Source organism: Rhinopithecus roxellana, chromosome 1, assembly GCF_007565055.1.
Source record: "Rhinopithecus roxellana isolate Shanxi Qingling chromosome 1, ASM756505v1, whole genome shotgun sequence".
NCBI classification, from domain to species: domain Eukaryota; kingdom Metazoa; phylum Chordata; class Mammalia; order Primates; family Cercopithecidae; genus Rhinopithecus; species Rhinopithecus roxellana.
The window spans coordinates 200,860,365-200,979,285 of record NC_044549.1 but is presented as its reverse complement, the minus strand read 5'-3'; the positions used below and the strand labels follow the sequence as shown (position 1 = coordinate 200,979,285).

At 46.5% G+C, this 118,921-nt stretch overlaps 2 protein-coding genes across 4 annotated transcripts; one reads left to right on the top strand and one right to left on the bottom strand.

Annotated features, from left to right (window-relative positions):
• Positions 1-731: 731 nt before the first annotated feature.
• KLHL18 (kelch like family member 18) lies at positions 732-64,876 on the bottom strand. 2 transcript variants are annotated; one of them, XM_010374757.2, is made up of 10 exons: positions 64,507-64,876; positions 30,296-30,426; positions 27,157-27,297; positions 18,724-18,922; positions 15,237-15,397; positions 13,736-13,872; positions 11,159-11,396; positions 6,822-6,926; positions 4,679-4,790; positions 732-3,978 (listed from the first exon to the last, which is right to left on the bottom strand). In XM_010374757.2, the coding sequence occupies exons 1-10, from the start codon at positions 64,858-64,860 to the stop codon at positions 3,592-3,594; spliced, it is 1,965 nt and encodes a 654-aa protein (XP_010373059.2). In that variant the 5' UTR covers positions 64,861-64,876; the 3' UTR covers positions 732-3,591. The 2 variants fall into 2 exon arrangements, with proteins under 2 accessions (XP_010373059.2, XP_010373060.2); XM_010374758.2 differs by having other exon boundaries at positions 11,159-11,381.
• KIF9 (kinesin family member 9) lies at positions 64,738-118,216 on the top strand. Of its 2 annotated transcripts, none has more exons than XM_010374754.2 (21): positions 64,738-65,107; positions 69,924-70,021; positions 71,814-71,979; positions 73,653-73,759; positions 75,884-76,108; positions 80,227-80,310; positions 80,422-80,514; positions 81,598-81,745; positions 83,446-83,510; positions 89,258-89,335; positions 97,568-97,636; positions 98,152-98,256; positions 99,372-99,427; positions 100,112-100,202; positions 100,697-100,830; positions 102,695-102,889; positions 104,730-104,944; positions 109,259-109,435; positions 109,729-109,844; positions 110,253-110,357; positions 117,913-118,216. In XM_010374754.2, exons 2-21 carry the CDS (start codon positions 69,929-69,931, stop codon positions 117,961-117,963), a joined length of 2,373 nt encoding a protein of 790 aa, XP_010373056.1. In that variant the 5' UTR covers positions 64,738-65,107; positions 69,924-69,928; the 3' UTR covers positions 117,964-118,216. The 2 variants fall into 2 exon arrangements, with proteins under 2 accessions (XP_010373056.1, XP_010373055.1); XM_010374753.2 differs by having other exon boundaries at positions 64,979-65,107; positions 69,928-70,021.
• Positions 118,217-118,921: the final 705 nt, after the last annotated feature.

Genomic DNA, 118,921 nt, shown 5'->3' with positions numbered 1-118,921 from the left:
TGTGCAGGAGTGATAGGCCTTCCAAAAACTTAAAAAAATAAAGTTGCCATCCAAGAGTCCAATGGACAAGACTGACCACAAGCTGACTTTTGGAAAAGTGTGACTGAAGAGTTTCCCAACAGGCAAAACCACAGTAACCAGAGTGTAATCTTGGAAGGGCAGATCTGGAATGTGGCTGTATTCAAGGGAGTGAAACTGAAGATGCTAGTTCTCACACTGAAGAGCAAAAAAATCACCAAGGAAACTTGCTTATACCAGAAAGATGAGCTGCACCCCAGCCCTAGGGAACCTGTCTCTAGAAAGGGACTTAGGAATGAATCTGTGGTTTAAACATTTTCCAGTGACTTTTATGTGCACCAAAGTTAAAGCACCTCTGGCCTAGAGCATAAAAAAGGAGCTGGAGGTGCTGATTCCAGGCAGTCAACAGGCAGCCACATTCCATTGGGGAACTCTGGAGTTTTAGGACAGTGAATGGAGAAAAGGGGAAATCCGAGAGTAGGGGTGATCTGGACAGGTCCCATTATGCAAATAAAGTCTTTGCATATTTTTCACCAGAAGTGACTCTCATAAAATAAATCTCTCCAAATACTACTTTTGCTGTACATCTGGCTTTTCCCTTATTTTCACAGAAATATTCCCACTTTGTCCAATATATTTTTTTTCAGTGAATCACAATTAAAAAAAAGATGTACTCCTAATATCTAAGAAATAAACCAAGGAAGGACAAGAGCTATTAGGAGTGTTCTCTTTCTTTATTTCTTTGGTTTCTTAACACAAAAGACATGCATTCTATAAATAAAAGGAAATAAGATTTTCTGGGAAACAATAAATTGGGAGGAATTCCCATAGTCACACCTCTGTGGTCAAGAGGCTAGTCTTCAGCTCCCATCTGGCTGTAATCTCTGATGAAATCCAGAAGAGAAGGCCCATGTGTTATCCAAGAAGGTGAAACACTCAAGGACAGTGAATGCCACAGTCCTCTGCTCAGAGCTGGGCTAGGCCCCAAGGCCCACTGAGCACAATGTCTACCCTATCTCCTTGTTACATCCTTTTCACAATATCCTTGGGTGAAGGTTCTTTTCATGGGGCTATTGGAAAGGCTCCAATACCAAAGAGCCAGACCAGCCATTTACGAACAGCCATTCACCATCAGACTGAGGAACCTACTGGGAGAGTGTGAATATGTTGGCGTTTGCTCACTACTGCTCAGAGCCCAGATCAAAACACTGGCTTGATCTTACTTTGAAACACTGACCTCAGGTGCAGCAGTGTAAATTCTACACCAGGAGGTGGGATTGGACTCAGGAAGGCCACTACAAGAGCAGCAGGCCATGGGAAAATGATCTACCATATCCAGTGGCAAAATCTGGGCCAGTATCCTAAGGACCCACTCAGTAGCCCACAGACTGATTCTTAATACCTTCACAATCCAGGCTTGTTGGTGCTACTTCAAATTCACAAAAGGGGCTTGTAATAAGACAAGCACTGATACATTCCTAACAGGAAATGCACACCCCACCCACCTTCCGAGTCTACCCCTACAGGCAAACCAGGAAGGAGGGAGAAATGCTGGAGCTCTATCACTAGCCCAGGTTAAACGACATCTGATATCAGATTGTTGAGACATTAAAAATAAAAATATAATTTTCAAGTGCTTGTAGCAGAGGCCCAGCTCCTAAGTTGTAGGTAACAAAGGTACTTCCCTCTGAATACATGGCGATTGCACACACTGGTAAACCTGACGGTCCTGGGGTGGGGGAGACACCCCAGGCTCCACATTGTGCCTTTCTGAACAGGCTTCCAGGCCACCCCAGGCAGGCAGCAAAGGACAGGAAACCAACCAGGTGGAGATTGGAGCCCTAAGGCCCAGTCTTGGGCTACAGGAATTGCATCTTCTTTTAGTCTCTACTGGAAGAACTTTAGAAAACCAATTTTGGCAGCAGCAGTTGAAGGACAGCCCCACTGCCCAGTGCACTGGTAAGAGAAATGTCCTCCTCTTTGAGTCCCGCTGTGCTACGTTAGGTCCCATCCAGGGAGAAGGAGGAAGCAGTATGAAATCTTTCCAAAAGGTAAAGGTCATTTGCCAAGATTATAGGAAGAAATATAAAATCTGTTCTTTGCAGCAGCAAGAGATTCTTTCGGCCTTTAGTTATGTCATAAAAGCCAGCTGTGCTTGAATGTAAAGGTCCACCTTGCTGGTCAGTCTGCCCAGGGCTGGAGGGAGGCCAGACCCTTGGGATTGGCAAGTGGATGGAGGAGCAGTGGAATGGCAGGGCAGACAAGGTTACCAGACCAAGCCAGCCCACAGCTGGTAGAAGGAAGCCCCTGGTTAGATTCTAGAGGTGCATATGGTCAACGTGCCCCAGAAGCATCACAATGAGGGAAATCATCCAAGAACAAGATCGATGGGCAAGTGAGAATCTGGCCAGACCTGCTGTTTCCTGCTGGTCAAAAAAGGAAGGAATGTCAGTGAGAGTGGGGAATCTGAATGAGCGCCATGGTGGCAGTAGGAGGTAATCACAGGGGCGTCTGGAGCCCCCAGCTAGGAGCCCCCACCAAGAAGAGTGGCAGTAATTCAGCAGATAGCTAACTCTCTACACCTATGATTTGAAAAGTCCTCTGACAGTAGGTGTGAAGACAGACCCCATGAGCACCTTACTACAGGCCCAGTCAAGAGTGTACTGATTCCACACACACTGGGGCTCAGAGGGAACCCCCAGCTTGATGCGAGGCCTCAGGACGCTGGGATCCGAATGTGGGGTGGATACCGCCCTTCTCCATTTAGACGGTTTTCCATTTAAACACAGATTTGCCCTTAGTGTCTTTTATGCTTTTTTCTTCCTGCAAAATTTGTTCACATAAAAAAAATTATTTTTCTTTCCAGTTTCTTTCAAGTGTTTGTTTAAATTTCCTTCAGTTTCTTTCAAGTATCTTTTTTTCCCTTCTGTTCTCCTGGACAGATGGAAAAGGCCTCACTGAAATCCCAAAATTAGACATGGGGAAAACTTCTCTTCTCCCTGCTTACCCAGCAATGAGGACAGAATCCTTGGTGCCCCACTGTGGAAGAAGGAACGTGCCTGTGTGCAGCCCTCCACTGCTGTGGCCACACCATCTCAGGCACGGAGAACACTTGGGTCTGTCCTTTCACCCCCAACTACATCCCAGTTTCCAGCAGGCTTGGACACTGCAGTCTCCCCATGGCAAAGCGGCCAGAACTCTGCTGGAGAACAAGCAGGCGAAAGGGAGCATCAGATGGAAGGCCTTCTGTGAACAGCGGGCCCACAGAGAGGCGGTGGGTAGGAGCTGGGCCTGGATGGAGCCTGTGTTCGCGTGGACAAGAAAACAGTTCCACGTCACCAGCTGCGGGATCCAGAGGAGCTTGTTTTCCGTGCTGTGCATCTTGATGACCCAGGCCTGAAGGTCACAAGGGTGGCACAGTAGGGGAGGGCTTAAGCACCTGGAAAAACTGTACCTCCGGCGAGCTCGCATTTTGCCACTTCTGGTCCACTGCCTCTCCTGAGGGACTGTTCCTGGAAGGATGCGCCTATGTCTGTACCAGATCCCTGCCCCACCACATCCCCATCCTCTGCCTTAGATGGTGAGGAGAGGGATGCAGCCCACACCGACCCCTCCCTCATGGCAGGCCATGGGGGCCATGAATGTCCAGCGGTCCATCTCTGGGTCATACATCTCCACTGAGCTTAGGTTTGACTGTCCGTCGTAGCCCCCTACAGCGTAGAGGCGCCCACAGCTGGCCACCAGGGAGACCCGGCTCCGGCGCGTGTGCATGGGGACAATCAGGCACCACTGGTCTGCCACAGAGCTGTACATCTCAGCAATGCTGAGGAAGCCAGAGCCATCGTAGCCCCCGCAGACAAACATCTTGCTCCCCAGGGAGGCGGCTCCGTGCCGGCAGCGCTTGTTGAGCATGCCAGCTGCAGGGTGCCAGGTGGCGGTGTGGTGGTTGTAGTGCTCCACCTACAGTGGGGAGAGAGGCACAGGTACAGGACAGTCAGAGACAAAGCTCAGTCCATGGAGTGACCGTGCAGGGCACAGCAGCCCCTATGATGTCAAACTGCTGTGGGAGGCATGGGGATGAGGAGCTCTGCCAGTACTCCCTCTGCTGCAGGCCTGCTCTTTGGTGTATGGGGCAGGGAGAGGTCACCTCACCTGACCCTTTCTGTCTGCATCTAAGGAAACAAAAAAAAGGATGTGCCCAAGGATGCAATGCTAGGTAGTGACAGACCGGTATGAGAGCTGGGTCTCCTGTAATCTCCAGGGCTTTCCACTGCAGCACTGACTGACTACGCAATGACTAGTAAATGGCTGTTGAGCCTTTTTTACAGAATAAATACAATTTCAAACAAATTATCCAAAAGAATACAACTGTTTGCAAATTTACACTTGTAGATTTGTGGTGTCTATGCAGTGTCCGACAGACAGTAGAACAGGGTGGTGGCTGCAGATGTGACTACCCTTCACCCTTCTTTTGTGTACACTGGGTCATTCTCTGGAAGTTCAGAATTTCAGAAGATGCAGTGGGTAGCTTGAAACCTCACTAAATGATACTTTATCCAGCTACGGCAAGGCTGAAGTTTTTTCAATTAATGATCTTCCAAAATAAATCTCAAAGACAGAAGAAGTAGGTGCCCTTATCCCAGGGGGAGCCCAGACTCACACTGCTGAAGATCTGCAAACCATCGTGGCCTCCTGACACATATATCCTGCCCTCAAAGACCGTAACCCCAGCAGCACTGCGATTCGAGCTCATCGGGGTCACCACTGTCCACCTTCAGGAAAGAGTCAAAATAGGAGGGAAAGCATGAGATTCAGGGTTCTTGTCCCCCAAAGATAGCCTAGCAGGGTTCAGGTGAATTGTGCTGGCCATCTCTCCACCTCTTATCACCTCTCCCACCACCTCTCTGACAGCTCTCCTTGGCTGCCGCCTCTCACCCAAGCTGCAAACCGACAGCCTATCTTCTCTGCTCATCTCCATGGCTGCTCAAAATCATTGTGTCTCATACAAGGCCTCTTTCTCTTACAGTTCTGCTCCTCCCTGCACTCCCTGCCTCGTTAAGCAGACGACCAGCTCTCTAGCTGCTGTACTTATAAATCTCAGTGCTATTCTGGCTGCTTCTCCCTCACCGTCAACATTCCTGTGGTCCCCCAAGTCCTGGCTGGTTTGCTTCCGAGTCAGTGCTTGTTCCCATCCCCACTGCCAGTGCCCTACCCTGACCTCTCATCTGGACCACTGCAACAGCCTCTTTACAGGCAGCCTGGATTTCACACCAGTCCCATCCAACCCCCACCCAGCCAGAGGGATTGCTCCTCCTGTACCTGGACCATGTCTGTCCAGTGGTTCCTCACTGTCTCCTCTAAGACAGTCCAGGTTCCTTCATGTGGTTTTTAATTTTTTTAATTTTTGAGACAGGGTCTCACTCTGTCACCAAGGCTGGAGTGCAGTGGTGCAATCATAGCTCACTGAAGTTTTGACCTCCCAGAATCAAGCAATCTTCCTGCCTCCGCCTTCTCAGTAGCTGGGACTACAGGCTCACGCCACCATGCCTGGCTAATTTCTCTCTCTCTTTTTTTTTTTCGTAGAGACAGGGTCTTCCTATGTTGCCTAGGCTAGTCTCGAACTCCTGGGCTCAAGTTACCTTCCTGCCTCGGCCTCCCAAAGTGTTGAGGTTACAAGCGTGAGCCACTGTGCCCGGCTCTTCATGTGGTTCTTTACCTCTTGGTCCTCATCTACCCTTCAGCTTCACCCCACACCATATGCTACCCACCCCGCTCCGTCTCCCATCCACACACTGGGCTCCAGCCCACGAGAGGATCATTGCTGTTCTCGATTACAGTGAACATTTTCTTATTGCAGCCTCGCTCCTTATTGTCTCCCTGCCTATCATAAGCAAACACCTCCCACTGGCTATCCATGACAGGTCTCACCTTGGAAGACATCCCTGCTACCCTGTCCCTTCCTGCAACCCTGGGGAAGATGAAGGTTCTCTCTGCTCTGTGTCCAAGAGCTTCTGACACAGGCCTCCAGGGTAGGATGATCATGATGCAACCTATGGCCCAACCACACTGGGTGCTTTCAAGGATCTCAGACACCCAGCTTGCTGTCTGATCCATAGTAGACTGGTTAAGTGAACAGAATACTAGCTTAAAGGCATCCTAATAAGTCCATTCAACTAATTTGTTTATATTTTATTATATAAGATGAGAGGATTCAAACACTAAAATGAAAAACTCGGGCTAATCTTGTCAATGTTTTTCAAAGAGTGTTCCACAAATGAGTCCCACAAGATGGTGACTGGTGTGTATTGAAAACCCGAGGTTAAACAGAGTTATTCACTGCAAGGTTTCTTAGAGCCTTTAAAATGTTAATACATCTTACGGAAAGACAAGGACTCTGGCAGTTCAGACATCAACATTTCCCACGCCTATCTGACCACAGAACTTAAAACCTTTTTATTTTTTTTCCAAATCATATCCTACCCACTTTAGAACATGCTGTTCATCTACTTCTTATCCCCTCTTGTCTGTATTTCCATTAAAATGGGCTGATTTAGCTAAAAGGTACAGACCATTAAATAACTATTTCCAAGCATCTATGTAGACTATTTGTTTTAAAATTTTATTTACTCATTCTTTCACTTAACCAAGGGTTATTAAATATCTGGTATATACAAAGTACTATAGGGGCAAAAAGGTAAGACATTCTCTACCCTCAAGAAGCTTAAATTTAAAAAACTGCAGTTCTGATTTTTATACTCTCTGTTTATCAGCTCCAGTTGCCCCACGGGAGCCGGATTCCTTACTTGTCCGTCTCAGGTGAGTAGGTCTCCACGGAGCTGAGGGAAGAGTTGCCATCGTAGCCCCCACAGACGTAGATCTGCCCGTCCAGCACGACTGTCCCCATGGCACTGAAACAGACAGAGCTGTCATCCCAGATGAGCCGCAGCCTTCCTGGAGCAGCCTCTCTTGCCCACTGAGAAACAAACCTACCTACTGCCTCTTTCTGCAACCTAAATCTCAGGTATGTGACTAAGTAAAGGCAAAAACCTGAGGTGACAGAAGCTGCCTCATCATTCCACTTGTGCCCCATCCTTCTACCGCAGGCTGCCTCCCCTCCCCGCTCTTCTCTGTCCTTAATCTTTCTAAAATGCTCACCTTCCACCTCACCATGTGAAGGTCGAATTTACCTTGAAGGCCCAACACAACTTCCTCTCTCCTCTTCCTTCCCTTTGTAAGAATTACTCTTTCCTGCCCCTACGCTCCCTGAGTGGCTTATTACAGCAGTTGTTACAATCATTCATTCATCCATCAGATCTTTATCAGCTGGGGTTTAGAGTGGTAAGCAAGCCAAAGTTCCAGCCCACAAGGCACTTATGTTCTGACATTATAGGCTACCAGGAATCTATCTGCCACTTCTGTTTGTGTATAATTTTTAATTAGAGCCTTGATCTGTCACTCAGGCTAGAGTGCAGTGGTACCATCAGAGCTCACTGTGCCTTGAACTCCTGCACCCAATCGATCTTCCTGCACCTCAACCTCCCACGTAGCTGGGATTACAGGTGTGCACCACTACACCCAGCTAATTTTTTTTTTTTTTTGAGACAGGGTCTTGCTATGTTGTGCCCAGGCTGGTTTCAAACTTCTGTCCTCAAGTTATCCTCTTGTCTCAGCCTCCCAAAGTGCTGGGATTACAAGAGTGAGCCACCACACCCAGCCAATCTATCTGCCACCTCTTAATAAGTGAGGACCTCCTGGAAGACAGGAAGGTCCTCACTTCATCTGTGTGACCTTCACAGTGATAAGTATGATGTCCTGTATGTAACAGGCACTGAATGTATGTTTGTTGTGTTACCTCTGCTTTTTCCCAGTCAATTCACATATGTTGTTTTCATCATGTGCCTGGCCTCTAATTTATCTTAGTGATTGATGCCACAGCTTGTTTGCTGTGCATTTACTACATGTGTCAGGTACTCTACATTTGCTATTTTCTTTATTTTTGTTTTGAGACGGAGTCTCGCTCTGTCACCCAGGCTGGAGTGCAGTGGCCGGATCTCAGCTCACTGCAAGCTCCGCCTCCCGGGTTTATGCCATTCTCCTGCCTCAGCCTCCCGAGTAGCTGGGACTACAGGCGCCCGCCACCACACCCAGCTAGTTTTTTTGTATTTTTTTTTTAGTAGAGAGGGGGTTTCACCGTGTTAGCCAGGATGGTCTCGATCTCCTGACCTCGTGATCGGCCCATCTTGGCCTCCCAAAGTGCTGGGATTACAGGCTTGAGCCACTGCACCCGGCCACATTTGCTATTTTCTTTTTTCTTTTTTTTTGAGACGACGTCTTGCTCTATCATCAGGCCGGAGTGCAGTGGCACAATGATGGTTCACAGTAGTCCTGATCTCCTGGGTTCAAGGGATTCTCCCACTTCAGACTCCCCAGTAGCTGGGACTACAGGCACATGGCACCATGCCCAGCTAATCTTCTTTTTGTATAGACAGGGGTCTCAATATCCTGCCCAGGCTGGTCTTGAACTCCTGGGCTCCAGCAATCATCCTCCTGCCTTAGCCTCCCAAAGTGCTGGGATTATAGGTGTGAGCCACTGTGCATGGCCTACTTGCTATTTTCAGCCCTTAGCACACCCTGCAAGGAAGGAAAGAGCACCATAATCACTGTACAGACAGGCAGCTATAGCTTGGGAAGGCTGAGGTCTCTCCTCAAGACTGCCCAGAGAGAGGCCTGCCTCAGATTTAAATGAGACAAGCCCAACTACCCAACTCCTCACATGCCAAGTTTTCCTAATATCAAAGACCCAGGGGTCTGGTGTAATCATGTAATCTTCCACTCTACACAAAGCCTTATAAGGAATGCAGCATGAATGCCAAGCTGTATTTTCAAATGTGATGCTGGTGACGATTAAAAATGAATCTAGGTTTCTAGCCAGGCGTGGTGGCTCACGCCTGTAATCCCAGCACTTTGGGAGGCTGAGGCGGGTGGATTGCCTGAGGTCAGGAGTTCAAGACCAGTCTGGCCAACATGGTGAAACCCCGTCTCTACTAAAAATACAAAAAAAAAAAAAAAAAAAAAATTAGCTGGGCGTGGTGGCAGGTGCCTGTAATCCCAGCTACTGGGGAGGCTGAGGCGGGGGAATTGCTTGAACCAGGGAGGTGGAGGTTGCAGTGAGCTGAGAATGACGCCACTGCACTCCAGCCTGGGCAACAGAGCGAGACTCTATTTAAAAAAAATAAATAAATAAAATAAAATAAATAAATAAATAAATAAATAAATAAATAAATCTAGGTTTCTAACAAACAGGAAAATAAAACATACCAGGCTTAATGCTACCTTTTTTTTTTTTTTTGAGACACAGTCTCATTCTGTCAACCAGGCTAGAATGCAGTGGCACGATCTTAGCTCACTGTAACCCTTGCCTTTCAGGGACATGATAACAGACCCCCTGAACCAGCCCAAAAGAGGAGAGGGACTTGCCTTAGGTAAGTACTGTGGGAAGATCACACATTTACTAGACATGATTACTATCCTTCTGGATACAGACACAAACATAAAAATTACATAACAAAACAGGTGTTGAACAATATGAAAATGAATTAAGAGGTGCCACAAAACTGCATGAGATTAACTATCAACTAGGTAGTAAAGGTGAGTGTGAAGAGGAGAAAATGCTGATTAGCATGGACTGGAATAGTCCAGTGTAAGAAAGCTCTATGGGATGGCGTAGAACACTGGGGGAGATGGGAAGGAAAGATGGCATGATGTCACTAACTGGCAGGACAGACAGTTGTGTGGGATGTCAGGAGAGAAGTGACTAGGAACACTTTAAGGGAGCCTATAATTTAAAAGGGATGTAATGGAACCGGGCCCACACTAATAACAGGGTATTAACCACAGTGAAGGAAAGGAATACCCAGAGGACTTTCCTCCAAGACAGCACTCTAAACCAAGTAACATCAAAGCAAGGAAGTGGTCCAGAGCATACACACAAGGAAGGACAGTTGACTGCAGTCAAAGCAAAAAAGCTACTCATGGTTGGGGACATGGAGCAATGAGTCACTCAAACACAGGAAGCTGCAAAGTATCCAAGCAGCAAAAGTGGGGATGGTGGGAGGAAAGGACTCTCAACGCGTTCTTGGGAGGGGCAGATCTTACGTATTTTTTTCTTCCCAAAGGAACCTACTCCAATGTTTTGTGAACTGGTCTCACCAGTACAAAGGCAGATCCCTCCCAGCTCACATCCACATGTGAACGCTGCTGGATGTGGAACAACATTAGGCATATGTCAAGGAAGCTCAATGTGTAAAAGCGATCAATGCAGAGCTGTCCTGGGTAATGGGCAAGGGGGCCCTGGGCAGCTTTCCTCTCCCCTCCTTGGGCTGCACCAGGTTTCAGCTGCCCACACGTGTGACGACTCCATCACGTGTCTGACATAATGAAACATGCCACCTGTTATCACCTCAGCATTAAGAAGGCCAAACACAGGCACCAGGATGTCTTCTAATCCCACTTCTTATTGGGGCAATATAAGCAGAGAAGTGGAGGGAGCAGGTAGCTAGAATGTACCGAGTGACATACCAACTTGGCCCACCTTGCAAATACCTATGTGCTCCTGTCTAGGAGAACGTGTGTGACCTAAATAAAAGAACACTGCTTTGGTTCATATTCTCCCCAGGTGGAAGCTCATGTGTGAGGGGAGTCCTGGAGAAGGAAGGTATACAGAAAAACACCTTGGATTTCCTTTTATCACTAATAAAGGTAAATCCTCCTTATTCTTCAAGTTTCAACTTTAATCCCACCTCTTCCCTGAAATCTTCCAGAAGTTCCAGTCCAGTTTCTCTCCCTCCTCGAATCTTCCATAATACACATTTCCAGTCCTTATCTGGCACTTAAAATAACAACACAACTTCCATATGTCCATGTCTGGTCTCCCCAAGTTCCTCAAAGGACAAGGCGGGTATTTTACTTTTAAGCAGATGGGGGCTTGCTCCCAGGAGGTACCGGCAGTGGCTGGCCTGGCTGCAGGAAACTCCTAGGCCAAAGCTTGTATTTTACTTTACTGTGTGCCCCTGCTTGTCTAGCATGGCACTCCCCAGGTGCTCAGTGTGTATGTTCGGGCTGCACGTGGCTTCCAGAATACCTTCTCTTGCTATTCATGCTCCCCACTCTGGTCCATGTGTCTGTCTCCGGGTTGTACGCCTCCACAGTGCTCAGCCGTAGCTGGCCATCATATCCTCCAATGGCATAGAGAAGCCCGTTCACCACAGCCACGCCAACACGGCTGCGGGCTGTTGTCATGGGACGGCACCTCTCCCAGTGATTGGCGATGGGGTCGAACACTTCCACCACATTCAGGGAATCACCTGCATAAAAATTTGCTACTCAAATTAAAACAAATGAGACCACTTGTTTAGATCACAGCTATTGGGCATTGATTATACGGAACATTTGACTCAATTCTATTAGCTCTTCCCACAGAATTACTCAAGGCACAAGGGCCACTAAGAAATTTCAACCATGATCACTTCAAACCTAATTCTTTTATTTATTTATTTATTATTATTTTTTTTTGAGGCAGAGTCTCGCTCTGTCGCCCGGGCTGGAGTGCAGTGGCCGGATCTCAGCTCACTGCACGCTCCGCCTCCCGGATTTACGCCATTCTCCTGCCTCAGCCTCCCGAGTAGCTGGGACTACAGGCGCCCGCCACCTCGCCCGGCTAGTTTTTGTATTTTTTTAGTAGAGACGAGGTTTCACCGTGTCAGCCAGGATGGTCTCGATCTCCTGACCTCGTGATCCGCCCGTCTCGGCCTCCCAAAGTGCTGGGATTACAGGCTTGAGCCACCGCGCCCGGCCTCAAACCTAATTCTTTAAGGAAAATCAGAATCAGACAGGAGGTATTTATTTTTTAGAGAGGGCAGTTTTCAGTTACAATCAGGTACTGCACCTGCTTAAAGTCAAAAGTATAGGCGAATTGATACAATATTTCCTCCAGGCAGGAGGTATGCCAGAGGGACGGGCATGTACTCCAGTGCTTTCATTTGCTAGTGGGTGACCCAAGGCAAGGGGCTTTGTGTCCCCACCGTCTGCTTCATACATGAAATGGAGATAATCTTTACGGATTAAATGATGTAACAGGTAAAGCACCTAGCATGGTTCAATATACTTAGTGCTCAATAAATAGTCACAGTAGCAAGGAATGATCATTCCAGCCCTACCTTTTGCATCAGGTTTTTGTGATGATCAAATAAAATAACCTCTCTTCCTGTGGTATGCTGCTATGGGGCACTTGGCATTTCATTTGCACGCTGCTTCAGCGTGCACTGAGTTGAGGACTTACCTGTTCCAGGCCCTATGATTAACAAGCAGCAGCTAGTACCCAACTCTCATTAACATTCAATTAAAAACAAAACTGGGCCAGGTGCGGTGGCTCACACCTGTAATCCAGCACTTTGGGAGGCCAAGGTTGGCAGATCACTTGAGGTCAGGAACTAAAAACCAGCCTGGCTAACATGGTAAAACTCCATCTCTACTAAAAATACAAAAATCAGCTGGGTGTAGTAGCATGTGCCTGTAGTCCCAGATACTCAGGAGGCTAAGGCGGGAGAATTGCTTGAACCCGGGAGGCAGAGGTTGCACTCCAGCCTGGGTGACAAGAGTGACACTCCATCTCAAAAAATTTAAAAACAAAAACAAAACAACAACAACAAAAAACTGCCTGGGAGTGCCCACCAACTCCTCCCAAGTTGGGAGGCCATGCAGCTTTCTGAAAATCTTACTTTTAGGCCGGGTGCGGTGGCTCAAGCCTGTAATCCCAGCACTTTGGGAGGCCGAGACGGGCGGATCACGAGGTCAGGAGATCGAGACCATCCTGGCTAACACGGTGAAACCCCGTCTCTACTAAAAAAACAAAAAAAAACTAGCCGGGCAAGGTGGCGGGCTCCTGTTGTCCCAGCTACTCAGGAGGCTGAGGCAGGAGAATGGCGTAAACCTGGGAGGCAGAGCTTGCAGTGAGCTGAGATCCGGCCACTGCACTCCAGCCTGGGTGACAGAGCGAGACTCCGTCTCAACAACAACAACAACAACAACAACAACAAAAAAAAAAAAAAAAAAAAAAAAAAAAGAAAATCTTAATTTTAGATTCAAAAACTGCCAATAACCCACGGACTGTAAAGCATGTGTGTGTTTCACAGGGGGTGGGGCTGACAGTGGTAGAGCCTGTGTATTTGGATAATCTTTCTCTTGGGGACATTCTCAGTCTAACCCCAGAGATTCATATGACCAAATGTGAATAGTCTGGTATGGAACTGGGTCTCTGACTGTATCCTATCCAGGGCTGACAGGATGCTATACCATAGCCAATGTGATATTAGGGCAAAAGTGCTGGCTCAGGAACCAGTACACCCAAGTTGTAGTCCTTGTTCTGCCAAAAACAATTGTATGAACATAGTGAAAGTTCGGTGGGGCTCAATTTCCTCACTTGTCAGGTAAGCAGGCTAGGCCTCAAAGATTTCTAGAAGGTCTCTTTAGCACTGATATTCTGATTCAATGGCCTGAATATGTGACATGCTCTAACTGTGGAGCAATTGTACAAAATTAAGAGGGGCAAGGGAGATGACAGCACAAAACAGAGAAACCAGAAGGGCCAGGCTAATTTGTTTGGTGCTTCCTCATCCATGGAGTCCAAGATGGGGGTCTATAAAGGGGAGCCGCAAGGTACCTGCTGAGTTGAGGCCCCCCACAGCGTAGATAAGCCCAGCGATGGACGTGCAGCAGCGTGGCCGGGTTCTGAAAGCTGGCAGGTGGGGCCGGCGCTCTGGCATGAGGTGGTAGTCCTTTGCTTCATCTACCAGGTCCCTGGAATAAGGTGGAAGATGCTAGAACAGGAGGTATCCCCCCTGACTTAGTCCTTGTTTGCATCCCTGAGCCTGGCTCCCCACTGCCAACTGCAGGGGAAACCTGGGAGGAGAAGCCTTCTGGAAGGTCTGGTCTCAAAGAAACCAGGTGAGTTCTGAGAAAATCATATATGGCTACTGAGATATATTCAAAATTAAAGGGGCAAGACAAGTAGAGACCACCTCAGCTAGTGTAATCAGGTACAGATTAGGCATGAGAAGAACAGGGTGGTGGCCAAAATGGCTGGACCTGGGAGTTTCAACAAGCAGCACACACCCTGTTGCCACTCAGACCTAGCCCTTCCTTTCCATCCCCACAACTGCAACCTGCAATTAATCACCACTCACTTGCATGGCGGCAGCTCCTGACACATTTCCCTGCCTCCAGCCTGTCCCTCCATTCCACTTCCACACTAGAGTTCAAGCTAAGACCCTTCAATGGCCACTCACTGCAGATAGAATAAAGTCCAAACTCCTCAACAGCACCCTTGAGACTGCTGGTCACTGGGCCATAGCTACCTCCAGACACAACTCCACCCTGTCCTGACACACACCTTCACACCACCTGCCATGGACAAGCACTTACTTCCTCCTGAACCAGCTGATCCCAACCAGGACTTGGAAAATGAAGGAAAGCTGAATATGTGTAAAGTTTTTATCGGCAAAGGAGAAAAAAATATTTCAGGGTTGTGCATTTGACAAGCAATCTGGAGGAGAATGAACATTTTTCTCTGCTCTTCTACTTTTACAGCAGTCATCCTATAGGGCTGCCATCTTCTGAACTGTTTGAGTAGCTCTGCTGTGCCATGTTGTCATTGACTTACTCTGGGTAAAAGTTTCATGTGTTGGTCAACACATCCACCCCTTGCCTATCATCGTAGATGTAAAGCTTACACCTGCCAGAGGCCCCCCATGCCCACGGCACTGACTAATATTTACTGAAGAGGGCAAAGAGCCCCAGGAATTCCCATTTGCAGCAATGAGTGAGGTGCTGGTGTGGATAGGGTCAGGGCAGGTAGTAAAGATACTTGCACATTCATAAATAGCTCAGTGGGGAAAGATGCTGGAAAATCCTCAGATAACTCAGCAGGGGAAAGCCCTTTCTGCTTTGATGCTCCCACATGGCACATCTCTCTGCCCAAGGAGTAAGATTCGGCCTCTTCACACTTGCTCTTCCAGCTTCTAGATAGAGGGCTGACCAATCTGTGTGCCATGAATTAGACTGACCACTCTAAATGTTTTCTTTCCAGAACTGGAAGAGGTGGCCAACTCCTCTTCCCTGCTTAGATCTTTAGCAGTGTCCTGTGCAGGTCCACCCTCACTCACCTGCATTTGTGGCAGCAACGCACCAGGTCATCCTGCTGTACTCTGTCTGAAAGGAACTGGGGCCGGCAGAGGGGCAGGCGGATATTGGACAGCAGCTCAGGCAGGTAGGGACCCCTCTGCTCCCGGTCGTATCTGACCCAGGCCAATGCAGCTTCAAAGACCTGTCATGAGAGTGGATGCTCTGGCAGCAAATCCTCCCACCCAGGGGCCACATCCCAGGCCTGCAATCTGAATGCCTCCACTTCCTATACTGAAGCAGTCCCTTGGGCCCATCAATCTTTTCTCCTACTTGTCTCTAAAATCCCTGATTTCTCTCTACTTCCTAGGCTACTAGAACAGCTTCCTGAATTTCATTATGATTATGATTTCTTTCTTTCTTTTTTTTTTTTTTTGAGACGGAGTTTCGCTCTGTCACCCAGGCTGGAGTGCAGTGGCCGGATCTCAGCTCACTGCAAGCTCTGCCTCCCAGGTTTACGCCCTTCTCCTGCCTCAGCCTGCCGAGTAGCTGGGACTACAGGCGTCCGCCACCTTGCCCGGCTAGTTTTTTGTATTTTTTAGTAGAGACGGGGTTTCACCGTGTTAGCCAGGATGGTCTCGATCTCCTGACCTCGTGATCCGCCCGTCTCGGCCTCCCAAAGTGCTGGGATTACAGGCTTGAGCCACCGCACCCGGCGATGATTATGATTTCTTAGTGAAAAATCATCAATGGCATCTTATTCCTTTCTGTCAAAACAAAACTCCTGTTTCCCTTCCTGCTGCCCCTGCACCCCTACTCCCTCTAAACTCCCTTCATTACCCTCTCTGTACTCTAGCAAGGCTGGGCTGGTTCTCCTGTTTGCACTGTCCCCCCTCACCTAAAATGCCCTCTCATCTCCTCTTCATCTAAACCCATTCGCCTATTTTAAGGCCTGGCTCTAGATCGATGTTCTCCAAGGAGCCTTTCTTAATGGCTCCAACCACAAGGATATCGCCCTCTAAAGCCCTATAGCCCTTACAAAATTTATCACTCAAATAAATGTGAGCTGCCCCGCCCCCCAGCCCCATCATATTAATTAGTGTAAGAGCTAGGGACAGGACACCTAGTTCTTGGAATGAGGCTTTTTCCTCAAAATCAGTGTCTATGCTGCTAAGCCCAGGGTCCACTTTTCTCTCAGGCTCCTATCAAGCCCGTTTCACCTCCCTAGCATCCCCCTTTCCTAGAGGAAAGAGGAAAACAAATCATACCTTTTAATCCTTCCTCAAATTTCTTTCTTTTTTTTATTTTGGAGACAGGGTCTCGCCCCACCACCCAGGCTGGAGTACAGTGGCACAATCTCAGCTCACCACAACCTCTGCGTCCCAGCTCAAGCAATCCTCCCACCTCAGCCCAAGTAGCTGGGATTACAAGCCAGGAGTTTAAGCTGGACCATGCCTGGCTAAATTCTGTGCTTTTAGTAGAGATGGGGTTTCACCATGTTTCCCAGGCTGGTTTCAAACTCCTGAGCTCAACAAATCTGCCCACCCTGGCCTCCCAAAGTGCTGAGATTACAGGCGTGAGCCACTGCTCCTGGCCCTCCTTAAATTTCTAACATTTGTCCCTCATCCTCACTCTCAGGTGAGAAAACAGAAAACCAGAAGAGAATGTCAGTCAGTAAGAATCTACCTGTCCCCTGTCCCTGGGTGTGTGCCCCAGCTCTCCCTCCTGCTATTGTGGATATGGATGGCTTGTGCTCCTATCAAAGATGCACACCCTTACGCCCTAGACTGTCTGTTCTCACTTATTCCAGAACATCATTCCAACAAGTGCTCTCCCATTTCTCCAACATTATCAATTCTTCCCTCTCTTCTGGAAAATTCCCACCAGCAGTCAAATACGCTGTAATTTTGCCGAGCCTGGCGCAGTGGCTCACACCTGTAATCCCAGCACTTTGGGAGGCCGAGGCGGGCGGATCATCTGAGGTCGGGAGTTCGAGAACAGCCCAGCCAACATAGTGAAACCCTGTTTCTACTAAAAATACAAAAATTAGCCAGGTACGATGGCGTGTACCTGTAATCCCAGCTACTCAGGAAGCTGAGGCAGGAGAAATGCTTGAACCTGGGAGGTGGAGGCTGCAGTGAGCTAAGATTGTGCCATCGTGCCATTGCATTCCAGCCTGGGTGACAGAGTAAGACGCTGTCTCAAAAAAAAAAAAAAAAAAAAAAAAGGCCTGGCATGATAGCTCATGCTTATAATCCCAGCACTTTGGGAGGCCAAGGTGACAGGATCATGTGAGGCCAGAGTTCAAGACCAGCCTGGCCAACATGGCGAAACCCCATCTCAACTAAAAATATAAAAATTAGCCAGGCGTGGTAGTGGGCATCTGTAATCCCAGCTACCTGGGAGGCTGAAGCAGGAGAATCGCTTGAACCTGGGAGGCAGAGAGGTTGCAGTGAGCTGAGATTGTTGCCACTGCACTACAGCCTGCCTGGGCGTCGGAGCAAGACTCTTTCTCAAAAACAAACAAACAAACAAAGAAACAAACAAACAATCCCTCTTGATTTCACAAACCCCTCCCACAGCCGCCCCAATGTTCTGCTCTTCCTTAGAACAAGATTCTTTCAAAAAGTTATCTATACTTGGTCAGGCACAGTGGCTCACGTCTGTAAACCCAGCATTTTGGGAGGCCGGGGTGGGTGGGTCACTTGAGGTCAGGAATTCGAGACCAGCCTGGCCAACATGCTGAAACCCCATCTTTACTAAAAGTATAAAAATTAGCCTGGCATGGTGGTGCGTGCCTGTAATCCCACCTACTCAGGAGGTTGATGCAGAAGAATTGCTTGAACCCGGGAGATGGAGGTTGCAGCGAGCCAAGATAGCGCCACTGCACTCCAGCTTGGGTGACAGAATGAGACTCTCTCAAAAAAACAACAAAAAAATTATCTATACTTGCTGTTTCTGGTTCACAGCAGGATTATTTCTAATAGTAAACATTGGAAATAACCCAAACATACAAGAATAAGGCGAGTAGGTTGATAAAAATCAACAATGCTATTTAGACACTAAAATGTATAGAGGCCACGTGCGGTGGCTCACGCCTATAATCCCAGCACTTTGGGAGACTGAGGCGGGAGGATCACTTAAGGACAGTAGTTCAAGACCAGCCTGGGCAACATGGTGAAACCCAGTCTCTACAAAAAATACAAAAATTAGCTGGGTGTGGTGGTATGTGCCTGTAGTTCCAGCTACTCAGGAGGCTGAAGTGGGAGGATGAGACTGCAGTGAGCCATGATCTTGCTACTGCACTCCAGCCTAGGTGACAGAGCAAGGTACTGTCTCAAAAAAATAAATAAAACACATAGAGAGTTTTCATGAAAAATGCATGATACAGTAAAACAAGCTCCATAATATACAACAGCCACATACATGTCATGATCTTAATTTTGTAAAAAAAAAATAAATAAATAAAACAATGATTATAAAGAGCAGCACCTCATGTCACCTGCACAGACTGCTACTGTGCTCACATACCTGCTCCTCAGATTTGACATTCAGCTCATCCCGAGACACCAGCTCAAGCACGTCTTCCAAGGGCAGGGCCAGGAACTCTTCTGACATGGACACCTCCACAAAGTGCTGGTGGATGAAGCTGTTGGCAGCGTCGTACAGCACAGCACACATCATTGTCTCAGCAAACTGGCGCACACCCAGGCAGTTTTTTGGGTGAAGCCTTTTGGCATAAGAAAAGAAAAAAAAAAATTAGAGGAAGAAAGGATGTTACCTTTGACCATTCTCAGGCTGGTTCTGGTAGAGCCACAGAATGAAAACAAATTCTTAACCTCAGCTTTGTTGGAAACTCTCTGTGTGACACAAGCTGTACTTCTCTGGGACTCAACTTCTAAAGGTATAAAATTAAGAAGAAAGATTATCCTCAAAGGTCCCCGCCTTTTGGGCCTAGTGCTCTGTGCGTCAGGTGGAATGAGCTCTCTGGGTAGTTCTGTAAAGTAACTGTCAGAAGGCGAGAAGTAACCGTCACAGGAGCTCATGCACTGAAAATCTGCTTGAGACGTTCCACCACTGAAATTCCTGATTGAGTGTCCAGGGCAGTATCTCAACTTTGATCACAAGGAAGGCACCGAAGTCACAGAATTAGAGTTTAAAAAACAACGATAGGGCTGGGCGCAGTGGCTCACGCCTGTAATCCCAGCACTTTTGGAGGCTGAAGTGGGCGGATCATGAGATCAGGAGACCATCCTGGCTAATACAGTGAAACCCCGTCTCTACTAAAAATACAAAAAATTAGCCGGGCGTGGTGGCGGGCGCCTGTAGTCCCAGCTACTTGGGAGGCTGAGGAAGGAGAATGGTGTGAACCCAGGAGGCAGAGCTTGCAGTGAGCCGAGATCGCGCCACTGCAGTCCAGCCTGGGTTACAGAGCGAGACTCTGTCTCAAAAAAACAAAAAACAAACAAACAAAAAACAAACAAACAAAAAAAAACAAAAAACATGGAGAGATGGCTTTTTTTTTTTTTTTTGAGATGGAGTCTCGCTCTGTCACCCAGGCTGGAGTGTAGTGGCCGGATCCTGGCTCACTGCAAGCTCCGCCTCCTGGGTTTACGCCATTCTCCTGCCTCAGCCTCCCGAGTAGCTGGGACTACAGGCGCCCGCCACCTTGCCCGGCTAGTTTTTTGTATTTTTTAGTAGAGACGGGGTTTCACCGTGTTAGCCAGGATGGTCTCGATCTCCTGACCTCGTGATCCGCCCGTCTCGGCCTCCCAAAGTGCTGGGATGACAGGCTTGAGCCACCGCGCCTGGCCGAGATGGCTTCTTTAATATGGGAACCCTTATACTTTTTCTTTTTTTTTTTCTTTTTTGAGACAGGGTCTCACTTTGTCCCCCAGGCTGGAGTGCAGTAGCACGAACACGGCTAACATCAGCCTTGACCTCCCGGGCTCAAGCGATCCTTCTGCCTCAGCCCCACAAGTAGCTGGGACTACAGGCACCACCATGCCTGGCTAATTTTTGTACTTTTTGTGGTAAAGACAGGGATTCACCATGTTGCCCAGGCAGGACTTGAACTCCCGAACTCCAGCAATCCACCTGCCTCAGCCTCCCAAAGTGCTGGGATTTTTTCTTGTTTTATATAGAAAGACACTCCACGGGCTTAATTGTTCAGACAATCAGAAACAACAGTAGCACTATCATTTATTTACCATCAGTGAGTCAAATATTTTGCTAGGCCTTTTATACACATTCTCCAGAATCTTCTTTTTTTTTTTTTTGAGACGGAGTCTCGCTCTGTGACCCAGTCTGGAGTGCAGTGGCCGGATCTCAGCTCACTGCAAGCTCCATCTCCTGGGTTTACGCCATTCTCCTGCCTCAGCCTCCCGGGTAGCTGGGACTACAGGTGCCCGCCACCTCGCCCGGCTATTTTTTTTTTTTTTTGTACTTTTTAGTAGAGACGGGGTTTCACCGTGTTAGCCAGGATGGTCTGGATCTCCTGATCTCGTGATCCAACCGTCTTGGCCTCCCAAAGTGCTGGGATTACAGGCTTGAGCCACCGCGCCCGGCCTCCAGAATCTTCTTTTTTTTTTTTTTTTTTTTGAGACGAAGTCTTGCTGTGTCGCCCAGGCTGGAGTGCAGTGGCGCGATCTCGGCTCACTGCAAGCTCCGCCTCCCGGGTTCACGCCATTCTCCCGCCTCAGCCTCCAAGTAGCTGGGACTACAGGCGCCCGCCACCGCGCCCGGCTAGTTTTTTGTATTTTTAGTAGAGACGGGGTTTCACCGTGTTCGCCAGGAGGGTCTCGATCTCCTGACCTCGTGATCCACCTGCCTCGGCCTCCCAAAGTGCTGGGATTACAGGCTTGAGCCACCGCTCCCGGCCTCCAGAATCTTCTTAACCTGCAAAGTAGTAATGCACTCATAGATGGAAAACAGGCTCAGGGAAACCAAAAATGGTGCTCACAGTCCCTTGAGACAAGCAAGTGGAGGTGCTGAGATTGAAATCAGGCCTCTTGTGCACATTCCCACGGTAACCTGGCAGACTTATACTCATCAGGGCTAGAGAAACCCAGGATAAATCCTGGCCCTGATGCTCACAGGGCAATTTGGGTGGGTTATGTTCTTCCAAGTGTCAGTAATTTTCTTACCTGAAAGAAGATGATGACAACAGCTACCTACCTCTTAGGGTTGAGCCATGATGCGTGGTACCTGGTACGAAGTTAGTGGCTGTCTTAATTTTTTATTATGGTTGCTTTTGTTTTTTGAGACAAGGTCTTATTCTGTCACCTAGGCTGGAGTGTAGTGGTGCAATCACGGCTCATGGATAGCCTTGACCTCTAGAGCTCAAGTGATCCTTCTACCTCAACCTGCCAAGTAGCTGAGACCACACCTGGTTAATTAAAAAAAAATGTTTTTTGGTAGAGACAGCGTCTCCCTATGTTGCCCAAACTCGTCTCAAACTCCTAGGCTTGAGCAATCCTCCTGCCTTGGCCTCCCAAAGTGCTGGGATTACAGGCGTGAGCCACTGTGCCCAGCTTGTTTTTCTTACTACTGTTGCATCTAAGAAAATTCCAAATGAGTCCAGTGCGATTCTAAAATCTTGGTGACAGCAGCAGACCCTGGGGGATTCTTACTTTGGCTTCATGACTAATTCTCTGTAGAGATGGCACTGATCAGATTAAAAATTGGACAGGCTTGCTTTTCTTCATTAGAAAGGTTTATGTATTTTCCCCGATGTTGATTTAAGGTTTTAGGCACAGAGTTATATTGATTTAGCAATATTCACTATTGTCCCCTAGCAGTTGACCCATCAAGGACTGAATAGGCAAGGTACCTTGGAGCCTGGCTTTATGACTAGTCAAAATTCTACACAGTTATTTCATTTCAGCCTGAGCTTGCTCTGTCTATTGCTTTGGAAACTGATGTGAATTTAGAAGAGCAAAGAAACATAAGCAGAGAACAACACGTAGGCAAAGTTCATGGCCACTGAGGAATACAGTGCTGAAGGTCAGAATGTCAGCTCTGTCATCTGTCAAATGCCTTTCTCCTAAAGCACTTACAGTGATTGAATAAGATTTGTTAAAGCACTTTACAAATATAAGGCAGACAAAACTTCCCTGGGCCTCTACAGCATGTGCTTCACTATTTCCTACCACTTTGACATCAACCTGAGAGGAGGATTCAAAATGCCATGGAGCAGAAGCTGGATTAAGTACAAGGATACGGGAGCCAATGATCAACGTAGCCACTGACATTCATTTCCAAACTCTCCTTCTCAGGTTAGGATTCTCATACCTTATTTTTGGGTGTCTCTGATTGGCTTGGCATAATACTGAGCACAAAACACACCTTTTTTTTTTTCCTTTTCTTTTTTTTGAGACGGAGTCTCCCTGTGTTGCCCAGGCTAGAGTGCAGTGGCATGATCTCAGCTCACTGCAACCTCTGCCTCCTGGGTTCAAGTGATTCTCCTGCCTCAGCCTCCCAAGTAGCTGGGATTACAGGCATTGTGTCACCACGGCTGGCTCATTTTGTATTTTTAGTAGAGATGGCGTTTCACCATGTTGGCCAGGCTGGTCTCCAACTATTGACCTCAGGTGATTCGCCCACCTCGGCCTCTCAGAGTGCCAGGATAACAAGCGTAAGCCACCACGCCTGGCCAAAACACATCTTTTTTTTTTTCTTTTTTTTGAGATGGAGTTTCACTCTTATTGCCCAGGCTGGAGTGCAATGGCACGATCTCGGATCACTGCCACCTCCGCCTCCCAGGTTCAAGTGATTCTCTTGCCTCAGAGCTGTCACACAGGAAAGGGGCCCATTCAAGAGGAAGAGAGAGATATGAGGGAAAATAAACCTTCAGGGTTGATGGAGACCCACATCTTTCATTAGCCACATCACAATCTTCTTCCTTGCTGACACAGCTTGACTTTGGAAGCAAGAAGACAGCATAAGACATAATGCTTTATCAGAGGCAGGAAGCAGTGACTTGAATTAAATAGGTTACTGACGTGGTTCATTGACATATTTGATGTCCCAATCTACCTCTGAGAGAATTTCAGAAAATACACAGCTCCAAGGCCGGGCGCAGTGACTCACGCCTGTAATCCCAGCACTTTGGGAGGCCGAGGTGGGCAGCTCACTTGAGTTCAGGAGTTCGAGACCAGCCTGGCCAACATGGTGAAACCCCATCTCTACTAAAAATACAAAAATTAGCTGGGCGTGGTAGTGTGTGCCTGTAGTCCCAACTGCTCAGGAGGCTGAGGCAGGAGGATCGCTTGAACCTGGAAGGTGGTGGTTGCAGTGAGCTGAGATCATGCCATTGCATTCCCACCTGGGCAACAGAGCAAGACTCTGTCTCAAAAATAAATAAATAGAAATAAAAATACAAAAGTTAGCTGGGTGCGGTGGCAGACACCTGTAATCCTGCTACTCTGAAGGCTGAGGCAGGTGAATGCTTGAGCCTGGGAGGCAGAGGTTGCAGTGAGCCAAAATAGCGCAACTGCACTCCAGCCTGGGAGACAGAGTGAGACTCCATCTCAAAAAACAAAAAGAAAGAAAGAAAGAAAGAAAATACAAAGCTCCAGTACTGCTTGCCTAAAAGCAAGGAGGCCCATACATTTGAAGGCCAGAAAGAGGGCCACCAGAAAAAGTCAACCCCAGCTTCACGGGAAAAAAAAAGCAGCAGGTTGAAGATGTAATGGACTGAGCAGCCTCAGGAACTGTGGCTTTAAGAACTCTGATGGCATTGCAGCTTCTCTGTGCTGTCACTTATCTTTTCCACTGGTGCTCAGAATGGTTTTCCTCAAGTCGCTGGCAATCAAATCTTAAAATGATGTACCCTCAAGGGCACAAAGGAAGTGGGGAGCTGGGAGACACCACCACATTCTGTAGCCAGGCTCAGGGAGAATCATTCCAAGGAACAGAGACAATAATAGGAACTACTGGAGAGAAAAACAGAAAGCAGGCCATGGCTCTGGAGTCTGTGGCAGGAAATAGGAATGAGGTACAGATTTAGGTCTCAGAAGGGGTCCTGAAAGGCTGAATGAAAAAATGTCAAGGATAGACTTAAAACATCAGGTTTATGTGTAAGTACTTACTCCTAAAATGTTACTGGTGCATGCAAACCTGCACTGGCCTAAAAATGACTTTTCTTTTTTCCTTTTAGTTTTTAGAGACAGAGTCTTGCTCAGTCGCCCAAGCTGGAGTAAGATGATTATAACTCACTACAGCCTTGAGCTCCTGGCTGAAGCGACTCTCCCACCTTAGCCTCTCCAGCAGCTGTGAACCACTGCGCTTGACTAATAATTTTTTTTTTTTTTTTTTTTTTTTTTTGAGACAGTATCTTGCTTTGGCATAAAGGCTGGTCTGGAAATCCTAACCTCAAGCAATCCTCCTGCCTTGGCCCCCAAAATGCTGGGATTACAGCATGAACCACCTCATCTGGCCTAAAAATCACTTTTCTAAGCAACTTTTTGTTTGTTTGTTTGTTTGTTTGAGACGGAGTCTCGCTCTGTCGCCCAGGCTGGAGTGCAGTGGCCGGATCTCAGCTCACTGCAAGCTCCGCCTCCCGGGTTTACGCCATTCTCCTGCCTCAGCCTCCCAAGTAGCTGGGACTACAGGCGCCCGCCAACTCGCCCGGCTAGTTTTTTGAATTTTTTAGTAGAGACGGGGTTTCGCCGTGTTAGCTAGGTTGGTCTCGATCTCCTGACCTCGCGATCCACCCGTCTCAGCCTCCCAAAGTGCTGGGATTACAGGCTTGAGCCACCGCGACCGGCCTTCTAAGCAACTTTTAGATAACAGTAACTTTACAACACAGCCTGGATCCAGTGTTGACAGTGACAATCTCAAAAGCCCCCTAGGTGGAGCTGTTGTCCCTTGGTGAAGATTTGAGGATTGCCAACAATCCTTTCCAGGAATTAATCCTACTTAGCCACAGAAAGCCATTTCAGCAGTGGTGAAGCCCAAGGCCTCCAAGCCTGGGGCTCTATCTTACAGAAAGGAAAAAAAAAAAAAAGAAAGAAAGAAAAAGAAAAAAGAAAGTCATTTTCCAAGTTCTATGGGAAAAAGAGGTGAACTAAGTCCAGTCTGTGTCTTAAGAAGCTCACAAATGAGCAGGAAGATAGTGTAGTGTGTGCTCCTCACATCTCCATATGCACCCTCTGGCCTGCCCCAGAAGGCATCCCAGAGCAGGGACAAGCTTGGTTCTGCAGCTTTACTCTTACTACAAGGTCTTTATAAAACTGCGAACAGGCCGGGCGCGGTGGCTCAAGCCTGTAATCCCAGCACTTTGGGAGGCCGAGGCGGGCGGATCACAAGGTCAGGAGATTGAGACCATCCTGGCTAACACGGTGAAACCCCGTCTCTACTAAAAATACAAAAAACTAGCCGGGCGAGGTGGCGGCGCCTGTAGTCCCAGCTACTCGGGAGGCTGAGGCAGGAGAATGGCGTGAACCCGGGAGGCGGAGCTTGCAGTGAGCTGATATCCGGCCACTGCACTCCAGCCTGGGTGACAGAGTGAGACTCTGTCTCAAAAAAAAAAAACAAAAAAAAAAAACTGCGAACAGCACCACTTACCTCAAGATGAAATCCTTTACCCAGTGTTCAGCAGATGAGCCCCCCACTAAATCTTAGGCATCATTACCATGATTATTTGACTAGCTGCACACACAGCAGTACTCAGTGTGATGACCATGAGCACCCTGTGGGCAGGATATGAACAGACAGCGGGTGTGGTCCACAAGCTGCTAAGTGAACTGGATAGGTGGAGTGAGAATGGGGGAGGCGAGGTCAGCTCCATGAGGGGATGAGGTTCGGGAGGGCAGATCTGAGTCAGGAGGAATGCTGACAGGCCAGCTACCTAGTGATCGGAGTAGGCTCAGGTGAAGGCTGGGTGTGCGAAGCACCACAGACACAGGGGTGCTGTTTGGGTTCCTCCTGCCTGTGTGTGGCCCAGCACTAACCTGCATCCCCAAACCTCTGCTGGTTAAAAGGCCTTTATCGTATAACTAAGAGCTCTGGCTCTTGAGGGGGAGGGAGAGGCTTCTTAACTGCTTAGGCAGAAGGTCATAGGAGATCCACAGGGCCCACTGCCAAGCACTGGAAATAGGTGGGGGTATAATCCATGGTCCCAACCATAAAAGTGCATACAATGATAGTTCCCAGTGGACTAAGGAGGATAGAGAATTCCAGGAAGTGAAATTTGGGTAGGTTCTTAAATAACCGAAGTATGAAAAAGAAGGTCAAGAAATTAAAAGAGGGCCGGGAGCAGTGGCTCACGCCTGTAATCCCAGCACTTTGGGAGGCCAAGGTGGGCAGACTGCTTGAGCCCAGGAGTTTGAGACCAGCCTGGGCAACATGGCAGAACCCCATCTCTACCAAAAAAATTACAAAATTTAGCCAGGTATGGTGGCACGTGCCTGTAGTTCCAGCTACTTGCCAGGCTGAGGTGGGAGGATTGCTGAACATGGGAGGCAGAGGTTGCAGTGAGGCGAGATCACACTACTGCACTCCAGCCTGGGTGACAGAGCAAGATCTTGTCTCAAAAAAAAAAAAAAAAAAAAAAAAGAAGAAGAAAAAGAAAAGAAAGGAAATTCAGAGGGTAAAGTGTAAAGTACCTAAACAAAGATGGAGATGGCTATGGAATAGTTGGGGAGCATTGCACAAATCAGTTTGGTGAGAAATCAGCTAAATTAGTGGCTGGTGAGATTGCAGAGGGAGGAACAGAAGATGCACACGTCAAGAGAAGGGAAAGGGCAGGTTGGACTATGTAAATCATGTTCTGAAAAAGTTCATCTCAAAGAAGTGGGCACTGCTACACACTGATTTCAAGAAATGTAAGCGCTGCAGAATAACTTTTCCAGATCACTCCCTTCATAAATCTATATATGGTCCCAAGAACTCAGCAAACTGGTGCAAGATTCCAGAAATGAAATAGTCATGTTCTCCACCAGGCCCACCACATCACCTCACCGTTCTCGGAGGAATGTGCAGCAGGCGTCTTTGATGCTCTGCAGCTGCAGGAAGCTCGCCCCCATCAGCAATGACTGGACATTTTGCTGGTCAATGGCAAGGTTGCCATTGTAAGCAAAGTTGATCAGAGCCTCCAGAGCACTAGAGGAAAGAGGGAAAGCTGTGAGATGCTCTTCAGAGACAAGTCTTGGCCCACAGGAGACTCAGGCCCTAAATGAACTGACAATACTTAGCCCAGGCCCTTCGAGAATCTAATGGAGTAACTACTTCACCATAGCCTAAAACTCATTCTACCAAGTTGTCTTCATTGCCCTACAGAAAATTCTGAAAAAGAGAACACAATCACCTACAATTTCACTACTGAAAAAGTCAACACTGGTTATTTTTCTACATTCATTTTTAGTCCCTGATTGCCTACATGCAAGAATTATATGGATATAATCAAAAATACTTATCAAGCCCTTTCCCATGTTGCTACACTACCTTCATGTTTATTGTTTTTAGTGGCTGCTATATAATATTTCAACATGCAAATATGCTATCATTTATTTCCTTTATTGGTAAGCATAATAGCTATTACCATCTTATTGCTGTTAGAACGTTTTTGAATTATTTCTTTGGGGTAAATTTCTAGAATGAGATTTCTAACATTTTTTCTGCTTTCAACTCACACTGAAAATGAAATCCAAATTTCATCTACAGGGCTGTAGGCGCTCTGGTCCCTCTCCATCTGTCTGTCCTCCTCACCTCCACTTTCTCCCTTTCTCACTTGATTCCAACATTCTGAACATATTCTTACCTCAGGGCCTTTGCAATGACTCCTCCCTGTTTGGAGGACTCTTCCCCCAGATGGCTCACTCCCTCACTTCAATTAAGATGTCTCAGCTCAAATGCCACCTCATGACAGGGGCCTTCCCTGATCACTCCAAAATAGCACAGCCTCCACCATCCTTCACTAGCCTTTACTCTGCTTTACTTTTCTCATATCACTTTCACTCTTAGCCATACCATGCATGTATTTGGTGACTGCCAAAGCACTACTAGAAAGCTGGTAGGGGCAGGGCGCTGTGGCTCACGCCTGTAATTCCAGCACTTTGGGAGGCCGAGGCGGGTGGATCACCTGAGGTCAGGAGTTCGAGACCAGTCTAGCCAATATGGCAAAACCCTGTGTCTACTAAAAATACAAAAATTAGCCGGGCGAGGTGGCATGCACCTATAGTCCCAGCTACTTGAGAGACTGAGGGAGGAGAATTGCTTGAACCCAGGAGGTGGAGGTTGTTGCAGTGAACGGAGATCATGTCATTGCATTCTAGCCTGGGCGACAGAGACTCCATCTCAAAAAAGAAAAAAGCAGGTGCCTGTAATCCCAGCTACTCATGGGAGGCTGAGGCAGTAGAATCGCTTGAACCTGGGAGATGGAGGTTGCAGTGAGCCCAGACTGCACCACTGCACTTCAGCCTGGGTGCCAAGAGTGAGACTCCATCCCCCGCTGCAAAAAATAAAAATAAAAAAATGAAAGTTGGCAGAATGAGAAGAGGTGCTGTTTTCTCACTGTTATACCCCAGATATACGACAGAGCTATGCTCATTATGGATGTTCAGGCAATCTCTGTTAAATGAAGCTCCTGGACTATTCATGGGACGAGCATGCCTCCTTCAGACACACACTTCAGAGAAGAGGAGGGCACAACTGCCCTTGGACACCTTACTTCTATGTCTTTCCTCATAAGTAACTGGCCTAAGATTTCTTTCTTTCTTTTTTAAGAGTCAAGGTCTTACTCTGTTGACCAGGCTGGAGTGTAGTGGTGTAATCACAGCTCACTGCAGCCTTGACTTCCTCGGCTCACCTCCCACCTCAGCTTTCTTTTTTTTTTTTTTTTTTTGACGGAGTCTCGCTCTGTCGCCCAGGCTAGAGTGCAGTGGCCGGATCTCAGCTCACAGCAAGCTCCGCCTCCCGGGTTCACGCCATTCTCCTGCCTCAGCCTCCCGACTAGCTGGGACTACAGGCGCCCACCACCTCGCCCGGCTAGTTTTTTGTATTTTTTTAGTAGAGACGGGGTTTCACCGTGTTAGTCAGGATGGTCTCGATCTCCTGACCTCGTGATCCACCCGTCTTGGCCTCCCAAAGTGCTGGGATTACAGGCTTGAGCCACCGTGCCCGGCCCTACCTCAGCTTTCTAAGTAGCTGAGACTACAGGTGTGCACCACCAGCGTCCAGCCAATTAAAAAAAATTTTTTTTATACAGATGTTGTCTAAGCCGGTCTTGAACTCCTGGCCTCAAGTAATCCTCCCACCTTGACCTCCCAAATTGTTGGGATTTCAGGCATGAGTCACCTTGCCTGGCCTGATCTGAGATTTCTACTTTGCCATAGGTATATAAATCCTCTTCCGGTATCGGGGCAGATCACCTTCGATCATCCAGAGGGTAACACACAGTCTCCTAGCTCTTTTCTCCCTAGTTGTCACCACTGTCAGATTAAGAGGTTGGGCAATAACTGACTTCCAGCTAAGGGGATAACCTTGGGCTTGATCTCCTTGAGCTTCAATTTTCTGAACCATGAAATAACCATAAAATCTGCCACCTTCTAGATCTGTGTTGTCCAATATAGTAGCCATCAGCCACATGTGACTATTTAACTTTAAAATTAAATTGATTAAAATTAAGCAAAATTTAAAATTCAATTCTTCAGTCCCACTAGTCATATTTCAAGTGTGGCTACCATTTTGGGCAGTACAAATAGAAAGAACATTCGCATCACTGCAGAAACCTCCAGTGGACAACACTGTTCTAGACTGATAAGAAGGGATGTGAATGAAGACACTTATTTAAAGAACTACTTTGTCAGCTAAAATGACTAGCCCAGAAAAGTGCAGAGAATAATATACTACCACTCTTAAACCCAGCCCCATTAAATGTATTTCTCTTATAGTAGGGTAAAACCAGCATCAAAACTCCCGTCATTGTAACCCTATCTCAGACCACTGGCTGAGGTTCTAATCTGCTTATTAATCACTTACTATTTGTCTGGAGCTAGGCTACTAGACACTGTGTCCTGCCGCAGGTCCTCAACGGAACCGTGCACAGGCTGAAACTGCACCTGGAAAGCAGCCTGCGAAACCTAATGGTGGGATTCAGTACCTTGGGTCCATTCCTTGCATTACAATCTCATCCTGCTTGCACTCCATCATGTCATTTGTAAACATAGCATGGAAATATGGGATTGAGGCTGCTAAGACGATCCGGTGAGCACTGAATTTGTGGTCCCCAATCTGTGGGCAAAGTAAAATACAAAGACAGATATTGAGGAATGAAAAAAAACAAAACAAAACAAAAAAAAACAAACCCACCTCCCTCGGCAGCATACCCCACTGCCCATTGCAACGGTGTTGAAGGCATTCCAGGGCATGGAGGCCAAGGCTTAGCATGATGACCCTGAAGTATTTTAAATGCAATATACTCAGTTACAGTAGAAGAATGTAAACAACACATTTTAATGAAGTGTTAAAACAGCTAAAAAATTTATGCCTGAATGTTTCATGTAATCATTTTTGTTTATATGGTAGTCTCCAATGCACCCCTTTCAGCTACTCCACCAACTCAAATACCTGATTCCTGTAACACTTTATCCCAACCTCAGGCAGATGGACTAGACAAACAGTCCAAGAATGCTGGTGCTCCTAAAAGTATGCTCCTCAAGAAGAGTAAATATGTAGTGATGGGGCCGGGGGGCGGTGGGGGCATGAGAAGATACACTGGTGTTGTGGACTGGCTGCTGCTCTGTGTGGTTAGCAGGGACAGAGGCCAACTCTTCCTCCAATAAGTGTCAAATCCTCACTGACGCACCCTTAGCCTAAGGAATTCTATAAAGTGTTTTCCAACTATCTGTCAAAAGGCTCTTCCCTTCAATAAGCCATTTATAGCTCCAAGCTATATAAACATTTTCACTTAAGAACTTTCTATTCTCCAGGAAGAACAAAACAGTCCTTTTTTCCTTTTCATTAGGTTCCACATCAGTGAAATGCCAGAGAATCTCACTATCTGATGCTCATCTCTTTGTGTCATGTTTATCCAAGGATTTGAGGTTGGAAGATGGAATCCTTGGATAAAGAGGCGTGAGCCACTGCACCAGCCTCTACTCAAATTTCTTAAAGTTATTCTATGAGGTTTATTACAAAAGAAAAAAACAACAACTAGCAGTCTCTGTTTTCTTGATTCCTTGCCCCTGATTCCTACTCCCAGGGGCAACCTCTTGCTTCTAGGACTTTTCTCCATCTTTCTAAATAATATGCTTACATATTACTTGTTGACTTTTCACTTTGAGTTATTCCCTGTGGTACCCAACCTCTAAATAGCTCCCAGTAAATGCTGACTCTTGGTATTCACACCCTTGCGTGGTCCCCTCCCACAACATGTCAGGGTTGGTCTATGTGACCAACAGAATATAGCAGAAGTGATGATGGTATGTCACATTCAAAGCTAGGTCATAAAAGGCACTGAACTTCTTCTTACCCTGTTCTTCTGGATCACTTGCTCTAAGAGAAGCTAAATAACATATCCTTAAGAGAGGCCCATATGAAGAGGATTAAAGCCTTCTACGGCTACCTGAGTGAGCTTGGAAGAACAGCTCCAGTCAAGCCTTCAGATGACAGCAACTTTGTGAGAAATGTCTAAGCTGCTTCTGAACACGTAGCCTGCAGAAACTGTGAGATAATAAATACTTGTTTTAAGTCACTAAATTTTGGGCCGGGCGCAGGGTGGTCATGGATGTAACCCCAGTACTTTGGGAGGCCAAGGAAGGTGGATCACTTGAGGGTGGATCAGGAGTTTGAGAGCAGCTTGGGCAACATGGTGAAACCCTGTCTCTACAATAAATACAAAAATTAGCTGGGCATGGTGGTGCATGCCTGTAATCCCAGTTACTTGGGTCACTGACACAGGAGAGTCGCTTGAACCTGGGAGGCAGAAGCTGCAGTGAGCCAAGATCATGCCACTGCACTCCTGCCTGGGCTGGAGTCTCAAAAACAAAAAAGTCACAAATTTTGGGGTAGTTTGTTACGTGGCAAAAGATAACTATTATATTACTAATCTAATTCCTATTATGGAAGATTAAGAATTTGTCCTGATACCTTTCTTCATGTACTACCCCATACACTCTCCTTATCTTTCCAATATGATTAGGTCAAATTTTGGTTAAATTAATATGAAGAGTTGCATTAAGTCTATGCAAATGTTATTTGTAGCCAAGCCATGCTGTACACTGTGAGTATACTTCCTTTTTGTATAATTTTTCTTTTCCCTGGAGCACAACACTCTGGTTAATATATTCAGTCAAGTACTCTATCAGTTGTTTAAGTTGTCTGTTTTTTTTTTTTTTTTTTTTTTTTGAGACGGAGTCTTGCTCTGTCGCCCAGGCTGGAGTGCAGTGGCCGGATCTCAGCTCACTGCAACCTCCGCCTCCCGGGTTCACGCCATTCTCCTGCCTCAGCCTCCCGAGTAGCTGGGACCACAGGCGCCCGCGACCTCGCCCGGCTAATTTTTTTTTTTTTTTGTATTTTTAGTAGAGACGAGGTTTCACCGTGTTAGCCAGGATGGTCTCGATCTCCTGACCTCGTGATCCGCCCGTCTCGGCCTCCCAAAGTGCTGGGATTACAGGCTTGAGCCACCGCGCCCGGCCAAGTTGTCTGTTTCTTGAGACATTATCTACTGGAACTCTTCCTGGGAATTCTGTTTCCCTCACCTATATTGACATCCCCGTTTCCTGAACCCCACTTAGTCCTCTTTCTTATTTATTTACTTGTTCTGGTAGAAAGCATCTTCTAGGCTAGGTGTGGTGGCTCACACCTGTAATCTCAGCACTTTGTGAGCTTGAGGCAGGTGGATCACCTGAGGTCAGGAGTTCAAGACCAGCCTGGCCAACATGGTGAAAACCCATCTCTACTAAAAATGCAAAAAATTAGCCCGGCGTGGTGGCGGGTGCCTGTAGTACCAGGTACTCGAGGTGCTGAGGCAGGAGAATTGCTTGAACCTGGGAGGCGGAGGTTGCAGTGAGCTGAGATCACACCATTGCACTCCAGCCTGGGCAAGATGAATAAGACTCCACCTCAAACAAATAAAAATGTGTCTTCTAGCAGAGCTTCATAAGAAGGGGTCTATGTACAATGTCTGAAAATATCTTTACTACCCTCAAGCTTAGACAATAATTTAGTTGGTTAAAAAATTCAAAGTTTAGACTTTTTTCCTGTCAAAATTTTGAAAGTATTGCTCCACTGTCTTCTAGTTCTTTGTTTTTAGAGATGGGGTCTTACTCTGTCTCCCAGGCTGGACTTGAATTCCTGAGCTCAAGCAATCCTCCTGCCTCAGTCTCCTGAATAGTTGAGACTACAGGCATGTCAGTGTGCACCTGGCTATGTTTTTTTTTTTCTTTAAAGTACGTGTGTGTGTGTGTGTGTGTGTGTGTGTGTGTGTGTGTGTGTGTGTATTTGTAGAGACAGGTCCTGCTTTGTTGCTCAGGCTGTTCTTGAACTGGCTTCAAGCGATCCTCCCATCTCAGCCTCTCAAAGTGCTAGGATTACAGGTGTGAGTCACCATACCTGGCCTACTTTGTTGTTATTGAGAAATTGAATGCTATTTTGAATCCTAACTCTAAGCATGTAACTGTGCTCTCTAGAAGCCTTTAGGATTTTCTCTTTATTCTTTTTTTTTTTTTTTTTTTTTGAGACGGAGTCTTGCTCTGCCACCCAGGCTGGAGTGCAGTGGCCGAATCTCAGCTCACTGCAAGCTCTGCCTCCCGGGTTTACGCCATTCTCCTGCCTCAGCCTCCCGAGTAGCTGGGACTACAGGCGCCCGCCTCGTCGCCCGGCTAGTTTTTTGTATTGTTTTAAGTAGAGACAGGGTTTCACCGTATTAGCCAGGATGGTCTCGATCTCCTGACCTCGTGATCCGCCCGTCTCGGCCTCCCAAAGTGCTGGGATTACAGGCTTGAGCCACCGCGCCCGGCCCCTCTTTATTCTTTTTTTTTTTTTTTTTTTTTTTTTTTGAGACGGAGTCTCGCTCTGTTGCCCAGGCTGGAGTGCAGTGGCCAGATCTCAGCTCACTGCAAGCTCCGCCTCCCGGGTTCACGCCATTCTCCTGCCTCAGCCTCCCCAGTAGCTGGGACTACAGGCGCCCGCCACCTCGCCCGGCTAGTTTTTTGTATTTTTTAGTAGAGACAGGGTTTCACCGTGTTAGCCAGGATGGTCTCGATCTCCTGACCTCGTGATCCGCCCGTCTCGGCCTCCCAAAGTGCTGGGATTACAGGCTTGAGCCACCGCGCCCGGCCCTATTCTTATAGTTCTAAAATTTCACAGTGTTGTATCTTGGTATTGGTTTTCTTTTATTGTGCTGTATCAATCTACAGACATTATTTCAGTTCTGGAAAAATCCCTTCACACTATTTCTTTGATAATTTCCTCCCTTCTATTGTAATTTTTTCTCCTCAGAAATTTCTATTAGTTATGTGTTAGATTTCTTGGAATAATCCTCTAATTTTCTTATTGTTCTTCCCTACTTTCCATCTCTTTCATTTGGTCTATCAGTGAGGAAACTTCCTCAACCCTACTTACAATCTTTCTGTGTTGTAGGTTTTTATATTGGCTATCGTATTTTTAATTTTCTAGAGGTCTTGTTTTCAAAAGCTTCCTTTTTAAAAGAATCTTGTTCATCTTTCATGAATGCAATATTTTCTCAAATCTCTCCTGAGATATTATACAGTTACAACTTTTTTTTTCCTTCTTTATCTCTGCTTTTACTGTTTCCTGAGATATTTTCTCTCCCAATTGTTTTGATCTCTGTCTTCTATGTTAGAGATTTTCTTTAAATGTCTGGTGACACTTGGCTAGGGGGTAGGATTGTCGATTTGTGGGCTTCATATTAGGGTGATCAGGCAAGAATCAGCCATTTGACTGAAGACCCCTGGAAGTAGTCAGTATCTTTAGGACTTTTTCTCTGGAGTTAATTTTATCAGAGCAGGATCTTCCAATCTCTTGCAGGGAAATATCTGTCAGCCTACAGATATTCTGGAAACTGGGTGTAAGAGGGGGATGGTTCTACCATACACTACTGATAACTCGTATCTTAAAGCCCTTATTTTCAGTTTTGCTCCATATTGCACCCCTCTCCTATGCTTGGTGTGCCTGATGCGGAGCCTCTGGTTCAGTATCTAAGACTACATTTCCTACCTCCTGAGAGAGTGGGGGAGGGGGTGCAGGCATCTAATTGCCTTTCATATAGACTTCCAAGTAATCTTCCTGTTTTCAGTATTTGGTATCTTCAATTCTGGAACTATTCCAGGGTTCTACATTAGAAATCCTCTCAGTTTGTCCCCCTGGGAGGCACTTTCAGTTCCTCTGGCCCACTAAGTCTTCCACACATGCTCTCTGGCTTTAATATTCCATTGATTTCTCATTTGCTGATATGTCTTTCCCCTCTTACTACTATTTTAATGGGGTTATGGAGGGGAATGAAAGTTAAGTGTGTATTCAATTGGCTGTGTTTAACTGCTGTGCATTTATTTTTCATCTAGAAAATAAACAGAAGACAAAAGAACAAGCTGTATGTGCACTAAGAGCGTGACCTGGTTTCAAAAGAAAAAGAAAAAGAAAAAAAAAACAGCTACAGAGAAGATAGGCCTATCTTGGGATATGTTAGCCTGATTACATTTGAGTCTGTATTTAGCTAAGGTGAACAACAAATTGGACCTTGTCTAGATGAGGAAGACCAAGATGGGCAAGAGTATGAAAGCTATATCTTATAAGGAATAGCTGAAGGATAGTCCAGTAAAGATAATTTAGGAGGAACATGATGGTTGTCGTCAAATCCTAGAAGGGCTATCACATGGATTAGGACAGATCTAGAAAATTACAGAAAGGCAGATTTTCGTTTATCATAAAGAATAAGAGCTTAGAATACTTAGGAGGGTCCTGGACTGGTTTTAAAACTATTAAGTGACTACTTAGAGACCTTCCAATTCTACAATCCTGTGGTACTACACTTTTGTGAAAAGCTTTTAAAAACCCAAACACTCTATTTGTAATCTCAGTTTTTACATGTCTTGTTTTTTGCTGGGCACAATGGCTTATGCCTATAATTCCAGCTCTTTGGGATGCTAAGGTGGGAAGGTTTCCTGAGGCAGGGAGTTTTCAAGACAAGCCTGGGCAACACAGCAAGACCCCATCTCTACAAAAAACTAGCCAGGCATGGTGGTGCATGCTTGGGAAGATGGTTTGAGTCCAGGAGTTCAAGGTTGCAGTGAACTATAATTGTCACTGCACTCCAGCCTGGGCAACAGAGCAAGAGAATGTCTCAAAAAATAAAAAATAAAATGTCACTTTAAAAAAAAATGAGAGGATCATTTATTGAGCTCCTTTTGTATGCCATGGACTATGCCAAGTACCCATTCTGCACATTTTCTCATTTCAGTCCTCATAGCAACCCTCTGCAGCAGGCCAGTACTGTGAATCATGTTCTATAGATGAGAAAACCAAGATCTGGAAGTTAAGCAGCTCACCCAAAGTCAAGTAGCTATTACGTGAAGGCAAGGAATTATGCTTAGGTTGTTACTGGTGGAATTGGAGAGGGACCTAATACATAGCATACCTTCTCTCAGCTTGAGTTCTCAGTTAATTGATAAAAAAATTAAAACTAAAAAACCTACACATATGATAAAACCACATAGAATTAAATATACATATATACAGAATGAATAAAAGTAAAACTGAAGAAATCTGAATAAGATTAATGAATTATAATTATACCAATGTTAATATTCTAGTTGCAATATTGTACTTCCAGTTCCTCTGGCTTAATAGTTTTGCAAGATATTACCACAGGAGAAACTGGGCAAAAGGAACAAGTTGTGGGCATGGTAGTTCATGCCTGTAATCCCAGCACTTTGGGAGGCTGAGGTGGGAGGACTGCCTGGGTCCAGAAGTTTCAGACCAGTCTGGGCAATATGGCAAGACCATGTTTTTACAAAAAATAAAATAAGATAAATTAGCTGGGTGTAGTGGTGTGCACCTGTAGTCCCAGCTACTCAGGCAGCTGACACAGGAGGATTGCTTGAGCCTGGGAGTTCAAGGAAGTTATGATCACACCACTGCACTCCAGCCTGGGCAGCAAAGTGAGACCCTATCTCTATTTAAAAAACAAAAAATTAGGCCGGGCACGGTGGCTCGCACCTGTAATCCCAGCACTTTGGGAGTACGAGGCGGGCGGATCACGAGGTCGGAAGATCGAGACCATCCTGGCTAACACGGTGAAACCCCGTCTCTACTAAAAATACAAAAAATTAGCCGGGTGAAGTGGCGGGTGCCTGTAGTCCCAGCTATTCAGGAGGCTGAGGCAGGAGAATGGCGTGAACCTGGGAGGCGGAGCTTGCAGTGAGCCAAGATTGCACCATTGCACTCCAGCCTGGACGACAGAGCGAGACTCCAGCTCAAAAAATAAAATAAATAAAATAAAATAAAAGTATCAGGAAACCAGGGAACAGGCCTAAGGAAGAAATTCCAAGCTGACCAGGTCACTCTGTGGAGACAGAGTATGAACTGGAGGGACAGGAGTGGCAGCTAGGAGCACAGCCAGGAGACCACTGCCTGGTCCAGAGAGAGAAGAGCAGAGCTTGGCCTGGATGGTGGCAGTGGGAAAGGAGAAAAGAAGTCAGACTCAGGAAAGATGCTGACGTTAGAACTGCTGTGATCTGGTGACTGACTAGATGTGGGAGTGAGGGAAAAGAGGTGTCACGATGACTTCCAGGTTACCGGTGTGATCTGGCATGTGCAGGTGCCATATACTTAGATCAGGAACAACAGAGAAGGACAAAGTCAGGAGTAATGACCAAATAAAGTTTTGGACAAGCTGACACCGAGTGCCTGGGAGGCATCTAAACAGAGACTATGTAGAAAGTGGATGGCCGAGTCTGGAATACAAAGATAAGTCTGGGCTCAAATAACACTTTTGGAAATAACCAGTGAAGACAGAAAAAAAGATCACTTAGGGAGAGAACTTGAAGTGTGAAGAGAAGAGGCTATAAGACAGCCTTGAAGAACTTCAATATCTAAAGATCACCTAGTAGAGGATGTATCAGCAAAGACACAGAAGGGAGCTACAGAAAGGAAATGAGAAGAGAAGGGAGAGGTTTGGAGGTAGAAGACAGTGTAGGTCCAACAGACAGGCAATGTGGCATGGAGACTAGATGGAATCAGAAGGTCCTCACCAGCTCTGCTACCTCAGACAGGGCTGGTCACACAAATTCTGTTCCCTACCACAGGCAGGTGGGGCTCAGCATTCAAGCAGTAAAGCAGCCCGGCAAAATCTGAGTTGGGAGTAATCTGAGACAGATGTTTCCAAAGAAAGCAAAAGATATACCCAGAGAAGATTTCTCTTTGATGGAAAACATTTTGATACTATTGTTCCTACCTTCAGGAGCTCACAATGAATATAAATAAAGCATTAAGAACAGTTAAGTGAGCCGGGCGCGGTGGCTCAAGCCTGTGATCCCAGCACTTTGGGAGGCCGAGACGGGCGGATCACAAGGTCAGGAGATCGAGACCATCCTGGCTAATACGGTGAAACCCCGTCTCCACTAAAAATACAAAAAACTAGCCGGGCGAGGTGGCGGCGCCTGTAGTCCCAGCTACTCGGGAGGCTGAGGCAGGAGAATGGCGTGAACCCTGGGAGGCAGAGCTTGCAGTGAGCTGAAATCCGGCCACTCCACTCCAGCCTGGGCGACAGAGCGAGACTCCGTCTCAAAAAAAAAAAAAAAAAAAAAAAAAAAAAAAAAAAAAAGAACAGTTAAGTGCTCAGCCTGCATGGACAGAATGCCCTTGGGATCAGTGGGGTTAAGACCAAGCTTTAACGCAGTCACAAAGAACGTTTAAAGCGCATGATTAGTAGTAATCCATAATTTTTATTGAGGCACATATTTGAAACATAAAGGCCATGAAGCTGGTGGGTAAGAATAAGTCTATAAAATGGAGAAGCAGTAGGGAAGAATTAATCCCTAAAAAAGAATTAAAAGAATAAGGTATGCAGAACTGCCCTATCAGATGTCAACACTTATTATAAAGCAATAAAAATTAGGAAATTGTGGTACTGAAACAGACCAATTGAATAGAATAAGCAGTCAGAAATACATCTCATATATATGTAAACTTGATAAATGATAGAAATGGCATTGCAGATAATACTGGAAAAGAGAGTCCACTTAATAAATGGTGTTGGGACAACTAGTTATCCACATGGAAAAAAATCAAATTGAATTCCTGCTTCACATCACACTCCAAAATCAATTCCAGATAGAAAAAAGCCTTAATGGCCAGGTGCAGTGGCTCACGCCTATAATCCCAACACTTTGGGAGGCCGAGGTGGGAGGACTGCCTAAGCCCAGGAGTTTGGGATTGGCCTGGGCAACATGGCAAGACCTTGTCTCTATTTTTTTTTATAAAATACAAAAAAAGAAGAAAAAAAATCTTAAGCATTGAAGGCAAAACTTCAAAATTTTGGAAAAAATGTAGTAGGTCTTTTTGACCTTGAGATTAGGATTTCTTAAACAAGAATTCAAAAAGCATTAACCTTAAGAGAGAAGACTTCAATATTTGACTACAGTAAGATTAAGAACTTCTGTCCAGGCCAGGTGTGGTGGCTCATGCCTGTAATCCCAGCACTTTGGGAGGCTGAGGTAGGCAGATCACTTGAGGTCAGGAGTTCAAGACCAGCTTGGCCAACATGGTGAAACCCCATCTCTACCAAAAATATAAAAAATTAGCCGGGTGTGGTGGCATGCACCTGTAATCCCAGCTACTTGGGAGGCTGAAGCAGGAGAATGTTTGAACCCGGGAGGCTAAGGTTGCAGTGAGCCAGGATCTTGCCACTGCACTCCAGCCTGGGCGACAGAGCGAGACTCCATCTCAAAAAAAAAAGACAAGCTACAAGTGAGAAAAGATATTTGCAAACATAAAACCAACAAATAATTAGTATCCAGAGTACATAAAGGACTCCAATAAATCAACGAATCATAATTTGAAAAAAAAAAGTGAGCTTAAGACTTACCTAAAAGTAGGTATTTCATAGACAATGAAACAGAATGGCACAAAACAAAGGAAAAGATGATCAGTCTCAGTAATAATCAGGGAAATACGAGCATCACAATGCGATACAATTTCATATCCAGGAGAAGTCCAATTAGGAAGTCCAATTAGAAGGTATTATTATACCCAAAGCTGCTGATGATGTGGATGGACAGAAGAGCTCTTAAGCACGCTAGAATGTATGTAAATTTAAACAATTTCCACTGTGAAAAATAATGCCAATACTAACATGATCATGAAAAGTTGAACACACACATACTCAATGACCTAGCAATTTAACTCCTAGCTATATACCTTAGATGCATACGCTCCAGAAAATGTAATAAAATGTTTACATCACTAGTCAGAAAAGCAGAAAACTAAACAAAACAAAAGCCAACCTAAATAACTATTGAGAGGAGAATCCTAATTTCTGATATTCATATGATGGAACATAATTCATCAGTGAAAATGAATGAATTAAAAGCTACACACAACACAAAGTAAAATCCCCAAGGGCAGGAATCTGACCATGTCAAAAATTTTTCCTCTCTTACAATGATATGTACATTATGCAGTATTTGACACATAGAAAACAATATCTGTAAATTAGGAAAATAAACCCATGAATCCATCAAAGGTCCAACATGCTTGGAAATAGTCTATAGGTCAAAGAGGAAGTCTCTAAAAAAGGAAGGGAAATTTAAAAATACATTGAATGAACGAAAATGAAAATACAATATATCTAAAGCAGTGGTGAGATTATGACACTAAATGCTTACATTAGAAAAATCTCCAGTGAATAATCCAAACCACCTCTCCAAGGAACTAGAGAATAAACTCAAAGCAAGCAGAAGGAAGGAAATTAAAAGGAGCAGAAATCAATGAAATTAAAAACAGGAAAACAGTAAACTAATGAAACAAAAAGATGCTTCTTTGAAAATATCGATAAAATTGACAAAGACAGAAAAGACAAATCACGAATATAGGAATGAAACAGTCGATAATACTACAGACACTGCAATCATAAAAATGATAACAGGAGAATACGATGAACAACTCTACACATAAATTTGGCAACTGATGAAATGGAACAATTTCTTGAAAATGACAACTTACCCAAGATGGAGGAATAATTGAAAAGCCTTGTAACTAATAAGAAAACTAAATCTGTAATTTTAAAATGCTTGAAAAAGACATCTACAGGTTCAGATGGTTTCACTAGAGAATTCTACCAATTGTTTAAAATAGAATTAATACCAATTTTAAACAATCTCTTCCAGAAAATAGAAGATTAAGGGATAACTCCAAGTTCATTTTATGCACTATTACCCTAGTACCAAAACTAGACAGACAGTATAAAAAAAGAAAAGTATAGACCAATATCCCTCATGAATATAGATGCAAAAATCCTTAACAAAATATCAGCAAACAGAATTTAGCAATATATAAAAATAATTATATACCATGACCAAATAGGGTTTTATTCTGGGGTAAGGCAGACTTAATATTTGAAAATAAATCTATGTAATCCAGTATATTAATAGACTCAGGAAAAAAGAAGAAAAAAGAAGTGATACAACCCTCTCCATGCAAAAAAAAAACAAAAAAACAAAAAAAAAACACTTGACAAAATTCAGCACCCATCCATGATAAAAATTCTCAGAACACTAGGAATTGAGGGGAACTTCCTCAACTTGATAAAGAACATCTACAAAAAACTTCTAGTGTTCTAGAAAAACACTGAACGGTCGCCCCAAAGATGCTGAACATGGCAAGAATGTCCACTCTTACCACTGCTATTTAACACACTCTTGGAAGTTCTAGCAAGCTCAGTAAGGCAACAAAATGAAATAAAAGGAATACAAATCAGAAAATAAGAAATAAAACTATCTCTATTTGCTGATGACATGGGGTTTTTTTCTTTTTCCTTTTTCTTTGAAACAGCGTCTCCCTCTGTCGCCCAAGTTAAGAGTGCAGTGGTCCAATCTTAGTTCACTACAACCTCCACCTCCTTGGCTCACACTATCCTCCCACCTCAGCCTCCTGAGTAGTTGGGACTACAGGTGCGCACCACCACACCCAGCTAATTTTTGTATTTTTTGTAGAGATGGGATTTCATTATGTTGCCCAAGTTGGTCTTGAACTTGTGAGCTCGAGCGATCCACCCGCCTCGGCCTCCCAAAGTGTTGGGATTACAAGTGTGAGCCACGGTGCCCGGCCTGACATTATGGTTTATGTAGAAAATCCAAAGCAGTCTGCAGAAAAACAAATAACCCTAGAACTAATAAGTGAGTTCAGCAAAATTACAAGACACAAGATCAACATACAAAAATCAGTTGTTTTCCATATACCAGCAAGTAACACATGGTAACCAAAATTTAAAATAAAATTATATTTACAATCACTAAAAAAATTAAATACTTATGTGTAAATCTTAACAAACCAATGTACAGGACTTGTGTGTCTTGCTCTGTTGCCCAGGCTAGAGCGCAGTGCCATAATCATAGCTCACTATCACCTCAAACTCCTGGGCTCATGCAATCCTCCTACCTCAGCCTCCCAAGTAGCTAGGACTACAAGATGTGCACCACCATGCCCAGCTAATTCTTTATTTTGGAGACATGTAGTCTTGCTATGTTGCCCAGGCTAATCTTGAATTCTTGGCCTCAACTGATCCTCCCACCTTGGCCTCCCAAAGTGCTGGAATTACAGGCAAGATTGCTTTTATAGCTATAGATGATATTATTCTAAAATTTATATGAAAGACAAAGGAACCTGAATAGCTAAAACAATTTCAAATGAGAAGAATAAAGTGCAAATGGCCAATAAGCACATGAAAAGATGTTCAACATTGTTAGCCATTGTATGTGTGCATGTAGAGATAGGGGATATAAGGAAAATCTCTGTACCTTTCACTCAATTTTGCTGTGAAACTAAAACTGCCCTAAAAAAATAAAAGTTGAACTTTGGGAGGCTGAGGAGGGAGAATCACTTCAGGCTAGCAGTTTGAGACCAGACTGAGCAACATAGGATAGAGCTCATCTCTACAAAAATAAAAATAAAAGTTAGTTGGGCATAGTGGCCTATGCCCGTAGTCCTAGCTACTTGGGAGGCTGAGGCAGGAGGATCACTTGAGCCCAGGAGTTTGAGGTTGCAGTGAGTTACGATCGTGTCACTGCACTCCAGCCTAGGTGACAGAGTGAGGCCATGTCTCAAAAAATAATGACGATAATAAAATAAATAAAAGTCCATTTAAAAAGGGAATGAAATTCTGGTCAGTGGCTAATGTCTATAATCCCAAGATAGGAGTCCAAGACAGGAGAATTGCTTGAGCCCTGGAGTTAGAAGCCAGCCTAGGTGACAGAACGAGAGCTTACCTATAAAGCTGCTAAGCCCTGAGCCTTAAAGGAAAGGATGACACCAGCTGCCAGTCTTTTGGTTGTACAAGAAGATAAGGACAATGAAAACTTTTTCTGGATTGGTTCCTTTGATGTTTTGTCACGGAAGTCAGGAAGTGCCTTGCCAGTAAGGGATGGTCTTTTAAAGTTCTTTGATATTGGACAATGCCCTTGGCCATCTGGAACCCCAAGAATTCAACTATGAAGGCATCAAAGTGGTCTATCTGCCCCCAAACACAATGTCTCTAACTCAGCCTCTAAATCAGGGTGTCACAGGACCTTTGAAGCTCATTACACACAGTACTCTATGGAAAGGATTGTCAATGCTATGGAAGACAGCCCTAGCACAGAGAACATCATGAAAGTCTGGAAGGATTATAGCATGGAAGATGCCATCATTGTTATAGAAAAAGCTGTGAAAGCCATCAAGACTGAAACAGTAAGTTCCTACTGGAGAAAGCTGTTCAGCTGTTGTGCATGACCTCACAGGATTTATGACATAGCCAATCATGAAAGAGATTGTGAATATGGCCAAAAGTTGAGGGGTGAAGAGTTTCAAGATACAGATCTTTGAGAAATTAAACAGCTAATTGATATTATACCTGAGGAATTAACAGAAGACAACTTGATAGAGATGAGAGCTCCCAAACCAGTGCTGGAAAACAAGGAAGATATACAAGAAGCAGTGCCAGAAAACAAACTGACATTAGACAACTTGGCAAAAGAGTTTCAATTATTCAAGGTTTCTTTTATGACATGGACTCTTCTATGATACCAGCACTGAAACTAAAACAAATGGTGGAAAAAGAATTGGTACCATATAGAAAAGTTTTGGAGAAATGAAAAAGCAAAAAGTCAGACAGAAATGACAATGCACAGTTGACCCTTGAACAACATAGGCTTGAACAGTGCAGGTTCATTTGTATACAGATTGTCTTCTGCCTCTGACACCAGGGACAGCAAGACCAACCCTTGTCCTTCCTCCTCCCAGACTACTCAATGTGAAGATGATGATGATGATGATGAAGACCTTTATGATGATCCACTTCCACTTAATGAATAGTAAATATATTTTCTCTTCCTTATTTATTTATTTGAGACAGAATCTAGCTCTGTCGCCCAGGCTGGAGTGCAGTGGTGCGATCTTGGCTCACTGCAACCTCCGCCTCCCGGGTTCAAGCGATTCTCCTACCTCAGGCTCCCAAGTATCTGGGACTACAGGTGCGTGCCACCACACCCAGCTAATTTTTGTATTTTCAGTAGAGACGGGGTCTCACCATGTTGGCCAGGATGGTCTTGATCTCTTGACCTCATGATCTGCCCACTTCAGCCTCCCAAAGTGCTGGGATTACAAACATGAGCTACCACGCCCAGCCGATGAGTTTTTTTTTTTTTTTTTGAGACGGAGTCTTGCTCTGTCGCCCAGGCTGGAGTGCTGTGGCCGGATCTCAGCTCACTGCAAGCTCCGCCTCCCGGGTTCACGTCATTCTCCTGCCTCAGCCTCCCGGGTAGCTGGGACTACAGGCGCCGCCACCTCACCTGGCTAGTTTTTTTTTTTGTAGTTTTTAGTAGAGACAGGGTTTCACCGTGTTAGCCAGGATGGTCTCGATCTCCTGACCTCGTGATCCGCCCGTCTCGGCCTCCCAAAGTGCTAGGATTACAGGCTTGAGCCACCGCGCCCGGCCTGATGAGTTTTTAAATAACACTTTCTTTTATCTAATTTCCTTTATCATAAGAATACAGTATATAATACACATAACATACAAAATATGTGTTGTTAATAAGCTGAGCACGAAGGTTCACACCTGTAATCCCACTGCTTTAGGCAGCTGAGGCAGAAGGACTGCTTGAGTTCAAGACTAGCCTGGGCATCATGGCAAGATCCCGTCTCTGCAAAAAATAAAAAACTCAGCTGGGTGTGGTAGTGGTAGGGTGCACCTGGCGTCCCAACTGCTTGGGAGGCTGAGGTGAGAGAATTGCTTGAGCTTGGGAGGTCGAAGCTGCAGTGAGCTATGATCATGCCACTGCACTTCCAGCCTGGATGACAGAGCAACACCCTATCTCAAAAAAAAAAAAAAAAAAGAAAAAGAAAAAAAAAAGAAGAAGAAACAACAAAACAAAGTTAATTGACTGTTTATATTATCTGTAAGGTTTCCTTCTACTCAACAGCAGGCTATTACTAATTATGATTTTGGGAAGTCATAAGTTGCACTTTGATTTTTGACAGGGGGCAGGGGTCAACATTCCAACTCCCACATTGTTCAAGGGTCAACTATATAGCCACAGTAAGACTGTGTCATATTGGTGAAGGGACAGGAACAAAGAACAATGGAACAGAATAGAGAACCCAGAGGTAACCTCACACAAGAATGGCTAGGTGCTTATTGACAAAGGTACAAAAGCATTTAGAGGGAGAAAAGAGTTTCTTCAACTATCAATGGGGCTGGAGCAACTGGATATCCATATGCAAAAAAAAAAAAAAAAAAAAAAGAACTTCAACCTATACCTCACACCTGAGGCAAAACATAACTCAGAATGGACCAAAGATTTAAACATAAAACTTAAAACTATAAAACTTTTAGAATAAAATCTAGCAGAAGATATTCAGGACTTAGGGCTTGGTGAAAAGTTCTCAGACATGAGACCAAAAGCACAAACCATTAAAAGAAAAAAAAAATTGGACTAAATCACAATGAAAAACTTTTGCTCTGTGAAAGAACCAGTTAGAATTAAAAGACGATCTACAGACTAAAAAAATATATCTGCAAACTACATACCTGACAAAGATCTATCTGTATCTATAATATGTAAAGAACTCTAAAAACTCAACAATAAAAAAACAAAAAGCAATCCAATGAGAAAATGGGAAAAAAAACATGAAAAGATATTCCATTAAAAAGGATATACAGATGGCAAATAAACACATAAGAAGATGTCCAACATCATTACCCATTAGCAAAATGCAAATTAGAATCACAGTGAGGCCGGGTGCGAGAACTCACGACTGTAATCCCAGCACTTTGGGAGGTCAAGGTGGGTGGATCACCTGAGGTCAGGAGTTCAAGGCCAGCCTGACCAACATGGCGAGACCCCCTCTCTACTAAAAATACAAAAATTAGCCAGGCATGGTGGCACATCCTGTAATCCTAGCTACCTGGGAGGCTGAGGCAGGAGAATCACTTGAACCTGGGAGACGGAGGTTGCAGTGAGCTGAGATTGCACCATTGCACTCCAGCCTAGGCAACAAGAGTGAAACTCTGTCTCAAAAAAAAAAAAAAAAAAAGAATCACAATGAGATACCACTACTCATTTAACAGAATGGCTAAAATAAAAAACAGTGATCATATAAAATGCTAGGCTGGGTGTGGTGGTTCATGCCTGTAACATGGTGGTTCACACTTGCAATCCCAGCTGGTCTTGAGCCCAGGAGTTCAAGACCAGCTTGGGCAACATGGCAAAACCCATCTCTACTAAAAAATAAAAATAAAGAGAATTTAAATATATATAATATACACACACACACAAATATATATACACACATATATACATATACATATATACATATATACACACACATACATATATAAAAAATGCTGGTGAGGATGCAAAAGAATTGGGTCACCTATAGTAATCAGGGTTTTCCAGAGAAATAGAACTAATGAGGAACAAAGTGGGAAGGAGGAAAAGAGGGAGGTGGAGAGAGAGAGAAGGTGAGGGAGAAGAGTTGGGGGGGGAGAAGGGAAAAGGGGAAGACAGCAGGAGGGAAGAAGGGAATGGAGAAGGGAAAGAGGACAGGGAGTGAGAGAGAGAGAGGGAGGGAGGAGGTATTGGGGAGAGAGAAACTTATTTTTATTTTAAGGAATTGGTTCATGCAATTGCGGGGGCTGGTAAAGCCAAAATATACAGTGTGGGCTAACAGTCTGGAGATTCAGATAAGATTTGATGTTACAGTCTTAAGTCAGAAATCTGCAGGGCAGGTGAGCAGGCAGGAAACTTAGGTAGGGTTTTTATCTTGCAATCTTTTTTTTTTTTTTTTTGAGACACAATATCACTCTGTTACACAGGCTGGAGTGCAGTGGTGCAATCACGGCTCAATGCACCCTGGACCTCCCAGGCTCAATCAATCCTCCTGCCTCCGTCTTCCGAGTAGCTGGGACTACAGGCATGTGCCACAACAGCTGGCTAATTTTTCTATATTTTGTGGAGACAGAGTCTCACTGTGTTGCCTGTGCTGGTCTCAAACTCCTGGGCTCAAGCAATCCTCTTACCTCAGCCTCCCAAAGTGCTGGGTTCATAGAAGTGAGCCACTGCACCCAGCCTAGTTTGCAATCTTGAAGCAGAACTGCTTCTTCAGGGGAAAGCTCAGTTTCTGCTCTTTAAGGCCTTACACTGACTGGATGAGGCCCACCCACACTACGGAAGGTAACTGACTTTACTGAAAGTCTACTAAATTATTATTTTAAAATGAGGTGGGGTCTCACTATGTTGCCCAAGTTGGTTTCAAACTCCTGGGCTCAAGCAATCCTCCCGCCTCAGCTTCCCAAGTAGCTGGGATTACAGGCATATACCACTGCACTCAACTAAAGTCTACTAATTTAAATGTTAATCACATCTAAAAAATATCTTCACAGCAACATCTAGACTGGTGTTTGACCAAACAACTGGGCCTAGCCAAGAGGACACATAAAATTAACCACCACACTCATGTATGCCAAAGGGAATGCAAAATGATATTGCTACTCTGGAAAATAGTTTGACAATTTCTTCTAAAACTAAAATACACAAACTGTATGACATAAAATTCTACTCTTGGGCATTTATTACAGAGTAATGAAAACAAGTTCACTCAAAATCCTGTACATGAATATTCATAGCAGCTTTATTCATAATACCTAAAAACTGAAAAATGTCCTTTGATGGTCGAAAATGGCTAAACAAATTATGGTACAATCATATCATGGACTACTACTCAGAAATATGAAGGAAAAAATGATCGATACGCACAATAACTTGGATGGACCTCATGGGCATTAGGCTGGGTGAAAAAAGGTCATGAACTCTACGATTTCATTTATATAACAATTTCAAAATGAGAGACAACAAATTCATGGTTGTCAGAGATTAGAGATGGTGGGTGGGAGGGGGCTGGATGTGACTATAAAGGGTGGCACATGGAGATCTGCGTGGTTATGAACTAGCTCTGTATTGTGGAGGTCATTAGTAACTTTGACAAGAGCAAATGGTGGTGACCTGATATAATTAACTTACCTATCCTTACTAAAACATGGGCTCCACCAAGGGGGCAATCTTTGTATGTTTCATGTTTTCTGGAATAGTTAGAAATTAATATTCAGCATTTGTTGAATAAATGATGATTCGGAATGAGTCAACTCAACATATAATTGAGTCTGGTCATGTCAGTCTCCATTTCAGGGGGATTCCTACTGCCTACAAGTCAGATCTAAACCCTAAACAGGTTTTTTTCTCTCTCTCCTTTTTTTTAAAGACAGGGTCTCACTCTTGCCCAGGCTGCAGTGTAGTGACACAATCATAGCTCACTGCAGCCTCGAACTCCTGGGCTTAAGTGATCCTCCCAAGTAGCTGGGACTATAGGTGCATGCCAATGTGCCTGGCTAATTTTTTTATTTTTGGTAGAGATGGGGTCTCACTTTGTTGCTCAGGCTGGTCTTGAACTCCTGGATTTAAGGCATCCTCCTGCATCAGACTCCCAAAGTGCTGGGATTATAGGTGTGAGCTGCTGCACCTGGCCCCCATCCAGTTTTATCCTCCACCATGACTCTCTTCTAAACTGTTGGCAATTCCCAGAAATTGTCTTGTTCCCTCAGGTAGGATTCTTATCCCCTCATTTTTATGCCCAGTGAAGGATTCCTCATCCTTGAAGATTCAGCTCAAATGTTCCCTCCTCTGAGGAGCCTCTGACTTCCAGGCAGTCAGCTCTCTCCTTCCTGTGGCACTTGGTACAAGCCTCCACTATAGCACACATTATATTGTCCTAATGAATGTCTCTCCATCTAGGCTGAATATTCTTCCCAAAGAAAGGAAGGTTATATCCTAGTACTTAACACAGTGCCTCATACTCAGTTGTACTTAATGAATTCTAAAGCCTACTTCATCTAAAAATAGGCTTCATCTGAGATACAAACAAGTAACAAAATTTCTGATGAATTTTACTTCTTTTTTTTTAACTGTTGACCTTCTGGCTTAGGACTAGCAGAGCTGGTCAAAGTGGGAGCTCAAAGGTGGGAAAGCACAACCTTCTCATCTCATCTGAAAATTCAGTTGGCTGAAGTAAAAGGCTCAAGAAAAAGATGGTGAGGCTTAGGGTCAATTTGTGGAGGGCTTAATTCCCAGGGTAATAGTGCATTCCCAGTCCTGAAGAAATAAACAGACCACACTAGCTATTTTGTGGGTTTCTAACGAGATGGCATATAAGGAAATGGAAGTGGGGGGATTCTTTCACTTTGAATGCTGATGGCCTGAATGCCAGCCTAGAATATGGGCAGAGAGACACAGGTTCATATAATACTACCACAAGCAGAAATGATGAGTCCTCATAAACTCCTGGGGTTAAGAAACTGATGGCAAGTATAATAAAACATACTGGGCTCGGTCTGCAGTTTTCGATAACATTTTAGAGCACACTCTTTGAACACTCTGTGATGGAGCTTTGGTCTCTCTGCTTCAGAGTGCCCCATTGGGTAGTGACACAGGAAGGGGGCGAGGAAGGAAGTAGCTGACCAGCTGACACTAAAAAAGGACTTGGGGCTCCAGTCCCATATAAACAGCTGGCTAAAACATTCAGGTTGCTTCCCACCTCTTCTAACCCTCCCCCTACTTCCTACCACTCATATCCAGCAAGGTAGAATGGGAACAGAGGAAGGGAGACGAGCGGGCAGAGCCCTCAGGAACCGTTGAACATGTAACTGTACCAACTTCAACTGATTTGCAGGTGTTTCTTAGCAGTCTAGACTCCTCACCATGAAAATTTAAGGAGTTCCCAGTCTGCACTCAACCTACCGCTCCAATCCCACCTTCCACCTTGCTCCTCTATGTCTTACTTATTTGAGAAACACTGTAGGTGTACTTTCATGCCTGAGCCTCTGAACACTCTCCCCCGGCCTGGAATGCCTCTTTCCACTGTACCTGTCTGTCAAAGTCCTATTCGTCTTGCAGTGTACCAAATAAATGAAACAGTCACAAACTGTTTCCTTTCCATGAAACAGTCACAAACCCTCAGAATTGTAAATATTGGCTACTCCTTCGATGTTCCCTTAGGCCTCTGGTGATGCCTACGCAGTTACAGAATTTATCAGACTCTGCCTTTTCCCATAATTATTAGTAATTGGTGCCTCTCTATCTTCCACACTCATCTATAAATGCCAAAGACAGAGGCTGACGCCCATTCACAGCAGGGTGTCTCACGTACCTACAAAGCACCAAGCGCAGGTAAATGCATTTATGTAGTATGTTGACTGAAGAAGCATCTCAAACATAATGTCAGGGGTCAGTTAGGGTAATTTAGTAAATACTTTTAAGTGCTTGAAACATGCTAAGAACTATACTAGGTAAGAGATGGCTCACGATTCAGGAGTTCAACATCTAGAGGGGAAGAAAAACACTCGAACACATCTACATCCTGCTCAGACCGGTAAGGGGAGTAGGACCAACGAGTGGCAGCAATGCTTCTCAAACTTTAATGTGCACAGGATGTAAGAAGCACCCGATTCTAGTTCAGTAGATCTGAGGTGAGACCTGAAATTCTGCACTTCGAACAGGCCCCCAACCAGGTGATGCTGATGCTATTAGTCCAACGACAACACTGAGTAACGAGGGGTTAAGGTGCAATGGAAAAGGGGAGATGAACTACACCTGGAGGGATATGAAAAGCCTGTCTTCAGAGAGATGGGACTTCACACAACCCCCCACTGTGATAGGGCAGAGCACAAGAAAGATGGCATGGGTCCCTTTGAGAAAAGAAAACATGGAAGGGGCCGGGCACAGTGGGTACATAGCATTTTGTGAGGCCGAGGCGAGAGGATTGCTTGAGGCCAGGAGTTCGAGACCAGCCTGGGCAACAAAGCAAGACCCTGTATCTACCAAAAAAAAAATTTTTTTTTTTTTAATTAACTGAGTGTGGTGACACACACCTGTAATTCCAGCTACTCGGAAAGCTGAGGTGGGAAGATCACTTGAGCCCAGGAATTCAAGGTTACAATGAACTATCTTTGTACCACTGCACCAGCCTGGGCAAGAGTGAGACCCTGAAGAAAGAAAAAAGAAAAGAGGAGAAAGGGAAAGGGAAAGCAAGGGAAGAAAGAAAAAGAAAGAAAGCAAAGGAAGAAAATATGGAAGCCTAAAGCATGGATAGGGCTCTGCTTGGCAGATGTGAGCAGATACGCCAAGCCAAAGGAACACTAAAGCAAAGGCCCAGAGGAGGGAGAACACAGTCACAGAGAGATGGCCAGCTGATGCAAGAGGACACCATGGGAAAGTAGGGGAGAACAGCAGAGAGGGACCATGTCTGCAGGACTCTGAATATCAAGAATACAGCTGGAAGTCTTAGAGAAGTCAACCAGAATGGCTGTCAACAACAGAACATGCTTAAGCTTCTTCCTCTGACGTCCGAGACGGCTGTGACTGGCGGATTTCTATGAGCAGCTTAGAATAATCAGATTCAGTTAAATCAGCAGTTCTTTCCTAAATCCTACAGAAAACTAGCCACCACCTGCTGCTCCTGCATTCCCATTACCCCTCAGACATCTTGATTACTTAAAATGCTAAGCCATATACATGGAAAACACAAGCTTTCCCCAACATGAGGTAGAGGCACGTTTTACAACCACGGAGAGCTGAGCAGCTCTGCTCGACTCCCGGCTCCGCTGACAAGTTTCTAACCTCTGATCATCACTGTGTGCAGAATAGAATTTCCTTGTGGGGAGGGGGGAGGGCGAGGGATGGCATTGGGAGTACACCTGATATAAATGACGAGTTGATGGGTGCAGCACACCAACATGGCCCATGTATACATATGTAACAAACCTGCATGTTGTGCACATGTACCCTAGAACTTAAAGTATTAAAAAAAAAAAAAAAAAAGAACAAGCCAGAATTAGTCTTCTGGCTCCGGCCATTATCATCATCTCTCCTAAATGGCAGAAGGGGAAAGTGCAAGCAAAATGCAGTGCTGCCTTCATGAGTCACGGAATATGCATCCTAACTTTCTATACCTTAGGTATACCTCTAACACCCTGCCCTGATTCTTCATTCATAAATACACAATTATTGCTTGGTTTCATTCATTCATTCATAATGTATTTACTGACCCATACCATACCATGCAAGGAACCGTGCTGGGCCTGGGTGGCTACTTCTCTGACCTCGTATCCTTCCACTTTTCTCCTTGGTCACTCTGCCCTTACCATTCTGGCTTCTTGCTGTTTCCCCAAAACACCAAGTGTGCTCCTGCCTCAGGGCTCCATGCTTACTCTTCCCTCTGCCTTCAGATATCCTCCTGGATTACTCCCTCACTTCATTTAGATCTCTATTCAGAGGCTGGCTCCTGCTTTACTTTTCTTCATGGCACTGATCACCACTGATCTTCCGTCTGTTTATTGTCTGCCACTCCACTAGGATGTAAGCTCATACTCAAAAAGGCTTGGCCTACTCTGCTCACTGCTGCACCCTCAGCACCTAGAACAGTGCTTGGCACATGGAAGGTGCTGACATACCTGCTCAGCATCCTGTTGAATGAAAATGAAATGAGAAGCCACTCAGAGCAGAACAAGATCAGAATTAAGCCTGAGGAAAAACAATCTGTTAGTAGCCCAAGGCTCATGGGCTCATTCCCTAGAGGGTTGGTAAGCATTCTCTCAACATGCTAGTAAAGTTAAAGAAATCCTGGGTTAGGTAAAAGATGAAGAGGATCTCAATTAGGGCAGTGGTTTACTGAAAAGCTATTAGGTAGATATCCTCAGTAAATAATTCAGTCACAGCCCTGCTCTTGTGGAGTGACAACACTATAAATAATTATGTAATTACTATTGTAATAAGTGTCACAAAATACACATAAGAGAGGATGAGCCAAAGTCAATCCCAGAGTTTCAACTGTCCATGACTAGATGGATTGTGTCCCCTCCCTACATAGAGGAAACAAAAGATGGGCAAGGGTATTCATTTTAGACATAATGAGTATGAGGACCCACAGGACAAATGAGGTAGAAATATAGATTTGAAAGCTATTTGTAATTTGCAGATGATGCCAACACACCTTTACTTGGAAGACATGTTAGCATGGCTTGTTCTGCTGGTCCTCAGAATAGCTCTGTCAAGGTTACACGACATTTAGAGCATACAAATCAACCCAAGAAAAATAAGCTCACAACACATCTGCATCTCCTAAGTATGTACCTCCTAGAAGGCAATCCCTTTTAAGTGACCATTTGAAGTGCAGCTACAGGGCTGAGCTAATATAATTTGGCTCTTAACAGCTGAGGCGCCATAGTACAAAAATAAAGAGTAGGAAAGATTACTCCTTAGCATCAGATGTTTCTACTCATTGGGTTTCAATACAGAGACAAATTCTGTTTTTAGTGTCTACAGTCACAAAGCACTATAAGCAATCTCTCTTGCCCACCTAGTAACAAGTCTTCTTGAGCTAATTACCTATCTTTTGAAAACTGGATTAAATATAAATAACATACAGTTTACCATTTTAACCATGTTTAAGTGTACAGTTCTATGGCATTAAGTACATTCTACAACCATCACCACTATCTGTCTCCAGGATTCTTCATCTTCCCAAACTGAAACTATACCCATTAAACAGTAACTCTCATCCCCCCTTCTCCTGGCCCCGGGCAATCACCATTTCACTTTCTGTCCTCATTAATTTGACTATTCTAGGTAGTTCATATAAGTGGAATCCCACAACATTTGTCCTTTTGTAACTGGCTCATTTCACTTAGTATAATGTCTCCAAGGTTCACCCATGTTGCAGCAGAATTTTCTTCCTTTTAAAGGCTAAATAATATTTCACTGTATGTATACCCTTTTTTTTTTTTTTTTTTTTTTTTTTGAGACAGGGTGTCGCTGTTGCCCAGGCTGGAGTGCAGTGGTGTAATCATGGCTCACTGCAGCCTTGACCTCCCGGAGCTCAGGTGATCCTCGCACCTCAGCCTCCCAAGTAGCTAGGACTACAGGTGCGTACCACCGTGCCTAGCTAATTTTTGTAGAGACAAGGTTTTGCCATGTGGCCCAGGCTGGTCTCAAACTCCTGGGTTCACGCCATATGCCTGCCTTGGCCTCCCAAAGTGCTGGGATGATAGGTGCCAGCCACTGTGCCCAGTCATATACCACATTTTGCTTATCCATTCACCCACTGGTAGACTCTTGGGTGGCTTCCACCTTTTGGCTATTGTGAATAATGCTGCCATGAACATTGGTGTACAAGTATCTATCTGTTCTTTAGCTTATTTTTTGAAAGCTTTTTTTTTTTTGAGATGGAGTTTTGTTCCTGTTGCCCAGGCTGGAGTGCAATGGCATGATTGCGGCTCACTGCAACCTCCGCCTCCTGGGTTCAAGTGATTCTCCCGCCTCAGCCTCCAGAGTAGCTGGGACTACAGGCGTGCGCCACCACGCCTAGCTAATTTTATATTTTTAGTACAGATGGGGTTTCACCATGTTGGTCAGGCTGGGTCTCGAACTCCTGATCTCAGGTGATCCACCCACCTTGGCCTCCCAAAGTGCTGGGATTATAGGCGTGAAAAGCATTTTTGTGTTCTGATCAGCTATTCAGAACACTCTGCCCACACATGCCATTATATTGGGTCATATTTGAACTACAGTTTCTCTATTTTGCCTGCCAAAAGCCCAAGCTCTGACCTTTACCTTCAAGGCCCAGAACACAGACTGTCGGTTCCACTGGAACCTAAGAGCCATCAGGGTCTCCTCTGGCCAGCCATTCTGCAAGCAGCTAAGCAACCTCAGCTTCAACTGAGACAGAATGGGAGCATGGTGTCTTTAGTTAGGACTTTGGAAACATTCTGCTTCAAGTTCTAGCAGACCTGGAAGGCTTTAAAAATGAGATGCTAAATTTAACAGTAACTTCTATGTCACTTACTTACTCACTAGTCAGTATAGTAACATGATCACCTGTAGTAAGCTGGGAGAAATTTTTTCACTTCTAGTTCATTTGTATTCTTTAACAAGAAATGCTTCAATTCCTAAATACTGTGTTGAAACTACAGAAGTATATGCTGGGGCAACAAATAATAAAAATAAAACCTACTTCAAAAGCCTTAGAGGCCCTATCAGTATATAACAGAGGTCAGTAAACTATAGCCAACGGATTCAACTCATGCTTCTTTTGTAAAGTTTCACTGGAACACAGCCACGCCCATTCATTTAAATACTGTGTAGAGCTGCTTTTGCACTATAGTATCAGTTAAGTAGCTGCAACGGAAACTCTATTTCCCATGAATCCTTAAATATTTACTATCTGGCCCTTTCCAGAAAACGCTTGTCAACTCTTAGTTCATGCACCTTGGTTCACCCACTTTTGTCCCCAATTGGAAAAAAGTGGTGATGTAATCAACTGTTTGGATGTTCTTCCTAAGGTCTTCCTAAGCTAACCACAGGCCAGCTGGCTGGTTCCATGCCAAAGAGGCAATGAGAGTGCCAATACTCAACAAGTTCCAAAGTAGAAAGGTAGCTGCCATGCTTGTAATTTGGGAAGGGCTAGGGATACACCTTTAGAAAAACAATGTGGTCTCATCTTTCATCAAGTAGCCTACAAGCTAAACCAAGTGGGGCTAAGGGGCAAACAATGGAGTCTCATGTACAGAATAATAAAGGAATTGTCTGCAGTTAAGAAACATCCCAAAGCACAGGCTTCTTAAATGTACCTGGTGATTCAGCCAGCCAAGCTCCATAAGCCTTAGGGTGAACATGATGAATGTTGCTTGGCTGGTAATGGATCGTCCAAGCTGTACCTCCAACTCTCTTTCCCTACCCACATGTCAGGAAGCTCTCTAATTCACCTAATTGGTGTCCAAATTTAATAGCATTATCCACAACATAACTTGAACAAGGAGATTAAAACTGAATTTTTTGATATGAAATTCGTATAACAAGTGCTATGCCCCTCAAGGAGCATGTTCTTCCTCTCAGTTCCGATTGCTCACTAGAAAGAGACAAGGCTGGGCCAGGTGTGGTGGTTCATGCCTGTAATCCCAGCACTTCCGGAGGTGGAGGCAGGAGGATCACTTGAGCCCAGGAATTTGAGACCAGCCTAGGCAATAAGGTGAGGCCCCATCTCTCAAAAAATAAAAAAAATTAGCCAGGCGTGGTGGCACACACCTGTGGTCCCAGCTACTTGGGAGGCTGAGGTAGGAGGATGGCTTGAGCCAGAGATTTCGAGGCTGCAGTGAGCTGTGATCCCACCACTGTACTCCAGCCTGGGCGAGAGAAGAGACCCTGTCTCAAGGAAAAAAAAAAAAAGAGGGAGACAAAGCTAACTACATAGAGAGATAAACCTAACTACATGAAAAATGTCAGTAGAAAAGCCTGGTAATAAGCAATATTCAGAAGCACAAGTTTCCAATACAATGTCATTTCAAAATCAGAGTCAAGAATTCATACGTCTAAAAGACTAGTAGAAAAAGCCTGCATCTTCTCTCCTGAAATAAAATGTTGGTGTGGCATCTGGACATTCATATCCCTGCCCTCTGTACTCAAGAATGACACTAAGGACGCTTTGTTCCCTACTCTGCCTCATACCATCAGCAGGGCAGGTGAATAATCTGACAGGATATAAAAGCATGGCTTCCACCAATAAACAGCTGTGTTAGATCTCAGCTGATATAGCTTTGTGCCATGGGCAAATCCCTTAATAGCTCTAAGCCTCAGGGTTTTTTACATCTGTAAAATGATGGCTTAAAAATGTTTTTATTTGTATAAATTTAGGGGTACAAGTGCAGTTTTGATACATGGATATATTGCATAGTGGTGAAGGCTGGGATTTTAGTGTAACCATCATCTGAATAATGTACATTGTACCCAGTAATTCCTCATTCCTCACCCTACTCCAGTCTCCATTCACTCCACACCCTATGTCCATGCATACACATGTAAAATGGTATCTTTGATAGGGAATCTCTACAATTCCCTTTTTTCTTCTTTTGAGACAGAGTCACACTATTGCCAGGCTGGAGTGCAGTGGTTCAACCATGGCTCACACTGCAGCCTTGACCTCCTGGATTCAAGCGATCCTTCCATCTCACCTCCCAAAGTGCTGAGATTACAGGTATGAAACACTGTGCCCAGCCTACAGCTCCTTTTAATATGATTATTCTAGCTCTATAATTAACCCTGTGTAACTCACTGTACTATACACAACATAAAAATGGCATGCATCGACAAGCCCTTAATTCATTTCCTCATATCCTTCTCCACCTACTCTTTCATCACAAAGCCACTGGTGACAACAAATCAGGCAAGATTCCAGATTCAAATGTGCAGCTCTTGAAGCCAATTTCGTGAAAATTGTGTGCCTACGTTTAGTGGGTCACACAAGGAAATATTCTAATACTGTACCTTTAATCCATGGAAAAAACATTTCCTTCTGAGGGCTAAATTATCAGAGCCAGGTTCAAAACCTTGGCAGGAGCCTTGGGAAAATGCTGAGAAGGCTAATGCCAGCAGATCTTTCAGGAACCATTTATCAGCGGTTGCAAAACAAAGGGTGTGTGTCTATATAGGGAGCTCCTCTCTCCTTTAAGCTTATGGCCCTGTGAATAATACTCAGGTTTGGTGACCTCATTCTACTGTCACTCAAAAAGAAAATAAATGTGTGAGATAAAGGGAAATCAGAAATATATGAACTTCAATGCCTTACAGAAGCATAAGGGAAAAAAATAAACACATGAATCTGGCTCCAAATCTCATGACTAAGAAGAAAAACTCATTAAATCTAGCCAGTGTGCCCAAATGGCTAGACCCAGATGAATCAGACAACACTGCCTGAGCCTTGGGCTCCTGGCAGCCCAGAGCAAAGGACACGAAACTCAACTCAGGGAAGAGGGGATGAGAGCTTCCATGGATGCAAATCTGTCTACCTAGGCCAAGCCTTCTGCCAAGAAGTCTTGCACTACAATCCTCATAACTTTTAAGATAAAATGATTTGCCAAGGAAAAGAACCATGGGCTTTTCCTCATAACAGCTTCAAGCCATTGGAGATACAGAAAGTGATTTTTTTTTTTTTATGAATATGTTACTCTTTTCTGTCATGCCTCTACCTCACTATCCGACAGGCTCCCAATGAATTTAAATTTCAAATATTTCCCAAAAGGAAATTAAGCCTAGGTTCAAGTGTTGGCAGTGAATTTTGAGAATGTGGCATGAATGCTAATACTCACTTTCACGTTCTCCCTATAATTCAGGAAGATAGAAAAGATGACACGCCCTTAAGGATGAATACAGTAGATCTGAGGTAGATTAATTCACGTGGTAGCAGCCAAAATCAGTTTACCGACAGTGGCAGAACAGGCAACAGGAGAGCATGAGAGAACACCTGACCCTGAATATGGAGACAAAGAGTTTAGTCCCAATGTTGCTTAGTCCCAATGCTGCTTAACTCAACCTGTGACCTTGAACGAGTCCCTTCACCTTTTGGGCTTGGGTCTTCATTTGTAAAGTGCAGGCTAATGAATTAGTGCAGAGGTCTTTTTTTTTTTTTTGAGACAGAGTCTTGCTCTGTCCCCAGACTGGAGTGCAGTGGTGCGATCTCAGCTTACTGCAACCTGCGCCTCCCGGGTTCAAGCGATTCTCCTGCCTAGCCTGCACCAGCATGTCCAGCTAATTTTTGTATTTTTAGTAGAGATGGGGTTTCACCAAGTTGGCATGGATGTTCTCGGTCTCTTGACCTCATGATCTACCCGTCTTGGCCTCCCACAGTGCTGGGATTACAGGCGTGAGCCACCACACCTGGCCGGCAAAGTCATTTAAGGCAATGAACATTTTGTCCAGATAAAATCATTCAAAGTTCATCAGAAGCTAAAAGAAATTCAAAATGGCAGGTTGAACACATGAACTTATCTCCACTCCTAGAAAATTCATTAAATTATTATTAATAAATATATACTACTGGCTGGGCGTGGTGGCTCACGCCTGTAATCCCAACACTTTGGGAGGCCGAGGCAGGCAGATCACTTGAGCTCAGAAGTTTGAGACCATCCTGGCCAACATGGTAAAACCCTGTCTCTACAAAAATCCAAAAATTAGCCAGGCAAGGTGGTATGCGCCTGTAATACCAGCTACTCAAGAGGTTGAGGCAGGAAAATCGCTTGAACCTGGGAGGCGGAGGTTGCAGTGAGCCAAGATTGCGCCACTGCACTTCAGCCTGGGCAACAGAGCAAGACTCTGTCTCAAAGAAAGAAAGAAAGAAAGAAAATACTCACACACACACACACACTACTTACTGAGCATTTACTACATGATTATTTGAAGTACATTAACTAATTGAATCCTCAACACTCAAGTAGGTGGTGATCTGCATTTTACAGATGAGACAGAGAATCACCAGTGTTTAAGGAAGCTGCTCATTTTCACAGCTAATAAGTGGCAGACCCAGAACTCAAACATAGGCAGTGTGGCTGCAGAGTCTGTGTGATACTGCCTTTCGGACTGATGATCAAGGAACAGCAAAGCTCTGAAGGAAAAAGAAGCAGAGAGAGACAGTAGATTAGAAGGGTCAACAAAATTTTAGAAGAAGAAAAGACGAGTAGTAACTGACTTAGAGGATACTGAGTGTTGTGGAATGCAAGCCACTGAAGAATCCCCTCCAAAATGGAACCACTGGAGGGACCAGTTTCCTCTGAAGTTGTGAGCAAGAAGAAGGACTGAAATCAGGAAGTACTGGTCCCCCTCCCTGAGGCAAGCAACTGCTGCATTACCACCCAGGTAGAAGACTGGAGGTTTACTCTTCAGACAGGATGAACAAGAGCCTCTGGACCTGGGTAACCAGGGCACCACTGAAGACAAGGAAGTGGTACCATTTAGTGGGATTAAGTGAAAGTCTGCATACAGAAGGGAGAACCTCCAGCCCTCTCCTACCATAAGGCTCCCAGAATAACAGCCAGGCTTATACCACCTAGGAAGAAGCCTGGAGGAAGATCTACGAACTTTGAACATATCCCACAGAAAACAACAGGTCCATCACCCGACAACCATGGCCCTCAGAACGTGGTCCCAGACTAAGAGTAGCATCATAGGGGAACCTGTCAGAAATATGAGTTCTCAGGCCCATGCCAGACCTAATGAATTAGAAATTCTGGGTGAGGTCCAACAACCAGCGTTTTGACAAGGCTACCAGGTGATTCTGAAGTCCACTGAAGTTTGAGAACCACTGCTCGACAGGGAGGCCCACCAGTCAATAAAATATCTCACACCGAAAAGCTTCCAACCAGTTTTTCAGTGTCTGTTTACTTGAAAAACATTGTGGAGTCACCAGAAAACTGAAGAAAGACTTTGACAAGAAAGAGAGACAAAACAGATTTCCCATGACAGCTCTGGTGGCAAGTAGTGAAATGTGCAGAGCCTGATTTGCATGCCCTTTCCCGGTCCCAGTATTATATTGCTACAGAGCTACTCCTTGGGCTCTACAATAGTTTTCAAAATCAGTGAAGTAAATGCTCTCTACAGTCCTGTCCAGCTCTAGTGCATGCCTTTATACTAGTCCTTCCTACTGGAGGCTTTTTATTAGAGAGAAAAAAATAAATATACTGGTCCTTATGTTCTAGATCCTTGAAACTAACACAGCAATTCAGACTGACCGTCTCAGTTGAAACCATGTCTGATTCTTTTCTTTTTTTTTTTTTTGAGACAGGGTCTCACTCTGTTGCCCAGGCTGGAGTGCAGAGGCACGATCTCAGCTCACTGCAGCCTCTGCACTCCAGCCTGGGCAACAGGCTCAAGTGATCCTCCTACCTCAAGTGATCCTTCCACCTCAGTCTCCTGAGTAGCTAAGACTAAAGGTACACACCACTACAGCTCATTTTTTGTAGAGATGGGGTTTCACCAAGTTGCCCAAGCTGGTCTCCTGAGTTCAAAGCAATCCACCTGCCTCGGCCTCCCAAAGTGCTGGGATTACAGGCGTGAGCCACTGCACCCAGCCACGTCTGATAACTTACTTTTCCCTCTGAATGAACGAGCCAAGTTCTGCTGAAAGATTACTATATTCAGTATCTGCATTAAGTGTACTATGAATACTTTATGTAGAAGTATATGTGACCATCCCACGCTGCCATGCCCTTTTTGATTCCCTGTGTCTTATAAGATTCCCCTGGTTCACCCTTACAGCCTAACTCTTTTTCTTTTCCCCAATAGAGATGGGGTTTTGCCATGCTGCCCAGGCTGGTCTCAAACTCCTGGCCTCAAGCGATCCACTCGCCTTGGCCTTCCAAAGTGCTGGGATTATAGGCGTGAGCCACAGTGCCCAGTCTACAGCCTAAATTTTAATCTAGAAATTCACACCTATTACTGTTTTTCACTAGTCTCTAATTTACACCAAGTGTTGCTGCCACAACCAGATCATTTTTCTGCTTACAAATTTCTAGTGGCCTTAACATCTTCCACCATGTAATCACTGTGGACAAAAACTTCTAATTTACTTTTACTTCCTCTGCCTCCTTTAGTCTAGCTCATTTTTCTGAATTCTCTTGGTTCCTCTTTCCCATCTGAGAAGATCTCGTGCCTTCTCAGATCACTTCACTCCTCTCCTGGAAAAACAACCTCCTTCAGGAGGGGTTTAGAATGATGAAAAGGGCCGGGCTCAGTGGCTCACACCTGTAATCCCAGCAATTTGGGAGGCTGAGGCGGCCGGATCATGAGGTCAGGAGCTCAGGACGAGCCTGGCTAACATAGTGAAACCCCATCTCTACTAAAAACACACACACAAAAATTAGCCAGGCATGGTGGCAGGCGCCTGTAGTCCCAGCTACTTGGGAGGCTAAGGCAGGAGATTCACTTGAAGCCAGGAGGTGGAGGTTGCAGTGAGCCAAGATCACGCCACTGCACTCCGGCCTGTGCGACACAGCGAGACTGTCTCAAAAAAACAAAACCAAAAACAAAAAAAACCCGAGGCTTACAGAGATTAAGTAACTTGCCCAAGGTTACAACTAGGATTTTAATCCAAATCCTTCTGCCTTCAAAGCCATACTCAACCATCCTACTCTACCATCTCCAGAGATCTGACTCAAATAAGTTGAAGAAGGAAAGTTTCCTTAACCACACAGAAAATAAGAGCAGGCTGGGCGTGGTGGCTCACGCCTGTAATCCTAGCACTTTGGGAGGCCGAGGCGGGCAGACTGCTTAAGTTCAGGAGTTCGAGACCACCCTGGGCAACATGGTGAATCCCCGTCTCTACTAAAAATAGAAAAAATTAGCCAGGGTGGTGGTGCGCACCTGTAGTCCCAGCTGCTGGGTAGGCTGAGGCAGGAGAATCGCTTGAACCCGGGAGAGAGAGGTTGCAGTGAGCCGAGATCGCTGCAACTCCAGCCTGGGCAACACAGCGAGACTCTGTCTCAAAAAAAAAAAAGAAAAGAAGAAGAGCAAAAGGATCTCTGCATAGTTTTATTTTTTCTTTCTTTTATTTCTTTGTGTGTGTGTATGTGAGAGAGAGAAATAGGAGAAATAGGGTCTTGTTCTGTTGCCCAGGCTGGAGTGCAGTGGTGCGATTACAACTCACTGCAGGCTTGACCTCCTAGGGTCAAGCGATCCTCCCACCTCACCCTCCCAAGTAGCCGGGACTACGGGCACTGGCCACCATGCCCAGCCAATTTTTTATTATTTGTAGAGACAGGGTCTCCCTACATAGCCCAGGCTGGTCTCCAACTCCCCCACTCAAGTGATCCTGTCGCCTCTCAAAGTGCTGGGATTACAGATGTGAGCCACCATGCCTACCCTGTTCGTTTTTTAAACAGGGATCACCCACAGATGCTGAGAACTTTCCAGTCAAAGCCCAACAGGGAGCCCCACTCATCATCTCCCCGGGCCGGACGTCTCCACATGGCTCAGCGGCTTGCCAGGGAGCAGCACAGCATGTCTCTTCCACATGAAAAGACCCAGGCACAGGAGGGAGGCTGGCTCTTGCGACCAGAATGCTGGTGGGGAACAGATGGTTAAGATATCTTTCCCTCTTAATATCAGTCAGCATCCCTCTCCCCAGGTGGCCAGAAGGCCCAGCCCCGGGGAGCTTGTGGTGGTGGTGGTGTCTTCCAGTGTGGGGCAAGGTGGCTTCCCACCTCAAAAAATTTCCAGATCAGATTTTAAAAGCTCTTAAGAGACAAAGTAGTGATTCAACAATTAAGGGCAGGCAATGATTCCTAAGGAGAAGCCTTCTCTACAACAGCACAGCCAAGTTCGACAGGCACAAAGAAATATCTGTAGTGACAAGAGAGGGTGCTGAATTCAGTGGTGCCCATCAGCATGTGGGGCCGGCCACCGCCCCTGCCTCTATAGAAGGTAAGTCCATTTTCTCTCGTCTGTATGACAGAAAAGGGAGGCTGTCACCCCAATATCTCCCACTCCAAGGGCCTACGCGGCGCACCTCTCAACCTTTCCTTTCAGGGGCTGAAAGGTTGTCCTCTTCCTCTCCCCGACTCGGCCCCGATCCCCTTCTGCTCGGCACCTGTCTCCCCACTACTCGGTCCCCCTTAAACCTCTTCTCCCCAGCCCTCTCCCGGCTCGACCTCTCTTTCTTTGACCCCCCGCCCCTTTTTACTCCCCGCTTGACCCCTTTCCCCTCAGCTCGCTGCCGCCCAGTCCTGGATACCTTGAGGGTCACGTCGCACAGCTTGCCCTGCCGCCGTATCTCCTCCATGACGCCGTAGCCGCGACTAGGCAACTCGGACACCGAGAAGTGCACCAGATCCTCCAGCTCCTCCGCGCCGTCCTCCACCATCTTCCCCGGCCGCCGCAACTGCGCAGGCCTCGCCGGCCGGCTAGACACTAACCAGGGCGGGGCGATCTCGCACGCCGACAGCGGCTCGGAGCGCGGAGCAGCAATCAGACGGGCCTCTGCGGCCGCCGTAGTTGAAACTCCTCGGCGCCGGAAGCCCCGCCGCCCCGCTTCCTGGTTCACGTGCGACCTTCGTTGTCTCTCTACCTCGAACTTGGCTTCGCGCATGCATCTGCCGAAGTCTTTCTAGATCTAATCGGCCCCATCTCTCGTCTTCCCGATTCGGCCATGACCTCACCCGTATCCTCGACGTAGGACCTCGGACTTCATTTCCGCCACCCCGACACTTCCGGAATCCCCGGAAGCGACCCGTTGCCATGGCGACTGTGTACACAGCCTGGCAGCCCCGCGTGGGGAGTGCAGGTGGCTTCGGTTGTGGCCTTCGCGTCCCGGGAGCGTCGCTGCCTGGTGAACGGTGAGCAGGGGCTGCGCGCCGGTGGGAGTGGGGAGACGGGAGAAGGGTGTGCGCCCGGACTGCTGATGGTGGCTGGGGTCCAAACACCGCTCTATCTGGGGGTTCCCAGCTGGATCGCTCATCTCCGAAACCCAGGCGAAGGAGGGCGCGACATCGCGGGAGTCCTTTCAGCCTGGCCTCAGCTTACGGTCTTCGGAGCTAATGTTCATTGGTCCCACGTCGCGCCCAGGACACGGAGGCCGTGAGGCAGGGAGCCAGAGGTCGTCTGGACTCTTCTGCACTAGTCGGTTTTCGTACTAGAGGGGGCTTTGGGATCACCAGTCGCAGCCCTTCGCGTTACAGATGAGGAAACCTCTCCAGAGAGGGACCGGAATGGGTTCAAACCCCACTGCCGCCCAGGCTCCACGCGGGGGTCTGGCACATTGGGTGAGAAAAAGGAGAAAGGCTAGTTTTGCCTGCGTCCTAGTCTTGTTCAGCCAAGGCCAGGTGCAGTTGGACTCAGTGTTTTGGATTCGGGTGTTGCTGCTGCCGCTTCGGATAGCTATGAGGGTTCCCCCATGACGGCCCCTCATCTAGACGGGAGCACTGGAAGACAGGGACCCACCTGGTGCCTACCACCCCAACCACCAAAAGCTCCCTTTCCTCTTGTCCAGTCTTCATGGGTGCTTGTTGACAATTCTGTTAATTCCCACTAAAGACAAATGAGGAAACCTTGAGCGTCTTAACACAGAAGTCTCTTGGTGACCATTCAGAGACTTGCTTTATTATACCAGAAATATCAAAGGGTGGTTCCCCAAGGAGAGACATTCCCCACGAGGTCCTGAGGGAGAAAGGGAGGGGTCCGGGTGCCGTGGCTCACGCCTGTAATCCTAACCCTTTGGAAGGCTGAGGTGAGCGGTTTGCTTGAGCTCAGGAGTTCAAGACCAGCCTGGGCAACACGGGGAAACCCTGTTTCTAGGAAAAATACAAAAATTATCCGGGCGTGGTGGTGCACGCCTGTAGTCCTAGCTACTTGGGGGACTGAGGTGGGAGGTTCGCTTGAACCCAGGAGGTGGAGGCTATGGTGAGCCGAGATTGTTTCACTGCACTCCAGCCTAGGTGAAAGAGTGAGACCCTGTCTCAAAAAAAAAAAAAAAGGTGGGGTGAAGTGCTGGACGTGGAATTTTGCACCTGGAAACCAAGTGTCCTCCTGGAAGGGCTGTGGGCTTGGGTTGGAGTTGTCATGGAAGGGGAGTGACATCATATGCCCCTTGGGACTCTCTCAGTAGTGACTGAAGATAGATCCACAGATGAAGATTCAGCTGCCCTCTGACTTCCAGCCATTACCATCACCACCTACCGCCATTTCCTGAACACCTACTCTGTGCTGGGCTCTGCCCTGGACATTGTGAGGGGATTCCAAAGAGATAAAAAGCACAATCCTTGCCTTCAAGCAGCTTGTAATTTAATTTGGGAACTGAAACCCACTCAAATGAAGCGACGTAAGAATGGTAACAAGCAGTATTTCAGTAAGTGCAAGGTGGCATGGGGTCTCCAGATGTTTGGGTGTTAAGGGCTGCTGAGTAGCAGGCTCACAAGACAGGTGTGCAAAGGAAGACTTATTGCAAGTGGATATGGCTCCTGGCCTGCTTGGAGCCATGGTGTCAGCATGGGAAGGGCCTTGGGAAGCATACATGGGGTGACTGCATGTGCATGTGCATGTTGGCAAATATCGGGGCAGAGAAGGGCCAGGCTCTGGAGGGAGAGCTTTTGCTTATTTGTTTTGTTTTGTTGAGACAGTCTCATGCTATTGTCCAGGCTGGAGAGCAGTGTTGTGCCATCACTACTTAAGTGATCCTCCTGCCTCAGCCTCCTGAATAACTGGGACCACACGCATGCACCACCACACTTGGCAGATTTTAAAAATTTTTTGTAGAGACGAGGTCTTGCTGTATTGCCCAAACTGGTTTCTATTTCCTGGCCTCAAGCAGTCCTCCTACATTGGCCTCCCAAAGTGCTAGGATTACAGGCGTGAGCCACCATGCCCAGCTGAGGTTGATGCTCTGAACTGGCCTGTGCTACTCTTGTGCAGGGACTTCAGGGAGGGAGGCCCAGGCATCTGCTCCCAGAGCTCCCCTGCTTCTTCATGGTCCCTTTCGGAGCATACCCTGGATGGCATCTGAATTTCCCTGGGCAGGAGAATGGGCCCTTGGATGTGAAGAGTGGTTCCCCAGGCTTTAGAAATTGAGTGTGAGGCTGAGGTGGGTGGATTGCTTGAACCCAGGAGTTTGAGACCGCCCGGGACAACATGTTGAAACCCCATCACTACAAAAATGCAAAACATTAGCCGGGTGTGGTGACGCACACCTGTCCTCCCAGCTACTCTGGAGGTTGAGGTTGAGGTGGGAGGATTGCTTGAGCCTGGGAGACAGGGTGCAGTGAGCTGAAATCACACCAGTGCACTCCAGCCTGAGTGCACTGTCTCAGACAGAGTGAGACTGTCTGAAATAAATGTCTCGAAAATAATAAATAAATAAAATCGGAAATAACTTTTGTCAGGTAATACCCATTGGACCTCTCTTAGATAATTTTATATAAAATGTTACCATTATTTAATGTATTTTTTTAAAAAGCAAGATAATCTAATTAAAACAAGTCCCTGTTATACATGAGGGGTTTTTATGGTTAGCGTCTTAAAAGTTACTTAGATTTTTGGATTTTTTTTTTTTTTTTTTTTTTTTTGAGATTGAGTCTTGCTCTGTCACCCAGGCTGGAGTGCAGTGGCATGACATTGGCTCAGTGCAACCTCCACCTTCCAGATTCAAGCAATTCTCCTGTCTCAGCCTCCAGAGTAGCTGAGATTACAGGCGCCCACCACCACATCCGGCTAATTTTTGTTTTTTGTTTTTTTTTTAGTGGAAACAGGGTTTCGTCATGTTGGCCAGGCTGGTCTTGAACTCCTAACCTCAGGTAATCTGCCATCCTCAGCCTCCCAAAGTGCTGGGATTACAGGCAAGAGCCACTGCACTTGGCCCAAGTTAGTTTGTTTTTTTTGTTTTGTTTTGTTTTTTTGAGGCATGGTCTCACTGTATCACCTAGGCTGGAGTGCAGTGGTATGATCAAAGCTAACTGCAGCCTCAACTTCCCCGGGCTCAAGTGATCCTCCCACCTCAGCCTCCTGAGTAGCTGAGACTATAGGCATGCACCCCATGCCTGGCTAATTTATTTATTTTATTTATTTATTCATTTATTTATTTTTTGGAGATGGAGTCCCTCTCTGTTGCCTAGGCTGGAGTGCAATCATGCGATCTCAGCTCACTGCATCCTCCACCTCCCGGGTTCAAGCGATTCTCCTGCCTTAGCCTTCTGAGTAGCTGGGATTATAGGCGTCTGCCACCACGACTGGGTAATTTTTGTATTTTTAGTAGAGATGGCATTTCACCATGTTGGCCAGGCTGGTCTTGAACTCCTGACCTCAGGGAATCCACCTGGCTCGGCCTCCCAAAGAGCTGGGATTACAGGCGTGAGTCACCGCACCTGGCTGCCTGGCTAATTTTTGTATTCTTTGTAGAGATGGGTTTTTGCCATGTTGCCCAGGCTGGTTTCAAAATTCCTGGCATCGAGGGATCTGCCCACCTTGGCCTCCCAAAGTGCTAGGATTATGGTGTGAGCCATTGCGCCCAGCCAAAAGTTAGTATTTTAAAAGCCAAGCCATGCGCCTGTAGTCAGCTACTTGGAAGGTTGAGATGGGAGAATCACTTGAGCTCAGAAGTTAAAGGCTAGCCTAGGCAACATAAAGAAACCCTTATCTCCAAAAATAAAACAATGAAATAAATGTTAATTTAAAAAAAAATATTGAACATCAGCTGGGTATGCCTGTAATTTCAGCACTTTGGAAGTCCAAGATGGGAGGATCACTTGAGGCTAGGAGTTCAAGACCAGCCTAGGCAACATAGTAAGACACCATCTTACAAAAAAAATGTAAGAGAACTAGTCAAGCACAGTGGTACGCACCTGTAGTCCCAGCTACTGGGGAGGCTGAGGCAGGAGGATCACTTGAGCCCAGGATGTCAAGGCTGCATTGAGCCATGATAGCACCACTGCATTCCAACCTGGGTGACAGGGTGAGACTCTGTCTCAAAAAAAGAGAAAAAAGTATGTATATATGTCCTATGTCTTCCTTTATTTATACTACTATATATATGTGCACACGGATATACACACACACTGAAAGAAAATGATGAGAATATAGTTAGGTTTTAGGAGAGCAAGAGGAGGCAGGGGACTGTCTGTGATATTTTTTCTTAATATAGTAAGAGAAGAAAGAATATTTGATTATGGACCAAATATACTTCTAGGGCATCTATTTCTGATCTAGTTAGTCTCTTGGAGAAGAGGATGCTGTATCTGAAGCAAGATAAGTTAATGAAAAGAAAATTAGTTTTAATGTATTTCATAGTAAGTATTTCAGAAGAAAATATAATAAAAGAAGGAAAGCATAAGTGGACTCATCATCTTAGATGCAGAACATTTCTAGAAATGACATCTAAGATTAGGACACTAAAGGAAGCATTCTTTTTACTTTGTATTTCGGTTTCTCTGGGGTCATTGGTGGAAAATGGCAAAGCAGTCTGTGAAGCAGAAAGTGCCTGTATTTGTTGAGTAGTGTCTTGTGGGTAGAACACTGAAATGCTGAGGGGTGAAAACTGGCTTTCAGGGAGAGAAGGAAAAATGGACTGCTTGTCACTCTTTTCTGATCTTCTTAATGAATGACCCCTCTTCTCTACTTGTTATTTGATAATGACTATTCAAAATTTCATTGTTCCCTTCTTTTTAGCTAGAATGGGTACTAGGAAAAAAGTTCACGCATTTGTCCGTGTCAAACCCACCGATGACTTTGCTCATGAAATGATCAGATACGGAGATGACAAAAGAGTAAGTGCAATGTGTTTGCCTTCACCTGACTGGGCCTCTCTGTCCCACCTTGCTATAGTGTGACCGTATTTCCAAACAACCTTTGAAGGACCAAGATAGAATTGGACAGGGTCCAATGGACTCTAGAGTCCATCAAGTCCAAACCACCCCCTCACAACGCTGCTAATGAGGAAATTAATAAAATCCCCTCTTTGTCTTTTAATAATTTTACCTTTAATAAATTAATGAGTTTACCCTCATATCTGACACAGAAAAATTGACATTTGTTCACATTCATAAAGCTTTCTAGTGATTGATCTGTCATTGTATGATCTCCCAAGGGGTGCAATAAGAATATCTTGAGTTCATTACTGTTTAGCTTATCAAAACATCTGGAGAAATACTTATCAAGAGAAGTGGAAAGATATATCCGTCCCTATATCCTCACCCTGAGAATGCTTCTGAAGGCTTAGGACAGCGTGAGAGTGTTAGATGTTTTCATTCAGCAAACGATTATGGGCCTACTCTGGGCAGCATTGAAACATTCTTCAAAGGAAAAATTAAAGGGCAAACTGCCCAAGCCTCATAGATCCTAGCGGTCAGAAAAGAGCTCACATGCAACGCTTTCAAATGTGTCCTGCTGGACGTGGTTTTCAATGAACACAGAAGCACAGAGCATTTAATGTGTGAATGCACCAAGTCTTTCTTTCTTTCTTTCTTTCTTTCTTTTTTTTTTTTTTTTTTTGAGACAGAATCCTATTCTGTTGCCCAGGCTGGAGTGCAGTGGCACAATATCGGCTCACTGCAACCTCCGCCTCCCAGGTTCAAGTGATCCTTCTGCCTCAGCCCCGCTAGTAGCTGGGATTACAGGCACGTGCCACCATGCCCAGCTAATGTTTGTATTTTTAGTAGAGATGGGGTTTCACCGTGTTGGTCAGGCTGGTCTCGAACTCCTGACCTCAGGTGATCCACCTGCTGTGGCCTCCCAAAGTGCTGGGATTACAGGCGTGAGCCACCGTGTCCGGCCAAGTCTGTCTTTCTTGATCTTAATTTTTCTCTCTGTAGCCAGGTATAGCTTCTGCATTAGGGCAGTCAGTGTAAGATTTCAGCAAGAGTCTTTACATCAGAAGTTCTCATCAAGAAGATTGGAATCTACCATTGACCTTACCCAGTATGTCCCTAAGCCAGCTACTACCACAATGGCTTACTATGAAGGGGCATGCATCTAATAATCTGCTGATGGCACCCTCAATTTACTCTTAATTCCAATGTCTGAGAAGTCCATAGCCTTCTCTGTGGCTTTCATTTCATTATCACTCACTTTGGCTCATAGCGTCTGTGTGGAAGTAGGTGTTCACCATAATGCAGAGCTGAGGGAGGCCTCACTGCCAGCAACCAGAGCAATGGGGCTGGAGTCCAGGCCTCTGTCGCCAGGCTCACTATTCCCTCTGGCATAATTCAAGGCCTCCCTATGCTTATGGAATCTATGTAAAACTTGTTTAATAAGAACATGATAAATTTGACCTCATATCATAGGTGGAGAAACCAAGACAGACAGCACCCTATGAACTAGGGTTAGAGGTGCTAAAACTAGGAAGTGCTCCAGTCTCCTGATCTTTCCACCTCCCTGCAGGAGCTCTCTTCTCCCATCCCAAAGAATTCATCTGGAATATCAGCCCCTACGTGGGAGTCCCTGTTCATCCTACAGTTCACTTCCTCTGTTCCCTCCAAATTAGGCCTCAGCTATCAGTGATTTTTTTAATACCCGTTTTTGAACAAATAACATTTTTTCTTTCTCACTCTTTTTTCCTAGAGCATCGATATTCACTTAAAAAAAGACATTCGGAGAGGAGTTGTCAATAACCAACAGACAGACTGGTCATTCAAGTTGGATGGAGTTCTTCACGATGCCTCCCAGGACTTGGTTTATGAGACAGTTGCAAAGGATGTGGTTTCTCAGGCCCTCAATGGCTATAATGGTAACTTAATTAATTAACTGTTGTCTTATGTAAGAACCTGAGGAGTAAGAGATGCAAATATTTTGTGGTGAATAAAATAAAACCTCACTTACTATCATTTGTATGCTTATTTGTCTGTCTCCATGTTCTTACGTTGCAAAACTTACTGTTTGCTTGTTGACATTGTGGGCATGGCTTGATCCAATGTCCTGGGATTCTACCTTCATAGGAAAATTAAAAGACTGTAGCTGTCTATAGGTCACAGGGGTTCAATTATTATCCTGTTTCAAATCTCTCAAATACTAGTTTTGAAGATGCGTCTTTATGAAGAATTTGATGGAGTCCAAACATTTGTCTCTCGGCTTCCTGCAAGGAGCTATTTTCATTATTCTACCAACACAATTAATGTACAGTTGATATTCTAGTATAGGAATATATAAAAGAATATATCACAGTTTGTAGACTTTGCCATCTGGTGGCTGCTGAGTAGGATGTTCCCTGTTTTGCAAGTTTAGGTTTTATATTTAAAAGTGCATTGAGTGTAGATGCTGTAATTTATACTGAATGTGATACTTAGATGTGGTCCCCAGGCTTAAGGAGGTCTCTTTTGGTTTTCATGATGCTCTGAAGGGATTGTGACCTTGAGGAGGTGAAGACAGAGGAACTAAGGCCCAGGGAGATGAATAGTCTTGAGCAGAGGTGCTGTGGAACCACAGATGGGCTCTGAGTTGCAGCTGAAGTGACTCCTTCCCATTCATCTGTGCTGGGTTAATAGATACCATTTCTGGCTCCAACTCAGATGCTGAATCAGGGTCCCTTGTGTAAAACCTGCTACCAGTCCCAAGAACTAGAGCGTCTATGTGACAAAAGCAAAAAATTTCCACAGCCCAGCATTGCCTGGGCAGATCTGCCATGTAAATGCCCATGGGCAGTCTGTGGGATGGGGTCTGGCTCAGGCTGCCTATGCTAAGGGGAAGAACAGATAGGAACTTAAGCTCAGGGTGACTGCATGATTTGCGTTCCAGAGCCTGGTGGTGATGGTAGACCTAAAGGATGTTGAGAAGTACAATGAAAGTCTTCCCAGGGTGGGCAGTGGGCCAGATCAGGGCCTGCTCATGGTGGTACATTTCTGGAAGTGACATGGAACCAACTAGGAGCTCTGTTTGATCTTGCAGGAATTTGTAGTCTACAAAGAATTCTCACCTTTGACAGAAAATGCCCTTTCCACTCCATCTCTTCCTGGAGATTTTGAAAGCCCCTCTTTGCCTCTGTGGGGAAGTTGATACCTCCTGCCAACCCTGAGACCCTGGCAGTTCATAGCTGTGCTAGAGAAGAGTTGGAGTCTAATGCTCCTATCTCCCTCCTCATCTTTTTAGGAAAAGTTCCAGTTACTCTGTACCCTGAGATTCCCTGTCCTTCTCAGAAGCCCTAGGGCCGGATCATCTCTTGGTGGAGGGAACAGCAAAGCATTGTGGGGACCACAGATTCAGGGCAGATGTCCTTGTTTTGACCACTTTTGTCCCTGCTCCCCTGCCCACCCATCCTCTTCCATGGTGGAATTCCTGGTGTTCTTGGTTGCTCCCACTGGCCATCTTCATGCGAAGGGGCCTGGCTGGCACCAGGCATGCTGGGGGAGGGGAGAGTATCCTTGGAGCTATTTTCCTGGATGTCACCGTGTTTTGAAATATTTGCAGGCACCATCATGTGTTATGGGCAGACGGGAGCTGGCAAGACATACACCATGACGGGGGCAACTGAGAATTACAAGCACCGGGGGATCCTCCCTCGTGCCCTGCAGCAGGTAGAGAGTGGGCCCAAGGGTGGGATGCCACACAGGTTCCCTCTCTCTGCCATAGATGTTACTGACCCCAGGCCAGCTACTAGAGACAGTGGGGACCAGGCCTCGAAGGAGTTGCAGTGAGTACTGGTACTGGAGAAAACATACACAGGGCTCTGGAGTCAGTAGACTCAGGGGCCTCAGGAAACCAGGAGGTTGGGTGTCGGACTCGGACCCATACCCGCACTGAGCCTGTTTCCTCATTTGGGAAGGGGGGAGTCAGGCATGCTAATCAGCCTCTTGCTGCTCCAATGGTCTGTGATCCTGTAATTAAGGATTTGGAGGTCCTAATCATTCTCCTTCCTGGTTTTAATGAGGCGCATATGGACCCTTGCAGAGCTTCCTTACTGGCCTACTCTGGCTTTTTTCACCACCACAGCCCCTGAAAGATCAAAAGCAAGAAGCAGGGCATGACCTGAGCTTTCAGGACTGTGTCAGCCCTGGGGGTCTCAGTAGCATAACTGAAGATAGGACAGAAGGGCCTTCCTTTGGGCCTCACTAGCCTGGGTTCTGTAAGGACCCTCTGGTTGGAGGTAGGAGGCAAAAGACTTTCCCCGAAAGCATCTTGGCGGCTTTACAGCCCTGTCCTATAACACTTTTGCAGCCCAGTCCTATAAGAAGTGTAGACATTCCTCTAGTATGTGAACCATCCATGCTCCTGCTTTTGGAGCAATATCCTTAATATCCCACTGTCAAAGCTTTAGTATCTCAGCATCTTAGACTTTAGTAATCTAGCCCAATGCCTCTAATAGAAATATACTGTAAGTCACATGCAAATTTGAGTTTTCCAGTAACCACATTTAAAAAAGTAAAAATAAACAGATGAAATTAATTGTAATGATATATTTTATTTAACTAAATATATTTAAAATATTTCTGCATGTAATCAATATAAACTTATTGAGAGAGTTTACATTCTTTTTCTCATACTAAGTCTTTGAAATCCAGTACATATTTTATACTTGGAGCACATTTCAGTTTAGGCATAAATATGATCAGAAATGCTTGATCTGTATTTAGATTTCATGAAATGTTGAAAAAGTAGATTTACATACCCAAGTTGTTCCAGACATACTTAAAATTTACCAATAACTGAATTGCATCAGTTTTTAAATCTAAATGTAATTAAAATGACATAAAATTTAAAATTCAGTTCATTTGTACTAGCCACATTTTAGGTACTCAGCAGCCACCTGTAACTTACGTCTACCATTTTGAACAGCACAGGTGTAAATTCTTAGAGGAAGGCAGGACCTCAGGAATTATCCCTTCCTTGATAAGCACTGGGGAGGGAATTAGGAGTTGAGAAGGCTAAGTTCTGGCTTTACTTCTACCCTTACTAGCTGAGTGACCATAGACAAATTATTTTATTTATTTATTTATTTATTTATTTATTTTTGAGATGGAGCGTCTGTCACCCAGGCTGGAGTGCAGTGGCAGTGTAAGTGGCACGATCTCAGTGCAGTGCAGTGCAGTGTAAGTGGCAAGATCTCAGCTCACTGCAAGCTCCGTGTCCTGGGTTCAAAAGATTCTCCTGCCTCAGCCTCCTGTGTAGCTGGGACTACAGGCGCACACCACCATGCCCAGCTAACTTTTATAATTTTAGTAGAGATGGGGTTTCACCATGTTGGCCAGGATGGGCTTGATCTCCTGACCTTGTGATCTGCCCACCTCCACCTCCTAAAGTGCTGGGCTTACAGGTATGAGCCACTGCACCCGGCCGACAAATAATTTTATTTCATGGTGCCTTCCACAAATAGGTATTGTCCCTGCACTGCCTCAATCACAGAGATTTATAAGCAGATGGAATTAAATAGATTCGAAAGAGGCACATAAATGATGAGACTCTATAAAATAAGAAATCCTCACTCCAGAGTCCTTTCCACTCATTATGCTTCTACTTCTTGAGATGGTTCAAGTGTTAGCCAATCTGATGTCAAGCCTCAAAAAAACTATAGGATGATACTAAATATCACCCAATTCCTTTAGGACAAGAATAGTTCTGTATGTCTTGATGTTCCCTTCTGAGGTAAGAAGCCCCCCTTATGCTAGCTGACTGTTGGAGTTCTGCTCTTGTCTGTCATCTAGGTTTTCAGGATGATCGAAGAACGCCCCACACATGCCATCACTGTGCGTGTTTCCTACTTGGAAATCTATAATGAGAGCCTGTTTGATCTCCTGTCCACTCTGCCCTATGTTGGACCATCAATCACACCAATGACCATCGTGGAAAACCCTCAAGGAGTCTTCATTAAGGGCTTGTCAGTTCACCTCACAAGTCAGGAGGAGGATGCATTCAGCCTCCTTTTTGAGGTGAGATAATAAAACCTGAGAGTTCATTTCCTTGTCTCCCTCCCTCCCACACTCCTTCTCAGCTTTTCTTTTTCTTTGTTCTTTTTCTTTTTCTTTTTTTGAGACAGGATCTTGGTTTGTCTCCAAGTCTGGAGTATACTGGTGTGAACATGGCTCACTGCAGCCTCGACCTCCTGGGCTCAAGTGATCCTCCTGCCTGAGCCTCCCAAGTAGCTGGGACCACAGGCGCATGCTACCATGCCCACTTAATTTTTTTTTTTTTTTGTAGAGACAAGGTCTCGCCATGTTGCCCAGGCTAGTCTTGAACTCCTGGGCTCAAGCAATCTTCCCGCCTCAGCCTCTTGAAGTGCAGGAATTACAGGCAAGCTACTGTGTCCAGCTAGTTTTTTACTTACTTTGATTATCAGAATGGAAATTAACATATGCACATTTAGCATGTTCAGATAGTGCTGAAAAAAAAAATAGGAACAAAAAAGAATTTTATTTTCTCTTCCTTTCCTGTTACATAAATAAAAAGACAAAGAATAAAATGATTCATGCATAATATGTTTTTTACATAAGGCAACAATAATGTATATTTTAGCTCATTTCTTTCCAGTCTTTTTTCCTGTGCAGTTTTTTCTTTACATAGTTGAAATGATTCTTATGTCCCTTTTTTCAGTTAATGTTAAATTATGAGCTCTTGTATGGAAAAAAATAAGGCCAGGTGTGGTGGCTGATGCCTGTAATGCTAGCACTTTGGGAGGCTGAGGTGGATGGATCACCTGCAATCAGGAGTTTGAGACCAGCCTGGCCAACATAGTGAAACCCCGTCTCTACTGCAAATACAAAAATGAGTTGGACGTGGTGATGCGCACCTGTAGTCCCAACTACTCGGGAGGCTTAAGCAGGAGAATAGCTTGAACCTGGGAGGCGGGGGTTGCAGTGAGCAGAGATTGCGCCACTGCACTCCAACCTGGGGACAGAGGGAGACTCCATCTCAAAAAAAAAAAAAAAAAAATTAGCTGGGAGTGGTGGTGTGCACCTGTAATCCCAGCTACTCGGGGGCTGAGGCAGGAGAATCACTTGAACCTGGGAGGCAGAGGTCACAGTGAGCTGAGATTGTGCCATTGCACTCCAGCCTGGGCAACAGAGCAAGACTCCATCTCAAAAAAATAAAATAAAATAAAAGCTTTTAGAAACCAGTCAAATGCACTGCTACAGTGGCTCACGCCTGTAATTCCAGGACTTTGGGAGGCCAAGGCAGGTGGATCACTTGAGCTCATGGGTTTGAGACCAGCCTGGGCAACACAGTGAAACCCCATCTCTACCAAAAATACAAAAATTAGTCAGGCATGGTGGCGCATGCCTGTGGTCCCAGCTGCTTGGGAGGCTGAGGTGGGAGGACCACTTGAGCCCAGGAGGTAGAGGTTTCAGTAAACCGAGATCATGCCACTGCACTCCAGCCTGGGTAATAGAGCAACACTGTCTCAAAAACAAGAAATCAGTCAAGTGTATGTTATTCTTTTAGAAGTCATATAGGCTAGGAACTCTTTATTTTTTTATGCGAGTTCTTGCTATATTGCCCAGGCAATGGGCATCTGTGCAATGGCTACTCACAGGCATGATCATAGCGCCTTCTCACAGCATAGCAACTTACTTCCTCAACGTCAATAGCTGGATCTTTTTTAAAGGCCGGGAGCGGTGTCTCACACCTGTAATCCCAGCACTTTGGGAGCCCGAGGCAGGTGGATCACAAGGTCAGTAGATAGAGACCATCCTGGCTAACACAGTTAAACCCCGTCTGTACTAAAAATACAAAAAGTTAGCCGGGTATGTTGGTGGGCGCCTGTAGTCCCAGCTACTTGGAAGGCTGAGGCAGGAGAATGGCACGAACCTGGGAGGCGGAGCTTGCAGTGAGCCGAGATCACACCGCTGCACTCCAGCCTGGGGGACAGAGCGAGACCCCGTCTCAAAGAAAAAAAAAAAAAAGGAGGTCAGAAAGACAGGGCAAGGCTGGGCATGGTGTCTCACGCCTATAATCCCAGAACTTTGGGAGGCCAGGGCAGGCAGATCACTGGAAGTCAGAAGTTCAAGACCAGCCTGGCCAACATAATGAAACCCCCTCTCTATTAAAAATACAAAAAAAAAAAAAGAAAAAACAGAAAAAAAAAAGACAAGGCAAGAGGGTACTTCAGAAGGGGGACTGAAGCATAAAGGTGAATGACCTGGTGTGGTGGCTCATGCCTGTAATCTTAGTACTTTGGGAGGCTGAGGCAGGAGGATTGCTTGAGCTCAGAAGTTTGAGACCAGCCTGGGTAACACAGTGAAACCCTGTCTCTACAAAAAAATTACAAAAAAAATTAGCCTGGCATGATGGCCTGTACCTGTGGTTTTAGCTACTTGGGAGGCTGAGGTAGGAGGATCACTTGAGCCTGGGAGGCAGAGGTTGCAGTGAGCCAACATCATGCCACTGCACTTTAGCGTGGGCAACAGGGTGAGAATGATCTCAAAAAAAAAAAAAAAAGATGAAGTGACCCCTTATATTCTTGGTGAGTGTCACTAGATTTGTAGAACAGGCCTGACCACAGACTATATAGCCTCACTGCTATAAGTTATAGAGGTATGGCCACAGGGGTCTGCTAGGCTTGCTCCACAGCCTCAGGCCTTCCCTCTTCAGCAGGTGTTCTCCTCTCCCCAGGGGGCTGTCCCACACCCTCACTTTGGGGCTTGTTCGTAGCATTTCTCATCAGCATTTAAGGAGACATCAGTCTATCTCTCAAAGACCTTTTTCTCCAAGAACAGCCATTTCCACCACATTCCTTTTTAAGTATATTCTGGTTATAAGGCCTCCTCCTGTAAATTAGAGGTAAGGGCCTACTGTCCCTTTAAAAATACAAATTACTAGGTCAGGCACAGTGGCTCATGCCTGTAATCCCAGCACTTTAGCAGGCCAAGGCGGGCAGATCTCTTGAACTCATGAGTTCCGGACCAGCCTGGGCACATGGTGAAACCATGTCTCTACAAAAAATACAGAACTTAGCCAGGTGTGGTAGTGCAAGCTTGTAGTCCCAGCTACTCAGGAAACCGAGGTGGGAGGATGGCTTGGACCCGGGAGGCAGAGGTTGTGGTGATCCGAGATCGTGCCACCACACTCTAGTATGGGTGACAGACTGAGATGCTCTTTCAAAAATAAATAAATAAATAAAAATCAAGGAGAACACAAAATAAATAAATAAAAATATAAATTATTATTTTTTAAAGTAATACACGCTCACTAAAAAAAAATACAAAACTGTATAAAAAAGAAAAAAGAACCTATAAATCCCAACCCAGAAGCAATTATTATTAACATCTTAGTAGCAGAATTCTGCTTATTTCTTCTATAAATGCTTTTGCATTCCTTAGATCATGCTATAATATGCTATAATATGATTTTGGATTCTACATTTCTGTTTTTTTGTTTGTTTTTTTAGATGGACTCTGTCGCCCAGGCTTGTGTGCAGTGGCATGATCTCAGCTCACTGCAAGCTCTGCCTCCTGGGTTCACGCCATTCTCCTGCCTCAGCCTCCTGAGTAGCTGGGACTACAGGCGCCCGCCACCTCGCCCGGCTAATTTTTTGTATTTTTAGTAGAGATGGGGTTTCACCATGTTAGCCAGGATGGTCTCGATCTCCTGACCTCGTGATCCGCCCGTCTCAGCCTCCCAAAGTGCTGGGATTACGGGCGTGAGCCACTGCGCCTGGCCCCATTTCTCTGTTATTAAAAACTATGTGTCAGCATTTTCCTGGCTGCCCAATATTCCGTTGTACACATAGACCATTCCCAAATTATTGGACATGCAGGTTGATTCTGATTCAATATTCATAGACATTTTTAAGGCTCTTGATTTTTATTGTCACTTTGCTTTTCAGAAAGCTATACCAATTCACACGTTCCCAGCAGCGGGTGAAAGTATAGATGTGGACTCCAATTTGACTCCCTTTCTATTAGTTTATAATAGACGTTTGCCTGGAAGGTCCAGCTGATTGCAGTGATGTGAGACTACTTGTGTAGCTATTGGTATAATCGAAAAATGACGCAAGTGCCTTGTCGTTTTTGTTTTTCAAAATGTTGCCTATGATTCCCTTCCTCTTCAGGGTGAGACCAACAGGATTATAGCCTCCCACACTATGAGCAAAAACTCTTCTAGATCACACTGCATTTTCACCATCTACTTGGAGGTAGGTGCAAGCTCTCTGATCAGCCCAGACGGGGCAGTCAGTTCCCATGGGGCCTGCTCAGTCAGAAACTTCTCCCTGTGACAGTCTAACTTCTGCTTGGATGTTTTGTAGGCCCATTCCCGGACCTTATCAGAGGAAAAGTACATCACTTCCAAAATTAACTTGGTGGATCTGGCAGGCTCAGAGAGGCTGGGGAAGTCTGGGGTAAGTGATGGGGGCTGGAGGTTGCTACTCAATAAGCCACGAGCCCTCTGTCTGGCATAGTGCCCGCACATCTGGGCCATGACTCATTGGATATTTGTGAACACAGTCCTGAGCTAGGTGAAGTAGGACATGTGGGCTTGCTGGAGGGACAGGATTGGCAAAGAGGGAATAGCTATTACCTGGGGGCGGTTCATAGCTCAGAGGATTTTTGTAAACATTAAATGAGATAGTGCCCTCTACATTCTTAGCAAAGTGCCTGGCACTCAGTGCTCAGTAAATATTCTTTGCTGGTATAGCATTTCTCTGTGTGTGTTTTTGTTGTTGTTTTGAGACACAGTCTCACTCTGTCTCCCAGGCTGGGGTACAGTAGCACAAACACAGCTCACTGCAGCCTTGACCTCCTAGGCTCAAATGATCCTCCCACTTCGGTCTCTCAAGTATCTGGGACCACAAGTACGCACCACCATGACCGGATAATTTTTAAATTTTCTTGTAGAGACGGGGTCTTGCTATGTTGCCAAGGCTGAACTTGAACTCCTGGGCTCAAGCGATCCTCCTGCTTTGGTCTCCCAAAGTACTGGGATTACAAGTGTGAGCCACCACACCTGGCTTCTTTGTGAATGAATATGAGTGTTCGCATGAATATTTCAAATAAGTATTTGTATGAGTGTATTAGCACAAGTATTAACAAGAGTATTCAGATGAGAATTTGTATGTGCATTCATGAGTGTTTGTGTGAATATTCATGGGATTCTTTGCTCAAATATCTAGACAAGTATTTTAGTACATATTCATACTAATGTGAATCTTTGAGTGAATGTCCATATGAATATTCATGTAAGCATTCACATTCTCACGAGCGTTCACGTGAGTGTTCAAATGAGTATTTCTGAGTTTTGGTATTACCATTATTAGCCCAAGATGGAATACAGTTGCATGACACTGCGGGAAGACTTTGGTTCTGGGAAGGAGGCGCTGGCCTGACCACAGACTTACAGCGTTTCTCCAGACCAGGAAGGCTGCTGTTCTTAGTGGGGCAGCTGCTTGATTCCATCCAAAGTGGAACTAACTTTTGCTTTCTAGTCTGAGGGCCGAGTCCTGAAAGAAGCCACCTACATCAACAAATCGCTGTCATTCCTGGAGCAGGCCATCATTGCCCTCGGGGACCAGAAGCGGGACCACATCCCCTTTCGGCAGTGCAAGCTCACCCACGCTCTGAAGGACTCGTTAGGTAAGGGGGTACAGTTGCTGCCCAGGGAGGAGGGTCTGTGTCTTTGAGGAGGGACAGGTTTGACACATCTGCCACTGGCGGTAATAGAATTGTTCCCTCCTGGTGGCATGGATTCACCTGCAGCACATTCATAGTGACTTCAGACACCTGGAAAGGCAGAATCAGGCACTGTGCCCAGAACACACCATGCTATTCACTGCTCAGAACCTTCCTTAGGCTTTTTACCTGTACTGGGAATACCTTCTCTTTTCCCCTTGTCCTGAGGGGACAGCTGGCAGAATCCTTCACAGCCTGAAGACTTGGGGCGAGGGCCTCTCTCCCATGGTGTCTTCCCTTCCCTTGCAGCCTCCTAGACAGAGCAGCGGGGGCTGTGTCTTATCATCCTTATGGCCCTAGGCCTTTGTGTTAAGCCTGACAACACAGTCACTAGTGTCTGATTGTTAACTGAGTGCCACCCTGAGCAAAGCTCCGACTCATACCTCCCTCTCCTGTCCCTGCCCCTCCCTGCCCTGTATCATCTCTCCTCTGCTGTTTTCTCCTGGATCCTCTTTTAGGTACATCTAGTGGCCTCTCTTTCTCTCTTCCCCTTACCTCCCAGCCTCACAAATGTATGTGTTCTCTCTGACCCTGTCTCAGTTCAGGCTGCTATAAGACAATACCATAAGCTGGCCGGGCACGGTGGCTCAAGCCTGTAATCCCAGCACTTTGGGAGGCCGAGACGGGCGGATCACGAGGTCAGGAGATCGAGACCATCCTGGCTAACACGGTGAAACCCCGTCTCTACTAAAAAAAATACAAAAAAACTAGCCGGGCAAGGTGGCGGGCGCCTGTAGTCCCAGTTACTCGGGAGGCTGAGGCAGGAGAATGGCGTAAACCCGGGAGGCGGAGCTTGCAGTGAGCTGAGATCCAGCCACTGCACTCCAGCCCAGGCGACAGAGCGAGACTCCGTCTCAAAAAAAAAAAAAAAAAAAAAAGAAAATAACATAAGCTAAGTGGCTTAAACAACAGGCATTTATTTCACATAGTTCTGGAGACTGGAAGGTTCAAGATTCAAGTGCCAGCAGATTCAATGCCTAGTGAGGGCCCTCCTCCTGGCTTGCAGATGGCCACCTTCTTGCGTATCCTCACATGGAAAGAAAGAGAGGGCTCTGGTCTCTTTTCTTATAAGGACACTAACCCCATCGTGGGGGCCCCACCCTCTGACTTCAACTAAACCAAATTACCTCCCCCTCCCCAAGTCCTCACATCCAGATACCATCACATAGGGGTTACGACTTCAACATATGAATTTTGTAAAGACAAAAACATTCAGTCTTGACCAGGTGCAGTGGCTAACACCTGTAATCCCAGCATTTTGGGAGGCTGAGGCAGGAGGATCGCTTGAGGCCAGGAGTTGAAGACCAGCCTGGGCAACATAGCAAGACCTTGTCTCTAAAAACAAAAAAAAATTAGCCAGGTGTGGTGGTGTGCACCTGTGGTCCCAGCTGCTTGGGAGGCTGAGGCAAGAGGATTGCTTCAGCCCAGGAGATTGAGGCTGCAGTGAGCTGTAATCGTGTCATTGCACTACAGCCTGGGTGACATGGTGAGGCCCTGTTTCAAAAAAACAAACAAAAAACATTCAGTGTGTAACAGACCCCATCAACTCCTTTGAGCAGAAAAAACACATGGTTCACAGCCCTTCTGTGTCTTGCTTTCTGCAGGGGGAAACTGCAATATGGTCCTCGTGACAAACATCTATGGAGAAGCTGCCCAGTTAGAAGAAACGGTATGTAAAGACAGTCAATGAAACCAGGTCGGAATCCCCCCTCATGGGTGCCAGGGCAGGGTAAGGCTCCAGGCTGGCTAAGCTGGCACAGTGACTATAGACATTGTCAAGAGTGGAAGGATCCAGGGGTGAGTCTGAGCCACAGTTGCTGAGGGGGCCCAGAGCCAGAATCCACACACCAAGCACTAAACTGTGTGGAGGAAGAGGGCCAGCCAGCAGGCGGGCTCAGCATGGGGGACTGCATGAGGAGGGAGACTGAGAGCCAGCTTTGTGAAGACAAGGACCATGTTTCCTGGGGTGCTGCTCCTGGAATTGGGATCAAGAAGGATCATTGATCACTTGTTCTTTATAATCAGGCATGTTTAAACATCTTGAAAACCCCACAGGGTTCCAGGCTGTGGTTATAAGGCCAGTATGAGCAGATGGTATTAAGCACCTGCCATGTGCACCATGGTAAGGAGGCATAACCTGGTAGAAATTAGTCATAAATGGCCTTGGGCCTCAGCATCCTCAACCCAGAAAGAGAGAGAAGCCATGGTCCTAAGTAATGTGAGTCCCAGAAGGAGCAGACCTTCAGAGGAGGCCAGGATGGGGGTGACGGGGAACTTTTCCTGAAGCTAGAGTAGGGAAAGGTGGGCACTGAGGTGGCTGGGGTTAAAGGCTTGGTGGTAGGATAAGTGGAGGTATTCCTGGCAGAGGTAATAGTGGGACTGAAGATGTGACCCACACCAGGAACATCTGTCTGGTGCGGGGGTTGGGGGCTCTCAGCAAGAAGAAGAAAAGAAATCACAGGGCCTGAATGGGCCCTGGTGGCCCAGCTGAGGCCTTGGCTGTTCTCCTACAGGTGGCTGCAGCTGTCACAGGGTTTGAGTAGGGGAGGGCTGTGGCCAGAGGTGGGATTAGTCAGGGAGATTATCCAAGTGGCAGGACACAGGTGGCCTGGGGAAGGGAGAAGCTTGTGAGAATTAGAGGCAGGAATAAAGGTCTAGCTCAGTGACACAGGTGAGTCCGCACAGCTGAGCACCTCCAGCCTGGGGCTTTCTCAACCTTCCTCTGAAGTGCCACCCATCATACATAAGACAGATTAGGGGCCGGGCACGGTGGCTCACACCTGTAATCCCAGCACTTTGGGAGGCTGAAGCAGGTGGATCACCTGAGGTCAGGAGTTCGAGACCAGCCTGAGCAACATGGTGAAACCTTATCTCTACTAAAAATACAAAAATTAACCGGGCGTGGTGGTGCACGCCTGTGGTCCTAGCTACTCAGGAGGCTGAGGCAGGAGAATCGCTTGAACCTGGGAGGCAGAGGTTGTAGTGAGCCGAGATCGTGCCACTGCACTCCAGCCTTGGTGACAGAGCGAGATGTCTCAAAAAACAAAACAAAACAAAAAAACCCCACAAGAGACAGATTAGAAAAGCTATCATTAGATATTTTACTTTTCAAGTGTGGATGTTTAAGGCAAGCTTCAGTCACCTGGATAATCTACTTAGGTGAAACAGGTTATTTCCAAAGATGCTTCAGGGCAAGACATGCCTGCAGGGTCTCCCAGCTGTGTGCATTAGGGACTGTCCCAGCTTCCAAGGAGAATGCTCCTGTCATATATCCAGCACCCTGGGACTTGGGAGGCAGGGGAGGAGAGATCCAGCTGACGTGCAGGCAGCATCCCCAGAGGAAGACTTCTGGAACTTCTTGGTCTTATGGCATAAAAAGCATGGTTGAGGCCAGGCATGATGGCTCATGCCTGTAATCCCAGTACTTTGGAAGGCTGAGGTGGGCAGATCACTCCTTGAGGTAAGGAGTTTGAGACCAGCCTGGCCAACATGGTGAAACCCCGTGTCTACTAAAAACACAAAAATTAGCAGGGTATGTCATGGCAGGCGCCTGTAATCCCAGTTACTTGGGAGGCTGAGACAGGAGAATCACTTGAACCCTGGAGGCAGAGGTTGTAGTGAGCAGAGATTGGGCCACTGAACTCCAACCTGGGTGACAGAGCAAGACTCCATCTCAAAAGGAAAAATAAAAAATAAAAAAAAAACACATGGTTGAACCCCAAGAAGAGCCATAAGAAATGGGCTTCCTGGCTGCCTTGTTAAGAAAGATGCCCTCCAAGACAGTAGAAGCTCCCTGTCTCCCTTTATCCCCACCTCCTGCGATGGTTACAGCTCAGGAAACAACTCTCCTAGTACCCGCCGTCTCCAGGGGCTTGTGCCCATATACCACTTGGGTTCTCTGCCCAGGACCGAACCCAGAGCCCAGAGGAGCTGTTGGAGGAGTCTCAGGGGTTTGGGAGAAAGGTATATTGGGGGTATGAAAGCTAATGATTGTCTTTTCCAAATGTGTTGAAACTTGAAAACTATTCTCATCATGGATTGTGTTGCTTTATGCAGTGACACTGTACATGTGTGCGTGAGTAACCACAGGGATGGGACATGGTCATACTTGCTGCTATACTTGGAGCAGGAGAGTCTGACTTGGCCCTGCACAGAAGCAACACCACCTGTAATCACAGAGACGTCTTCCTGAGGGCTTGCTGTGAACCAGCTCTGTACAGAGCGCATTATATACCTTATCAAGGCAGCTCTCCCTTCACCTTACAGAGAAGTTGTGAGATCTGTCAGTGGTCATGCAGGGGGTCAGTGGCTGAGCTCTGAGCCACCAGAGTAGACTGCCCAAGGAAGAGCCCTTTCAGTCTTTCCTCTGGGCCACTTAGGGGTCAGCCACTCCTAGCCTGCTTCCTCATTTCAGGATCATTCATTGAGATACAAGATAGCCCAGCATGGCCTGAGGCTAGAATCTCTGGCCTGCCTCCTGAGGCCCCCTGGCTGTTTGCCACTGCCAGGGAGGAGCCCTCCATCCCTGAGCTAACATCCAAGCAGTGAGGCATGGGATCTGGGCCTGCTCCCATAGCTGCTCCAAAGGCCTCCAGCCATAATTATCCTTGGCTAGTTCCCCCTCCAGAGAGACTCTGCTGGGACCCTGCAGGCATCCATCACTCTTAGTGTCCCAGGGGCCTGAGAGTCCATTGTGGAGCATGCTTCTATGCAGATATTTATCTTTCCTAGTGGTCTCATTTTACCTATTTTGCAAATATCTCTATTCACAAGCAATGGGCCAAAGACATAGAGGCCAGTCAGCACACATACACATTTTAGACCTCTGCTGAGTTGAATTTTTAGCCTCATTACTGAATACCAAAGGCTAATGAGCATTCTAATGCCTCCCTCCTTTCAGGTTCGACATTTACCACACACCTACCACTTGCTGGCCTTACCTGAGAAACTGATTCCCCAGGCCTATGATTCCTCAAGGCCCTTCTCAGGTCCACTGCCAGTACCACTGAGTCTCCTCCCAGAGCGCCCTGTCATTGTCTCAGTCCACCTGAGATGTTGACCTGGCTCTCGCCTCCCTCACACTTGGGGCCTACTGTCCCTCCATCAGGATGCCCTTATGCCTTCCCCATCACCTGGCAAACTACTCCTCTGACCCCTCCCAGGCCCCACCCAGTCTCTAGGATGGGTTTCCTATCGGTCCTGCTCCCAGCTGTGAAGAGCACAGACTTAGGAGCTGGAGTGCCTGAGTTGAATTCCTGTGTGGCCACAGACCAGCTCTGTGGCCGTGGGTGGGTGACTTGACCTCCCTGTGTTTCAGTGTCCTCATGTATAAAACTGGGTTGATGATGCGTCTACTTTATAGGAAGTTGTGAGGATTAAATGAGCAACCATGCCTCTACACTTACTGCAGAGCCCGGCCACAGCAAGCGCCGAGGGAGGGTTGGCCCTATCATAACTTGGCATGAGCTTACCTACTCATTATCTGCCCCTTCTCTCACAGAATGAAGGGCTGAGCAAGCTGAGGCCACTCTGGGAGGTCCAGGCCCCAAATGTTGGATGCAGGGTTAGACATGATAGCCATAAGCCTTGCGGAAGGGAGGCTGAGAGAGCCCAGTACCCCTCCTGTCCTGACATGGCCTCGTGGCTCGGCAGCAGAGAGGTCCCTGAGGGAAGTGTATACAGAGGACAAGGCTGGTAGGGACCTATCCCTGTGCCGGCAGTGAAGCCTTTCAGCTCAAACCTGTGGATGGTGGGGAGGACACTTGGCTGAGGCTGGTGGGCAGAGTCCAGGCTTCATTAACAGATTGATCACGCCCCAGAGCAGCATTTCTCAGCATGTGTAGCTGGAGGCCCCTGCCTCCAAATGCAGCAGAACTACCCATTCCCACCCAGACTGCTGAGTCATTCATCAGGGGGTCTGAGCATCTGCCCTCCGGGGAATGGCTCAGGGGAGTCTTCACAGGGTACAGTTTGAGCAGACGCTGCTCAGGGGCTAGACCTGCACTGGCCACTATGGCAGCCACTGGCCATATGTAGCTATGGAGCACTCAGATGTGGCTAGTCCCAACTGACATATTATGCAAGTGTAAAATGCACACAAGATTTCAAAGACCCAGTACCAAAAAAAGAAGTGTATTAGTCTGTTCTCACACCTGAGACTGGGTACTTTATAAAGAAAAGAGGTTTAATTGACTCATGATTCCACAGGCTGTACAGGAAGCATGGCAGCATCTGCTTTGGGGATGGCCTCGGGGAGCTTTTACTCATGGCGGAAGGCAAAGCAGGAGAAGACGTCTTGCATGACAGGAGCAGGAGGAAGAAAGTGAGGGGCAGGGAGGTGCCACACGTTGAAATGACCAGATCTCATAAGAACTCACTCACTACCATGAGAACAGTACCAAAGGAGAAGTCTGCCCCCATGATCCACTCACCTCCCACCAGGCTCCACCTCCAGCATTGGGGATTGTATTTCAACATGAGATTTGGGTGGGGACACAGATCCAAACCATATCAGATGTTAAAATATCTCAATAATTTAAAAATGTTGATTGCATGTTGAAATTATACCATTTTGGGACCAGGTACAGTGGCTCACACCTGTAGCCCCAGCTACTCAGGAGGCTGAGGTGGGAGGATTGCCTGAACCCAGAAGGTTGAGGCTGCAGTGAGCTAACATTGTGCCACTGCACTCCAACCTGGATGACAGAGCAACACTGTGTCTCAAAAGAACAAAACAAAACCCCACAAACAAATCATAATATTTTTGATATCTTGGGTTAAAATTTAAATAAAACATATTAAAATTATTTACATCTGCTTCTTTTTAACTTTTCTTATATGGTACTAGAAAATATAAAATTACTTGTATGGCTTACGTTTGTAGTTTGCATTTGTATCTCTGTTGGACATGGCTGATCTAGACCCTGAAAACTGCGTGAAGGAGGGGAAACACTGGTTTGTGGAAGGGGCAGAGATGTTTCATGTGAAGGAAAACCAGGAGGGCTCAGGAAGGAAGCTGGTTTTCAGCTGAGTCTTGGAGAGAGAGTAGAACGTAGGAAGGCAGACAGCATAGGAGGACAGAAAAGGGTACTCCAGGCAGGGGTCACCTGAGCAGAGGCCTACAGGTAGAAGAGAGTCAGGTCTGTATGAAGAAATAGACCAGTGCGCATCCTCATAGTTTGCCTGACGAGGACCAGGCTGCTGGATGTGCCCTCTGTCACCTTCCTGCTCTTCTTATGGGGACCTCATACCCAAGAACCCTTTTGACCAATGTCCTCCGGGGGAAGGGAACAAACACGGGTTGACAAGGGAGCCTATGGAGCCAGGAAAGGGCAGGCAAGGTCTCTGAGAAGGCCGGTCTCTTGGGGTCTCAGTTTAGTAGCGAGCCATCTGACGTCTACCTGCTCTGTTTTTCAGCTATCTTCTCTGAGATTTGCCAGCAGGATGAAGCTAGTCACCACTGAGCCTGCCATCAATGAAAAGTATGATGCTGAGGTACATCAGGGGTTGTGGGCAGGTGTCCCACTGTGGGGAAAGTGTGTGGGTTTGCTACTTGGGTCACACAAGCGAGGCTTCCCTTCCTGCCTCAACCAAAGATCGCCATGCAGCCCTGGGTCAGCCCCTTTCCACTCCTGGACTGGCCAGAGTCTTCAGAGTCCCTGGAGACCCTTAGGGGCTGTCATGGGGTGAAAGGGCTAGGTCAGGCCACCAACAAGTTCACATTTGAGGCTCCAGGAACTCTGGGTGCTCTAGGCTTCTACATGAGGTTTCCTTAGAGCTAAGGGCTAAAGTGGTGTGGACCATCTTTCAGAATCACCTGGCTGTGTCACTACAGAATCTCTTTCCTCCCAGAAAACAGAGCTGGCCAATCAGAGGGAGTACTCAGCATCACCATTAACAAGGGAAATACAAATTAAAACCTCAGTGGAATTCTACCCTCAAATTAGCAAAAAATAGAATGTTTTTGACAACACAAAATGATGACGAGAATGTGGAGAAGTAGAAACTCTTGTCCACTTCTGGTCAAAGTGGAATTGATACAACCACTTTGGGGGGCATTCTGGCAACACCTGGTGTAGTAAAAACACATTTATTGTGAATTTGGCTTTCCTCTAAGATGCTTATGGAATCATAGCTCATGGAGGAAGGAGCATTTGTAAGCCCTAAGCTCAACAAACCAGTTAAACTTTTCAGATTCTAAATCCTGAAGGAAAATGACAGTCCCTGTGGCTCTGTAGAACTAACCCATGGTTTGGAGATTGGGGAGGGAGTGGAGCTTAGAGCAGCAGTTCTCAAATGTGACAAGGCATCAGAATCACCTGATCGGTGTTGAACCACAGGTCACTAGATCCATTCCCAGGGTTTCTGATTCTGCGGGTCTAGGGTGGGGCCTGAAGATTCCGTTTTTTTCTTTCCTTTTTTAAAAATTTTCATCTTAAGGTCAGCTTCTATCCCATTTCTAGTAAGTTCTTTAGGCCCTTTTATGACACTGATGCCTCTTCTCTTGGGGCCACACTTTGAGAACCACTGGCATCCTACTTAAGGCCATGGCGACTGGATTGGGCTCTCCTGGGTTTAGCACCCTGCTCTTTCCTCCACTAGCTGTATAGAGCCTCAGCAAAACACCTACACTTTTTTTTTTTTTTTTTTTTAGACAGTCTCCCTATGTCACCCAGGCTGGAGTGCAGTGGCACAATCTCGGCTCACTGCAACCTCTATCTCCCAGGTTCAAGCCATTCTCCTGCCTCAGCCTCTCAAGTATCTGGGATTACAGGCACATGCTACCATACCCAGCTAATTTTGGTTTTTTGAGACCGGGTCTCGTCCAGGCTGGAGCGCAGTGGTGCAATCTCGGCTCACAGCAACCTCTGCCTCCCAGGTTCAAGCCATTCTCTTATCGCAGCCTCCCGAGTAGCTGGGACTACCAGGCGCACACCACCACACTGAGCTAATTTTTGTATTTTTAGTAGAGACAGGGTTTCACCATGTTGGCCAGGCTGGTCTCAAACTCCTGACCTCAGATGATCTGCCTGCCTCGGCCTCCCAGAGTTCCAGGATTACAGGAGTGAGCCACCACACCTGGCCAAAATAGCTGCACTTTCTAAGGCTCAGTTTCTTCATTTGTAAGTTGGGTACATAACACAGTCCATGCTCAAAGAGATCTTGTGAAGAATGAGATGATGTGTAGAAACCTCTTAGCATAGTGCTGCCATGGGGTAAATGTTCAATAAATGTTGACTAGCACTCCTCTCCCTTCTGCAGAGCAGCAGTATTGCTTCTAGGTATATATAGTCTAGAGACATTCTCACATGTGTGAGAGACTATAGAAGTCACTATTAAAACAAGCACTAGCCAGGCGCGGTGGCTCAAGCCTGTAATCCCAGCGCTTTGGGAGGCCGAGACGGGCGGATCACGAGGTCAGAAGATCGAGACCATCCTGGCGAACACGGTGAAACCCCGTCTGTACTAAAAAAATACAAAAAACTAGCCGGGCGAGGTGGCGGGCGCCTGTAGTCCCAGCTACTCGGGAGGCTGAGGCAGGAGAATGGCGTAAACCCGGGAGGTGGAGCTTGCAGTGAGCTGAGATCCGGCCACTGCACTCCAGCCCGGGCGACAGAGCAAGACTCCGTCTCAAAAAATAAATAAATAAAATAAAATAAAATAAAATAAAATAAAATAAAACAAGCACTGTGAGCACCATTCTTCTATAGAGTCTACAAGTCTCTTTATAGACTTATTGTAATAATGATTAAATAATGACTCTTTATAGTACTTAACTGTAATAGCAAAAAAATTAGAAACATAGTCAATATCCTTTAACAGGGGAGTAGCTAAATGAGTTGTGGGGTGAGGGAGCCAGAGCTAGAGCTACCTGAATGGATAAATCTCAAGTGAGAAAAAACCTAGATGCCTGAAGTGGCCCAAATGATAGTCTCTATTATTTACACCACATATAAAAACATGCGGAGAGATGCTGATATCATTAATGGATATATGTGTGTGCAGTAAAAGAAAAAATGCATGGGAGTGAAAAAAACAGACTGAGGCCAGAGGTTCCTTTTGGAATGGGAGGGGAGTGGATTTGGAGCATGGTATACAGAAGCTTCACATTTATCTGAAATGTTTTACTTCTTAAAAAAGCGTGGCTCGTGCCTGTAATCCCAGCACTTTGGGAGGCTAAGGCAGGCGGATCACTTGAGGCCAGGAGTGCAAGACCAACCTGGACAACATGGAGAAACCCCATCTCTACTAAAATATTTAAAAATTAGCTGGGTGTAGTGGTGCATGCTTGTACTCCTAGCTACTCGGGAGGCTGAGGCACAAGAATCACTTGTGCCTGGGAGGCAGTGGTTGCAATGAATGGAGACCATGCCACTGCACTCCAGCCTGGGCAAAAGAGGGAGAATCTGTCCAAACAAACAAACAAACCACTCTTGAAGCCAATGTGACAGCATGCCATTGAAGTCACATTTTGGGGCAGTTTGCCCAGGTTTTATGGCATTATTTTGTATGCTTTTCTGCTTTTTGGTATTCTTGAAGATTTTCTTGTCTTTTTGTTTTTGTTTTGTTTTAGATGGAGTCTAGCTCTGTCTCCCAGGCTGGAGTGCAGTGGCACAATCTCGGCTCACTGCAACCTCCACCTCCCAGGTTCAAGCAATTCTCCTGCCTCAGCCTCCTAAGTAGCTGGGATTACAGGCACCTGCCACCACCCCCAGCTAATTTATGTATTTTTAGTAGAGACAGGGTTTCATTGTGTTGGTCAGGCTGATGTCGAACTCCTGACCTCGTGATCCTCCAGCCTCAGCCTCCCAAAGTGCTGGGATTGCAAGCATGAGCCAACATGCTCGGCCTTCTTATCTTTCCTTATTTGGCGTTCCCTTAGCTTAGGATTATCAACATTGCTACCTGTGAACCTGGCTGGGTGAATGTTGTACCTTTCTTGAAGGTTTCTCATGCCTCTATTTTTTAATTTTTATTATCTTTTTTTAGATAGGGTCTTGTTTTGTCACCCAAGCTGGAGTGCAGTGGCACTGTCATGGCTCACTGCAGCCTCAACTGCCTGGGCTCAAGCAGTTCTCCCACCTCAGCCTCCCAAGTAGCTGGGACCGCAGCCTGCACCACCACGCCTAATTTTTTTTTTTTTTTTCTGTAGTGATGGGGTCTCCCTATGTTGCCCAGGATGGTCTTGAGCTCCTGGGCTCAGGGGATCCTCTTAACCTCCCAAAGTGCTGGGATTACAGGTGTGAGCCACTGTGTCTAGTGAAGTTGGAGAATCATGCTTTTTCACATAATTTCTGTTCTAAGATCTGCACTGTTGACCCTGGACAACCGAGTGAGTCTCTGTGCCATCCAGTGTGAATGTGGGTATAATCTTTCTGATAAACATTCTTCTTTACAAACATGAGTTCTTGACAGAGATGTGGAAACGTTATTTTGGTTACTGCTTTTCCTAGACCGTAGCCAGTATTCTCAGGTCATTTTCAGCACTGTCTTCTGTATTGATGCCTGTTTTCAAGAGGGTGGAATCGCTTCTTCAGAATTTCTTTGGTTGATGGGGCTGGCTATAAGGCAGAAGACTGGGTTCCTAATCCACCTCCGCCACAAGCTCTCTGTGGCGAGTTGCTCAGACCCTCTCAACCTCAGGGTCATCCTCTATGAACAAGAAAGTTGGCCTGATAACCTCCAGTGACCCTCCCACTCTGCCAGTCAGTGATTCTCTGAAGTGATGTAAAGTGCTGTGAGCCTCAGGCATAAACAGCCAGCAGAGAGAAACTTAGTATACCCCACTCCACCAAGAGAAGATACACCGGCAAGCTGCAGCAGGATGAAAATTGGAAAGCAGCCTGACCCGAGAGCTGCCCCACAGCCTGATGTGCAGCTTCAGCAGAATTCTCTGAATTATCCTCATTACATTTATAATGAAAATGCCTCTTAGGAAACTTACATGAGTCTATGCTATTTCCAAGGCATTTTTTTTCTATCTAAAAAAAGCCCTGTTTGTTGTTGTTGTTGTTTCTGAGACAGGGTCTCACTCTGTCGCCCAGGCTGGAGTGCAGTGGCGTGATCTCAGCTCACTGCAACCTCTACCCCCCAGGTTCAAGCAATTCTCCTGCCTCAGTCTTCTGAGTAGCTGGGGTTACGGTTATGTGCCACCGCACCCAGCTATTTTTTATTTTTAGTAGAGACGGGGTTTCGCCATGTTGGCCAGGCTGGTCTTGAACTCTTGACCTCAAGTGATCTGCCCGCCTTGGCCTCCTAAAGTGCTGGGATTACAGGCATGTGCCTCTGTACCCGGCCTCCTATATCGCCTTCTGATTGGCCCAGACATGTAAGTTTGGCTCTGCTGTGCCTCACTGAACAGAGTCATCAAGCTGGAGGCCCCTGATGGCTCAGTCAAACTTTCTGTAGCTGGGCCATGATATATTTTCTAGAGGTGGGAGAAAGAGGGCATATGGACAGGTGAGACTGGCTACCAGGCCTCTCCCTTTGATCCACAGGAAGTCCACACCTGAAGGAGACCTTTGTAGGGCTTCCCAGAGGGGCAGATCCAGCATCTGGACACTGGTCACATGCCTTGGGTCCCAGGCTTTGTACCTGAATTGCCACAGAGCCATCAGGATGCCAGGGGTTCTGTTGACCCTTGCTATGTGAGGGCAGTTGGGCCTCAGTGCCCAGGTGACCTGGTTGGATGAGGGCAAGAGTACAGCAGGCCTTTGGTCTGGGAGAGGGCCAGTGGGGCGGTGGACTGGTCACAGTTTGGGTTACCAGTCCCAGGATCCAGGTGTCAGGAGCTCCCTCCAGTGGCCCTTTTATGACAACTAAAGGAAGTTCTACTGTTCACAGCAAGGGTTCTCAGCTTGCAGTTCCTTGTGCCTCTTTTAGGGAAGACACTCAGCTGGTAAATATCAAATATAAAATGACTTAGCGATTCTTCTCCTCGAAATGTATCATTTATTTTCTTACCTAAGATCTATGGAGTGCTTACTATGTGTCAGGTGCTTTTTAAAGCACTTGGGATACCTGACTGCGTGAACAGAAACACAAATCTCTGAGCCTGCAGTCTGATGGGAGCAGGGGAGATGCATAATAATAATCACAATAAATAGGTAGGTTCTAAAGCTTCGCTGTTTAATATACAGTAACTGCTACTCAAATGTGGCTGTTTAAATTAATTAAAATTAGAATTACTTCTTCAGGCACCCTAGCCACATTTCAAGTGTTCAGTAGCTGTATGTGTCTCATTACCATACTGGGCAGCACAAATATGGAATATTTTAATCATTGCAGAAAGTTCTATTGGACAACAGTAATCTAGAGTATGTTAAAAGGCAAAATGTGCTATGAAAAAAAAATAGAGATTTTTAAAGCATGTTGCGGGGGTGGAGAAGGAATTACAATTATTTATTTATTTATTTATTTTGAGACAGAGACTCGCTCTATCGCTCAGGCTGGAGTGCAATGGCATGGTCTCAGCTCACTGCAACCTCCATCTCCCTGCAACCTCCACCTCCCGGGTTCAAGCAATTCTCCTGCCTTAGCCTCTCCAGTAGTTGGGATTACAGGCACACACCACCATGCTCGGCCAATTTTTGTAGAGACGAGATTTCATAAGGATGGTCTCGAACTCCTGACTTCAGATGATCCACCTGCCTCGGCCTCCCTAAGTACTGGGATTACAGGGCTGAGCCACCGCACCTGGCTGGAATTACAATTTTAAAGAGTAATTGTGGTGTACCTAATTTAGAAGATTTTGAAAAAAGATTTTCAGGAGGTAAGTGAATGAGTCTTGGAAGAACCTAGGAGAAGAAAATTCCAAGGCAGTGGACAGGCAATGCAGAGGCAGAAGCATACCAATTTGTGGAAGTGGTTGGAGTGCACCAGGGAAGAGAAGCAGAAAAGAGGTAATGGGGGCAGATCTCAAAAGCCTCATAGATCGCTGTGTTTTTCTGCAGAAATCTCTAAGGACATAAATATGAGTACAAAAATGTTCTTGCAGCATTGTTTGTAAGCAGCAAAAAATTAGAGGTGAGGCCAGTCACAGTGACTCACACTTGTAATCCCTGCACTTTGGGAGGCTGAGGAGGGCAGATCACCTGATGTCAAGAGTTCGAGACTGGCCTGGCTAACATGGCAAAACCCCGTCTCTACTAAAAATACAAAAATTAGCCAGGCGTAGTGGTGCATGCCTATAATCCCAGCTACTCAGGAGGCTGAGGCAGGAGAATCACATGAACCCGGGAGGCAGAGGTTGCAGTGAGCCGAGATCACGCCACTGTACTCCAGCCTGGGCAACAGAGCAAGACCCCATCTTTAAAAAAAATAAAAATAGGCCGGGCGCGGTGGCTCAAGCCTGTAATCCCAGCACTTTGGGAGGCCGAGACGGGCGGATCACGAGGTCAGGAGATCGAGACCATCCTGGCTAACACGGTGAAACCCCGTCTCTACTAAAAATACAAAAAGAAAAAACTAGCCGGGCGTGGTGGCGGGCGCCTGTAGTCCCAGCTACTCGGGAGGCTGAGGCAGGAGAATGGCGGGAACCCGGGAGATGGAGCTTGCAGTGAGCCGAGATTGCGCCACTGCACTCCAGCCTGGGCAACAGAGCGAGACTCCGTCTCAAAAATAAAAAATAAAAAAAAAAAAAAAAAAAATAAAAATAAAAATAAAAATAAAAAGAGGTGACATACATGATTATCATTGGGGAGTGGTGATATGTTCATGCAGTGGTTGGTGAGGATGAGGGTAAAAGGATGAGGGTTATAACCATGCATAGAAAGCATCCTGGAGGCCAGGCATGATGGTTCACACCTGTAATCCCAGCCTTTGGGAGTCCGAGGCAAGAGGATTGCCTGAGCCCACAAGTTTGATACCAGCATGAGCAACATAGTGGGACCCCTGTCTCTACAAAAATTAGCTGGGTATAGCAGTGTGTACCTGTAGCATGACCTACTCAGGAGGCTGAGGTGAGAGGATTGCTTGAGCCCAGGAGGTTGAGGCTGCAGTGACCCATGATGGTGACACTGCACTCCAGCCTGGAGGACAGAGCAAGAGCCTGTCTCTAAAAAGAAAGCATTCTGGTGCTGGGTACGGTGGCTCATGCCTGTAATCCCAGCACTGTGGGAGGCTGAGGTGGGCGGATCACCTGAGGTCCGGAGTTTGAGACCACCCTGGCCAACATGGTGAAACCTTATCTCTACTAAAATTATAAAAATTAGCTGGGTGTGGTGGTGGGCAACTGTAATCCCAGCTACTCAGTAGGCTGAGCCAAGAGAATCACTTGAACCCAGGAGTGATTGCAGTGAGCTGAGACCACACCAATGCACTCCAGCCTGGGCGACAAGAGCAAAACTCTGTCTCAAAAAAAGAGAAAGCATTCTGGAGTCTGTAGGCTGCACCAAAAGGGCCATTATCCTGGTAGACTGGAAGAAGCTTGGGGCTCCTGGGAGTTGGGGTTTGAGGTGGCCCTGTAGCTTGTGCTGTCTCTTTTGCTGCCAGTAGCAAAGGCCAGGGTACTATTCAGGTCCTCCCAGACCCTAAACTCACCCCTGTTGGGGAAGAGTCACCAGTGGGGAGGTAATCGCCAGAAGCTGAAAGCATACCCTGTGGATCCAGGAATGGCCGGGATGTCTGGGCACAGAATGAAGAATTGTGCTCTTGCTGTGGAAGAGACAGGGTAGCTTCTCTGATTACCCTTCCTGTCGGCCCCCACCCTACCATGTTTCCCGGCAGAGAATGGTCAAGAACCTGGAGAAGGAACTAGCACTGCTCAAGCAGGAGCTGGCCATCCATGACAGCCTGGTAAGAGGCTAGAGGCAAGGAAGGAGGGCAGAGGTGCTGGGGTAAGGGGCAACTGGGGCTAGGGGCAGACAGCATAATGGGTCAAGGCCAGTGGTAGGTGGGGTCAGGGGGCAGGCTGAGTGGCAGGAAAGGGGCAGCAGCAAGGGGGTGGGGGCAGAGTCCTCCAGCGGTCCTGAGGGGCCTCAAGGCAGAGGCAGCGCGTACCTCCCGTCCTCGCAGTTCTCATGCTGCAGTGTCTGCTGGGACTCAGGCAGCAGAGCCTCTGTCTGCAGTAGCAGACCCCATGTCTAAGGGCCTTTCCTTTCCTCCCCGACCCCATTACCCATCTCTGACCCCAGCACCTGGCCTATGTGTTAGGCCTTCTGGCAGGACCTGATGATGAAGGGAATGAGCCAGCTTGGTCAGCCAGGGCCTGTGCCCAGCCTCCCTACTTTGCCTGTCAGAATGGCCCCTGCCACTCCCACATGGGCTCGGGTTCTTGTTGCTTATCCACATGTTCTTCATCCTCCTTCAAGACCAACCGCACCTTTGTGACCTATGAACCCATGGATGAAATCCAGATTGCTGAGATCAACTCCCAGGTGCGGAGGTACCTAGAGGGGACGCTGGACGAGATCGATGTAAGGAACCCCTCTGTGACCACTGTGCTGAGCCAGCCTGGACCTCCCTATCCTGGGCACACCCCAATGCATGCTCTTCTAGCCTGAGAACCTCACATGAATGGGTGCAGTGGGTGGAGGGTGGTGCTGGACTCTTGATGTCAGGGACCCTTCAGCTCATCTCAGGGGCACAAGCACAGGCCCTAGAGCCAGGCTTTCTGGGATTGCTTTCAGCTGCCTCTTTGCTAAGTGACCTTGGCAAAATACTCAACCTCGTGTACTTCAGTGGCCTTACCTGCCTAGTGGGGAGGGAAACGGAGTGGTGATGAACTGAACTGCTACACCTGGGTGGCTTGACTGTGTCCGCAGAATGAAGCTGATAAAGGATAGTGGTCATGCTGGTTGTCTACAAGGAAGACCCCAGGGCCCATGTTGGAGTGGGCCAAGGAGGGGGAAACTGCCCCACAAGGAAGGGTCCTCAGGGGGAAGAGGCTGCATCCTGTTTTCACAGTGCAGTCCATCGAACCCCTCTTCTTGGAGACATGGGCAGACCCCCCTGGCTGTTACTATGGGCAGCTCCAAGAAGCAGGGCTGGGGCAACTAAGGGATGGACTCTTCTGGCCTTCACAGGAGAGGCAGTCCCAAATTAACCCTTGGTCAAGGGGAATGCTGTGGGCTTTAGGCCTGGGGGGAGGCCAGTAACCTTCCTCCGGCCTCATGTGTGTGTGTCTGTGCCCATAAAGACAGGTCCATAAATGGGCTCCATCTGAAGACAGCAGGCAGAGCCTTTTGGAAGTAAGAGAAAGCTGAGGAAATACGTTTTATTTATAAAAAAAAACTTTAGAAGGTATTTTCAAGGTACAGAATCAATTCATTTTATAGAGGTCTCTACTTAGAAAAGGTGGTTTTTATAGCCTCAGCAAATACTTAGTTTTAAAATTATTAATCAGGTGTTTCTCTGCTCTGGAGGAGGGCTTGGCTGCCACTTTGCTGAGAGGCTGTGTGCAAATATCCTCTTCTCGAGACAGATGGTCCAGGGGTCAGCCAAGGGGTCTTGATTTCTCTACTAACATAGATGCAACCTGGTCCCTATGGATGCCCTTGGTCTAACCTCTGCCTTGCTCTCTTCCCTCCAGATAATCAACCTTAGACAGATCAAGGAGGTGTTCAACCAGTTCCGGGTGGTTCTGAGGTGAGAGACCCCCACCCCTGCCTCACTCCTACATCAGGCTGCCATTTTCATCTCCTGCGATCTGGACACTTGCCTCCAAGAGCATCCTCTTCATGCTTGTGGATGAAGAGCCAAATTAGAGTCCTTGGGGGCATGCCTGGGTCCCTGGTGGATATTCAGTGAGTTCATTAATTGGACAGGAGGTGTTTATGGAGTGCCAGCTCTGAGTGTGCCCAGAGCAGGGCGTTGTGAATATTCACCTTGTGAATATTGCTGCACACCCCCACCTCAGGAGGCGTTTGTGGTTTACTTGGGTGCAAACATACCCATAGTCTAAGCAGCTTATGCTAGGTGGTGTCACTAAAGCTGGTCACATGATTCCAAGGGGCCTGTTAGAGACAGAACCTAAGACAGAACCCCACATGGTCCCATGTGAAGCTTACAGTCCTTATCAAGTGTCATCTTAGAGCAGATACACATGGCATAAGGTGGCCCCTGCAGGTTTGGGGGTTGGACAGTGGGTATATGCAATGGGGCAGGGGAAAGTGAGTCCTTTGTCCTTTTGTCTGGTCTGGTTCATGATGAAGGTGTGGCCCCATACAAGGGACCTTGCCCATATGACTTTTAACCCCAGTACTTGGTTCTTACCCCAGTGGATTCAGCATGGCCCCAGGTACAAGCTGTTCTCTCGTGCTGTCTCCCAAGCCAACAGGAACAGGAAGTGGAGTCCACTTTGCGCAGGAAGTACACCCTCATTGACAGGAATGACTTTGCAGCCATTTCTGCCATCCAGAAGGTAAGCATAGTTGCCACTTGCCAACAGCACTCACCTCAGATTTCCCATCCTCAGACCTTTGCAGAGCCAGCAAGTATTATGCATTAAACCAGAGCTAGGATTGCAACAGATAAAGGTAACACCAGAATGAACACAGGCGACCTGTGTAAGAGTAAACCACTTTTGAATTAAAAATAATTTTCATAAGGTAGAAACATGGATAATAATATTAAAGACAAATTCCTGGAATTAGGTTGGAAATAAGCTTTTAAATCTCCAGAGTATGGAATGAGGTGCCATACTGGTGAGGGGGTGCATGTGGAAAGTGAACATTTGGCAGAGTGATCAGGGACCGCTCTACTGGGGACAGCCTGAGGCTGGCATCAGCAGCTGCCAAACCTTGGTGTGTATGGTGAACATGTCCACCCTGAGCCTTGGGCCATATACATGTGGGTCCCCAAGGGGCCCAAGCCCTTAATCTAACTCATAGACCTTTGGCTGGCCTCTCTATGTAGGCGGGGCTTGTGGATGTTGATGGCCACCTAGTGGGTGAGCCTGAAAGACAAAACTTTGGACTCGGAGTCGCCCCTTTGTCTACCAAACCTGGGAAGAAAGCCAAGTCCAAGAAGACGTTCAAAGAGCCCCTTAGGTGAGTGACCTTGCCGCTCTGCCTCGTCAGCAGCTGGCCCTTCTCGGTGGGTGAATGGGAGGATGTGCACTGTTCCCGCCTTCCCCCGGTGTCTCAGCTACTGGGTTGGCACAATGGACGTCACTGCTGCCAATACTAGCAAGTCTGTGGGGTCCGGGCTGGGGTTGGTTTGGAACCCTACAAGAATCACCTCTCATCTTCACAGCAACCTGGTGAGGTGGGAGTTAATGTCTTCATTATACTGATGAAGAAACAGAGGCTTAGAGAGGGGAAGTCACTCCCCAAGGCTACACCACCAATGACTAGTGGAATGGCAGCGAGAAGCTAGACCAGCTCCCCAGAGCCCATGCCCTCTGGTACTTTATGTTGTACTGCCTCCCCTCACTTCACTAGGGTCTTCCTGCCGACTGGCACTCAAGTCACCTAAAACTCCAGTTCACCTTTCAGGCAAGATTCGTTTGTATGTGCAAGATGGGAAGAGCATTTAGGTTCACTTAGTGAGCCCACTCTCCTGGGGTGCTGTGTAGTGGTGGGTAAGAGCACAGGCTCTGGAGCTGACGCCCGGGCTCCCCTCCCTGCTCTGCACTTCTCACACCCAAGGGGTCACCCCGTGTGAGACATGAGAACCATTCTGTGCCTGTTTCTGCATCTCCAAAATGGGAAAAATAATTATAGCATCCAAGTCATTGAGGTTGTTGTGAGGATAAGTGAGTGAGTGCAGGCCATGGGCCAGAGCTAATTGTAGAAAACTGTTACACACAGGACAGGAGTCAGGCAGCAGAGGATGCCAGTGTCCCTGGCCTCTTCCTGCCTCTTCATGAGTGTAGTCACACCCCAGCCCTCTCTGTTCTGCTTCTGGATAACCAGTGCAGTAGTTGATGGGTTGAGGCTCAGTTCCCTGAGCCACACTTGTTGCAAGGAGGATGAAAGAGGAAGAAACAGATTTTCTATCCTCAGAACTTTGGGAAGAGCCATGGGCATCCTCCTGCCAGTTCAGTCCTCAGATCTGCCTCTTCTTGGAGAAAGGCACCAAGCACTGTTGCTTCGGCAGGGAGGACAGCTACTTTACTGGGAGCTGGTGTGGAGAACAGGGTGTGGACCAGTAAGAACAGCAGGGCAGGCCGGGTGCAGTGGCTCACGCCTGTAATCCCGGCACTTTGGGAGGCCGAGATGGGCGGATCACGAGGTCAGGAGATCGAGACCATCCTGGCTAACATGGAGAAACCCCATCTCTACTAAAAATACAAAAAAATTAGCCGGGCGTGGTGGCGGGTGCCTGTAGTCCCAGCTACTCAGGAGGCTGAGGCAGGAGAATGGTGTGAACCCGGGAGGTGGAGCTTGCAGTGAGCCGAGATCGCGCCACTGCACTCCAGCCTGGGCAACAGAGGTAGACTCTGTCTCAAAAAAAAAAAAAAAAAAAGAACAGCAGGGCAGAGCCATCCTGCTTTACCATTGGTCCACAGACAGACCCACCCTGTATGGGGCTCTGCCAGTCCTTCCCAGGGCAGCCTGTATGACTCAGACCTCAGCAGCCATGGTGGTTCCTGAGAACCTGTGGCCCATCCCACAGGTCCATATACTTTCAATCCATGGAGATTGTACCCATTTTTCCCAAGCGTCTCCTGCCAAGACCACTGCGGGCTCTTTGTTCTGATAAAAGGGAGAAAAATGCCCTCTTCTTCCTCCACATCTGCCTGGCTTAGCATCACATTATTTGCGCTTTTACCTAGGAATATGAACAAGGTGGGAGCTGAGTGAGGTGGGGCTCCCAGTGTAGTGAGTGCTGAGAAAGGTCACTTATCCTGACATCTGAGATACCTCACTGCCCATGACTGAACCCTGGGGCTTCCATGCCTTCTTCCAGCTCCTTGGCAAGAAAGGAAGGTGCCAGCAGCCCTGTGAATGGGAAGGACTTGGATTACGTTTCCACCTCCAAGACCCAGCTGGTCCCATCCTCCAAAGATGGGGATGTCAAAGACATGCTTTCGCGGGACCGGGAAACTTCCAGCATTGAGCCCCTTCCCTCAGACTCCCCGAAGGAGGAATTACGCCCAATTAGGTAATCAGCTAATGTTAGCTTCTGCACCAGATCAAACAAAACCATATGTGATCCTCAACATGTAAAGAGTACCTGCAGATAAAAGAGAAATAAAATAAGGAATAATAGGCAAAGACTAGGAGCACAGTCCCCAAGGAAGAAACATGACTATGCACCTGCAAAATGATCCAACCTCAGGAGTCATCCAAGATGTACGATTAAACGTGGAATCATTTTAGACCCTCCAAATAGCAATTATTTAAATAATTAAAGTTATATATCTTTTGTACAATTACTGCATTCAAAAGATTAAAAATTTTTAAGATATTAAAGAATATAACCTCTTCCCTTTCCTCGAATCACTCAGCCTCTCTCCCTGATGAGTTTTTAAGGATCTATCCTAAGGAAATAGATGTGAAACAAGATTTATGCAAAAGATGTGTATTTCATCATTTATTTAAAAAGCAATATATATCTATTTTTGAAACACCGTCAGTAGCCAACACTAGGGAAAGGGCACTAAGTGAATTGTTCTCTGCCATTGGGTTGTCCATGAAGAATTTCAGCCTATGAACATTTCTAAACATTCAGAGAAGTTGAAATAATTGTACAGCGAACACCTGTACACCAAGCATCCTCCCAATTCTACAATTTACATGTTACTATTCTTTTTTCATTCTGCCTCTATCCTTCTATTCCTCCATGTTATTTTTTTGATGCATTTCAAAGTTGCCCACATCAATCCACTTCCCCTTGCCCCAACACTTCATCTTACACTCATTAACTAGAGTTCTCAAAGGGTTTTTAATAACATGAGATGCTTTTTTGAAAAAAGTAAGATGTAAAATTAAACATACTGCATGGCTTTAGCCATTCAAAAATATATCAAAGAGGCCAGGCATGGTGGCTCATGCTTGTAATCCCAGCACATCAGTTTGCCAAGGTGAAAGGATTGCTTAAATCCAGGAGTTTGAGAGCTTGGGCAACATAGTGGGAGTCTGTCTCTATAAAAAATTAAAAGGTAGCTGAGCATGGGAGTACACGCCTGTAATCTGAGCTACTCAGGAGGCTGAGGCACGAGAATTGATTGAGCCCAGGTGCTTGAGGCTGCAGTGAGCTATGATCGAGCTACTGAACTCCAGCCTGGGCAACAGAGCAAGATGCTGTCTCAAAAAAAAAAAACTATATATGTATGTGTATATATATACACATATTTCTTATATATATATATATATAAGAAATCCAGGGCCAGGCGTGGTGGCTCATGCCTGTAATCCTAGAACTTTGGGAGGCCGAGGCCGAGGCGGGTGGATCACCTGAGGTCGGGAGTTCGAGACCAGCCTGACCAACATGGAGAAAACCAGTCTCTACTAAAATTTAAAAAATTAGCCGGGCGTGGTGACGCATGCCTGTAATCCCAGCTACTCAGGAGGCTGAGGCAGCAGAATCGCTTGAACCCAGGAGGTGGGGGTTGTAGTGAGCCGAGATTGCGCCATTGCCCTCTAGCCTGGGCAACAAGAGCAAAACTCTGTCTCAAAAAAAAAAAAAAAGAAGGAAAGAAATCCAGAAGGAGACACACCACCATACACCATTGTTCTTTTCTTTTCTTATTGTTGTTTGTTTCTTATACTTTTCCTTGCTTTCCTCCCTTTCTGCCATGGGCATGTGACCTTGTACATGTGCTGAGTAAAACAAGGAGGAGGGAATGATTCACACACAGTTTAGCTCCTGTCTGGGGTAGGTGGTGCCCAGCACTTCTGCCTCCTGCCCACAGAAGCCCCAGGGAAGAAAGATGAAGTGCCTGGTGGCTCCAAGGCAGCCACCTCATTTATCCTCTTTGGTCTCACCCTTGCATCTCAAGGCCCGACACCCCACCCTCCAAACCAGTGGCCTTTGAGGAGTTTAAGAACGAGCGAGGTAGTGAGATCAACCGAATTTTCAAAGAAAACAAATCCATCTTGAATGAACGGAGGAAAAGGGCCAGCGAGACCACGCAGCGCATCAATGCCATCAAGCGGGAGATTGATGTGACCAAGGAGGCCCTGGATTTCCAGAAGTCACTGCGGGAGAAGCAAGGTAAATGTGATGGAAAGATGGCTAGGGAGCTTTGGGGTCTCAGAGTCATGCTGGTCGAAGCAGAACAGCCCTTGGCACTAGAGGACTGAGATGAGAGGGGCCAGTGGGGGTGCTGGGGTGTGGCCTTCACCCATAGGTCAGATCACTTAGCTCTGGTCAGCCCCTGAGAGCCTCAGAGTCCTCCCCTGTCAGCCAGACTCTGCCTGTGGGTCCCTCATTGTTGCATTATCTCAGACCTAGGTGCTGGGCCTTCCACCCCATATGTGCTACTGTCCATGGTGAAACAGGCCTTTTGTCCTGCAGAGGTATCACTGGGCGATGGGTAGCTGGTGACTTCTATAAGGTCCATGGGTCTCTGTGTGGTTTCCTCACTGCTCCAGGTGGTCAGATTGAGGTAGGGCTGCTGGTGGGGACTATGGAAAACCAAGTAAGGGAACAAGAATATGGATGCTAGAGAGCCAAGGGACTCACTTTCAGTAAGGCCATTCCCTATGTTGAATCCGTGACACCGGTGCTGGTCTGTCAAAGTCTTGTCTCCTAGGGCAGGTGGCAGAGGGTGCTCCAGGCTCAAAGAACAAAGGACCCCAATGTGGGGAGGGTGCTCACCTGGTTACCCTGACCCAGTGTCCTTGTCCTGGTGGTGTGCACCGCCCACACCTGCACTGAGGGCTAAGGCCCATCAAGCTTGCGTGTTCAGATGACTTATCTGGGAGGGCTGGTCAAGTGCAGATTCCCAGCCCCTCAGCAAGTGGTTCTGACTGAGGAGAGATGGAGCAGGGCCCAGGACCTGCATTTTAATGAGTGACAATTCCAACTCTGGGACAGGTGGTTCAGAGGCCACACTGTTCTTCACACTCCTGGCTCAGTCTTATTGCCTTCTTCCAGACAGGAAACACCACAGGTTCCTGGGCTTTCCCTTACTAAATCACAACCCTGTTCCAGGCCAGCTTTCATAAGTGATCTCCAGATGTCACTTGGTTTATTCCTGCAAGTCAGATACATCATCTCACAAAAGGTGCATTTTACTCATTTATTTCTCAGAGGAGCAGGGTATGGTGGCGCACACCTGTAATCCCAGCATCTTGGGAGGCTGAGGCATGAAAATTGCTCGAACCCAGGAGGCAGAGGTTGCAGTGAGGCAAGATTGCACGACTGCACTCCAGTCTGGGTGACAGACCAAGACTGTCCCGGAAAAAAAGAAATTAAACAATTATTTCTCAGAGGGCAACTTTATGTTCTAATTCTTGGGGCCATTCTTATACCTCACAGACCAATTATGACATGCTATTTCTAAGGGCAAAGCCCTCCACGGGTCTGGGAAGCTGGAGAAGGCCAGTGATGGTGGCTATAGACATACCCCTATCCAGAACCACAGGGAGAGGACATGGTGAAGATTTTATGGGACAAACAAGCACTTCTTTGTCCTCTCTGCTCACACTTTCTTTGAACATACAGCCCCTTATTACATATTTAAGATAAAATATATGCATGCTATGCTGGCATATCATGTACTCCTAAATATACCTGAGAGTGGACAGTTTCAAAGGATGAGATGAGGAAGACATTAAAATTATTTTTTTTTCTTTTTTGAGACAGAGTTTCACTCTTGTTGCCGAGGCTGGAGTGCAATGGCACGATCTTGGCTCACTGCAACCTCTGCCTCCCGGGTTCAAGCAATTCTGCTGCCTCAGCCTCCCAAGTAGCTGTGATTACAGGCATGCGCCACCACGCCCAGCTAATTTTTATTTTTAGTGGAGACAGGGTTTCTTCATGTTCATCAGGCTGGTCTTGAACTCCCGACCTCAGGTGATCTGCCCACTTCAGCCTCCCAAAGTGCTGGGATTACAGGTGTGAGCCACTGCACCCGGCCAAAAAAATTTTTTTGTGTGTGTGTGACAGAGTCTCGCTCTGTTGCCCAGGCTGAAGTGCAGTGGCATGATCTCGGCTCACTGCAAGCTCCACCTCCTGGATTCACGCCATTCTCCTGCCTCAGCCTCCTGAGTAACTGGGACTACAGGCACCTGCCAACATGCCCGGCTAATTTTTTGTATTTTTAGTAGAGACGGGATTTCACCATGTTAGCCAGGATCGTCTCAATCTCCTGACCTCGTGATCCTCCCTTCTCAGCCTCCCAAAGTGGTGGGATTACAGGTGTGAGCCACAGCGCCTGACCCAACAAATTTTTAATATTTAAAATTTTATCTATCAGTATCAAAAAAAACTCATTTTTGTGCTGTCCTCCAAAAGTAGTGTTTTTCCACTGATTATTAAAATATTAATAAAATACCTTTATTTTATTGAATTTACTTGAACAGATCAAGTAAAGTCATATCTCCTAGGCCAGGCAAGGTGGCTCACACCTGTAATCTCAGCACTTTGGGAGGCCGAGGTGTGTGGATTGCTTGAGCACAGGAGTTTGAGACCAGCCTGGGCAACACAGTGAGACCCTGTCTCTACAAAAAAAACATAAAAAATTAGCTGGGCGTGGTGGCACATGCCTATAGTCTCAGTTACTTGGGAGGCATGGTGAAAGGATCACCTGAGCCAAGAAGGTTGAGGTTGCAGTGAGCCATGATCATGTCACTGAACTTTAGCTTTGGCGACAGAGTGAGGCCCTGTCAAATCAATCAATCAATCAATCTCTTAGATACCTTATGATTGTTAGCCACTTGTTGACCCAGAAAGGTCAGCATATTTGGAACATTAGTCTTTTGTAAAAGAAAAATACAAAATTGCCAGTTGTGGTGGCATATGCCTGTAATTCCAGCTATTTGACAGGCTGAAGCAGGAGGATTACTTGAGGCCAGTAATTCAAGAAAAAGAAAAAGAAACAAAGAAAAGAAAAAAAGAAAAATGTAAAAATGTAAAATCATCTTTAATTCAACTCTTTTTTTTCCTGGAGATAATCAGACATTCTCTGAGTAGAACAAAAGATGTTCACAGTTACTCCCCATCTCAACAGAGTACTGTAAAGACTCTACTCTGTAAAGGATTGTGGCTTATTCAAATAATCACATCAGAGACCTCCCACAGCATAGAGACCACAGCAGATTGCTCCGCACTGAAGGTGAGGCACTTGGTGAGGGTAACTCCCACTCCCCACTCCAGATCCCAGATCCCAAAGTCAAGACACTTGCTTTTCCATTAATGACTCCATTAGTGACTTTTAATGTGTCTCACTTTTTTCCCAATAAACATCAGTGGAAGTGCTAACACTTTCCTCTAGCATCTGGGGGCTGCCTCATGCACCCCAGCCACACACCTCAGGTCATGTGCAGAACACACTTGCCTTACACTTGGGGATGGGGATCGATGTGATGCCTTTGCTAAGCTTTCAGGTGCTGTGAGCAGTGGAGAGCAGGGTGAATGGCTTTGCACATCATATTGTTTTATGTTAACCCAACAACTGTCACTGAACTGACAGACCTTAAAAGATCCTTGCAAAGAGACGAATAGCACTAACCCTTGTCCCTGGAGCCCTTTGACAGCTACTCAACACGATATAGATGTCTAATCATCTCTAACAAGAAGGTAGCTGGTGACCTGCGCATGGTGGCTCACGCCTGTAATCCCACCACTTTGGGAGGCTGAGGTGGGCGGATCACCTGAGGTCAGGAATTCAAGACCAGCCTGGGCAACATGGTGAAACCCCGTCTCTGCTAAAACTATAAACTTAGCTGGGCGTGGTGGCGCATGCCTGTAATCCCAGTTATTCAGGAGGCTGAGGGAGGAGAATCGCTTGAACCTGGGAGATGGAGGTTGCAGTGAGTTGAGATTGTGCCACTGCACTCTAGCCTGGGCAACAAGGCAAGATTCCATCTCAAACAGGAAAAAAAAAAAAAGAAAGTAGCTGGTGGATGTGGGAATCAGCAAGAGACAATTTGAACATCTGCTGTTAATAAGGAGCCTTGCCCAAGTGCATTATAGTACTAGCCAGTGATGGCAGTTTGTAGATGTAATTTACAAGAAAAATAGACATTTGTATACTAGGAGTGCTTACTAAATATCTTTGGCTAATAGAGTTTTAAATAAAATGAGCATGGAGCATGGGCCTTCTGCACCTTCCCCTGCCCTCTGCTCCTGTTTGTCCTAAAATGCCAGTGTGGCCCCACTGAGCTGAGCTCCCCTCCCTGTGAGATTATGCCCTGGCAGCCTGGCCTTCTTGTGCTTTACCCATCTCCTTGCCATGGCCCAGCCCTGCCTGTGGTCTCCTGTCTTCATGATTTGCCAGCTCTGTGCCCGCCTTCTGGAATCCCTTCCTCCCCCAATTTCAGGTGAACACCTCATTTCCTGACTTCTTCCATCACCTTGCAGGCGAGTATGAAAACAAGGGGCTGATGATCATCGATGAGGAGGAATTCCTGCTAATCCTGAAGCTCAAAGACCTCAAGAAGCAGTACCGCAGCGAGTACCAGGACCTGCGTGACCTCAGGGCTGAGATCCAGTATTGCCAGCACCTAGTGGATCAGTGTCGCCACCGCCTGCTCATGGGTGCGACAGTTGGGAAGGTTGGCCGCCACCTGAGGTACAAGGAGGCTCAGGGAGAGGCCACAGCCTGAGTTCTGGAAGCACCCTCAGAGTTTCTCTCTGGCAGAGCCAGAGGCTGGGCAGGGGCTTCAGATGTGTGGTTCCCAGGACTGTGAGGGCCAGAGATGGAGAGGGGGACAGGGTAAGACCCTGGAGCAGAAAGTAAACAGGTGGTGAGTCTGCAACAGATATAAGACAGATGAGAGCACACAGCCCTTACCAGCTTCCTCAGGTTCTGTCTCCTCACCTCCTTGTAGAATTTGACATCTGGTACAATGAGTCCTTTGTCATCCCTGAGGACATGCAGATGGCATTGAAGCCAGGCGGCACCATCCGGCCAGGCATGGTCCCTGTGAACAGGATTGTGTCTCTGGTGAGCAGCACAAGGGCAGGAGTGTGGCAGTGGTTGAGCGTGGGGCAATGGGCAGTGCCTTGATCTCTGTTCTCGTCACAAACATGGCAGTGTGTGTGGTGCACCCAGCCTCTCCACAGCCAGCCCAGGCAGGTGGGCAGATACAGGTCTCTCCTTGGTTACCAAGGGATGGGGGAAAATACCACTCTTGCTACTGCCACCTTTCTAAAGCAGTTCATCCTGCTCAGGCAGCAGTTACAGGTTGTCTGTGGGAACACTGACAGACGTGGGGGCTGGAGGGCTGTGAGATGCCCTTTCGGTATGGTGGTCTATGGCACAAACCCAGCAAGGGACCGCCCTGATGCCCATCACAGGCTCTGCTAGGGTATATCCTGACAATACCATGCTAAAGAGACTGTCCTCCCCCAGGGAGAAGATGACCAGGACAAATTCAGCCAGCTGCAGCAGAGGGTGCTTCCTGAGGGCCCTGATTCCATCTCCTTCTACAATGCCAAAGTCAAGACAGAGCAGAAGGTAACTCAGAGGCCTATGTCTCCAGGAGGCTGGGGACCTCAGTGACCTCATGATTAGGAAACCCAGGATCATATTCCCTACTTTAGAGAGGTAAGGGAGGAATAATGCCATTCCAAGGAGATTAGTCACCCTCAGTCAGTGGGTGTCTTCTGCCAACTGGACTGCAACTGGGCTGGACCCTAGAGGAATCCCACCAACCATGGCCAGGCCAAGACATGGCTGGTCAGTACTGACTAGCCTATGTATGGTTCGCAGCACAAGGCCCAGGGATCCCCTGAGGCTTCCACCTGTCAGGGAGGACCAACAGGGTCCACTCTGCACAGGTGGCAGGGGACAGAGGATCACATGCAGCTGAGGCATAGCTAGACATGGTGTTAGCTATAGATTGGGTGGGGTACTCTCCTCCTCGAGCAGGTTTGGCTGGTGCAGAGGGTCTCCACTCTACTAAGGCCTGGCCTAGACCTAGAACACAGAGGGCCCTGTGCACTGCATACTCCTGTTCGTGCAGAGGCAGTGCTTATACAGCAAGTGGCAGATGCACACAGGGCAGATACCCAAGTGAGTTCATTCTTTCACAAATATTTTTGTAGTTATTTATTAACATACTCAATAGGTGATACATTCAGGTGTTTCAAACATTAAGAAAGCATGAAAGTACATGGCTGGGCACGGTGGCTCACGCCTGTAATCCAAGCAGTTTGGGAGGCTGAGGTGGGTGGATCACTTGAGGTCAGGAGTTCAAGACCAGCCTGGGCAACATGATGAAACCCTGTCTCTACTAAAAATACAAAAAATTAGCCAGGCACATGTTTGTAATCCCAGCTACTCAGGAGGCTGAGGCAGGAGAATCGCTTGAACCTGGGAGGTAGAGGTTGCACTGAGCCAAGATCACACCACTTTACTCCAGCCTGTGCAACAAAACGAAACTCTATATAAAAAAAGAAGAAAAAATGCTGGGCACAGTGGCTCTGGCTGGGCACGGTGGCTCAAGCCTATAATTCTAGCACTTTGGGCGGCTGAACCAGGTGTATTGCCTGAGCTCAGGAGTTCGAGACCAGCCTGGGCAACATGGTGAAACCCTGTCTTTACTAAAATACAAAAACTTAGCTGGGTGTGGCAGCGTGCTACTGTAGTCCCAGCCACTGGAGAGGCTGAGGCAGGACAATTGCTGGAACCTGGGAGGCGGAGGTCGCAGTGAGCAGAGATTGCACCATTAACTCCAGCCTGGGTGACAGAGTGAGTGACTCCGTCTCCAAAAATAAAAAAGAAAGTACAAACACTGTCCCCATCTATCAGCTCCCGGCAACCCCCTCTGATAGGGCACCCCTGTCACTTGTTTCAGATCCTGGCAACCCCTCTGACAGGGCACCGCATCACTTGTTTCTAGTGTTCCCCTCAGTTTTCTCCCTCCCTTCCTTCCTTCCTTCCTTCCTTCCTTCCTTCCTTCCTTCCTTCCTTCCTTCCTTCCTTCCTTCCTTCCTTCCTTCCATTCTCTCCCTCTCTCTCTCTTTTTTTTTTTTTTTTTTTGTTGAGGGGTACAGAATTTCACTCTTATTACCCAGGCTGGAGTGCAGTGGTGCAATCTTAGCTCACTGCAACCTCTGCCTCCCGGGTTCAAGTGATTCTCCTGCCTCAGCCTCCTGAGTAGCTGGGATTACAGGTGTGCCACCATGCCCGGCTACTTTTTTGTATTTTTAGTAGAGATGGAGGTTCACCATGTTGGTCAGGCTGGTCTCGAACTCCTGACCCCAGGGGATCCACCCACTTCGGCCTTCCAAAGTGCTGGGATTACAGATGTGAGCCACTGTGCCTGGCTTCCCCTCAGTTTTCTGCATCATGCTTTTTCTACTTAGCAACACATCCTGAAGATCATGCCGTGTCAACCTATAGGTGCTTCTGTGTCCTTTTTTTTTTTTTCCTTTTTCTTTCTTTTGAGACAGTGTTGCACTCTGTTGCCCAGGCTAGAGTGCAGTGGCATGATCATGGCTCATTACAGCCTCGACCTCACAGATTGAAGCAATCCTCCCACCTCAGCCTCCCAAGTAGCTGGGACTATAGGCGTGCACCACATGCCCAGCTAAATTTGTTTTTTTTTTTTTTGGTAGAGACGGGATTTTGCCATGTTGCCTAGGCTGGTCTCAAACACCTGGGCTCAAGTGATCTGCCTGCCCTGGCCTCCCAAAGTGCTGGGATTACAGACATGAGCCATTGTACCTGGCCAGTTTTTTCTTACTAATTTTTAGGAATTTTTTTTTTTTTTTTTTTTTTTTTTTGGAGACAGAGTCTCACTCTGTCACCCAGGCTGGAGTGCAGTGGCACAATCTTGGCTCACTGCAACTTCTGCCTCTGGGCTCAAACTATTCTCCTGCCTCAGCCTCCTGAATAACTGGGACTACAGGCACCTGCAACCACACCCAGCTAATTTTTTTGTATTTTAAGTAGAGACGGAGTTTCACCATATTGGCCAGGCTGGTCTCGAACTCCTGACCTCAGGTCATCCACCCACCTTGGCCTCCCAAAGTGCTGGGATTACAGATATGAGCCACTGCACCTGACCAAGAAATTAGCTCTTTGTGATATGATTTACAACTATTTTTTCCTGTTTGTCATTTGTCTTTTGACTTTCCTTATGGTTTTTTGTAGGTATTTTGTTATTTTTAAGAAATCAAGCTTACTCCATTTAGGCTGCTGTAACAAAATACCTCAGACCGGGGAACTTCTAAACAGCAGAAATGGGCTGGGCGCAGTGGCTCATGCCTGTAATCCCAGCACTTTAGGAGGCTGAGGTGGGTGGATCACTTGAGATCAGGAGTTCGAGACCAGCCTGGCCAACATGGTGAAACCTTATCTCTACTAAAAATACAAAAATTAGCTGGGCCTGGTGGCGCATGCCTGTAGTTCCAGCTATTTGGGAGGCTGAGGGAGGAGAATTGCTTGAACCCAGGAGGTGGAGGTTGCAGTGAACCAAGATCGTGCCACTGCATTTCAGCCTGGGCGACAGAGTGAGACTCCACCAAAAAACAAAAACAAAAAAAACCCAGCAGAAATGTATTGCTCACAGTTCCAGAAGCTGGCAAGTGTAACATCAAGGCATCAGCAGATATGGGCTAGTAAGGGTTTACCCTCCACTTCAGAGGTGGTGCCTTTTAGTTGTGTCCTCACACAGCAGAAGTGCAATAAACTAATGAGCTCCCTCAGGCCCCTTTTATAGGGCACTAATCCCATCCCTGAGGGTAGAACCCTCAAGACCTGTCACCTCTCAAAGCCCTCACCTCTTCATAGCATTGCCGTGGGGGTTAGCTTTCAACATACGAATGTTGGGGAGACACTGACATTTAGACCATGGCACGAGTTTATCGGTTTTCTTTTTCTTAGTTTCTGGATTTTGTGTCATCATTTCCCCCAGTTAACTTCACTCTTTACATTTAGGATTAAGCTGACATCTTCACTGACCTGATGGTTGTGAGGAGCTGAAGCCCATCCAGAGAGGCTTAAGCATAGGGGTTTCTTACATGGATTCTGAAGGTCCCATAGAGCAGCATGTCTCATCCTGTGCTGTGCACACAAATCACTGGCGGTCTTTTCAGAATGCAAATGGCCGGTAGCAATAGCTCATGCCTATAATCCCAGTACTTTGGGAGGCTGAGGCGGGCAGATCATTTGAGGCCAGGAGTTCAAGACCAGCCTGGCCAATGTGGTGAAACCCCATCTCTACCAAAAATACAAAAATTAGCCAGCTGTGGTGGTGCATGCCTGTAATCCCAGCTACTTGGGAGGCTGAGGCGTGAGAATCTCTTAAACCAGGGAGGTGGAGGTTGCAGTGAGCCAAGCTTGCACCACTGCACTCCAACCTGGGCAATGAAGAGAGACTCTGTCTAAAAAAAAAAAAAAAAAAAAAAAAAAAGAGCAGATACTGATGGAGCCTGAGATTCTATATTTTGAATAAACTCCCAAATGATGTCCATGCTGCTAGTCCAGGACCACACTTGGGGTAGCACACTTACAGGCTTTACCTTAGAACCTGCTTTTTATTAGGTTGAAGACGTTCTTTTCTGTTCCTATTCATTGAGTGTGTATTTTTTTTCTCAATCATGAAAGGGATATTGAAACTGTTATCTTTTTGCATACTGCCTCCCTTTTCTTTCTATTCTCATTCCTAGGACTCTGATTAAATGTATTTTATTTCATCCTGTCCTCTGTACCTCTTAAAATATCTTATGTTTCTTCCAGCTCCTCATCTCTGTATGCTGTAATTTAGGTAACTTTTTTTTTGAGACGGAGTTTTGCTCTGTCACCCAGGCTGAAGTGAAATGCCACAATCTCAGCTCACTGCAGCCTCCACCCGCTGGGTTCTAAGGGATTCTCCTGCCTCAGCCTCCCAAGTAGCTGGGATTATAGGCGTGTACCACCATACCTGGCTAATTTTTGTATTTTTAATACAGACAGGGTTTTACCATGTTGGCCAGGCTGGTCTCAAACTCCTGACCTCATGATCCACCCGCCTTGGCTTCCCAAAGGGCTGGGTTTAGAGGCATGAGCCACCATGCCCAGCCTGGGTAATTTCTTTTTTCCCCCCCTCAAGATGGAGTCTTCCTCTGTCACCCAGGCTGGAGTGCAATGGTGTGATCTTGGCTCATTGCAACCTCCGCCTTCCAGGTTTAAGCGATTCTCCTGCCTCAGCCTCCTGAGTAGCTGGGATTACAGGTGCACGCCACCACACCTGGCTAATGTTAGTGTTTTTAGTAGAAACGGGGTTTCACCATGTTGGCCAGGCTGGTCTTGAATTCCTGACCACATGATCCGCACGCTTTGGCCTCCCAAAGTGCTGGGATTACAGGCATGAGCCACCGCGCCTGGCCTGGTAGCTTCTTTAGATTCCTCTTTTAGTTTATTAATACACTCTTCAGTTGTGTTTCATCTCCTACATCTAAACATTGTATTTGGTTCTCCTTCAAATATGCTTGGTCTTATTTTTTTCTCTTTCTTTTCTTTTCTTTTTCTTCTTTTCTTTTTTTTTATTCTTGAGATGGAGTCTCGCTATGTCGCCCCAGGCTGGAGTGCAGTGGCGGGATCTCAGCTCACTGCAAGCTCCGCCTCCCGGGTTCACGCCATTCTCCGGCCTCAGCCTGGCCTCTTTTCTTTTTCTTATTTATTTTATTTTATTTTATTTATTTATTTATTTTTTTGAGATGGAGTTTCACTCTTGTTGCCCAGGCTGGAGTGCAATGGCACAGTCTCAGCTCACTGCAACCTCTGCCTCCTGAGTTCAAGCGATTCTCCTGCCTCAGCCTCCCAAGTAGCTAGGATTACAGGCATGCGCCACCACTCCTGGCTAATTTTGTATTTTTAGTAGAGATGGGGTTTTTCCTGTTGGTCAGGCTGGTCTTAAACTTCCAACCTCAGGTGATCTGCTCACTTCGGCCTCCCAAAGTGCTGGGGTTACAGGCGTGAGCCACCGCGCCTGGCATTTTCTTTTTAATTAAAAACAATTTTTTAAATAGAGACAGGGTCTCCCTTTGTTGCTCAGGCTGGTCTCCAGTTCCTAGACTCAGGGAATCCTGCTGCCTGGGCCTTCCAAAGTGCTGGGATTACAGGCATGAGCCACTGCACCAGGACTTACTTTTTTTTTTGGACAAGGTCTTGCTCTGTCACCCAAGCTGGAGGGAGTGCAGTGACACGATCATAGCTCACTGCAGCCTTGAGATCCTGGGCTCAAGCAATCCTCTCACCTCAGCTTCCCAAAGTGCTGGGATCATGGGCGTGAGCCCCTATGCCCAGCTAGTTATTTTAAATAAATCCTTATTTTATGCTTTTTAAAAAGCTTTATTGAAATAGAACTTGCATACCATACAATTCGCCCATTTAAAATGTACAACTCACCAGGCCTGGTGGCTCATGCCTGTAATCCCAGCACTTTGGGAGACTGAGGTGGGCGGATCACTTAAGGTCAGGAGTTCAAGACCAGCCTGGCCAACATAATGAAACCTCGTCTTTACTAAAAACACAAAAACTAGCTGGGGATGGTGGTGCACATGTGTAATCCCAGCTACTCAGGAGGATGAGGCAGGAGAATCACTTAAACCTGGGAGGCGGAGGTTGTAGTGAGCCGAGATTGCGCCACTGTACTCCAGCCTGGGTGACAGAGCGAGACTCTGTCTCAAAAAAATAAACAAATTCTAAATCATTAAGCAGAGGAATCCTGTATTTCTACAGTCAAAATTCTATTCTCTCATCATTCCCCAATCTCTAGAATTCTCTGTATTGGCCATTTTTAATGTTTAAGATATGTCCATGCACAAACTTTTTATGCAAATGTTATACTTGAACCATTCCATGTTCTTTCAATTCTATGTTATAGTTATTTAAATACATATTTTTGGCCGGGCACGGTGGCTCAAGCCTGTAATCCCAGCACTCTGGGAGGCCGAGACGGGCGGATCACGAGGTCAGGAGATCGAGACCATCCTGGCTAACACGGTGAAACCCTGTCTCTACTAAAAAATACAAAAAACTAACCGGGCGAGGTGGCGGGCGCCTGTAGTCCCAGCTACTTGGGAGGCTGAGGCAGGAGAATGGCATGAACCCGGAAAGCAGAGCTTGCAGTGAGCTGAGATCCGGCCACTGCACTCCAGCCTGGGTGACAGAGTGAGACTCCGTCTCAAAAAAATAAAATAAATAATAAATAAATATATATATATATATATTTTTTTATATAGGAAATGTATAGATCAGATTTTTCATGGTCAAAATCTGTTTCCTGTTTTACTGAGTCTCATGGTGGCTTGACGGTGGCGTGTGTGTGTGTGTGTGTGTGTGTGTGTGTGTGTGTGTGTATTGAAATCGTGAGCTTGTGTTTGACTGAACTTAAGCTCAAGGAGACCTAAACACATAAATTGAAGTTATTTTCCCACTGAAAAGGTTTGCACTTGCTTTCTGCAGGTAGCCGTAAGGCATTACCAACCCAGGACCATTTTAACCCTCTTCAAGAATTCCAGTTTAATACGGGAGCTTCAGTTCGGACTCCTACTTTGTGGGGAACCTAAGATTCCATGTTCCAAGCTAGTTTTAGCATTTGCTGGCTTATAGCCCACTGTCTCTGTTTCAGCCCACAGTTTTCACCTGCTTTCTAAGAGCCTAGCAATACATTAAAGAGGTATAATTTGTGAACATCTGATTGATTGCAGTGGCAAAGAGAGGGCCCTTCTGAATACCTGGCCCCTAACTCCTCTGGAGATAGAACCCTCTTCTTTTCTTTCTGAACCTGTTCCCTGTCAGAAACTCTCAAGTATGCCCTTGAAACCTACATGCCCCTTTCAAATATGCCTGCCAGACTGTTTTAAAATAGTTTTACACACTTTCTTTAGGATAAAAGAATGAAAGAGTTTGAATGGAATGTTATTTCTCACAGAATTGGGGCTACTCAGAAGGAATCCTTGTCCACAACCTGTGATGTTTGCAGGAGGAATGATAGGGTGAATGTGAGTGGCCTGGTCTGAGTCCCTGCTAAGTCTATCCCTCATAATAAGTTCCTGTTTTCTCCTCCCTCTGTGTGCAGCATAATTACTTGAAAACCATGATGGGTCTCCAGCAGGCACATAGAAAATAGAACCACATCGCCGTACCTTAAAGGACAAGACCAGCAACTCTAACCTACTGTAGTGGAGCTGCTCAACCACCTGCCTAGAGCTGCAGCCCCTCTACTCCAAGGCTGGGACCCAGGACAGAGAACACATATGGCCTGCATGCTGGGAGGAGTATCCTCCAAGGACAACCTTGCTCCTCTTCACAGAGCACTTTGGGTTTTAATTCACTGTCTTACATGCAGGGACAGGATAAAATAACTTTCTAGTTTAGACTTTTAGTGCTCATCTGAGAACTTTGTCTTATTTCCTGTCTGAAAGGACATCTTCTCTATGTATGTGTGAGGTCAGAACTGAGTCTCGAGTAGGAAAGCAGAAAAGTAGCTCAGCCAGGCTCCTCCTGGCAGGCCTTTGTCCCACTGGTCAGCCCCTTTCCTGGATAAACATCCTAGGGTGGGGGTGGTAAGCTCAGTCTGAGGAGCTCTGCTTCTCACAGCTCCCTCAGACCCTAAGTTCTCTCAAGACATCTTTTCTGTGTTTTCTGAGCCAGTGAAGAAGACAGGAGGAAGCCCTCCTTCATTTGGCAACCAGGGGAGGATAAGGTCTAGCCACAAAGCCCAGAAAGGGATGAGGCAGAGCTGGCTCCATGTACCAGGGAATAAATGAGCAGCTTCTGGGAGACATGTCCTCTGCGTGTTTCCAGAACACCACAGCCTTCCCTACACAGCATGCACAGCCAGGTGCCTCCCCTCCCCCCATTCTCTCTCTGTGTAGGCTGCACTGAGCAGAAGTGAAAGTGGATGATTTACCCTGAATAGGAACTGGGATCACTGTCAGAGCTGAGCAGGGAAGAGAGAAGATATCACTCTCTGTCAAGTTATCAGGCTGCAGCTTGGGCCCTTGGTGGTGGCACCAAAGGGAAAGAGTTCACTACTTTGCTCAGAGAACAAACTCAGGCCCTCTGGAGCCTTCCAGGCTGACTAA

Excerpts from the sequence above, each read along its gene's own strand:
- KLHL18 (XM_010374757.2), bottom strand. The coding sequence starts at position 64,860 with ATGCGCGAAGCCAAGTTCGAGGTAGAGAGACAACGAAGGTCGCACGTG. Across the intron at positions 11,397-13,735 it reads GGGGGGCCTCAACTCAGCAG|CAAATTTTTATGCAGGTGAT; the intron begins GTACCTTGCGGC and ends TAATTTGAGTAG. Across the intron at positions 4,791-6,821 it reads TACTCACCTGAGACGGACAA|GTGGACAGTGGTGACCCCGA; the intron begins GTAAGGAATCCG and ends TCTTTCCTGAAG.
- KIF9 (XM_010374753.2), top strand. The coding sequence starts at position 65,010 with ATGGCGACTGTGTACACAGCCTGGCAGCCCCGCGTGGGGAGTGCAGGT. Across the intron at positions 65,108-69,927 it reads GCGTCGCTGCCTGGTGAACG|AATGGGTACTAGGAAAAAAG; the intron begins GTGAGCAGGGGC and ends CTTTTTAGCTAG. Across the intron at positions 100,203-100,696 it reads CCATTTCTGCCATCCAGAAG|GCGGGGCTTGTGGATGTTGA; the intron begins GTAAGCATAGTT and ends CTCTCTATGTAG.